The 131998-nt window shown below is 39.3% G+C and overlaps 3 protein-coding genes and 1 long non-coding RNA gene across 6 annotated transcripts; 1 reads left to right on the forward strand and 3 right to left on the reverse strand.

Moving 5' to 3' along the window:
• Nucleotides 1-1147: 1147 nt before the first annotated feature.
• Nucleotides 1148-76826, reverse strand: SYCP2 (synaptonemal complex protein 2). The gene is made up of 43 exons (XM_057530318.1): nucleotides 76789-76826; nucleotides 56427-56488; nucleotides 55388-55531; nucleotides 54425-54553; nucleotides 53523-53627; nucleotides 53255-53279; nucleotides 50703-50788; nucleotides 48683-48768; nucleotides 48377-48411; nucleotides 47382-47524; nucleotides 47246-47298; nucleotides 46047-46092; nucleotides 45407-45502; nucleotides 40229-40289; nucleotides 33374-33522; nucleotides 32115-32189; nucleotides 31525-31671; nucleotides 28769-28868; nucleotides 27762-27919; nucleotides 25895-25964; nucleotides 25488-25545; nucleotides 24818-24951; nucleotides 24229-24668; nucleotides 21337-21464; nucleotides 20508-20544; nucleotides 18259-18329; nucleotides 18099-18156; nucleotides 17559-17614; nucleotides 17091-17148; nucleotides 16393-16561; nucleotides 14384-14421; nucleotides 13739-13909; nucleotides 12319-12517; nucleotides 10870-11069; nucleotides 6585-6675; nucleotides 6158-6316; nucleotides 5468-5592; nucleotides 4225-4319; nucleotides 4028-4127; nucleotides 3361-3419; nucleotides 3140-3218; nucleotides 2974-3030; nucleotides 1148-1960 (listed from the first exon to the last, which is right to left on the reverse strand). Exons 2-43 carry the CDS (start codon nucleotides 56448-56450, stop codon nucleotides 1886-1888), a joined length of 4389 nt encoding a protein of 1462 aa, XP_057386301.1. The 5' UTR covers nucleotides 56451-56488; nucleotides 76789-76826; the 3' UTR covers nucleotides 1148-1885.
• An 846-nt stretch (nucleotides 76827-77672) lies between these two features.
• PPP1R3D (protein phosphatase 1 regulatory subunit 3D) lies at nucleotides 77673-81698 on the reverse strand. Its single transcript, XM_057529507.1, has 2 exons — nucleotides 81220-81698; nucleotides 77673-81032 (listed from the first exon to the last, which is right to left on the reverse strand). The coding sequence occupies exon 2, from the start codon at nucleotides 80815-80817 to the stop codon at nucleotides 79918-79920; it is 900 nt and encodes a 299-aa protein (XP_057385490.1). The 5' UTR covers nucleotides 80818-81032; nucleotides 81220-81698; the 3' UTR covers nucleotides 77673-79917.
• Nucleotides 81283-110139, forward strand: FAM217B (family with sequence similarity 217 member B). 3 transcript variants are annotated; one of them, XR_003623673.2, is made up of 5 exons: nucleotides 81283-81412; nucleotides 82991-83102; nucleotides 83222-83307; nucleotides 96909-97085; nucleotides 108864-110139. XR_003623673.2 is itself a non-coding variant. In XM_057529506.1 (4 exons), exon 4 carries the CDS (start codon nucleotides 84705-84707, stop codon nucleotides 85854-85856), a length of 1152 nt encoding a protein of 383 aa, XP_057385489.1. In that variant the 5' UTR covers nucleotides 81289-81412; nucleotides 82991-83102; nucleotides 83222-83307; nucleotides 84686-84704; the 3' UTR covers nucleotides 85857-88569. The 3 variants fall into 3 exon arrangements, 2 of the variants coding, with proteins under 2 accessions (XP_057385489.1, XP_007185288.2); XM_057529506.1 differs by lacking the exons at nucleotides 96909-97085; nucleotides 108864-110139 and adding an exon at nucleotides 84686-88569 and having other exon boundaries at nucleotides 81289-81412; XM_007185226.2 differs by lacking the exons at nucleotides 96909-97085; nucleotides 108864-110139 and adding an exon at nucleotides 84701-88569 and having other exon boundaries at nucleotides 81289-81412.
• On the reverse strand, nucleotides 95107-104802 carry LOC114238282 (uncharacterized). Its single transcript, XR_003623674.2, has 4 exons — nucleotides 104532-104802; nucleotides 96889-97045; nucleotides 96568-96659; nucleotides 95107-96285 (listed from the first exon to the last, which is right to left on the reverse strand). It is a non-coding gene; the product is annotated as an uncharacterized LOC114238282 (long non-coding RNA).
• Nucleotides 110140-131998: the final 21859 nt, after the last annotated feature.

Genomic DNA, 131998 nt, shown 5'->3' on the forward strand with positions numbered 1-131998 from the left:
GAGAAGTCAGACAGCAGGCTTCAGAGCACTAGCAGGGGGATGAGACTGTCCTGAAATAATGAGGCTGTTCTGCCGCTGGAACACGTGAGAAATCAGGAATGCCAGTACTGATGCAGGTAACATGTTAGATTTTAGGGAGAAGAGATGAGGAAAGTATGAGGTAAGGCCATCCCCTAAAAGGTAAAGAATTAAGGAAAGAGGTACTGATATACAGTAATACTCTGGAAATGCGGTGAAGGCAGTTGAACAGGGCAGAATAAGGATTACTGAGCAATGCTGTGTAGCCACTTGAAATATGTAGTCATAAATTTAAACCTTGATTATACTTCTCAAGTGATGTTCAGGTTGTGGAATGAGGGGTATGAACTAGTGGATAAAGTTGAGGAGAGGCGAGAGGGCAAGAGACGATTATTTTGGACTAAGGACTCTAGAATCGGTAAGGAAAGAAGGAAGGACAAGAAGGGTAACTAACAAACAGGCATAGCAAAAGAGTGGTGGAGTAAACAGCCTGGGACTACTCTAGAAAGCAGGCTGGGGTGATGATGTTTGAAGTAGAGATACAGGGCACAACTATGGTCATGACAAGGTCACAGCAGAACGGTTTAAAGAGCTGGGAGGAAGGAGGAACCTGGGTTGGATTACACATACAGCACAGTATGGGAATTAGTATAATGTATTATTTAGGAGCCTTGGAAGTCTGGCCAAGGATGAGGCAAACAAGGATGTGTGTCACGATGGGACTGATTCTAAAGAAGTCTCACAGGGCAACACGGAGTTTCAACTCCTGAGTAGTAGTTAATATTACAGCAGACCTGTCACTTTCTTGACATAGAATCCCTGCTACCCTATATCAATCAATCAGTAAATGTTAGCTGATGCTAGCAATGGGATAAAGCTAAGATGTGAAGGGTTTTCCTTTGCTTATCTAGACTAAGAAGCCTTTACCACTGTATTTAAATACCAGTAATATCCGAATAGTCTGCTACCATGAAGCAGGTAAGTGCGACAGTGAGTGAGGCTGCATGGTGTTATACTTCAGATGTCTGATTGATGATTGGAGGATATTTTGCTTGATCCAATGTTCATAAAACAGGAAAACGATTTATAAAGTAAAATAATTGTATAAAATCCCAGTGACAGCATTTATTTCAACTTTATTATACAATTAAAGCAAATAAATGTATATTCATTTTTATACATTAATCTAGCAAAATATTATTACAGTGAACACTAGGGCTTAAAAGGTACTTGTCAAAACAGCCTGCGGTGAGTTAATACCATTTTAATTCTAGATAGACATGTTAACTATTTTAGGCTAGTTAGTGCCTTCTGATACAATGGAGCCATAACTGAATAAATATACTCTCCAACAGTGTGCTGAAAGTACTGATTTACACTCAGGGAAGCATTTTAAATCAGACTCCTCCCCCTTCTATGCATCACTAAATTTTTATTACTTGTATATTCTGAACTAGTAAATTTTAATAATACTTTATATTTAGTTCAAACTTTTAAAATATATTTTATATGATAAATTTTAGTTTATTAAAGAAATAACTAGTTTATGAGTATAGTTAACTTGGCAATATTTGTCTCATGCAAATATTACTATAAAAACAAGCCAATTTCTTTTACTGATTGGTTTCCCAAAGCTTTCTAAAAAAAAGAGTAGTATTGTACAGACAAAAGTCTTTGGGTCTCAAGAGTCATGTTATAGTGACTGTAGGTTCTTTCTCATCCATTAGAGGACATTTCTTTGAATTCAGAGGTTCCTACAAAGGTACTCTTGCCTGGGTGACATGTATTTTCTTTGTAGAGCTACTCTGGTATTCCTCAGCTATACACACAAAGGAATAACTGGATAAAACTTGTTGATAACTAGACATCACACATTGTTTCTTTCATGAGCCATGAATAATGACATCAATCCTCTGCGTACATTAAGAAGCTCCTCTTCTTGCTATGGCCAAGAAAAAAAAAAAATCACACTTTGGTAGTTTTACAGTGAAACTTTAAAATCTAATAAAATAGAAAAAAATCAAGATATTATGAATAAAGTTATTACGTATCAGTGTTCGTTCTATCCAATTCCCCAGGGTCTGTTCCTAGATAGCTACAGAATTATGTACTTATTACTGATATTTTAGATATATTTAGATGAATTTAGATGATCAGTTGACAGAAGACCTCATCTTTTAAACCCCAAATCAATGAAATTTATTTTTTACTTTCTTCCTTTAAATATCAAATCTATAGTCTGGAGAAGAACTTCAGCAAGAATCAGTCTAGTTAGTTAGCTTATGTGCTTTAAGCTGAACTGGCTTAGCCACGCATCCTGATCCTCTGCTATATATCAGCATACTGGTTCTATTAAAATTTAATAAAAGTGTATTAAAATATCCTGTATCAAAGATTAGTACTAAAATACACATAGAAATGCCTCCATCTGTGAGAAAACACCAAAGGCATGTTCACTTGGAGAAGTACCTTTAGACAACTTCCCCCCTCCCCAACCCCTGATTGCAGTTGCTGGTCTACTAGACCTTTGGAAAGCCAGCTACTTTTATCCCCAAATCTAAGTAAATGAAGTTTTGTCCAAGTAGACAATAGTTCTGTCTTGGTAGCTCTGCCTGACACAGGACTTAAGACACATCAGGACTGCTGCAGTGCATCGTGCTTAGATACATACAAAGAAATCATTCTTCTAGCTTGTTTTTAAATTTCTAAATCCATCTTTTCTTCCTTAGGAGAGGGACTCATTATTTAAATCATCCCTATTTTTCTACTGTAAATTTGCTCCCATTTTAATTTTAAAAACTTAAAGAACTAAAAGAACCCCAGTGGGGCTAAAAAACTGGCTTCTCTCAATCCAAAAAGACAGAAGAAAAACCTGTGGAAGAATTTCCCATTTAAATATATAAAAGCATGACTGATCATTCCATTTGAAAAACCCAAACTAGATAGCTGATTTACCATTTCCTTAAGAAGTCTGTCTTGCAGCATTTTCATGTTTTCTTTCATCAAACACATCTGTGAATAAATAATTTCCCCCATGAAATTTACTATAAAATTTTCACAGCAAAAAGACAAGTTAGACTAATATTGAGAGAGATTATATATAAAAATATAAAATTTATACCTCAGATGTAAAAATAGTTTCTTCATAATCAGTGTTGTAGAAGACATTCTTTTCCAATGAAGCTTTTAAAAGGTGAAGTCTAACAAATACAATAATGAAAGTTACCTTTGTATTTTAATTAAATTAAATTGCTATAATATAGTATATATAATTTTAATTTTAAACTATTATAATAAAAAAAATCTAATGTTATAGATTCTAATCAAGAATGTCATACTAACCTCTGCTGTTCACTTTTTTTATAGGCACTGAACTTCTGAAACACCTTTTCCCAAAAGCCCTAAATTTCAAAATACAAAACTAGTTATAGTATAATTATGTCTAAAAATTAAAACTTAGCAGAATTTACTGTATTTATATGACTCCTAATTTTAAAAACAACTTGGCTATATGCTAAGAATATTGCAGATGTCATATACTCTTTCAGATTAAAAAAAAAATTGAAAGCAAACTCTTTCAGACTTTCTCCTTTATTATCAAAGGTATTCATCATAAACTTTATATATATATTTACTGAAGTATAGTTGATTTACAGTGTTTCAGATGTAGAGCAAAGTGATTCAGTTATACATACATATATATATTATTTTTCAGATTCTTTTCCATTACAGGTTATTACAAGATATTGAATATAGTTCCCTGTGCTATATAGTAGGTCTTTGTTGTTAATCCATTTTATATATAGTAGTGTGTATCTGTTAATCCCAAATTCCCAATTTATCCCTCCCCCACATCATAAACTTAAGTCTGTATTTTTAGTGTATGTATATGAAACTAACTAAAAATCTAAGATAAAACTAAATTATGTTCTAAAAAACAAAAACCTTTGAGTGTAGCTCTTTAAAAATGAGGTTTTAAAATTATTTTTAAACTCTTAAAAGCACAAACCACAAATTCTTTCTCCAAATCTTTTAAAGACTGTGAATCTTTTTCAAAATTCTCCAGCTCCTCTATGATGATGAATTGGAATTTGTCAAGTTTTTTGATCCTATTAAAGAAACAAAATGAGATTATTTTTTTTTAATGATAGCACTTACTTATAGCACAGCACTTAGAATATTTCAGAAGGGATTTTTAGCACAGACCTATACTCCTGAATCTGATGGTTCATTGTTTTTACATGTTGTTGAGCCGTTTTCCAAGACTGCTTAGTAAAATAATCCATCATTTTGTGGCGGATCTGAAAAATACTCAATTTTAACTTGAAAAATCTTTACAAAATAATAATCTAACCAAGACTATATTAAGGCCAAAGCCTTTTCCATGAAATATAAATGCCTAAGAAGAACTTAGAAAAGTGAAAAATTAAAAACTCAGTGATCTCAACTGAAGTGTTAATAAATAAGCTCAGTCAGAGCAGGGCCTAGTTCCACCAGGAAGGCTCTGACTGAGGGTTGGAATTGGTAATTATTTTCATAAGTACATGACATTCTACATTTACAAAAATGCTAGTGATTATAATTCCCTTCAGGAACACAGCATAAGAGTCACACTCAAAGTTATTTATTACCACTTTTCATAAAAACATATATTCGCAGCTAGTCACAGATGTGTAACAGAATATATGAATCAGGGCTTCTCTGTTTAGATGAGATTGACCTTGGATAAATCAAAACAAAAGAAATGTACAGAATCTTAAATAATTTCAGATTTTACCCATGAAGAGATGAAAAAGGCAAAGAAGAGATAGGGCTGATAACCTGTGCAGAAAAATATCTTCTCTTAACAGGAGGGCAAAAAGAGCTGTCTACTCTAAATATAGGCATGTGAGAAAAAGAGATAGGTGGAGAAACAATAATTAAAACTTATTTTATAAAGTGTTTTTGTAAACATCACCTCGTTGGAACCTCAGTAACTAAGGATATGTAAGTACAGAACTGGTGAAACAAAGTGAAATGGATTTCTCTGACTGAGGTTGCTCATCCTCTATACTTTAATATAGTACCCTCACAAGCAGTCACTGCTATGGAGATTAAAGAATGCATTAAAAAGACTAGGCATGAAAAGAAAATCGTTCAGAAAAAAAAAAAGAAAAATCACATAAGACTCAAAATGTTAAACTGAAAAGGAAAATAGGACAAAGAGACAGAACCCATAGAAAAAGAAAGAATACAAGTAATGCACAGATTTTAGAAAAGGAACTGGGCGCATGAGATAATAAGGCTTTTCGCCTAGGAATCATTCCAATTTTTCACCAGTACATGAGGAAAGGTGAGTTCATGAAGAAGTGTTTTGTTGCCAAAGGGTCAAACTGACAGTCTAGTAGAAAGTGTGGCATATTGTCATGTTATTGGGTGTAAATATAAATCATAAAGAATGACAACTCACATGAACTTTCCTCCTAAATTCTGTATTGAGCTCCTCACACATCGTCCCTACACCTGAAATTTCAGTTTCCCAGTTCTCCCCACGAATAGAAAAGTCATTTGATAATGGAGATATACTTTCAGACACTGAAAAATGAAGACAATCAGCCAAAATTAAGATATGCATTGTTACAAATTTAGCATTATTTGTCATGAGGCTGAGAACAAATCTCTTATTTTTAGATTCTATATGTAATCTAAGGATTATAAAATCAAAGACAGACTACTATATTTTTCATTTAAAATATTATTTTGACTTATTAAAAAAACCTTCTAGCATGGGAATTAAGGCAGAAACAGTAACATTAAAATGGAACATACTTGGACTGATTTTTTTTAAAAAACTAGTTCTTAACTGCTTCTACATTATTAACCCAAGTATTCAGTGACACACTCATCTATCAGTAAATTCATACTCTAGTAAGACTTGTCTGTGGTAATCAGTGACAGAATGATGAGGGAGATTTATGAGTAAAAAGACCCCTACTATAACATTACCCAGGTAAAGTGAACTTTGTGATAAAGCATTATCCTTGGATTTATCCAAAGTTATCTTTACAAAGGAATTTGTTTTGTGAATAGAACCACTCAAGATCTAAGAAACCATTTTCAAAAATAAATGCATTTTGACTTAGGCATTTGCTCTACCTACCTTTGCAAGTGTGATGATCTGCACCTTCTCCTTTAGACAGTTTCTTGGGAAGCAAGTTTGCTCTTTCTTCTTCTTCTTCTTCTTCCAATTCTGCTTCACCAGGATTACTTAGATTGTCTTCTATGTACATTCGTTTGCGACTAAGATGTTGTGTAGGGCCTTAGGAACAGTTAAAAAGTAATTAACAGTGCTACAATCTTAATTACAAATACCTAATATATACTTGCTTTTATAAAAAAAGGCCTTTGTTTCCATTATCTGTATAGTTTTAGGTAACTGTGCATTAAATTCTCTCTATTGTACTTACTTTCATTTTAACATTAACTAAATTGACTTAAAATATATAATTTCCTCAGATGAAATTTCACAGTAGTATTTTGGTGATTAACATATGTTTTTTTAAAAAGCAACTCTTTTGACTACAAACCTGATACATGAGTGGAGTCATAGGACATGCCACACCATATTTTCTCTCTTCCTTCACTAGACATGGATAATGGAGATGCTGAATGACTTTCCTAAAGTATGTATCAGAAATAGGAAAAAAATTCTGTAATTACTCTTGGATTCACCTTTGACCATCTTTCTCAAACCCTAAAGACAGTAAATTGCAAATGCTATCAATTCTTTTTTTTCAGATTGTTTTGTTTCTATACCTTTTTTATGTCTCACACTACCATGCATTTACCTAAATTCTTATGTTAACCTCAATCTTAAATTACAGCAATAGTTTTGAGCTGGCTTTTTTAAACTACTCCTACTTTTCAGTTCTTCCTTATTAGGATTTTGATTTCTTTATTTGAGTCAGGAAATGGGAAGCCATAGAAAAGAAAAGTCTAAGCTATATCTTTAAGCCATATTTTTGTCCTCTAACCTTATGTCTTACTGTTTCAATACACAAGTTTGTTACAGTCAAATTAGTCTTTTTCCTGTTTTATGAAAATGCATGTCCACTTCCGGTGGCCCTTCTGTACTTAGGTCACTGCTGCTTCTCCAGTCGGTCTGTATATACCAACCTATCCACTTAGGTCCAGGTCAAAACCCAGCCCACTCCAAGCTGTAAAATTCTATCTTAACATTCTGTATTTTATAGGTTATTAAAATATTTTTGTTGATGGATTGGTGGACTTCTGTAGTGGAAAAAAAGCTCACCCAAATTCCTGTATGATCATGAAACCAGAAAGTCCTAATTATAAATATGTCAGTGGTTTAGCAGTGATAGCCTATTTAAGACCATCTCATTTTAAAAATTTCAACTTTTTTTCTATGATCAAACCATCCTACATATTTTAAACATCACATTTTCAGATAATAACCGTTGAAAAATACTAAATTATAGTAACTATTACTAAAGGCCCGTAATCTGATTCTTATAAGAACCAACTTAGTTTAAGGAAAGCTTGATGGATACACTACCATATATACCCCTCTTTTGCTTCAAATATGATTTTCATATTTGGAGGTTCAATTTCCATAAATTTTTTCTGACCTATAACTGCTTACATCTGAATAGCTGTTGCAATTTTTGTATTTCCTGTATAAGTACACTCCTCCCTCAGTATCTGCGGGGCGGATTCGGTTCCAGGACCCCTTACAAATATCGAAATCCACTGATGCTACCGTCCCATATATAAAATAGTGATCCACAGTTGGTTGAATCCACAGATGTGAAACCGATGGATATGGAGGGCCAACTGTACCACAGAATTTATATTGTTTCTATTCACAATAGTATTATTCTTAACTGGGCTATGAATGAACAAGACACACAGAAACCCAAAGGAAGTTAGAAAACTAAAGAAAAACACAACAACATTAAACCAAACTACTTAAATTTTGAGGGAATAACTCATTCACTACTAAAACTCAACACCCATTCATAACTGGAAAAAAGGCACTTAAACAATTAGAACATTAATCTGATAACAAGTATCTACCAAAAACTATTGATAAGCATGCATGGTAGTATGGTATCTATTTAGCACTGCTCTACAGGTCATAGTAACCTTAAAAATGAAAAGATCATGCAGTATAAGGACTGGAAAAGAAAATGCAAAAATTACCATAAAAAAAAGTTTATGATTATCTAATATTCAAAATACAAGAGAATCTAGGCAGGCGATTATGAGAGAATTTGCCAAGGGTGTGGGGACATATAAAAATCAGTAGTGTTTCTACACAAAAGCAAAAAGTTAAAAATCCAGAAAACAATTGTTTTAAAGTTTTTTTTTTACGTACAGTAAAGAAAAAGGCCCATTAAACACTGCAGAAGTACAACTTTCTTTGTGGAAGATTTGACACAACTTTGTTGGAAATAAGACCAAAAAGTAGAGAGAAAAATGAAATATGTCGATGAGAAATCTCAGTAACGATACTGGGAAATGGCAATTCTTCCCTTAGACAAACTAATTCTAAGTTTTATCGGACAACTATAGGGCCAAGAGAATTTAGAAGCAGAATGAGATGAGGGTGAGGATGGGGGTGGTGAAACCCCTGTAAGCATAAAACTACACTAATTGAAGCAATGTTGTATTAGCTCGAAGACAGAGAGGCACTGTTCTATATTTTACTGGCCAAACAGCTGACCCATGTGGTTGCCAAGGCTGTGACCAAACTGGCATCACAAATGATGGAGAAAGGAGGGGTATCCAATGCATGATGTTGCACTAATTCACTATCGATATGCAAAGAGGAAGCCTAGGAAGATGGAAAACCTCAAAGTTAAAACTAACATCTGTACAAGAAAGGAAAATATTTTTATGACAATAACTGAGGGAAGGATTTCTTGAAGAACAAAAGATTGGTAAATTTCATTAGATCATATTTTGATTTAACTAAGTGAAAAGACAGCTACATACTAGAAAAAGAATGTCTGGGGGGCTTCCCTGGTGGCACAGTGGTTGAGAATCTGCCTGCCAATGCAGGGGACACGGGCTCGAGCCCTGGTCTGGGAAGATCCCACATGCCGCGGAGCAACTAGGCCCGTGAGCCACAACTACTGAGCCTGCGCGTCTGGAGCCTGTGCTCCGCAACAAGAGAGGCCGCGATAGTGAGAGGCCCGCGCACCGCGATGAGGAGTGGCCCCCCGCTCGCCGCAACTAGAGAAAGCCCTCGCACAGAAACGAAGACTCAACACAGCCAAAAATAAATAAATTAAAAAAAAAAAGAAAAAAGCCTGCATTGTATATAACCAATAAAGAATTAATCTCCAGAATATAGTAAGAACTCCTACAAATTTATAGGAAAAATCAAACTATGCAATTTAAAAATTAGAAAAAACAGTTTACAAAGTGGCCAAAAAATATGAAAATACTCACTGATGCTGTTAATCTGAAAAATGCAAATTAAAGTCAGATGCACTTTACACTCATCAGATGGGCAAAAAACTGTAGAAAAATGGGCACTACCACATAGCATTGTTGGAGAGTGTAAGCTGGTACAACTAATTTATATAGCAAATTTCCAATACCTAATTAAGAGTCAACAGTAAATGGGAAACACAATGTCTCCTGTAAATGTCCAGCCAATAAATATGTAACAATTAAAATTCCATCTAGCACAGATCGCATCAAAGCAGGTGGGTGGGGATGACCTAGGTGTTGAGATTTGCAAGATGGGATACTAAAGGGAGAAAGGATTCAAGGAAAGGAGGGATGACAGAGCAATACTGAGAAAGGACCATGGGATGATGGTCTAGTGGGAAACGGTTTTAAATTGTGGTCTGTAGAAATTAAGAGTCTTGCAAAGGTGCTTTTGGGGGGTTATCAGAGAGGGAGGGCAGTGTGTAGGCCACGGTTTAGACCCATCTGCTTTAAACAGCATAACTGCATTTTTATTTTTATGTTTGGCACACTGAAGGTTTCATATAAGATTCTGTTTGGCAATCAGTTCTGTAGCTTTATCACTACTTCGAAATTCTCCAAATTAAGCCATCTATAGAGCCCAAGCCAAGGAGGTGAGGTGGGTTTTGTAAACTGGTACCATAGTACAAACAACTTAAGAAAAAAAAAAAGCAGAATTCAAACTACAAACTACTCCTCATAGACATTATATTTTTAGCTACACTCCCTCACTTTGACCCATAATTGATTCCTTTCTCTAATACCTTTTTAAAAGACTTTTGAGCATATGTACATATTTTATTAATAAGAAATGGTACATATAACAATACATGAGCAGCAGAATAAAGACTTTTTCAATATACCATTACGTTAATATTCATGCCATTTAACTACTAAAGTTCCTTTACAAATCTCTAAAGCAAATGCTATAGTTATACTGTTTTCAACTATATTCTTTGTCAGTTTGCTTTGCCAACTTGTGATTTAGTAACTAAAAGGTTACAGACTTCGAGTTATGGTGAAACCAGAAAGAAGTGCCTGTGTTGCAGGAATAAGCCTGTTCCAACCTAGGAAATGTAGTTCTGACATGTAGACAAATAAGTAGTACCTCTTTGGAAGTGATTGTTCCTATCACAGAATTCTTATCAGTACTCTGTACTTCTCATACCACTACATCTTTCTCCTGTATGTATCAGTCTGTTAGTTCACTGAGGCTGTTTTACTTATTGGTAGGTTCCTTCTCGCCCCCTGACCAAACTCAAAACCTTAAATAGACAAGCACTGTATATCTGATTAAGATTAGAGGCAAATGATTTACTCCCTTCAGGTATATCTAATAAAGGAAAAAATATATATACATTTTTTCCTTACCAAAAAGAATGATCGTGGAATTGGTGAGCAACTTTCTCTTGTACATAGTAAATTCTTCTCACTGTTCTTGGGTGACTTTATTGGACTTCCAACTCCACTGTTTAAGGATTCAGGTGATGAAGTTTTTGGACAAGGTGATACTGGTTTTGTTATACAGCCATAATCCTGAGTAAAATCCCTTTCTGTTATTTTCTCTATACCTATATTGCCTCACAAAACACAAACAAAAAGAGATGGCAGGTGTTAATCACTGACGTCTTTAGAAGTAGTATTATTAATTTAAATTCTAAAAAATATAGTAATTTATCAAATCCTCAAATCTTAGCTGTATTTAGAAAGGATAAATGTTCAATAAATCAAGATAAAATTAAGTGTAAAATATTTTTATAAGACTTTGAAAAATATTAATGGCTCAATTTAAAACAAAATTGTAACTATAAGAACTTTCAAAACATTTTCAAACACCAATATCTATAGTATGGGCTGCACTATAATGACCAACCTAATTATTATCTTGAGTATTTTGACACCAGTACTGATATGTATTAAAGTCACAGAATTTTATGGTTAGAAATGGCTTGGGAAATCATCTGGTCTACATCCTTTATATATAGATGAGAAAATTCATGGCTGAAATAAGTCTTAGTATAAATGAATTCTCAGACAGACAGTTTTCAGATCAAATCAGGGCATGTGCATCTGTCTTCTGAATGTGTGCTTATCTGAGATGACAGTGGTCCCAAGCATTATGAAAATACTCTAGAAAAGAACAAAGTAGCTACTTTAGAGGAAATGTACATTAACTGGTGTTGAATGGTCTTGAATTTTAGCTAAAATGACAGACACTTAGAAATGCTTTAAAATATCCATAAAGGGAAATGAAAAAGATATTAAAAGTAGAAACTTATTCTTATAGTTTCTATACTAGAAAAATATATACATATACCAGAGCTCCAAAGAATAAATTTTTTCTTTCCCAATTATTTTTAAATAAAAGCAAAACTTTAATTGTTTATGAAGATAATCCACTACAGGTCCAAAGATTGACCATGATATTTCTTGGAGAATTTTGTCAATGAAATATAAAAATGAGAAAATAGAAATTCCCATCATTATTTCCCTCTTATTAAATGTATTTTGAGCTAAAAACATAAATGTTTATTCAAGCTTTCACATTATAATTTGTAAGTATACATTAAATATTTTCTATATTAAAGCATTTGGTCTTTAACTTCCTAACATGTAAAACTTCAGTGTCATAGTAATATTGTTCCCAAGTCTACTTAGCAAAGACCAAGTTCCTAGCATTAACTAGTTTAAAAATGAAGTTTTGATTACTGAAAATCTTAAACATATCCCTCAAAATTAGTCTTCAAATTGTATTTTCATATAATTAGTTATAATAGAAAATTAATGAACATTCAACTAAAAGAAAAAAATGATACTGACATCTCATTACTTCTATAGATGATGGACTCCCAGATAAAGTTACAGGAGATAGATCAAGACTATTATCTCTTATAGTATCTTTCAGTAGAGATGAGTTTTTCCATTCTTTTGATACATCCTCTTGTGTTTCGGCAGTGAAGGAATTCTGCTGTTTCTTTGGCAGTTTCATGGTTTTGCGTCTGGAATGGATCTTCTCCTCCTAAATGTATTGGTATCTTTCAATTATACTCGAATACAAATAATTTATACTTGGACACATAAAACAATTTAATTAAATTACATTGAATTATTTATTAAATGCCTTGTATCACTACATACAGGCATAACGGACCTCAGCATGAGTAGTGAAAGACCTTCTAATATACAAGAAAGCATATGACAAATTCACAGGAAAATATTATAGACTATAATAAATATCCTAATAGATACAAATAAAATGCTATAACGGTTCAAAGAAGATGATTTCCAGTTTAGGGAAACCAGAAGGAGTTCCCCGATTTGATGGTACTCAACACGCTCAGGAGTCTGTAAAAGAAGATGGCAAGGGAACATACTGAGAGTATGGAGGACGACTGATATGAGCAAAGGTAGCGAGAAGCACAGGTCTTGTTTGGCAGTCACAGGTTATTCTATTTGACTGTTACAGTTCTGTGTATATACTGGGGAAGTGAGAAAATAAGCTTGGAAAGGTATTTCGATGTTTTGAATGTCTATTTGGAGATTTTCAGGGTTTTCCTTTGAAGAACGTAAGATGAGAGTTGGCTTGGTAAGATTTACCTAACTATTTGCATAGTAAATTAAAGTAGGAAGCGATAAGAAAATGTGGAGGTAAGTTATGAAGTCCTTAAGGTCTTCCAGGTAAGAGATAACAGGGGGCGATGGAGGTTTAATGATTTAAAATGAGAACAGTGTAATGATCAGAGACCTGCCAGACTCTTTTGAGTTCAAATCTTTTTTTTTTTTTAACCATTTCCTAGCTGTGTGACCTTGGGTAAGTTCCCTCATCTCTCTAGAAGTCAGGGGTGAACAGAGGTGGGGCAGGGTATGGAAAGAACCTCAGATCCAATATTTTTGCTTTCATTCAAGAAAAAGATCCACAGCTTCCCAACAGTCTGTAGTTTCTTGAAGCATAATTTTGGAAAGACCAAGTACTTCTCTAATTCAAAGATATTATCTTAAAGTTATAATTTTACTAGAGTCAAACATCTGTTTTGTAACAATAATGCCAACTTATTATAAATTTTAACATTATATTGCCTAAGCATCAATTTTTAGAATTGTTATATAAGTTTTCTCATATGGAAGGTTAAATCTTAAAAAGAAGTGACAAGATAAATCTGACATTCTTACAAAAATATATTCTATATTTAGTATTTTAAAAGGCTTTTAGAAACTATTAATCTGAATTGTATCTATTTACCTTTACTAGCACTTTCTCTTTAAATGAATGTGAAAATTCTTGTTCACTCTCTGATTCTGAATTTGAGAGATCTTTATAATTTTTTTTGGTTTCTGCGGCTCGTCGTGGAAGTCTCGTTCTCCCATCTGGAACTGTCTCATCTACCTTTTTGGTGACGTTTTTGTTGGGTGTCTTTAGGAGAAAAATTCCTGAATATATTAGATCAATATTTTGAGATACAAGCTATTTGCTACAAAATTGGCACTGTGACAAGATCTGTATATTTGTAGGAATAAAAAGATTCCTGATTAATACTTTTAAAATGACTGGATTTTATCTTTCCATTTCAAATATATCTTTATCACCTTTTTATCCTTATCATTAAAGCTCTGTGAGGCCTGATACATATTACGTAACTAAAGTAAGAGACAGAGAAAGGAAAAGATATCAAAAATACCTACAACCACAGAATAAAATAGACTTAAAACAAGTCAACATGATTCAAAAAGGCAGAAGGTAGAAGTAAGTGTGCAAAGCTTGGAACAATTATAGAAAACAAGGAACTGATAACAAGGATAAAATTATGAGGGGACAAATGATATTTTTTCATTACAAGGAGAAAAATAATTTTAAAGGGATGTTTGAACACAGACTTCCTGGTTTTACCATTTTAGATCTTGGCTGTCCCCTTTCCAAAGATGGTCCTGCAATTCAAGAAAATAAGGTTAAATTTTTCAAATAGATAAGAACTGACATTAAAAATTGTTAGAATACTTCTGCATGTAAGTTAAAATCATAAAAACAATAAGAATATACCTTTAAACTCACTCAAAAATTTAAGTTTCAAGATAAGACTAAACTGACATTGATAAACTTTTACAGTGTAGTTCGGTACAACATGAATTACCAATTTCCCTTCTTCTCCTTTATTTTATAGTATACACTTTTAAACATACAAGAGAATATGTAACATACATTATAAAGTTACACCCATGAATCTACCATTCCACTAAGAACCAGATTATGAATAATACTGAATCTACTTTGTGTACTCCCTCTTACACGATCCTCCATATCCCCTCTGCCAAAAGGTCATCACTATCCCGAAATCTGTTTCTTAGTCACCTGCTTTTAAAGTTTTACTTCACAGATATATATCCCTAGACAATATAATGAACTTTATAAAACAGTATCACATTATATGAAATATTCTATGATTTGCTTTATTTTTCACCCATCATTATGTTTCTAAGACTTACCCATATTATTAAGAGTTGCTTCAGTCCCTATTCCCTTTTTTGCATTTCCAGGACAATTTCCACTTTCTAAATATTCACTGAAGCCTAAGAACTGGGCTTATCCCAGCCAAGGAAATAATAATGAATTGGGATTATCCAAGGTCTTCCTGGCAATAAACCAGCTCGTACATATTGGCTCACTGTCATTCAACCATAAAAACAAAACAATTCACTCAGAAGTGTTCTATTTTAAGAGTATTTACTGACTTCAGTATTCTAACCTTTAATAACTTCCCATGTCATAAATGTCTTTACTTACACATCTTCCTACTAGACTATAAGGTCCCTGAGAGTATGTGAATCTTATCATGTTTCTCCTTGGCTTATAACACACTGCTTCAAAGTCCACACACTGTGACTAGACCCAGCCACATTTTTCAACATTTTACCACAAGTCTGATCTACATTCCAACTACCCCGATACTGCACTTCCTGAGTACACTATGCTACTTCCTACTGTCTCTTATATATATATGTTAATCCTATTACTTCTCTTCCTCATGTATATGATTGAACTCTCATCTGTTTTCAAGATTCAGCCTCATTTCTAAACACATGCCAAAGTTCATTTCCTATTTCCTCTATTTTTACTTCTTTTTAAGCCATCGTTCCCTCCCCCAACTCCCACAGGTCACTAACAATTATTTTTATCCTGAAAGAAAATAAAAACTGATTCCCTTAAAACAAATATAAATTTAAAAGCTCAGAGTTATGTTACCTTCTTTTAAAAATGGAATATATAAAATCTCTGTGGTTTAGTAAACACTGAAATTTATCTAAGCTATGAATATGGCCATTATGTCTAGCCAAAAATGCATAACTCAAACTCTTATCCAGCTACTTCAAAAAGCAGAAGACTTATGCTAGGAAAACATTTTGTGAAAGATTTTGGCAAAAAAATTTCTGCAAGAAAATTGTTTTCCTTTCAATAAATTTTTATTGCATCTATATGAATTCCTAAAAAGCAGGGAGTGGGGTGTTGTCCAAGCTTTGATTTTGTTTACGGTGCTGGGTTCATAAGTACTTAATACATTACTCACAGTAATTAGCTAAATAACTGAATAGTAGGCCATGAGTAGAGAAATGAGAGTGTGTCATGAACCAAAGATTATGATAAACCATATTTTGTGTCCCTAAAGATTCCAATAAAAAAGAAATTTAAATATAACCATATTACCAAAAATAATAAAACAAAAAGAAAAACTGCTGTAGCATTTTGGTGTTATTTACTTTCATACTTTTTTTTCCTATTCAAAAGAGTATGTAATTATAAACACTATCTACATAACAAAAACACATTTATCAACCAACAAAGTATTTCATACAGTCGAAATGGTAAAATCATTTACAGCATTTCTCTAAAAAGTGATTTCTTACTTGATTTCCCACTTTTATGTTTCTTCACATTTTTATTTCTGCTGTAGTCTATTAGCTGTGGTTTTGATTTTGGTTCTCTTAGCCAGCTAATATCGGTCTTGCTGTCATCACATTTGTATTCTGTGTCAGTATCACTAAAGAGATTTTTCTTTTTATGATTAGTTACAGTCTATAAAAACAAAAAAACACAATCCTTGTAATAGATGAAGGAATCTGGCTTATTATATGTCATATAAAGGAAGTTAAACCAAAAAAATAAAATAAAATAAAAAACCCCACCAAAAAAGTCAGAAAAACTAACTTCTCATTTTTTTTTAGCACACTAAATCATCTATCTGGCATTAAGGACCTATCCAATAAAATCACTCAGAAATCCAGATCAGAGATTGAGATTTATATTTTGCTGTCAATGTTGTTGTTAATTAAAAGTTAAATCAAAACTGCTTACTTCCGTAGAGACAAAACCTAATACCATTGAAGAGAGTAACTAAGGTTGTCATATTTTCTATTACTAGATGATTACAAATAGCTCAGAGACCATAGGAAAAGTCAAAATAGGAACATGGATAATCTCCAGAGTAAAAAAAAAAAAATGATCCAAATATTTTTGTTTTCCAGTTCTGGGATAATCTTTGGCATTGAAAAATTAGTAAAAGAAATACTGATTTTAATAGACACATTAGGATATTATAACTTACTCTTTTATCTTTTGTTTTGAGAGAAGGTTCAAGTTCATAATGATTCCTTAAACCTAACCTTAAACAAAAATATGCATTAATTTAAATCTTAATTACTTGTTTTCTTAAGGTAGCATGCAACTGGACAGTTAGACCTGGGTTTTCTGCCTTAACTCTTTTACTAAGTCCCTATAGAAATGTGGCCAAGTCACTTATTCTCTCTGACCTCAGTTAATTATAAAGTAACAAGGTTAGATGAAAAGACTAAGTCCTTTCAGCTTCCAACTAATGTTAAGTGTACAGAATCTGCAAATTAATTTTAGAAGTAAATGCTAAAATGATAGAATAATAGGAGTAGTTATGACAGCATTTTTATTCTCTCTTTTGATATGTTAAAATGTCAAACTGGGAGGAAATAATTTAAGAAAAAGAACAACTGAGAAAACTGTATTTTAAACTGATCCATCTAATTATAATAAAAATACCTACAATGTTATTGAACTATCCACGCAGGTTTCTCTAGCTGTAGCTTGAAATTCTTGGACCTATATTATGAATAAGCATTAAAAAATTTCTTAGTGTTAAAAGAAGGTAAACAACAATTAAAAGAAATTAACATAAAAATCTTGTTTCTATAACTTCATGTAAGATGTGACAATAAAATTAATCTTACTAAAATGTTTTTATATTTAAGAAGAAAGCTAATAATATAAACTATATTAAAAACAAAATAAGATTAAATCTGTTGCATCAGTAAAGAAAGTGACTTTCTTGTTGCCCCAGTTACTCATTTTTCTCTACTTCAGTCCAAAAGATTTGAAAGAAAACCAAAAATACCTAGGTTGGTACCAAATAAATTTTGAAGAATTTAATAATATACGTTAAAATATTTTAAAGCATATCTATAAGAGGATGGAAATTAGAAAACATGCTCTAATAACTGCATGGTGAATACAAAATAAATACTGAATAACTAAATACAAAATTTAGTATTTTGTACAAAATACAAACTTCTGATTTCTAGCTTACTCCAAGTTTTATAATAGGCTCATCAGCTCCATTCAAATTAAAATTGTAAACATCATTCCTGTAAAAATGAAGAGAAATATTAACTTCATTATACAACAAATAAATTTATTGTCTTCAAATATATGAAGAAAACTTTTAAGATTTATGAAAACTTACTTACAATGGGCATTCAGAAGTAACATTAACAAAAGTAGTCTTCAACTGTCTGTAACTTTTTTTCTGAACCTTTTCCTAAATACAGAAGAAATTTACATAAAACCATTCAAACTGGTATATTACTTGTCAAACAAATAACAGACGCAACTAAATTTTCATATATTATCTAGTTGTGTTTCTACTAATATAAATTTTACATTTGTGAGTTTCTTTATAAACATCCACACTTTAAAAAATATTGAAGACTTAAGTGTTAACTGAGAACATAATAGAAAGTATTACAAATCAAATACAAACGATCCTTATATCTTTAATATTTATTGACATTACTGGACATAGGTAAATGACCTCACTGGTATTCTACAAGCTGAATTTAAGTGATTCTAGGATCACAAAACAATCATACTTCTACTTTTTTCCCCCAGAATCTCATTTGCTTTAAACTGTTAAATAGAAAAATTTCAGGAGAGGCTACGGTTTATGTAAAATCTCATGTGAAAGAGCCAAAATTGTATCAATCAACTAGTATTATTAGGGAAAGATGTGTGTACATTTATTCCTATAGCCCACTGCTCAAAGTATATTCAATCTGATCAAAAAGTAGGCAGAAAAGAAGTTAAATAAAATTTTAACATACTTAAGTGTGTAATTATGTTATTAAAGTAATTTAACTATAATTAAGTACACAAATATCACTGAATGATTACTGATCAGAAATAATTAGAAGTCTAATTTAATATCTGGAAGTTGGAAATATTAAAACTAAAATATTCATTTTAGCTGTGATTCATCTTCAATTTTATTATTTCTTTTGGCTGTTTTATAAAATAGTTTACATTATTCCAAAAAGTTTATCCTTCAGTATTTTACTCCTCTAATCACTGATCTGACTTGTCCTTTCCAAAATGATTTTTACCATTGTTTAGATACATTTGCTCAATTCATCTTTTGCATGCCAGTGTTTGCTAAGTATTACCGAAGATCCAAAAATGAGCAGATATTAAAGAAGATACAAATGTGAGCAAAGGTCTTACTTATATAGGATACAAAGATGATTCTAAACAGTTGCATTCTAGTAGAAGACAGAAGAGAGAAAAAAAGAACTGCAATAGTTAATAAAAAGGTACAAAGACATTATCGCACAGATTCAGAATTCTTGCCCATTTGGATTTTGAGTTAGGGCACCTTAGAAAGTTTTCATAAAGAAGGTAGACTCTGAAGCAAGGCTTGCAAGGAGGAATAAAGTTCTGACAAGGAGAAAAGAGGGTGAAAGAACCTGGCGACTCGCTTCGAAGTTCTTTCCAAAGGGGGAAGAAAAAGAATAAACACTTAGGAAAGACACTTCAGGGAATCTCAATTTATTATGTTTCAGCTAAATAAGACATGTCTAGGGAACTAACTTTAGGAAATAAGACAGACTTTTAAGAGGTCTAGGGAGCCAGCTTAAGTCTCCACTTAATTCAATAAGGAGGGGAGGAGATATGGGGATATATGTATACGTACAGCTGATTCACTCTGTTATAAAGCAGAAACTAACCCACCACTGTAAAGCAATTATACTCCAATAAAGATGTTAAAAAAAAAAAAAAAAAAAAAGCAACAGAGACCAAAGAAGGATTCTCAATAAGAGAATGACATGATTGAAGCTGCGTGCTTTGGAAAGTAATAAAGCTAGTATTGAATGTAATGAATGGATTGGCACAGAGAAAATACTAGAGACAAAAAGAATTACATAAAGGATATTATAATAACCCAGGGATTAGAAATTAGAGCTCAAACAAAAAAAATAGGAGTTGGCACAGGCAGGAGAGGGAAGACTCAAGAGGAACTTACAGAAGGTAAAGCTCAAAACTTGAAATTAACTGGAGATAATTGTGAGGAATAAATCAAAGATAATTGATATTTTAAACCTGGATGAATAATAAATGTTTTTATCAAAAATATGGACTTCAGAATGATCTTATTGTCAAGAGAGATGTGATAAGTTAGGGAAAAAATGGTACTGAATCATGTACCAAAAAGTAAAAATATCACACATGTATGTAAAAGAAGCATTTTCTTTGAAAAGTAGAACAGAAGTTTAGCGGGCTTTTCTGAGTACTTGCCACTAATCTGGTCAGTTGTTTAATCCATTTTTCAATATGCTGAAAACATTAAATCTACTTCCATCCTACTACTATTCTATTTTACTGTAAAGTCAAATATCATAGAGTTTGACTATACATTTGGTGTAGTTAAATACATGAAACTTACCTTACTGAGCTGTAGATCAGATTTGTTTGAAAAACCACTATAAAAAAGGTTTTGTCAAAATTAAAAAGGCAATTAAATGTCAGTAGAATGTTTTTCATAAAATCCATATTATATAAGGTAAAACATATTTGGATCACTAAGTCTACATTCAATATGCTACAAGTAACTGATATGTGACAGTCCTAGTCTGATATTTTTGCAACTCCACACACAGTAAACAGCAACAATAAAACTTAAGTCTAAGTTGAATCACTCATGCAGCAGGAGGTGCCAGACGATTTAAATGAATGGTTCTGCCATGAGAGTAATTTTTTTCATGCCATATAAAGTCAGAATTAACTTAAACATGAATTAACTACCTGGAAGCCTATAAAGAAACATTTTATAATAAAAAAAAACCTTCAGCAAGATTGCAAACAAGGAACACATATATACAATACAAAATAACTCATTTCAGCTCATTTAAATTTCATATTTTATTAAGCAATATATGTAAATATATTTAGTCTTACTCATCACTAGGCTCAATAAATAACATTTCTAAAATGTCTATATCCTAAAGATTTATTTCTGAAATGGTATGCTGTATCAATATGGTACTCTTGATACTTTATAAAATGTAATCAGATACTAGAATGACTAATTTCAATTGTAGTTCCCTTTCTATATAATTTAAACAGATTCTATTTATAAAAGTAAATAAGTACCTGTGTTTTCTAATGGAAAGTTACATTATTTGGACATATGTTTAAAACTAACCTTAAAACTAGGTAAAATAATTTAGTTGTATCTCTCAGAAAAATATTCATTTCTAAATTTAAGGACATACCTGTCAATCAAAGACTCCTTTAATTTTCTTGTAGACTTTATGCCATCCTTTGGTTTGTATCTCTTATTAATTTGGCTTATCAAAGATTCTGCTGCACCACTAAATCCTTTCCCTTTTGACTCTTCTCTCTGAAACAATTTGTTAGCTACTTAAAAATTCTACCAGTTAACCTTCAAAGGAAAAAAAGGCTGAAAAGAACATTTAAGAAAAAATCTGGTTCTATAAATAACTACAAAGAGAAATAAAAGGGGTCAGAAATTATTTTTTTTAAAAGGAAATAAGTTTAGGCCTTGTTAGGCATTACAACAACTTAGAATAAGTCTTTTAACATATAGAAATGTGCAGAGTGCTTTTCAGCGATTAAAAAAAGTTTCTATCCATGGGGGAAAAAATCATAAAAAACTGAAGGAAACCAGAAGTTGGTTCTTTGAAAAGATCAATAAAATTGATAAGCCTCTAGCCAAGTTAAGAAAAAATACAGAAATTACTAGTATCAGAAATGAGAGGCTATCACTATGGATCACATGGATAAATCACAAAGATAATAAAAAAAATATGAACAACTCTATGCTCATGAATTTGATAACCTAGAGTAAATGGACCAATTCCCTGAAAGATAAATTCTACTAAAACTCACACAGGGAGAAATAAATCATCTGAATAGGCCTAATCTATTAAAGAAATTGAAACAATAATTAATACCTGCCAAAACAGAAAGCAACAGGCCCAGATGGGTTCACTGTTGAGTTTTATCAAACATTTAAGGAAGAATTATACAACTTTTCACAATCTTTCAGAAGACAGAAGCAGAGGGAGTACCTCCTAACTCACTGTATGAAACCAATATATCCTAATACCAAAATCAAAGGAATTACAAGAAAGGAAAGCTGTAGACTAATATTTCTTATAAACATAGATGCAAAAATCCTCAACAAAAAATTTAGCAAATTGAATACAATAATGTATAAAAAGAATTATGTACCCACAACCAAGTGGAATTAATTCCAGGTATGCAATGTTGATTCAACATCTGAAAATCAACTAATATAATCCAGGCTAAGGAAGAAAAGTCATATGATCATATCAGTAGATGCACAAAAGCATTTGACGAAATCCAATACCCATTCACAATAACAATTCCCAGAAAACTAGGAATGGAGAATATCCTCACCTTGATAAAGAACATCTAAAAAAAAAACTACAGCTAACATTATAAATTAATGGAGAGAAACTAGATACTCTCCCACTAATATCAGAAACAAGGAAAGGATGTCTGCTCTCACCACTCCTATTCAACATCATTCTAGAAGTCTTACTAATGCCGTAAGACAACAAAAGGGAATACACTACATACATATTGGGAAGGAAGAAATAAAACTGTCTTTGTTTACAGATGACACCACTGTCTATGTAGAAAACCTCAAAAAATCAACAAAAATATCCTTGGAGCTAAAGAACAATTATAGCACAATTGAAGGATACAAGGGACTTTCTTCAGAAAGAAGAGAGAAGAGCGTACTGAGAATCAAGAAGAAAGTGACCCAAAAGGATTTGGTTAAAAAAGAAAGTAGCCAAATGAGGCAGAAAAAGGGAATTGCAGGTTAAAAACAAAATAAAGAGTAGCCTGGTCAAGACAAATGAAATAATAACTAATTATATACAACAACTGCAAAATTAGCTACTAAATATTTCACTTGCACACTAAGATGCTCCAATATATGAACATTTTACACTGACTCTAGAAATTTGGCCACCCAGGTATTAGTAATACTCTGGAAGATAAATGAAGGCCTGTACAACCTGGATCTTTTAAGGCATAGTGAAAAAGCGATTGCATTACTGGCAGTGGAAATGTATTCTAATTAGAAAATTTTCTTAATCTGCATCTTGGTAGCAATGACCAAAGAAAAGGTTTATAACTTTAACTGCTACAAAAAGTAAACTTTCAGTCTCAAAGTATGGTGCAAACTAGCTAAAACTCTCCTGGAGATTTTCTGCAGATGATTAATTTGAAGAAGTGGAGTCTCCAATGAGGACAAGCAACATTTACAACGGAAGATAAGTCTCCTCCACCCCACTCCCATACTTTCTTGAAAAACCTCGTCAAACTTTAAGGCAATAATCCAAGAAATGTTTCAGATGCTACTATGCGCAAAGCTGTGCTAGGCCATGCAGGAAAACAAACATTGAATAAAACATAGTCTTTACACTCTAATAGGTTAAAACAGGGGGAAAGAACACACAAAATAACCATTTATTAAAAAAGAAAGGTAAGCACCATAAGAGAGGCACAGACAGTTCTATATGCATGTTCCGAAGAATCTGAGGGACAGAGTGGGAGAGACCCAACAAGAGGAGACAAGGAACTGCAGGGTTCATTCATGCTATACCTATTTACATGCCAGCTATGTGCCAGCAGGCACATGGGTTCTATCAGGGCTGGGACGGGGGAGAGGTCAGAAAGGGGTTCAGGAGGCATGCACTCTCAGAGTCTAAGCTTGAATTAAAGAACATGGTATTACTAGTGGTTACCAGTGGGGAGAGGGGAGAGGGGAGAGGGGAGAGGAGAGGGGCAAGATAGGGGTATGGGATTAAGAGATGCAAACTACTAAATATAAAATAGATAAGCAACAAGGGTAAATCGCACAGCATAGAGAAATACAGCCATTATTTTGTAATAACTTTAAATGGAGTATAATCTATAAAAATATTGAATCACTTTATTATACACCTGCAACTAACGTAATATTGTAAATCAACCATACTTCAATTAAAAAAAGGACAGGGTATTACAAACACTAAATTTGTAGCAATTAATCAAGCTTCTTTCACTTTATGTTATTAAGTAGGCATATTATGGGTGTGCAGAAATAAAACACACTGAAAGCTCACCATTTTTTTTTGTTTCAAATCCCAGGAATTAAATTCAGATGTCAATCTTTTCCCTGATTTTCTATGACTTTTTGCATTTTTTCTAGGAGAAGGGCTTTTATCACAGATAGCAGTATTCACATCTTTTGACAGTGTGTATTTCTTCCTACAGATCACAGATTCTTCAACTGTCTTATTTAGGAGAACTGATTTAAAAGTAGTTTCAGATTCAATATGCCAATCACTCTGTTTTGTATTTTCAATATTTTTCTCCTCCAAATGTTTAGAATGATTCAGTTGTTGTTGTTTGTTTCTTTTGCAAACTTCTACTTCTGCTTTATGTATTTTGTTATGCTGCATTCTTTCTTTCCCATACTGCACCTTTCCCATTTCCTGAGAATTATCATCAGATATTGAAGAGGATGATTTTTGTTTAGTAAGTTTTTTGTTGATAACAGTATCTAGTAGGAAAATGAGAAATTAATCCTTATTAAATTTATAAACTGATCATATACAAAATTTGTTAAAACCAAAATATTTGTTAAGACATTTCAAGAAATGAGTATTTCCTTGAACAACTATTTTATATACAGAGAAAACTGTGTTTCACCTTGATTAAATGTGCCTCCTGATGAAGTACTTGCTCTTTGGTTATTACACAGATTAATATTTGTTACAGGTGTCCAACATGCCCATTTGGAGTGCATTTTATTTCCACAGATGTTGTCTAAAACACCAGGTGACCTGCAAAATAAATTCATTTGCTTATCACAAAACATTAGCCTATGACTCTGATATAAGGCCTTGGTTCCTTTTATTTAGTCAATGTTTATTGACAGAAATTTAACAGTCAAGTATGAAAATTATTCTCATAAGTCCTGATGAAAGTTAAAATTTACTATATAATTGATCAAGATTAAAGAATATTATTGTGAAAGTTCCATTATTGCTACTATTTTGATATCTACCTAAATACATCTCACATATCTTACACGTCTTCATGTATATCTAAACTTGGTTAATTTTCTTCACATTCATACTTTATTGTTTTAAAAATCTCATTCATTTTAAGTCTCTCAATTTGAAAAGAGTTATGTTGGTTGAAGAAACATATAGGCTATTCCCCATTGTGCGATCATAATAATACTTGAAAGATGATAAATTCTATAACCAATACTACATTCTAAGACTATAAAGGCCTTGTCCTTTAAATTTGTTACACTCATCTAAAAGTAACATTACTATAGGCTAAATGATTTGATAGGTTTTCTCATACTTACACAGGTTTATCTATTTTTCCCACTGCCTGTGAATCAGGAACAATTTCCTGGAGTTCACCTAAATAGAACAAAAATTATGGTATTTTCATTTTTTCGTGCAGTTGGCAGGGTAAAATGAAAGCTAGAATTTGATCAAAGTTCACATATTGGGATGGAAAGATTGATTGATCTCATCTTCCCCCTCCCAGACCCAAACTTCTTGGGAACAAAGGCTGTATTATATTTCCTTGTAACCTCTAAGTTCTTTGCATAAAGCTGAATGTATTCATTATAAATCTTTTTTTCAAATAAATGAAAGGGAAGTATAGAGAGAAGTGAGTATATATATATATATATATGTGTGTATGTGTGTGTGTATATATATATATATATAAAGAATGACTAAAATTAAACCAAGGATTACTTACTAAAATTTTGGTTTGGGAATTCAATGTCCTTATTTTCTGTCTTTTCTGTAACTTTAGCAGTTTCGATATGCTATAAACAGGGGAGAAATTTTAATATAAATTTGAATTAAGGCATTATATGAAAACAACTTTTAAAAGCCAGAGTATTAAAGTTTAAAACTTTTTTGCCTTACTATTAAAAGTTGGATAGTATTTCTATTTATTTCATAACGATTATGCCCATTCTAGAATACTGCCTATCCTAAAACACAAGAAAGTAACTTTCATTGCAGATAAGGAGGCAGAAGATCCTACAAATTTTCTGATCTCAGCCACAGCTAGAAAAATAATTCAATTTTCCTCTCTGAGAATTTCTAGCACCTCCATGGCGTATCTTCTCTTGCTATTGATCTCATAGCCTGCATCTATTCTGTCTTTTCACTAACATACATATGAACCGGAAATTATGAAGTATTAACTTATTTTGTAAAGTTTTGGCCACTGCACAAGTAACTTCTTGACTGTAGCAAGCTTCCCTCTTTCCACAGCCACAGGTACACACCTGCCCAGACCAAATAAAAATTTGCCATCACTATCAGAAAAATATACCCTCTAACTAAGATATTTTGCCTCATCCTGGCTGTCTTCCCTTCTGGGAGAGGAGCAGTATGAAAATGTACAGGTGTGTTTTTTGTTGTCACAATGACAGAAGGGCTCTCCTGACAATAAGTAAGCCCAGGCCTAGGACACTTCTCATCCTACAACATTCAGAACCACACTGCACAGCTAAACAATACTGCCCCTATTAAGAAACACTTAGGTAGACAATTTGAACCATTACTTTGACTATTTTTTCCTAGTATCTTCAACTTTTGCACCCTTTATCTTTCGGCCACATAACCATTAAAAATTTTTTTACATCCACCATCTTTCTTTTTTTTACTGTAACACCAAGGCTGCTAAGCTTTATTTGAGGAAATTATACTTACTTCTAAACTAATGCCATGATAAGCTTCATAGTCTTAAATTTGAACTGGGCCCTCAACACTGCCTAACGCTTGTACTTATTCTTCCCCCTCTCCATTCTCTCTCAGTAGTTATTCCAAACCTCTGTGTGTCTCTGAGCCCTCTACTTCAAGGCTCTGTCCCCAAGAGAAGCTCACCATGCTCACACTTCAGAGAAAACAAAAGCTTTCAGGTGTTCCTCCTCATCTACAAACTTATCTGTATCTCTGATTACCTATTTCTCCAAGACACAACTTTCTCTCATCCATTCCCTGATCTGTCCCCCCTTCAACTTCCTGGAAAGAATGCCCTCCTCGATGTCCATGTGACTAATAACCTTTATTGACCCTTCAAAAATTAACTCCTCTCCATCTCCTAAAAGAGCATCTCCTGATCTTCAGCTTCCCCTCCAGCTGTGGGATTAGGCACCTGCCCCTCTACTAGGTTTCTACTGCATCCTGTATGTACATCTGAGAACACATACAATATTATAATCATCTTATTAATTTGTCTAATTCCCATGCTAGACTTTGAGATACTAAAAGACAGATTCCACTTGTGTCTTATATTTCTAAACCAGAACCTTCCCCATAGCAGACACTAATTTGTATAATAAACTAAAGAATGATGGCAAGTCCATTTCTCCTACTGAATGCATAAATCAGTTACACTGAATGAATATTTCTAAATTTTATTGTTAGCACAGTAAATGATTGATAAGACCTTACTTTCAAGGACAATAAATGATATCTAAAAAAATTTAAAAAGCAATACTGTAGGAAAAGTGAGACACTCACTGCTTGCAAAAGTAGTTAGCTCAATTATGTATTTCTACAATAACTTGATAAAAATTTATTTAAAAATGCTTTCAAAGAAAAGTTACTTTGTCTGTATTATCTCCTCTATTTCTTTCTTCAGATGGTCTAGATTTAAGCGATACAGCATTATCCACTCCATTTTCCAATGTTTTAGAAGCACCAGGTTTTTCTGTAGAACTCATCATTTGCAGTGGTGGTTTAATTCTTCTTCTTCGTGGTGTTGCTAAAAAGGAGGACAAAGGACTGCTGTATTTGTAGGATTTTCTACGTTGCTCTCACTGAGATAATTTTTGCTGAGGAAGGTTAAAAAAGGGGATTCTAAGATGGGTCCCAGGTTTCTGACTTAGATGAGTAACTGGATATGGACACCATATTCCAAGGTAAGAAATGGAGAAAAACTGGCAGGGAGGGTGGAAAGATGAATTTATTTTGGACCTGTTAAGTTTGAGAAGTTTGTCAAATATTAGATAATTTCCCAGTAGGCAATCAGATTTTGGGAACAGAAGGTCACTATTAAATTGTCATAAAGATTAAATAATACTGTGTTTATAGCAACTAGTACACAGTATCAGATTATTTTTAAATTTTTATTTAGCTCTTAGTATGTACAAGGCACTGTCTAAATGTTTCACAACATTTCTTGTTTAATGAATAATTTTTATTTAATCCTTTAAACAATTTGATGAGGTTAGACACTTTAGTCCCATTTCATAGAAAGGAAACTGGTTCTAAACTTAGCTACAAAGTACATACCCAGGAGTGGGGAAACAAGCCCAAGCAGCCTGATTAATTTAATGTTTTATCCACTATGTTATGCTGGCTCCCACTTAAAATTACAACAAATTATTAATGCTGAATATTAATATTCTGAATAATGTTTATATGGATACCCATAAACTTCTCAGACATTTATAATTTTTTGACAGAAGACATTTGTGGTTCATATTTTATTAATTTTTATATCCCCAAATTATCCTCTAGATAAATTAGGTCCAAAATACTCCTGAATTTAAAAAATGCCGGCTTAAAACAATAATACTTGTTAGGAATCTTCAAAGACAATAAAACTTACATGTACTGACTAAAAGTATTGGACTTCTCACAGTGTATCTATCTGCACCAGAAACAATCATTGATGCTTCAGACATTTTTCTTTTGCTAGGAGTAATTATCTTAAACCATGAGAAAAAAAAAAACACAGTAAATATACATTCTCTTTTGAAATTAAATATCCTATAATTTTATTCACAACATTTTGCCTTGACTACACACAAAAGACATATGGTATTTTATAAACAATATGATATCCAGAAATATCTGTAGTTTAGCCTGACTTGAAGGATTTTATCCTAATGTTTGGTATTGAATAGATAGCCGAAACAAGTAAAGGATGCTGTTTTAAAGAATATTTAAAGAATATCCAGACTTAGAAGTATAGTACCTTTATATATTAGCTGAAAATATTTTATTGACACTCAGTTTATCTAGTTAACCATTGGCTCACAATTTCGTATTGTATTTCATAAGGATAATGTTTGGAACACATATTTATGTAAACTTGTTTGTGAAAGTTTTCATAACATTAAGCCTTCTTCAAAACTTTCACACATTTAAAAAACTGTATTAATATTCTGTGAAGACTAAACTGCCTTTGGAGTAAAAAGCAGCTACAGGAGTTCAGAGACTCAGTGGCACACAAGCTAGTGTTCCAAAAAAGATGTGCATTTTCTAACTTTAGCCTAGAATGACTGATAAGAGCAACAGAAGTAGATAAGCAGAGGCGGGACTACAGGGGACAGGAGTTCCAGAGGATGCCGTACAAAGGACTACATGATGACAAACCATAAAGAGGGAGAAGACAGCTGTTTTGAAAAAGGCACCTGCCCCTAAGACAGAGAAAAAAAAATTGATGGAGTTTTGAGTAGGTACGTATATGGGGCAATGGAGGAAAGGTGGGGAAGGATAGGAGAAATGTGAATTCTAAGATGAACCAGAAAATAAGCTACTGAATCAGCAGATTCTTCTTAAAGAAATTACAGTTCTAGTGGTATATAATGAATGAGATCCAAAAAGTTACTTATTCATATAAATGCTTTGAACAGTTAGTCCTTATTGAAAACACAGTGTGTATTTAACAACAGTGCAATGTTTTTCAAACTTTAGTGTGGTTAAGATCTTTTCCAGAGTTTGTGTTATGATTCAATAGGTTTAAGGTGGGGAGGGGGGGGTCTAAGAATCTGCATTTTTAGTAAGTACTCAAGTTATGATTCTGATATAAAGACACAAAAAAAGGCTTTTATAATCTAATCATCTGAGGGAACTACAGTTGACAAAAATGATACTTTTAATTTAATGAAGGGCACAGACTAAAGGGAAAAATAGTAACACAATGTATGGAAGAGGCTGTGAGAGTTACAGTTGCCTAAAGGTGAGAGATTAGTAAAAATAATTGGGAAAAGCTCCATTAAGAAAGTAAAAATGAACAAAGATTTACAAATGTAAGTACACTTTAGATAAGCAGAGGTAAAAGCAGCATGAATGAAAGTACAGAGGCAAGAATGAGCATGCCATAAAAAAAGAGACAGTAAAGCAACTGACCATACTAAAGTGGAGGGTATTTCGATAGAGTAATATTAAATTACAGAATGTCTTCAAACTAAGTCAAAACTTAGATTTAATGGGATAAACACAGAGATGACAAGGCTTTCTGAGCAGAAGAATGCTATGAGGATACCTGTATGAAGAAAAATCAGTGGTGTACGACACAGGGTAGCTCACAAAATGGAGCAACAGTGTCAAAGACACTATTAGAAGGTTACTGTGTAACCTAGGTATGCTAAAATGAGTAACGGTAAAGGGAATAATAAGGAGGAAACGATGTGAGAGATACTATGAAAGAACAATCACTAGCACCTTGGTTCTAGGTATGGGGGGAGAAGAGTTTGGAATCAAGGATATCATCAGAAAAATGAATGGTAACATTACTGAAGTACGGAGGCAGATGCAAACTTGAGGCAAAAGATAAAGAGTTTGAGGTAGACTTTAGGAAAGGGCTTGAAGAGACACAACCAAGGGAAATATTAAAAGAGTAAGTGGAGACGTAGCTATAGAACTTTGAACAGAAGCCTGGTACATTTTAAGAGGTTAAATTATGCACAGGAAGGAAGCTCTCTAAGGGAGAAGGCACAGAGATGTTCAGAAGGCTGGGTATCAAGCTTTTAGAGCAAATCTACATTTAGGAGACAGTGAAAGTATCTCTGATGTAGTAACAGAAGTAAAAAGAGAATTAAAATGCTAACATAGAGGACAAAGGAGAGGACATTAAGAAAGAGAGGGCTGTTAGCAATGTCAAGTGTCACAGCAAGATGTGGAGAAGGCGGCTGAGAAATGGTTCTATCACATGTGGCCTAGAGGAGATCCTCAATGGAGCAGGAGGAGGAGAAAGAACCTAGTATTTTGCTTTCTTTCCTCATGCAAATAAACAGAACATTACATTATAAATTTGTATTGGCCAGTGCAGAGACAGAACAGAAAAGATAAATGCAAAAAGTGGTAGTTAATTTCCTATATATCTCTAATTTGAAACTTACAAGTGTATGGTATACCTTGTCCTAAATCCCTAAACCTTACATATAAACACAATCTACTGAAACACTAACTTTTTTTTTTTTTGAAACACTAACTTTTGTTTGCATTTGTAAAAGGCAGGGGAAATACTCTGAAATGTGACTGATAAACATGAATTCTAGATGCTTTTTTCTATAATTATATATAGCAATGATTTGACCTATGCTATTTTATAAATGACTATTTTGATGCCATATATACCTCAGGCTGACTATTTTTTCTGTCCCCTTGATTACTGTTTTTGATATATTTTGGAGGTTTAGCAAATTCCTCTTGGGGGTTAGCTTTTTCTTTCAAACTAACGAGTTCTTCTTCGACTGGTGAGATTTGACTTTCTGGGACTAGAATCTGTTGGAGAATAAGGAAAAAGTGTTTAAAACTGCAAACCATAGGCAGTTCTCAAAAATCACTGGATGTCTTCGTAAAGCGCTCATTCATCTTACACTCATAAAGGTCAATTCTTTTTGTCTTATATCTATGTACTGTTATAATTTTTAGTCCTTTTTCAAACGTTAATAGACATAAAACAGGCTTTGGCATTAGTGGAAGAACATGTACTTCTGATTTTTATTTAAAGTTACCAAAACTGGTATTAATAACAACCTACCTTCTGTACTGAAATAAATGATTATTAATATGTTTAAAAAGTATATACATCTTATTGGGGCACTATGTTGAGACGATTTATTTTTTTAGATATTCACCCTCCAAGATGAACTTTATTACTGTGCTATTATTATTTAGGGTTAAACTTAGCCCAGTGGTAAAAATCAAGTAAGTTAGACACATACCTGTGATCCACTTGCATCAAAAAGAATATGCACAGATGTTTTGGCAACTGAAACGCCTTGTTTTCTGGTAAATTCCTAAAGTAAAATTAATTCAAAGGGATGTCATTTTCTCCCAGTTCTTTCCATTTTAATGCAATTATTTCCTATACCTGTTCCCTTCCAAAATTGCCAAATTATCTTAAATCATTATTATTTATACATATAAATACTCTTTTCAGAATAATTCAATGACTCCCCACTAACCACGGTCTTAGCCTGCTATTTTGGTAAGGGTTCCTCACAAGCATATTATCTGCTATTCTTCACCATAAATCTTTTGCACGCTATAGACTGAATTTTTCCCCCGCAATTCATATGTTGAAACGTAGTCCCCAAGGATGGTATTAGGAGTGGAGGCCTTTGGGGGTTGCTAAGGTCATAAGGGCAGAGCCCTTATGAATGGAATTAGTGTTCTTATAAAACAGACCCCAGAGAAATCCCTCACCCCTTCCACCATGTAAGGACACCATGAAAAGATGGCCATCGATGAACCAGGAAATGGGCCCTCACCAGACACTGAGTCTGCTGGCGCCCTGATCTGACTCACAGCCTCCAGAACTATGAGGAAAAAAATGTTTGTTGTTTAGGCCACCCAGTCTATGGTATTTTTGTTACAGTAGCCTGAACAAACTAAGACATGGACCATCCAAGCTTGTCAACTGAACATCTCCCTAAACATAACATGAATTCCCACCTTGATTCCCAGTTAAACAATATCCGACTTATATCCTCTTCCAGTCCTGGAAAGCATCTTATCTAAATTTCATTCATTAACTTCCAAGGCCATTTCAAGGCCCACCTCCATAGCCTTTCCTTCATATCTGACTCTTAATGTGCATTCTTTCTTCAACATCTATACTTCATTTTCTATATGCCACTTACTTCTTCTGAGGCACATTCTGTAATTCTCACAATGTTTAATATCTTGAAAACAAGCCTTTGTCTCATTTCACTTTCTAAACACCTCGCAGAAATTCATTAAATGTTTTGAGTAGCTGCTGCTAATTCTGTCATCTGAGATTCTTTCTAATCGGTATCTGAAAGGGTATGGCTAACAATCTGATGGCCATTCCACAATACAAATTTAAAGGACTAAAAATCTACATGTTATTTTATAAAGAATTGTAGGGAAAAAAAAATCAATGAAACTTATAGTCCCAAGTAACTGAAAGTTTCCAGAATTATGAAAATAAATGTTTATTAAAAAGAGTTTGACTTACCCTATACTTATTTGCACCAAAAATTTTTTGTGTCACGTTAGTGATTTCTAACGATGCATCAAAATACAAAAGCAATTCCTTCCCTTCTCTTTCACTAACTTTTACTTTATTTTTCAGAGTTATAGTCAGTAGCTTCTTCGATTCTCTCACTGTACGCAAAGGAATCACACTGATTAGTTTACATTCATTCCTATGATACCACTCTATAGGTATACTATAAATAAGAAAAGCATGCAGCATACCTATTAAAATGAACTGAAATAAAATTAACTTTTAGGATTTAACAGTATTTAAATTAATCAATTCTGGTACTAACTACTTACATAAACAAATCAACAATTCAGTTTATTTTTCAAAGTCTCAGTTTCCTGATTTATAAATTACAAGGTAATACAATAATTAATGAACTAAAGCCCTGAGTACATTCTGGACACTAACAGGTTCTTAATAAATATTCTTTGGACACATCTGAGAAAACTATTTTCTTAATTTAAAACAGGCAAAAAAGAAAATAACTTTAATTCCATAACTAACCATTCCTAGGCATAAGCATCTATTAAGACATTTCTATTAAATCCACAGTTACAAACGTGTTGACAATGAACGTTTGATAAAAACTTGAGTACCAGGATATTGTGAAGGAAGAAGGATACAGTGCTAATCCTCAATAAATTCACCAATCCAGTGAAAAGAAAATACTGTTAAGTGCCAGTTTATATGAAGTATTCACCTCCCTTCCTCCAAAAAGTTACAGAAAATTACCTGGCACCCAATTAATGTGCCTGTATTATGGACCGAAGGCCACTATGGTCCTGTCCTACCTCTGGTGGTGCTCCTGTTGCTGACTGAGAAGTCTCCACACCTGCCCCCAGTGTTTGCTTTTGGGCAAGAGGAAAACATCCTGAGGGAGAAGGACCACACCAAGGACAAAACTTTGTGTCTGCATCAGGAAAAGCTCCGCTGGCCACTCCATGCTACCCTAAAGGACAAGTGTCCCTATTGGCTATAAAACTCTCTGATCCTTATGAGGCTTGCCCAAACAGAAAATGTCTTATTTGCTTTTGCAGCTATATGGTCATGAAACTTCCTCCGTGATGTCCTTTGATGGTACTAAGAAGTATTAGTTGCCTGAAGATAGTGGTAACGCAGTTTCTAATCCAAAATGCTGGTAGTTTTTTTTTTTTTTTTTTAAAGAAAAAACAGTCACAAGTCTCAACAGTAAAAGTTATCAGGCTTTAGAGATGAAAGATCAGGTGACGTTGAAAATGATAATGTTTCAGATTTTGATGATGAAGATTAGAACACTTATAATCTTTATGAATATTTTTGTTTATTGTTATATCCCTCTGATACGCATTTGAATTTTTTTCTGCAGCTTGCTGTGAACTTAGAGTAAATGCAGTATTTGCTTCACTGCTTGCATGAACATGGTATTAGAATTACTTCCAATTTATTATTTTGCTGAATGCTTTGTACCTTCTTCTACAAAGCATTCTCCACATATGTCATGACTATCTACATAAGAATTTGTTGATATTTGTTATATTTTATTGCTGACTTTGTTGAAATTTCTGATATTTGCTTTGACTGCCTAGACTATATCGTGGCTTGCTTTTTAGTTAGCAATATTACTGAGATACCAGAAAACTTCCTATTTTGTTGCTTCCTATAAAATCCAAGTATTTATAGATATCAACATATTTGGATCTTATAATGTTATCTAGATATTTCTGTAGGATTCCAGTATACTATTCTTAAATGAATATAATAATATGTTTTCTCCTGCAAAACCATTCAAAAAAACACTTAAAAACTGTCCATGGAGCCTTTATTTTATATACTCCTATAAATTGAACATAAAAGGGTCTAACCTCACCCTATTGTGCTGCTGCTTCCCCATTCCTTCAGTCTGCAACTGTAGATGCTCTTTTTCACTAGAACTATTGCTTGATCTCCAGAGTCCACACTTTTTTTTAACTTCCATGAGTGCCAGTCATGTAAAAAATTCAGATCTTGCCTGCTCCACATAGGTAGACTACATCACCACTTTATTACAAAGGATATTAAAAGATACAAATGAAGAGCCAGATGAAGAGAGACAGTGTGAGGTCTGGAAAAGTCCTGAGCACAGAAGACACTATCCCTGTGGTGGCTGGGGTGTGCCACCAAGGGTCAGTATAAGGACTGAAGTGTGTATACTGATATTGATAATGAAGGAGTTAATTATTACCTTGACATCTGAAATTTCAGTGGAAATTTTGATGGAGTGGGATGTTAAACAGAATGTAGAAAAGAACAGAAATGAAGAGCAAGAAAGGGAAAGATTTAGTAAAAACTATTCTCTCAAAATTGGCTATGAATGGAAAAAGAATGAGATAGAGGAAGACATAGGATCCACGTAGACTTTTTTAAGATGCAGTGACAAATGTACCATAAAAATGTATGATGTTAAAACTACAGGAGAGGACGTTATGTTAAGTGAAATAAGCCAGTCACAAAAAGACATATGCTGCATGATTCCACTTAAAATAGTCAATTTCATAGAAACAAAAAGTAGAATGGTGGTTACCAGGGGCTGGGTGGAGGGGAAAAAGGGGAACTGTTCAATGAGTATGGAGTTTCAATTTCTCAAGATGACGAAAGTTCTGAAGATCTGTTTCACAATAATGTGAATGTACTTAACACTACTGAACTATATACACTAAAAAATGGTTAAGATGGTAAATATTATGTGATTTTTACCACAATAAAAAAAATAAGAGAAACTGCGTGAGGGTGTATATGGAAACTTTCTACACTATTCTGGCAAGTTTTCTGTAATCTAAAACTATTCTAAAATTTAAAATTTATCTTTAAAAAAGACCCAAATCAAACTTCCAGAGATGAAAAATATAATGCCTGATAAACATTACACAGGATAGAACAGAAGCAGGTTACACACTGCAGAAGAAAATATTAACTAGCAACAAAACACAGCAATAAAAAACTACCGAAATGAAAAAAGAGAGTGGAAATAAAAGCCTGGAGTTTGGGTAGAGAATCCAGAGAATCAGTGAGCTATGGGAGAACTTCATATAGCTTAGTATATATGTAATCAGAGCCTCCAGAGAGGAGGAGAAAAAAGAAGGAGCAGAAAAAAATATTTGAAGAACAGTGGATAAAAACTTTAGAAGCAAGGAAGCTCAATGAACCTCAAGAACGAACAATATGAAGAAAATTACACTAAAGCACTATAATCAAATGTTTAAAACTACTAATAAATAGAAAAACTTAAAATCAGCCGGGGAAAAAAAGACTTTAAACAAAAAGGAGCAAACATAAGAGTGACAGACTTCTCATCAGAAACAATGCAAGCCAAGAGAGAGTAGAGTAACCTCTTTCAAGTACACTGAAAGGAAGACAACAGGCAGTCTAGAATTCTATATGTATCAAAAATACTTTGCAAAGTAAAAACAAAATAAAGACTTTCTGACATAAAAAACCTGGAAGAACTCATCACCAGCATATCTGCAGGTCAAGAAATATTAGAGAAGTCACCTAGGCAGAAGGAAAATAATACCAGATGGAAATCTGGGTCTATACAAATGAAAGCTGAACACTGGAAATGGTAAATATGTGGGTAAATATAAAATACTTTTTAATCCACTTTTTAAATCTCTTTAAAAACTAATTGGCTGCATAAAGAAGAATATCATTATACCATAATATGAGGTCTTTGACACATTCAGAAGCAAAAAAATTTTTAGCATTATGGGCAGCAATGGCACAAAGGCCAGGAAAGCAAAAATGGAAGTTTACTACTACAAGGTTCTTACACTATTCATAAAGGGGTATAATATTACTTCAACACACACACTATTAAGTTAAATATGTATAAAATAAACTGTAAATCAGCCACTAAAAAGGTGGATATAAAGCCAACAAAAGAAATACAATGAAACCACTGAAAATGAATTAACACCAAAGAAGAAAAAGAGGAAAAGAAACACGGCAGATGGGATGGCACTTAGAAAAAACAAAAGCTAGATGATGAATTTAAAGCAAATCAATAGTCACATTAAAAACCACAAAAGGCAGAGACTATCAAATTACACTGACAGTCTCTGATTTGATGCCCAGTATCAGTATATGATGCCTATAAGAAACCCACTTTAAATACACAGACACAAATGACTTAAAAATAAAGAAAAGCTATGCCATGCTATAATTAACCAACAGAAACTTGGAGAGAGTATACTAATATTATATAAAGTAGACTGCAGAGCAAAGAATATTACCACAGGAAAAAGAGTCATTTCATAATGATAAATTTATGAAGAAAAGATAATACCACTAAATGTTTATAAAACTAATAACAGAAATTCAAAATATCTGAAGCGAAAAAATAACAGAACTGCACAGAAAAAAACCCACAGCTCTAGTGGTGACTTCAATACCGCTCCCTCAATAAGTGATAGAACAAGGAGGCAGACAATGAGGGAGGATATATGACAACACTATCAACCCAACCCTCCACCCAACAACAGCAGAATACACATTCCTTCAAGCGCACTCACACCATTCACCAAGACAGACCATATTCTGGGTCATAAAATAAGTGTCAATATACTGAAAAGGATTCTCAAAATCATACAAAGTATACTCTCTCATAACAATGAAATTAAGTTAGAAATCAGTAGCAGGAAAATATCCCTGAAATCTCAAGTATATAGAAACTAAATAAAACACTTTTAAATAAACCTATGGGTCAAGGAAGAAACCAAAAGAGAAATTTAAAAAGAATAAATTACTGAAAATGGAAATACAGCACACGGCAATTTGTAGGATGCGGCTAAGGAAGTACTTAGGGGAAGAATGTAAAGCACTAAACAGCTATATTAGAAGAGAAAAAATGGTCTCAGGCCAATGACTTCAGCTTCACCCTGAGACGCTAGGAACAGGAAAGCAAATTACAACTAAAGTAAGCAGAAGAAAAGAACAGATATAAGAGCACAGATCAATTAAATTGAAAATCAAAACACAAAAATGAGAAAAATCGATGAAACTAAAGGCTGGCTCTTAGAGAATATCAATAATATTGATATAACTCTCATCAGACTGATTAGGAAAAAAAGATACAACTTAGCAGTATCAGCAGCAACAGGGGGACCATCACTACAGAATCTACAGACAGTAAAAAGATAAAATGGGACCATTATAAACCACTTTATGCCAATAAATTTGACAACATGATTACTTGAAAGACACAAATTACCAAAGTTTACTCAAGGGAAAAAATAGATAACCTGAAAAACCCTCTATCTATTAAATTAATTGAATTTGTAGTTAAGAGCCTTCAGCAAAGAAAAGTAAAAGTGCAAGCCCAGATTGCTTCACTGGTAAATACTACCAAGTACTTAAGGAAGAAACAATACCAATTCTACACATGCTCTTAGAGAAAACTGAAGACTATAGAATACTTGCCAGTTCAGCCTATGAAGCTAACAATGCCCTGATTCTGAAACTTAAAAACAAAAAAACCAAAAAAACAGACATTACAGGAAAAGAAAACTAGACCTTCTAGAACATGAAATACCAAATTCCTAACTAAATTTTGCAAATCAATTCCAATAATATATAAAAGAATAATACATCACAAAGAAGTGTAACTATTGTTACAATGTTATTTCTCCAGATATCAAACTACAATCCCAGTCGTAATTCTAGCAGGCTTTTTGTAGCAATTGATAAGCCAATTTTAAAATTTACATGGAAATTCAAAAGGTCTAAAATTTCCAAAACAGTCTTGAAATAAAAAACCAAACCCACAGTGTTAGAAGACTAACACTATCTCACTTTAAGACTCACTATAAATCTACAGTAATTAAAACAATGTGGTACTGGCATAGGGAACAGAACAATGGAATGGACTACAGCATCAAGACCTGCACTTCTACCAGTCATTTGATTTTCAATAAGGGAACCAATGAAGTCCAGTGGGGAAAGGAAAACCTTTTCATCAAATAGTCCTGAAATAACTGTATACCCATATGAAAAAATGAACCTAACTCCTATATCACACCATAATCAAATATTAATTTGAGATGGATCATAATCCTCAACATAAAAGCTAAAACCATGAAGTTTTTATAGAAAAACAGGAGAACATCTTTGTGACTTGGTAGTAGGCAAAATTTCTTAGGTCACACAAAGCAATAACCATGGAAAAAAAAAAAACTGATCATGTGGACTTCAAATTTAAAAACTTCTGCTCATTAAAGACACCACTGAGAAAATGAGTAAGATACAGATAGGGAGAAAATACTCACAGAACATGTTATTTGTTGAAGGATTCGTATCCAGGATACATAAGAACTCAAAAACTTAATAATAAAAAAGACAGTCCAGTAAAAAAAAAAAAAATGGACAAAATATTTAAACAGACACTTCACGAAGAAGATATATGAGTGGCCATTAAGCACATGAAAAAGTGCTCAACATCACTGGTTATTAGGAAAATGCAAATAAAAGCTATCATGAGATACCACTACATGCCCACTGAGATAACTAAAGTATGTCTTGATATCTGAATTTGGAGTGGTGCCAGTCTGCCAAGGTGTATGATTTTTGTCCAGCACGTATTGACAAGAAAGTGACTGATCATGGGTTTTAGACTAGATAGAGAAGGAAATAAATACAAGATATTGGGGGAAATGTGGGGTCAGGGAATTTGATGATATTGAACTATCAAATTTATGAATGTGAACATATGAAAATGTTGATCTGCTTTCATCAGTCTATTGTGTTTTTCCATAGAGTGTGCAACTTCTACTCCAACAGAATCAAGAAGATAGTTATAGAAAACAAGTTTAATACCTTCAATGCTGTATATTTGTACTTCTTCCTCAGGCACAGTGACTGCTTCCCACTGATGATTCTTAAATTTAAAAACAGGTTTTGATCATAAATAATAATTCATTCTTGCTTTAAAGCTCCTTTAAACACCATTTTAAGTTATACAAACAATAAAGGTTATTATTATTTTTTTTTTACTAAGTATCACTAAGTAACTGGTTGATAGAACACATTTCTTGCTCCATCAATTGACTAGATAATATATTATACTTGTCACATTTAATCTATTTGTTCATTCTTAAAAGTAAATGACAGTACTGACTACTTTTATGGTTTCCTATTCTTAACCAAAAGCAAAGAATGACTAGCCATTCATATTTATTAGAGTATATCCTTTTAAAAAATATTACCAAATTCTGTCATTTCTTCCTTTGAAATGTCATGTGATCATATTCATCCCCCAATTCCCACTCATTAATTGATTGTCCTTAGATTCAAACACTGAATACATGTGAATAATAACCTAAAATGTTTTCCCCTTCCAAGTATTTTCATTGAAAATTTGTATAAGTGAATAAAATAATATGAATTCACACAAAAAAGTCATGGTAAAAATTAGAACCATTCCTAAAAGATGGGATCCTAAAACCTTCAGTAATCTTATGATGAAAATAGATCCAATTCTTTTGCTATTTAAGGACCACTCATTGTATAGAAATTCTGCTAAATCCTCAATCGCTTCACTAACTCCCTACCTTATTTGCCTTAATTGAAACCAGTCTGTACTCTGAGGGCACCACTACTATTATAATTATAGCCTTCTCCAGTTAAGGTGCTAATTCTCCCAGACCTCAAAACCTCAGGGTCGGCAGGAAAGGGCTGGTCTCCTCCTCTCTCCCCAACACTTTGAGCAGCTTCACATTTCTCTGTGTGTAAAAACCTTGCCCCTTTGCGGCACATGCCAGCTGGCACACATACCTACCGGTTATCATCTACTAACTTTAAAGTGACTCTTCCTCATACATGGAGGCACCTGGTTCAAAGCTTTCCTTTTGAAAAAATGTCTACATTATAAAAATTTTCAAACAGATTATAAAAAATAGAAATCATAGTATACTGAATCCAAAATATGCCCGTACCCAGCTTCAACAGTTACCGATATATTACACCCACTTGTTTCATCTTCACCCCCTACTCTCCCTCTATTACACTCTCCTCCTCTTGACCTCAGTTTTTTATTTAATCTGTCACCCCAGCCATCAACTTTAAAACTCTTATCCTTAAAGTACCTAAAAAAAAACCCTCCCTTGAATCCACATCTCACTTTAGCTTCTACTGTTCTCCTTCCCTTGTCTTTACTTCCTCTACAAATATTTCAACTTTCCAGGAATGCCTAAATCCTCATCACTTAAGTGAAATTGCTCTTTCATGGATCTCCAGTTTTTATTTATTTAACATGTGTTTTGACAGTGTTCATCATTTCCGCTCATAAAACACCCTTCCTTTGTCTTCTATAACATGATACCCTTTTGTTCTTTTTTGGCTGATTCGTCAAGTATTCTTCAGGCTAGAGTCTCTTCTACCTATCCTGTATAAATTTTTTTTTTCACAGTTTTGTCATGTAGACACTCATTAAATCCCATGGTTTTATTTATCATCTATATACAGAGAGCTTCTAAATCTCCACTTACAGCTCAGCTCTCTCACCTCAACTTCAGACCAATATATCCAACTGCCTACAAGATATCTTCAGCTGAATACCCCACAAACACCTCCAAATCAAAACATCCAAAGTTGAGCTCATCATCTTCTCCTACAAAACTGATCCTCCTGGGACAGTATCTTCATCCATCCAGTTACCCAAGTTTTATTAATCCTTCCTCTTTTTACTACAAACTACCAAGTCTGCTCAATTCTACCTCCTCAAGTTTTTCTGGAATCCATCCATTTCCATCCATCCCCACTGTCACTTTCCAAAACTGTGCCACCGTGATTTCTCTCACCTGGATTACTGCAAGTCTCCTAACTGCCTCTGGTCTTGTCCCTTTTTAATCTGTTCTCCCTGAGGCAGGAGATAGGTGGGCCCCAAGCTAGACATTTACAACTGGCCTCCTGTTCCAAATTCCTGGGGTGAGAAGAAGATGGGCTCCAGGCCGGACATTCATTACAACCCCCAACCCCCATGTTTACATTTCCTGAGGCAAGAGACAAACCGGCTCCGGACTACATATTTATGACCGGACTCCAGTCTATATTTCGAGATCTGCACTTCAATATAAGAAACAACAACAGGAACAGGGTAGATAACTGGACATTGGACACTTTTACGGCAGGGACAGAGAGGGGCTAAACCCTGTTAAAAGATCAAGACATCATGCATTTCCCATCCTTGGTGCAAGGGAAACATTGCACATGCACAGAAAGGCTCCTTGGGGTTCAAAAAGGAGGGGGCACCACCCCATAATATGTGATGCTAAGGCCATCCCCTAGGCCTCTGGGCTGAAATCCATGTTGGAAAAAAGTTGCCCATGCACCGTCGGGGAGGGTCCTAGGGCAGGTCAGGTGTTGAGAAACCAGATAATTGGCCAAAGGTAAACAAAGACCTGGAAGAACTGCCCTGTATAAATGACTTAACCACCTCTTTACTGTGCTCATTAGGGAGGAGGCCCACACCCTTGCTCTCCCAGTGTGTAATTCTGCCTTGCTTCCATCTTAACTAAACAAACTGTTTCTCTGTGTGCTCTCCCACTAGTTGGTGTGCTATGTCTCTAAATAATAAACTTTGTACCTGTTTTTTTTTTTACAGTTTTGCCTCTGTAAGAAATGCATTTTTCACTGGGGGCAAAAGCCAGGGGGTCTGGTGGCTAGGATTCCTGGTTTTCATCCAGGCTACCCAGGTTCAATTCCTGGGCAGGGAATTAAGATCTCGCTTCACGCCACCACTCACTGCTGCCTCTCCGAGATCATCCCCACCAGGAGAATCTTTTACGTGAATGTGATGCTCAGTGTCTAGCATATATCTGGCACACAGTAAGTTCTTATTGAATATTCACTGAACTGATGTTGCCTCCTACTTATAATCCTTCTTTGGCTCTATACTGCCTGCCTTATTTCTTTTCAATATCCTTTGAACTCTATGCACTAACCATACTATGTATCTTTCAGTTCTTTGAGTATTCTATATATTCATTCTTAAAATAAATACGAGCCCTTGAATAGCCATAAATGAGAAAAGACATGTCCCTGGTTTAATAAATCTTATGTTCTACGGGGGGAAAACAGAAAAAACAACAGATAAACAAAAGGATTTTAAGTAGCAATAACTACTATAAAAGAAAAAAAGAGGCCAATGTGATATAATGTGGCTGGGTGGCTACTTCAGACTGAGTTACCAGAGAATACCTCTACTAGGAGGTGACATTTGTGCTGAAATCTAACTGGGAAGGAACTAAGACGCAAAGATCTGGAGGTTCCTAAGCATTAGAACCAGCAAGTAGAAAGACTTGAAAAGAGCGTGATCTAGAGGAAAAGAAAAAAAAAAAAATGAATGTGGCTAGGACACAGTAAGCACAGAGAACAGTCTGATTATCAGAGAAATAGCCAGGGGCCAGGTCATAAAGGCCCTCAAACACCATGTAAAGAGACAAAGGGAGGGTTTTAAGCAGCCACAATATGGAAGAATGGCTTTGAGGAGAGTAAGCCTGAAGACAGGGAGAATGCACTACTGCTATAGAAATCCAGAGGGGAGAGGAGTCTAAATATCTCTGTGGGAAGAACTCTCTCCTAGCGTCTCTAGATCAGTGACAGGAACATAGGAGGCATTTATTACAAATGCGTTTTATACTATCCCTATCAAGTGTAATACTAAAGTTACTTAGTTTCTTGTCTGAATCACCCATTAGACCAAGTGAAGGAAGTCAGGGACCACATCAGTCCTAGTCTATCCTCTTTTCCCAAAATTAAAGTCCACTTCCTGAAGAAAATCCAGTTAAAAATATACCTAAAAACGCTGCAAGAATAAATACACTAATGAAAACCATCAGTACCCCTGAGAAGTAGTGCTAGTTTTTGGAACTCAATTTTAATTAAGCATTCTAAAAAGGTACTCTAAAAAGAAATAAAGGTACATGGAAATCCTAAGAGGCATTTGGTTAATGTTCGTCTATAAAGAGTTTACCCGGAACAAAAGGCAGGATTTTACAAGAGAGAGACTAAAAAGACTAAAGCCTCATTGTATTATCAGCAGCCGCAGTCAGATTAGTAAACGCAAATCAACTCTTACTCATATTTTGGCCATACAGTTTGAGCTAGAAGTATGCAAATGTAGAAAATATTAAGTGGTGGCTATTTGGAAACAAGGCCTCAAGAATTTTCCTCAGGTTAAAAAGAGGTTAGCAGAAAACATACCACCTGGTTGGAAAGTTTAAACATAGCTACAATATAGCACAGAAAGAAAAGAACTAAAATTCACTTCTAAGTACCACCATAAGAATCAATCCCTCACAACCAAATGTAAAATAACTAGCTAGCAGGAAGCAACTGCAAAGCACAGGGAGATCAGCTCAGTGCTTTGTGTCCAACTAGAGGGGTGGGAGACGCAAGAGGGAGGGGATATGGGGATACATGTATACGTATAGCTGATCCACTTTGTTATACAGCAGAAACTAACACACTGTTGTAAAGCAATTATACTCCAATAAAGATGTAAACAAACAAACAAAAAAAGAATTAATCCCTCACTATTTTCAAACAGAAGATTCTATGAAAGAATAAGGTTAAGACCATTTGTCATTCATCTGTTAATGTTATTTTTAACTGAGTGCTTCTGTACTGGAGTAACTTCTGTCTTTTCTAGATTCAATTCACTTTGTTCATGTGAATGTTAAATTTTAATCATTAACATGTAATTAATTTCTGAAAAGCTCATATTTAAACACTAGTGTTAAATTTTAGCATTTTTCTCTTGCAATAAGACATCAGAAATAATTTTCATTTCTAATTAACTTGATAGGTTACCATGCTCATCGAAACTACTAGAGCTAACATTGAAATCTATTAAAATAGCGAGAAAATAAATATCAAAGAAATCCATATTCTTAAGTTGAATTACAACATTATACACACACACACACACACACACACACACACACACACACACACACACACATATAAAATGGTACAGAGGAATCTAAAGCTTACATCATTGTCTCCAGCAACGTAGAATGATACAGTCTGGCTCCCAAGATTAAAATCTATCCAAAATCCCTCAAGTTTTTCATCTGATGGTATTTTCAACTAATAAAATAAACATATAAAACTAGAATATACTATGCTTTTAAAAGACACAACAGAAAATTATGATGTTATATTCATGGTTGAGTTTTTTTAAAAAAGAAAAGAGTAGAGCTGGAAGGTATGGGAAGATAAAGAGCAGGCAAGTACAGCATTTAAATCAATTTAGAAACAATCAAAAGAAATGCTGCTTAATATTTTACATAGAAATTAGCTAGCTCCAAAAAATCACAAATATTCCAAGTACAAATAAAGGTTGAAAATATTTTCATGTTTGAATATATTCATGAATGATAAACAATAATGGGCTTGATTAAGGAAACATAAGAAAATTTGAAGTACAACCTTTGTATTTCATTTATCCTTGGCTACAAATGTGCCATTTCATAAAATGTCACTTAGATCCAGAATACCAGACCAGCTGTATTTGTGATCTAATTATGACTAACATTAATGTTCTTGTCAATTTGTAACCTACAATTCACTTCACCTTTGCACCAAAAGTCATCTAATAACTAAAACAACACATACTAAATTTAAAATTTACCTCATATTTATCAAGAAATGCTGATGAACAAGGAAATGTAAAGACCCTGAAATAAAAAGTAGTCTGAATTAAAGAAAAAATTAATAAGCCTTCACAGCATAATTTTGACTTGCCATACAAATCACACCTAGGATCAAAAGGAAATCAGGCAGTAGTGACAACAATTTAAATAAAATCATATTTCCTTCTTTATTACTCTTTAAAGTGAGAGTTCAGGGGAAATCTGTTTCTGAAAGACAGCATATTACTTTTTTTAATAAATTTATTTATTTATTTATTTTTGGATGTGTTGGGTCTTAGTTTCTGTGCAAGGGCTTTCTCCAGTTGCGGCGAGCGGGGGCCACTCTTCATCGCGGTGCGCGGGCCTCTGTCGCGGCCTCTCCCGTTGCGGAGCACAGGCTACAGACGCGCAGGCTCAGTAGTTGTGGCTCACGGGCCTCAGCATATTACTTTGAGGATACTACTCAACCTACCATTTTGACTAAAGTGACTGAACCAAATTACTTTTCATGTTATCGACTATGAACAGAGGTTCCTAATTTAGCTTATACTAGTGATATTGATACAGTGGAAGTTCCCATAAGATTATATGGGAAAAGAAGAGTAGAAGTGAATAATACTGCTAATAAAAATGGCTGAACTCATTGAATACTTTCTTGGTCAGATACTACTATAAGTACTAAGTGTATAACCGTCTCATTTAATCTTCACAACAAACATATGAGGTAGATATTATTAGTATTCTTATTTTACAGCTAAGGAAACTGAGGCGAGTAAGGTTAAATAACTTGTCCAACATTAGAACAGGAAGAGGGGGACCTGTTATTCAAATCCAAATAGTGTGACTCCCTGCGCACAACCCTTACCCTATCTTTCATTTCCTTAGCAGGTAAACTAAATGTGAACTCATTCAATCCAACGTGTCCTGAGCACCTATAAGGTGCCAGGCACTGCACTACAAAAATGCCTCTTCTGTCATTGTCAAAAGTGATAAAAATTTATATTACCTAGCCTTCCATGACCATTCTTGAGATTAAATAACTGCAGAAAGAACATCCTTACAATATGCTAATTATAAAAGAAGATACAAAGTACAAAGCAAAATAAGACCAGTGGAGGATTATTTCAGCCTACCATTGTGTGCTCTTTCTTGAGCTCTATTTCTTTATCATTAAATGGTTGTATTTTGCATTGTTTACCTTCTTTTGTCTCCAAGCATGCCATTTACAAGGTTGAGAAATATCCTGCAATCCTAATTTTTAAAAAAGAGAGAGCTTTTAAAAAACATAGTAATTTAAAAAAAACTTGTTAATTTGTTATTTTTACACTACTTACTGTTTCAAATTCAGTGTCTTTAATTCCTTTAAATGCATTAGCAATAAAATCCATTGAAAACCACTGACATGCCAGTTCTTGCCTTTGTTTTTCTGTGGTCATTCTACATAAAGCTTCTATGATAGCCACTTGTAAGTCATAATCTTTAAAAAAAAAAATTAATGTATTATTTGAAATTATGAAAATTAAAGTTTATAAAAGTCAATACATTTCAAAAGTTGTTAGAACAAGCAAGAGTAATAAGCAACATAGTGTAATTTACTCATCTTTTGCCATTTTCTTCATATAGATTAGAAACATCTCATCATTACAGGCATGAATATAGCCCAAATAACAAAATAAGTTTACTAAGAGAAGAAAGGAGTAAAAAAAAACTTTTAAGGATATTTAAAAGAAACTCCTAAATGTTCAAAGATTCTTCCATTCCATTATTAGAGTTGTGAATTACAAAATAACTCATACAGAAGTCTATAAATCACAGGTAATCTTTGTTTTCCTTTTGCATATCATGATATTTACAGTTATTTTAAAGTACTTTAAACCAGTGGTTTGTTCTATATGTAAATCACTACATCAAAATTTTCTCATATGAAACTTAGGAAAGAAAATTTGAGCTTTTAATAAAAACATTGTTTACAAACGAATCATCAATCCCAAGAATATTAAACCTCTTAATTTCATAAAATACATTTAAGAAATTTCTTCACAAAAGGAATCCAAATCTACTTGAAAATTATTATTCAAAAACCTACCATTAGGCACAAATTATATTTGACAACTCCTGTTATCATACTTATTTTTTTAGTCCCACAGGTATTTATCCTTTAATTACTTATTAAGGTAATTAAAAATTGCTTGATTACACACAGTTTATAATTCCCTCGCATAATTTCACTACATTATAATGTTAATATTATTTTGACTACTTAGATATTATAGTCTATTAATAAATTTGGAGTAATTTCAAATATGAACATTTTGAAAAAAAGACTTACCTCCAGCATCTAAAATCCTTTCTCCCATACTACTCCTGTGAATCAAAACAACAGGTTATATACTAGACAAGTATCAATTAACTAGACAGCTCGTATGTTTGGGGGAAAAAACTTCACCAAAATTTACAATTGATTAGTATCACAGACTTTGGCAGAAAACGTATATATAAATTATACTAGAAACCTACAAGAGTTTATCAGTTTTAATTATTAATGCAACTCATGGTTGCCTTATTTGCCTTATAAAACATCCTTTAAATTCTTGACTTGAACCACTAATTAAAGAAATATAGTACAAATTATTACATGAGAATTAACATTTCTTGGTTAGAGAGTATTTTCCTGGCATCTTGAGGCATTTTGTCCAGCATAGCATTCATTATTTTTAGAGTCTAGAAAAGAAAAATACATAATCCATTAACTTTATATATTCAGTGAAACATTAAGTACTTAGAGATATATTGTAGGTACCTAAACTTAGAAGCCTATTTTTTCTTAATCACAGCATTTTATGCAGGGAAAGAAGGGTGGAGGAAAGAGTATAAAGTATAAAATAGTGAATACAGGAAAACATAAAACACAGGATATCAAAAATAGAATATACCATGATTCCTGTACTCAAAGCAGTTATACTCTTTGCAGTATGACATATGTTTATTATTACTCTAAGAACTAAAGAAGCAAAAAATATTACCCTATTCATATTTGTTCTTATGACTATACACATGTATACACACATATATATATACTAATACAGGTTATTTTTAGCATTTATTTAGGAACTACTAATATCTAGATGGTATAGTTTATTTTCATATGAGCTATATATGTATACATAAACCCACATGCTTATGAATTTTCAATACATATTTAGGTAATATTGGGTTGGCCAAAAGGTGTGTTTGGCTTTTTTTCCCATAAGATGGCTCTAGTAGCGCTTAGGAGTCTTTAACTTCATTCGAAACAATTTTGTTAGATTGTACTGTGACAGCTGTCATATCAGCGTGCATTTAAAAAGAACTTACCAAAATTGGTGAATTTTTGTGTAGTCATTTTAATATTGAAGATGGAAGAAAAAAGCAACATTTTTGGCATATTATGCTTTATTATTTCAAGAAAGGTAAACATGCAACTGAAACGCAAATAAAGATTTGTGCAGTGTATGGAGAAGGTGTTGTGACTGATGAAACATGTCAAAAGTGGTTTGCTAAGTTTCATGCTGGAGATTTCTCCCTGGATGATGCTCCACGGTCGGGTAGACAAGTTGAAGTTGACAGCGATCAAATCAAGACATTAACTGAGAACAATCAACGTTGTACCACGCGGGAGATAGCTGACATACTCAAAATATACAAATCAAGCGTTGAAAATCATTTGCACCAGCTTGGTTATGTTAATCGCTTTGATGTTTCTGTTCCACATAAGTTAAGCAAAGAAAACCTTCTTGACCGTATTTCCACATGCAATTCTCTACTGAAACATAACGAAAACGTTCTGTTTTTAAAACAAATTGTGACGGGTGATGGAAAGTGGATACTGTACAATAATATGGAACGGAAGAGACACTGGGGAAAGAGAAATGAACCATCACCAACCACACCAAAGGCCGGTCTTCATCCAAAGAAGGTGATGTTGCATATATGGTGGGATTGGAAGGGAGTCCTCTATTATGAGCTTCTTCCGGAAAACGAAACGATTAATTCCAACAAGTACTGCTCTCAATTAGACCAACTGAAAGCGGCACTCGACCAAAAGCGTCCAGAATTAGTCAACAGAAAACGCATAATCTTCCATCAGGATAACACAAGACCGCATGTTTCTTTGATGACCAGGCAAAAACTCTTACAGCTTGGCTGGGAAGTTCTGATTCATCTGCCATATTCATCAGACATAGCATCTTCGGATTTCCATTTATTTCAGTCTTTACAAAATTCTCTTAATGGAAAAAAATGTCAATTCCCTGGAAGACTGTAAAAGGTACCTAGAACAGTTCTTTACTCAAAAAGGTAAAAAGTTTTGGGAAGATGGAATTATCAAGTTGCCTGAAAAATGGCAGAAGGTAGTGGAACAAAACGGTGAATATGTTGTTCAATAAAGTTCTTGGTGAAAATGTAAAATGTGTCTTTTTTTTAAACTTAAAAACCGAAGGAACTTTTTGGCCAACCCAATATATTTCATCATGTCAGACAATGAATTAAGACAACAGAGATACACTACATGATAATTTCGTGCCAAGATAAAATAATTATTCAATTTGATAAATTGCTACCAAATTGTCTTCACCTTCTCTTTAAGTTTTCAAAGAAAATCTAAAAAATGACTTTACCTCCTGCTGAATACAAATATTCACTCTTGAGTCAATAACCAGGGCACAAATTCGAGGTATGAAACTTTCCACTACTTGCCTTTTACCTGAATAAAAGTAAATTATTGACAAATGTGTATTTTAAACGACAATCTTATATGTGTTAATAGAAATCGGACATACTAATTCAGTTCAGAAGAAGGCCCAAGGACTGGCCTGGGCACCAGGAAGCATGAAATTCAGTCCTGGTTCTGCCATTAACTAGCTATGTAACTTCGAAAAACACCATTCAAACAGATGTGACTGATTTTAACTCTGGCAAAGGAATAACCCCAGATCCAGCTTCCCCTTTGAGGCACTTAAAGCAGTATTTATTACTTTTTTGGATAAATAAATACAGTCCAAAACTGGAAACGTCTAATTTGAGGTTTTTATGAAAACTGGCCTCAGTAATTTATAGTCATACCTCCAAAATTCCATAACGGCCATTAACACCTCCAGACTTCATGAAGATCTAAATATCTTGACCTATTTCTAAAATTTGACCCTTTTCTCTCAAAAGACAAGGCTTTATTAATACTAAGTATATTAAGAGGAATTTGCTACATGTTAATTCATGATGCAGATTTCTAAAATAATTTTAACTAATGGCAACGCTGCAACAGAAAATGCACTTTACAAAGTGACTACATTAAAAGAAAAAAAAGGGGGCTTCCCTGGTGGCGCAGTGGTTGAGAATCTGCCTGCCGGTGCAGGAGACACGGGTTCGAGCCCTGGTCTGGGAGGGGTCCCGCGTGCCGCGGAGCAACTGGGCCCGTGAGCCACAATTGCTGAGCCTGCGCGTCTGGAGCCTGTGCTCCGCAGCGGGAGAGGCCGCGACGGTGAGAGGCCCGCGCACCGCGATGAGGAGTGGCCCCCGCTTGCCGCGACTGGGGAAGGCCCTCGCACAGAAACGGAGACCCAACACAGCCAAAAATAAATAAAAAAAAAAAAAAAAAAAAAAAATCACTGAATTACTTGAAAAGATAAAGTGATTTACTTAAAAAAAAAACCAGTTGGATCACTTCATAATCACTGGTGCTTTAGGACTGTTTTCTCCCTTAAAAACTTAAGAATTTAGACTAGATTGTTATGTTAATTGCAAAGAAACCAATGAAAAGGTAGCATTAACTACTACTGAAATAAATAGCAATTGATATTTTTAAACGCTTTGGCAGCAATTAGCTGTTCCTTTATTTATAAACAATTCACCGGCCCCAATTACCAATCCTAGGTAATTCTTCCTCAACCAACACAGAGATAAAATAACTTGAGTTTATTGTTTGACATAAGGCACTGCCAAGCACAAGTGAAATGATGAGTTGTAACATGTTCTATACTCTCTGTGTACTCTGAAAATTTTGTTTCATTAGATCAAGGACAAACTATGGCCCACAAACTAAATCCAACTCACTGTCCCTTTTTGTATGGCTGTATTCATCAGCAGGTACTCTGTGGAAATATGTGAATCTATCATGATTTACTGAACTGGTAGTCTCAGGTGAATTTCATTCATTCTTACGAACTTAGCCATCATTAGCCACCACTAAATGAATGGGTTTGGTAATTAGCTTGGGCTGCAGAGTTGATGGGTTTCTTAATGAATTCAACACTAAAGTCCAAGGCAATATTAGTGCGTATATGAGAAACTTATACTTCAATAAAGTTATTTCAATGAAACAAAGGTCATCTGAATCACAAGTAATGTCCAGCTGCTTTATACATCTCCTAGGCTGTCAAAAGCTGAGACAAGAAATGACATGTCCATTTCCAACAACAAATTTATAGGGGATATATTTTTTCCAAGCTCCAACTACAGATCCAGCAGCGTTTCTGGACGTTGATGTAGGTGCAAAGGAAATTTCCCTATTTCAAAATTCATTTTAACTCTGCAACTGAGGAGCTTCCACCTAACCTTCAACCGAAAGTGATTAATCTGCAATGCAATGGCATTCTAAAAAGCAAATATTAAGAAAAAAGTCTAATATAATTCTATAAATGCTTTCCAAGTGATGAATATGCTCAATTAAAAATCATGCTCATGAACTGGTATCAGTATTTGGCATTATCTGCATGAAAAGACGTTTTCTAATGTAATATACACAAAATTTCACTACAGATAAGCATGAACAAATGAATATTTGCAATTAATTTTTATAACAGCAAACACTAACTCTGAACCTTAATTAAGAGAAACGTCATCTTCTCAAAAAAGAGTGCTATTCTCATTAGTAGACCTGTATTACAAAAACACTGTACTCAATTATTATTATATTTTGAGTTGCATCAATACAACATTTGTGGAAATTTGTTTTCTTTCTTGTTAAATAAGTACCTACATAATACCATCAATTTTTTTCTTGGCCCACAAAGCCTAAAATATTTACTATCTGACCCTTTACAGAAAAAATTTGTCGATCCCTGAATTAGGTAATGAATTCCTAATATTAGGACAATACTACAAGAATTGCAAGATTATACCAAAACTCTAACAGCAAATTACTGTTCCAGTAGAAATAAAATGTTTATTATACCTTCATCATCGATGTCATGTATGACCTGAAAGTGAATAATATTTAAAACTTACTATCTTATATTATAAACCATTACAAATAGTATTAAAATAACAGGTTACATATGAACTCACCAAATAATTATTTAACTTTTATGTACTAACTAATTAATCAGGATAAATGCACTAACCAACCTGTTAGTGACTTTTAGTCTCAGGGCATATAGAACACAAATTGTTTTTAAATAAACACATGCTTTATAACATCAGTGAATCAATATGATTGTTACCATCAAAAGATCAAATAAGTCTTCTATCATATTAATAACAGCTTCATCTTTTGAATTTCCGCGACTCAGAATAATCTCCTTGGATTTTTCAAACCAGGCGACCATGTAGAAAAAGAAATGTATATACATTAGTTACTTTGAATTCAATTTTAATAATTTTAAGAATGTACTCATACAAACAGTAAACCTAAGAATAAAGAAACATTAAAAATAAAAATTCCAGTATTGTATCAAAATAAGTTTATGCTCTTAAACACTGTCATTGTTTTTGCTTTTTAGTAGTTCACTATATGTTCCCATTTTTTAGATGGGAATGGATGAAGTTAATCCAATTCCAAGTAGAAAATCTTTACTTCCCCCCCTTCAAATTCTTAGTTCATGTACATTCATATTCATAGATAAAAAATAAATTATCATTACACATTAGATTATTGTGGCATTTTTACTATTTGAAATGTTTTGGTATTTTATTTTTATTAACTCAGACATTTGAATACACACTATGTCTTAGGCACTGTTCTTGGTGCTGGGTATACAACAATGAACAAAACAGACAAAAATCAATATCCTACATTCTAAAATGGGAAATAGATAATAATAAATGATATAAAAAGAAAAGTAAATTAAGTTAGTGATTAAGATGAGCTAAAGAGAAAATAAAGCAAGTAAAGGCCTTAGGGAGTCTTGTGACCTTAAATTCACACAATTATCAAGGACCCTGTATACAGTTCCCTTGTGATCTTTATTTTTCTAACATATACCACAGGTTATAAAAATATTTTATCTCAAAGTTTTATATACACTTCCCAAATTTATTTTCCAACAGTTTGAACCATTTAATTAGAAAACACACCTTTAATCATATTTCCCTCAAAGAAATATGTTACATATTCTATACTCATCTTTTGGACTAGTCCTTGTTTTATCATAGTTAGAAGTCCAGCTCGCCCCAATATACTGATATTTTTGCCACATCTTCCAAAAGAAACCAAAATGGTTGAAACAGTTTGGATATCCTTTTTATTCAGCTCCTGAAATGCAAATTATACATTTAAACATCTGTAAATACAAAATAGAATGGAATTGGCATTGTGCTAGGAGCGTTATAATCCTCACAAATCCTGTGTTAGTCATTATCATAATCATAATCTCCATATTGCAAAGGACAAAAGTGTGGTTTAAAAAAGGCAACCTGCTTACAGGCACTCAGCCAGTGAATGACAAGCTCAGTACAAAATTGCAGACATGTATAAACTCAAGAAACTTTAGAATTATGATGCAATGAATCAGTTATCTTCCATTCTAAAAAGCTCTATGCATTTAACTAAGGGATACAAGAAATTTTTACTCACTCTTCTAGTTCGTAACAAACGTCAAATTCTGTGGAGATTGTCAATAATCACTTTTTTCTCACGTATAAAAATACTTTATACATGACAAATCAAGTACAAGGTCTTCGATGATTTTTATTTGTTTTTGTTTGTTTTATTTTTTGCAAGCACCAAGCACTGTCCACACAACATGAAGAATATGCTGATAGGCTTTTAAAAAATAGATCAAGTTGTTTAAACTTCAAACAGGTAAGCTGTTTTTCCCATTTAGATAACAGTTAAAAATGGTAAACACTATGTAAACACAGATTTTTTTGTATATATTATTTAGAAAACAACAGTCCAACATGTTATTTGGGACTCCTCAAACAAACACACACAAAAAGCAAGTGGTGAAACAAGCATTTATTTAGATAGTTATAAGTGAGCTTGCCGAAGCCTTTTTATTCATTCCTTCCAATGGAGTATCTCTTCCTAAAAAGTAGAGTGGTATCTAATAACTGTAACACTCATTCAACAAAAATGAATATTTACCCTGCACATAAGGTTATCCAACTTGTGGAAAAACTGTTTGCTGCATTTAATCTTCACATCTTCACAAATATCAATTTGTAAAAGTGTTTTCAAAGGTTTGAAATCATTTTTTCTTAAAGCATCATCAATGCATTTTTCCAACTGCTGAAATATAGAAAATGGCAAATATATTGAATCAAAACCCAAATTAGTCACCTTATGAAATCAAGTAATTTAAGAATTGTTTTCACATTTGAAAATTCTCAAGAGCTTATATAATATCAATTCATTTATTTAAAAAAACTGTCCACTATTAAATTCAGAGTAACAGAATTAGAGATTAAGTTTTTTGATAATAATAAGCTCTATACAGGAAAAATATATTTTACTAATTTTCCACTTCATATTTCTTATTGGAAAGTCATCATTATGCTAAACTCAACAAAAACCTGTTAATGAAGGAAATAAAAATCAACTTTATAGTAACTAATACTTAATACCATGGATAAAACCCTAACATATCTATCAATTTCTTCATGAAGTTTAAATAGTTAAAAAAAAAAAAAAATTGCATAGACAGGTAAAAGCACTTTTTTAGAAACTATACCAACCAATATAACTTAAGCATTACATACACATATAATTTATTATTTATTATATTCTATATTTATAAGCTTTACAAAATCTGCCATCCCTGCTATTAAAGTACACCACCATTAATAAGGAATTTTCATATATTAATATGACTCTCCTAAATGCAAGTATCTCACAGTTTTAAGCCTTGATATAAAAGTATCCAGCCAGTGTATGATTCATTTCTATTTAAGAGATAGATATAAATCATCTTTAGTACTTTATATTCTTACTAAAGCTTTTGGAAACAAATCTATTGAAAAAATAAAAGGACAACATTTTTATTTCAATTATTTGACTCTTGACCATTTCATAAAAACAAGTAAGCTTTGTCTTTCCTAAAACGATAGCATTTAATACCTATAAATAAACAAAGTGATTTTAGGAATTAAAATAAAAGACTTCCTTTTGGTCTAGGACTACATACCTGGAGATCTGGTCTTACTGGCATTTTGACTTAATTTTAAAACAGGTGGACAAAACAAACACCTACAAAAGAAAGCATATACTTTCTGAATCTTACAATCTATTTTATATGTTTACAGTTTAAAAATCTTAACACACATAAATAAGCATTGCTGCTTATACCAAAGGCAATAAATGTTGTTTCTTCAAGTTCCTCACTGCTTATGAAATTACTCATTTGAATCTGTCCAAAGAAGTTTCTGGAGGAAAGCCTGAAGATCATTTATTCAAGCCTTCCCTTTTTATAAATGACTTAAATAAATGTCAAAGTCCTGCCAAAAGGTCACAAAACTAGTCACTGAAAGAATATAAATGTGAACCTCCCTCATCAGAGATTCCAACTTTGTTCCACTTTGGGAACAAGAAGAAAAATAATCTTGAATTAATGCCTAAATAAAATTTAAGCTAGCAATACAATATTTAAGAAGGGACGTATATGCAAGTATACTGCCAAAGAACAGGATATGTAAGAATATACAAATATGCAATGAAAGGAGGAAAAGATAACCTAAACACATCTTTCCCTTCAAAAGAGAATGGAAACAAGAAACAGCAGGGTTACATTAAGCACCATCTTAACAAAAGCATCTAGCATTTGCAAATGCAATTTGGAGGTTTGGAGGTTAGTCCTATAAAGGAAAAGAAATAAAACAATCTTCTCTAGACAGCATAACTAGAACAATTTTAAAATAATCTGTACTATGAAGAGCTTTGTAATAGAACCTCAGGAAATCCAACATAGAGGGGAAATTAATTACTTAATCCAGGAGGAATACAGGACTGTGTATCTTGAAGGCAACAAGAGGCACTAGTCAATCTACTTTCTTGCAGACATGCCAGTAGAGATATTTAAGTGCCAATGAGGACATACATAAGAGGCATACAAAAGGGATGAGCAAAAAAATATCCTGCATTTCCAAAGATTAACTCCGGGGGAAAAAATCTGATCCACAGAGAAACACTGATTCCACATACATAGGGAACCAAGTATAAAGATGCTTCTGCAGCATCATTCTGAGTGAGAAAATTCAAAAGTACCTAGATGGGAGCTAGGAATGGGAGGGAGGGCAAGGAATGAAGAAATAAAATGTGGCATATGCTAATCAATTTTGTGAACATAACAGTTACATAAAATGGACGAGAATTTTAGATGTTTGCAGCCAAACAGTTTTAGTGATTAAAAAACATGTTGCCACAGGATAGATCATATCTTGGGTCACAAATGAAGCCTTGGTAAATTTAAGAAAATTGAAATCGTATCAAGTATCTTTTCCGACCACAACGCTATGAGACTAGATATCAATTACAGGAAAAGATGTGTAAAAAATACAAACACATGGAGGCTACACAAAACGAAGTGATCACTGAAGAAATCAAAGGGGAAATCAAAAAATACCTAGAAACAAATGACAATGGAGATACGACGACCCAAAACCTATGGGACGCAGCAAAAGCAGTACTAAGGGGGAAGTTTATAGCAATACAAGCCTACCTCAAGAAACAAGAAACATCTCGAATAAACAACCTAACCTTGCACCTAAAGCAATTAGAGAAAGAAGAACAAAAAAACCCCGAAGCTAGCAGAAGGAAAGAAATCATAAAGATCAGGTCAGAAATAAATGAAAAAGAAATGAAGGAAACAATAGCAAAAATCAATGAAACTAAAAGCTGGTTCTTTGAGAAGATAAACAAAATTGATAAACCATTAGCCAGACTCATCAAGAGAAAAAGGGAGAAGACTCAAATCAATAGAATTAGAAATGAAAAAGGAGAAGTAACCACTGACACTGCAGAAATACAAAAGATCATGAGAGATTACTACAAGCAACTCTATGCCAATAAAATGGACAACCTGGAAGAAATGGACAAATTCTTAGAAATGCACAACCTTCAGAGACTGAACCAGGAAGAAATAGAAAATATGAACAGACCAATCACAAGCACTGAAATTGAAACTGTGATTAAAAACCTTCCAACAAACAAAAGCCCAGGACCAGATGGCTTCACAGGTGAATTCTATCAAACATTTAGAGAAGAGCTAACACCTATCCTTCTCAAACTCTTCCAAAATATTGCAGAGGGAGGAACACTCCCAAACTCATTCTATGAGGCCACCATCACCCTGATACCAAAACCAGACAAAGATGTCACAAAGAAAGAAAACTACAGGCCAATATCACTGATGAACATAAATGCAAAAATCCTCAACAAAATACTAGCAAACAGAATCCAACAGCACATTAAAAGGATCATACACCATGATCAAGTGGGGTTTATCCCAGGAATGCAAGGATTCTTCACTATATGCAAATCAATCAATGTGATACACCATATTAACAAATTGAAGGAGAAAAACCATATGATCATCTCAATAGATGCAGAGAAAGCTTTCGACAAAATTCAACACCCATTTATAATAAAAGCCCTGCAGAAAGTAGGCATAGAGGGAACTTTCCTCAACATAATAAAGGCCATATATGACAAACCCACAGCCAACATTGTCCTCAATGGTGAAAAACTGAAACCATTTCCACTAAGATCAGGGAACAAGACAAGGTTGTCCACTCTCACCACTATTATTCAACATAGTTTTGGAAGTGTTAGCCACAGCAATCAGAGAAGACAAAGAAATAAAAGGAATCCAAATTGGAAAAGAAGAAGTAAAGCTGTCACTGTTTGCAGATGACATGATACTATACATAGAGAATCCTAAAGATGCTACCAGAAAACTCCTAGAGCTAATCAATGAATTTGGTAAAGTAGCAGGATACAAAATTAATGCACAGAAATCTCTTGCATTTCTATACACTAATGACAAAAAATCTGAAAGTGAAATTAAGAAAACACTCCCGTTTACCACTGCAACAAAAAGAATAAAATATCTAGGAATAAACCTACCTAAGGAGACAAAAGACCTGTATGCAGAAAATTATAAGACACTGATGAAAGAAATTAAAGATGATACAAATAGATGGAGAGATATACCATGTTCTTGGATTGGAAGAATCAACATTGTGAAAATGACTCTACTACCCAAAGCAATCTACAGATTCAATGCAATCCCTATCAAACTACCACTGGCATTTTTCACAGAACTAGAACAAAAAATTTCACCATTTGTATGGAAACACAAAAGACCCCGAATAGCCAAAGCAATCTTGAGAACGAAAAATGGAGCTGGGGGAATCAGGCTCCCTGACTTCAGACTATATTACAAAGCTACAGTAATCAAGACAGTTTGGTACTGGCACAAAAACAGAAATATAGATCAATGGAACAGGATAGAAAGCCCAGAGATAAACCCACGCACATATGGTCACCTTATCTTTGATAAAGGAGGCAAGCATATACAGTGGAGAAAAGACAGCCTCTTCAATAAGTGGTGCTGGGAAAATTGGACAAGAACATGTAAAAGTATGAAATTAGAACACTCCCTGACACCATACACAAAAATAAACTCAAAATGGATTAAAGACCTAAGTGTAAGGCCAGACACTATCAAACTCTTAGAGGAAAACATAGGCAGAACACTCTATGACATACATCACAGCAAGATTCTTTTTGACCCAGCTCCCAGAGAAATGGAAATAAGAACACAAATAAACAAATGGGACCTAATGAAACTTAAAAGCTTTTGCACAGCAAAGGAAACCATAAACAAGACCAAAAGACAACCTTCAGAATGGGAGAAAATATTTGCAAATGAAGCAACTGACAAAGGATTAATCTCCAAGATTTACAAGCAGCTCATGCAGCTCAATAACAAAAAAACGAACAACCCAATCCAAAAATGGGCAGAAGACCTAAATAGACATTTCTCCAAAGAAGATATACAGATTGCCAACAGACACATGAAAGAATGCTCAACATCATTAATCATTAGAGAAATGCAAATCAAAACTACAATGAGATATCATCTCACACCGGTCAGAATGGCCATCATCAAAAAATCTAGAAACAATAAATGCTGGAGAGGGTGTGGAGGAAAGGGAACACTCTTGCACTGTTGGTGGGAATGTAAATTGATACAGCCACTATGGAGAACACTATGGAGGTTCCTTAAAAAACTACAAATAGAACTACCATACGACCCAGCAATCCCACTACTGGGCATATACCCTGAGAAAACCATAGTTCAAAAAGAGTCATGTACCAAAATATTCATTGCAGCTCTATTTACAATAGCCAGGACATGGAAGCAACCTAAGTGTCCATCGACAGATGAATGGATAAAGAAGATGTGGCACATATATACAATGGAATATTACTCAGCCATAAAAAGAAATGAAATGGAGGTATTTGTAATGAGGTGGATGGAGTTAGAGTCTGTCATACAGAGTGAAGTAAGTCAGAAAGAGAAAAACAAATACAGTATGCTAACACATATATAAGGAATCTAAGGAAAAAAAAAAAAAAGGCCATGAAGAACCTAGTGGCAAGACGGGAATAAAGACACAGACCTACTAGAGAATGGACTTGAGGATATGGGGAGGGGTTGGGGTGAGATGTGACAGGGTGAGAGAGTGTCATGGACATATATACACTACCAAATGTAAAATAGATAGCTAGTGGGAAGCAGCCGCATAGCACAGGGAGATCAGCTCGGTGCTTTATGACCACCTAGAGGGGTGGGATGGGGAGGGTGGGAGGGAGGGAGATGCAAGAGGGAAGAGATATGGGAACATATTGTATATGTATAACTGATTAACTTTGTTATAAAGCAGAAGCTAACACACCATTGTAAGGCAATTATACTTCAATAAAGATGTTTAAAAAAATTAAAAAAAAAAACATGTTGCCAGATGATAAATACATCATAATGCCACTTACATGCAAAAAGAAATTTTGTATTATTTATGATTATACCTCTAGGTGCACATAAGTATACACATATTTGTGTGCATGCGTGCGCCTGTGTGTGTGTGTGTGTGTGTATGTGTGTGTGTAGAGTGACATTCACCTACACCACTCAGGACACTCTATCTGTCAGCTTATTGGGGAGGAAGAGTAGAGAGTTGCACAGAACCGTAATCAGCTATTTGGCAACAGGAAACTTCAGTTTTATTTGTAATTTATACTTACTTACCCTTTTTAAAAGTAAATTCATACTAAAATGCAGGTAGGTGGGGTCCAAAACGGGGGATCAGTCAAATGTGGGTTCGGGTTATTGTGAGGGAAATGAAATCGCCAAGGCCAGCCTCTGCACTTAAGCAGCCAGAGTCCAGCTGCTCCATTCAAATCTATCCACGACTTAGCTGTGGTTTTGCCCCATCTGGTTATGTTTGTCTGCTCTAGCTTAAATACTAAATGGGTGACTCTAGGTCTGTGGCTAGCTGGGGATTCCTGTATACCAGCAATAATTCCAAGATCTCTAAATAGTTGGTAGTTGTTTTATCATCTTGCCTGGGAAATACTGGGAATGCAGGGACCCACCGGTTTGCTTTCCCAATTCCCAACAAGGGGTGTACCTATTTTCTGCTTGGCTTCAATCTTTCTCTCCTTCTCCCCAGGCCATCACAGAAGATGGAAATTTAGCCTGTATTAACTCAATTATGGAGGTAAGAAATAAGTACAGAAGGCCAGCAACCAACAGGGGGATTAATGAGGAACCATAAGAGGAACAAGGTAGGCTAGAGAACCCTGAGCGTCCACCACTGCCACTACACCATAGGCCTGAAAGCTTCAGGGGGGAACATTCCTTGGAATAAAAAGACAAAGTTAAGGATATCACAGGATCACAAAGGAACAAAATGTATAGAATAAAAAGTTGAGATATGAAGAAGAGATGCACACATTCCACTATCTATTCAAGGAGAAATCCAGAAAAAATTTTTAAATAAAAAAGAGCAGTGAGATGGCAACAGCTGAATAATAGCCAAGAACTTTCCCAAATAAATATAAACATCCACAAGTTGAAAAAGTCCATGGAATTCCAGGATAAATAAGAAAAAGCACATCTAGACATACTGTGAGGACATTTCTGAGTAAGAATAAAAGAGAAAATCTTAAGTCACCACAGCAAAAACAAAACACAAATGCATGCAAAAGAATAAACATAATAGATTCTGTTCTCACAATGTAATAAATTTAGAAATCAGCTACAAGATAGCTTCAAACTTCCTATATATTTGGAAATTTAAACACATACATGTGAATACTCCATGGGATACAGAAAGATAGAAATGACAAAATATTTAAGTGACTAAGAAAATGTGAACATATAAAATCCCATAGGATACAACCAAATCAGCACTTAAAGTACAATTCATAGACTTGGATGAATTAATTAAAAGGTGAGAAACAGAACTAGCCAAAAGAAAGAGACCCACAGGACCTCCAAATGGTAGTTATTAGACAAATACTTCAAAATAACTGAGTATTGTGTACATAACGATTATAATACAAGACTAAGAATTGTGGCAGAGAACTGGAAACTGGGGTGGGCAGAAAGGAAGGCCACAGAAAATCTGAAAAAAGACCAAATAATCCTAAAAACAAAAATAGTCAATAAGAAGATTATTAAGAAAGAATAAAATGTATGGTTTTAATAGCAGATTAGAAATGGAAGTGGTATCAGAAGATAATATCTGGAATGAAGCAGAGACAAAAATATGGGGGAGTATCAGAAGTCAGATCAAGAACACAAAGGATGGAGGAGCTTCAAGATGGCAGACGAGTAAGATGCAGAGATCACCTTCCTCCCTACAAATACATCAGAAATACATCTACATGTGGAACAAACTCCTACAGAACACCTACTGAACGCTGGCAGAAAACCTCAGACCTTCCAAAAGGTAAGAAACTCGCCACGTACCTGGGTAGGGCAAAAAAAAAAAAAAAAAAGAAAAAGAAAAAACAGAGACAAAAGAATAGGGACGGGACCTGCACCAGTGGGAGGGAGCTGCGAAGGAGGAAAGGTTTCCACACACTAGGAAGCCCCTTCGCGGGCGGAGACGGGGGTGGGCGGCGGGGAAGCTTCGGATCCATGGAGGAGAGCGCATCAACAGGGGCGCAGAGGGCAAAGCGGAGAGATTCCCGCACAGAGGAATGGTGCTGACAAGCACCCACCAGGGCGGGCGGGGGCTGGGAGCTGAGGCTCAGGCTTCGGTCGGATCGCAGGGAGAGGACTGGGGTTGGCGGCGTGAACACAGCCTGAAGGGAGCTAGTGCGCCACAGCTAGCCAGGAGGGAGTCTGGGAAAAAGTCTGGAGCTGCCGAAGAGGCAAGAGACTTTTTCTTGCCTCTTTGTTTCCTGGTGCGTGAGGAGAGGGAATTAAGAGCGCCGCTTAAAGGAGCTCCAGAGACGGGTGTGAGCCGTGGCTATCAGCGTGGACCACAGAGATGGGCATGAGACGCTAAGGCTGCTGTTGCCGCCACCAAGAAGCCTGTGTGCGAGCACAGGTCACTATCCACACCTCCCCTCCCGGGAGCCTGTGCAGCCTGCCACCGCCAGGGTCCCGAAATCCAGGGACAACTTCCCCGGGAGAATGCACAGCGCGCCTCAGGCTGGTGCAACGTCACACAGGCCTCTGCTGCCGCAGGCTTGCCCGGCATCCGAACCACTCCCTCCCCCGGCCTGAGTGAGCCAGAGCCCCCGAATCAGCGGCTCCTTTAACCCCGTCCTGTCTGAGCGAAGAACAGATGCCCTCAGGCGACCTACACGCAGAGGCGGTGCCGAATCCAAAGCTGAACCCCGGGAGCTTTTTGAACAAAGAAGAGAAAGGGAAATCTCTCCCAGCAGCCTCAGGAGCAGCGGATTAAATCTCTACAATCAACTTGATGTACACTGTAGCTGTGGAATACCTGAATAGACAACGAATCATCCCAAATTGAGGAGGTGGACTTTGGGAGCAACGATATATGTATTTTTTTCCCTTTTTCTCTTTTTGTGAGTGTGTATGTGTATGCTTCTGTGATTTTGTGTGTATAGCTTTGCTTTTACCATATGTCCTAGGGTTCTGTCCGTCCTTTTTTTTTTTAATTACTTAAAAAAAAATGTTTTTTCTTAATAATTATTTTTTATTTTAATAACTATTTTATTTTATTTTACTCTATTTTATTTTATCTTCTTTCTTTCTTCTTTTTTTCCCTCCCTTTTATTCTGAGCCACGTGGAGCACAGGCTCTTGGTGCTCCAGCCAGGCGTCAGGGCTGTGCCTCTGAGGTGGGAGAGCCAAGTTCAGGACACTGGTCCACAAGAGACCTCCCAGCTCCACGTAATATCAAGTGGCGAAAATCTCCCAGAGATCTCCATCTCAACGCCAAGACCCAGCTCCACTCAACGACCAGCAAGCTACAGTGCAGGACACCCTATGCCAAACAACTGGCAAGACAGGAACACAACCCCATCCATTAGTACAGAGGCTGCCTAAAATCGTAATAAGGCCACAGACACCCCAAAACACACCACCAGACATGGACCTGCCCACCAGAAAGACAAGATCCAGCCTCATCCACCAGGACACAGGCACTAGTCCCCTCCACTAGGAAGCCTACACAACGCACTGAATGAAACTTAGCCACTGGGGACAGACACCAAAAACAACAGGAACTACAAACCTGCAGCCTGTGAAAAGGAGACCCCCAAACACAGTAAGTTAAGCAAAATGAGAAGACAGAGAAACACACAGCAGATGAAGGAGCAAGGTAAAAACCCACCAGACCTAACAAATGAAGAGGAAATAGGCAGTCTACCTGAAAAAGAATTCAGAATAATGAGAGTAAAGATGATCCAAAATCTTGGAAATAGAATGGAGAAAATACAAGAAACGTTTAACAAGGACCTAGAAGAACTAAAGAGCAAACAAATAGTTATGAACAACACAATAAATGAAACTAAAAATTCTCTAGAAGGGATAAATAGCAGAATACCTGAGGCAGAAGAATGGATAAGTGACCTGGCAGATAAAATACTGGAAATAACTACTACAGACCAGAATAAAGAAAAAAGAATGAAAAGAATTGAGTGACAGTCTCAGAGACCTCTGGGACAACATTAAATGCAACAACATTTCGAATTATAGGGGTCCCAGAAGAAGAGAAAAAGAAAGAGACTGAGAAAATATTTGAAGAGATTACAGTTGAAAACTTCCCTAATATGGGAAAGGAAATAGTTAATCAAGTCCAGGAAGCGCAGAGAGTCCCATACAGGATAAATCCAAGGAGAAACACGCCAAGACACATATTAATCAAACTATCAAAAATTAAATACAAAGAACAAATATTAAAAGCAGCAAGGGAAAAACAATAAATAACACATAAGGGAATCCCCATAAGGTTAACAGCTGATCTTTCAGCAGAAACTCTGCAAGCCAGAATGGAGTGGCATGACATATTTAAAGTGATGAAGGAGAAAAACCTACAACCAAGATTACTCTACCCAGCAAGGATCTCAATTCAGATTTGATGGAGAAACTAAAACCTTTACAGACAAGCAAAAGCTAAGAGAATTCAGCACCACCAAACCAGCTTTACAACAAATGCTAAAGGAACTTCTCTAGGCAGGAAACACAAGAGAAGGAAAAGACCTACAATAATAAACCCAAAACAATTAAGAAAATGGTAATAGGAACATACATATCAATAATTACCTTAAATGTAAATGGATTAAATGCTCCAAACAAAAGACATAGATTGGCTGAATGGATACAAAAACAAGACCCGTATATATGCTGTCTACAAGAGACCCACTTCAGGCCCAGGGACACATACAGACTGAAAGTGAGGGGATGGAAAAAGATATTCCATGCAAATGGAAATCAAAAGAAAGCTGGAGTAACAATTCTCATATCAGACAAAATAGACTTTAAAACAAAGATTATTACAAGAGACAAAGAAGGACACTACATAATGATGAAGGCATCAATCCAAGAAGAAGATATAACAATTGTAAATATTTATGCACCCAACATAGGAGCACCTCAATACATAAGGCAAATACTAACAGCCATAAAAGGGGAAATTGACAGTAACACAATCATAGTAGGGGACTTTAACACCCCACTTTCACCAATGGACAGATCATCCAAAATGAAAATAAATAAGGAAACACAAGCTTTAAATGATACATTAAACAAGATGGACTCAACTGATATTTATAGGACATTCCATCCAAAAACAACAGAATACACATTCTTCTCAAGTGCTCATGGAACATTCTCCAGGATAGATCATATCTTGGGTCACAAATCAAGTCTTGGTAAATTTAAGAATACTGAAATCGTATCAAGTATCTTTTCCAACCACAACGCTATGAGACTAGATAACAATTACAGGAAAAAATCTGTAAGAAATACAAACACATGGAGGCTAAACAACACACTACTTAATAACCAAGAGATCACTGAAGAAATAAAAGAGGAAATCAAAAAACACCTAGAAACAAATGACAATGAAAACACAACGACCCAAAACCTATGGGATGCAGCAAAAGCAGTATAGGGAAGTTTATAGCAATACAATCCTACCTTAAGAAACAAGAAATATCTCAAATAAACAACCTAACCATACACCTAAAGCAGTTAGAGAAAGAAGAACAAAAAAACCCCAAAGTTAGCAGAAAGAAAGAAATCATAAAGATCAGATCAGAAATAAATGAAGGGGCTTCCCTGGTGGCGTAGTGGTTGAGAGTCTGCCTGCCAATGCAGGGGACACGGGTTCGACCCCTGGTCTGGGAAGATCCCACATGCCACGGAGCAACTGGGCCCGTGAGCCACAATTACTGAGCCTGTGCGTCTGGAGCCTGTGCTCTGCAACAAGAGAGGCCGCGATAGTGAGAGGCCCTCCCACTGAAATGAAGAGTGGCCCCCACTCGCCGCAACTAGAGAAAGCCCTCGCACAGAAACGAAGACCCAACACAGCCAAAATTAAAAATAAATAAATTAATTTTTTAAAAAAAGAAATAAATGAAAAAGAAATGAAGGAAACGATAGCAATAAAACTAAAAGCTGGTTCTTTGACAAGATAAACAAAATTGATAAACCATTAGCCAGACTTGTCAAGAAAAAAAGGGAGAAGACTCAAATCAATAGAATCAGAAATGAAAAAGGAGAAGTAACAACTGACACTGCAGAAGTACAAAGGATCATGAGAGATTACTACAAGCAACTCTATGCCAATAAAATGGACAACCTGGAAGAAATGGACAAATTCTTAGAAATGCACAACCTTCAGAGACTGAACCAGGAAGAAATAGAAAATATGAACAGACCAATCACAAACATGGAAATTGAAACTGTGATGAAAAATCTTCCAACAAACAGAAGCCCAGGACCAGATGGCTTCACAGGCGAATTCTATCAGACATTTAGAGAAGAGCTAACACCTATCCTTCTCAAACTCTTCCAAAATATTGCAGAGGGAGGAACACCCCCAAACTCATTCTACGAGGCCACCATCACTCTGATACCAAAACCAAACAAAGATGTCACAAAGAAAGAAAACTATAGGCCCATATCACTGATGAATATAGATGCAAAAATCCTCAACAAATACTAGCAAACAGACTCCAACAGCACATTAAAAGGATCATACACTATGATCAAGTGAAGTTTATCTCAGGAATGCAAGGATTCTTCAATATATGCAAATCAATCAACGTGATGCACCATATTAACAAACTGAAGGAGAAAAACCATATAATCATCTCAACAGATGCAGAGAAAGCTGTCGACAAAATTCAACACCCATTTATAAAAACGCTCCAGAAAGTAGGCATAGAGGGAACTTTCCTCAACATAATAAAGGCCATATATGACAAACCCACAGCCAACATCGTCCTCAATGGTGAAAAACTGAAACCATTTCCACTAAGATCAGGAACAAGACAAGGTTGCCCACTCTCACCACTATTATTCAACATAGTTTTGGAAGTGTTAGCCACAGCAATCAGAGAAGACAAAGAAATAAAAGGAATCCAAATTGGAAAAGAAGAAGTAAAGCTGTCACTGTTTGCAGATGACATGATACTATACATAGAGAATCCTAAAGATGCTACCAGAAAACTACTAGAGCTAATCAATGAATTTGGTAAAGCAGCAGGATACAAAATTAATGCACAGAAATCTCTTGCATTCCAATACACTAATGATGAAAAATCTGAAAGTGAAATTAAGAAAACACTCCCAATTACTATTGCAACAAAAAGAATAAAATATCTAGGAATAAACCTACCTAAGGAGACAAAAGACCTGTATGTAAAAAACTGTAAGACACTGATGAAAGAAATTAAAGATGATACAAATAGATGGAGAGATATACCATGTTCTTGGATTGGAAGAATCAACATTGTGAAAATGACTCTACTACCCAAAGCAATCTACAGATTCAATGCAATCCCTATCAAACTATCACTGGCGTCTTTCACAGAACTAGAACAAAAAATTTCACAATTTGTATGGAAACACAAAAGACCCCGAATAGCCAAAGCAATCTTGAAAGAGAAAAATGGAGCTGGAGGAATCAGGCTCCCTGACTTCAGACTACACTACAAAGCTACAGTAATCAAGACAGTATGGTACTGGCACAAAAACAGAAATATAGATCAATGGAACAGGATAGAAAGCCCAGAGATAAACCCATGCACATATGATAACCTATTCTTTGATAAAGGAGGCAAGAATATACAGTGGAGAAAAGACAGCCTCTTCAATAAGTGGTGCTGGGAAAACTGGACAGCTACATGTAAAAGAATGAAATTAGAACACTCCCTAACACTATACACAAAAATAAACTCAGGGGCTTCCCTGGTGGCGCAGTGGTTGAGAGTTTGCCTGCCGATGCAGGGGACATGGGTTCAAGCCCTGGTCTGGGAGGATCCCACATGCCGCGGAACAACTAGGCCCGTGAGCCACAGCTACTGAGCCTGCGCGTCTGGAGTCTGTGCTCTGCAACAGGAGAGGCCGCGACAGTGAGAGGCCTGTGCACTGTGATGAAGAGTGGCCCCCACTCGCCGCAACTGGAGAAAGCCCTCGCACAGAAACGAAGACCCAACACAGCCAAAAATAAATAAATAAATTTACAAAAATAAACTCAAAATGGATTAAAGACCTAAATGTAAGGCCAGACACCATCAAACTCTTAGAGGAAAACATAGGCAGAACACTCTATGACACACATCACAGCAAGATCCTTTTTGACCCACCTCCTAGGGAAATGGAAATAAAAACAAAAATAAACAAATGGAACCTCATGAAACTTAAAAGCTTTTGCACAGCAAAGGAAACCATAAACAAGATGAAAAGACAACCCTCAGAATGGGAGAAAATATTTGCAAATTAAATAACTGACAAAGGATTAATCTCCAAAACATACAAGCAACTCATGCAGCTCAATATCAAAAAAACAAACAACCCAATCCAAAAATGGGCAGAAGACCTAAACAGACATTTCTCCAAAAAAGATATACAGATTGCCAACAAACACATGAAAGAATGCTCAACATCATTAACCATTAGAGAAATGCAAATCAAAACTACAGTGAGGGGGCTTCCCTGGTGGCGCAGTGGTTGAGAACCTGCCTGCTAATGCAGGAGACGCAGGTTCGGGCCCTGGCCTGGGAAGATCCCACGTGCCGCGGAGCGGCTGGGCCCGTGAGCCACAGTTGCTGAGCCTGCGCGTCTGGAGCCTGTGCTCCGCAGCGGGAGAGGCCACGATGGTGAGAGGCCTGCGCAGCGCGATGAAGAGTGGCCCCCACTTGCCACAACTAGAGAAAGCCCTCGCACAGAAACGAAGACCCAACACAGCCAAAAATTAATTAATTAATTAATTAATTAATAAAAAAAAATGTATTGAAGGAAAAACAAAATTGAAAACATTCCATTTAAAAAAAAAAAAAAAAACTACAGTGAGATATCATCTCACACCGGTCAGAATGGCCATCATCAAAAAATCTACAAACAATAAATGCTGGAACATGGGACTGAGTGAGCTGATGAGGATGATTATAATTTTTGTGACTTTCTGTTCGAATAATTAAAAAAAAACAACACAATAAATGCTGGAGAGGGTGTGGAGAAAAGGGAACCCTCTTGCACTGTTGGTGGGAATGTAAATTGATACAGCCACTATGGAGAACACTATGGAGGTTCCTTAAAAAACTAAAAATAGAACTACCATACGACCCAGCAATCCCACTACTGGGCATATACCCTGAGAAAACCATAATTCAGAAAGAGTCATGTACCAAAATGTTCATTGCAGCTCTATTTACAATAACCAGGATATGGAAGCAACCTAAGTGTCCATCAACAGATGAATGGATAAAGAAGATGTGGCACATATACACAATGGAATATTACTCAGCCATGAAAAGGAACGAAACTGAGTTATTTGTAGTGAGGTGGATGGACCTAGAGACTGTCATACAGAGTGAAGTAAGTCAGAAAGAGAAAAACAAATACCGTATGCTAACACATATATATGGAATCTAAAAAAAAAAAAAAAAAAAAAAAGGTCAGAGGAACCTGCGGGCGAGATGGGAATAAAGATGCAGCCCTACTAGAGGGTGGACTTGGGAATACGGGGAGGGGGAGGGGTAACCTGGGATGAGGTGAGAGAGTAGCATGGACATATATACACTACCAAATGAAAATGGATAGCTAGTGGGAAGCAGCCACGTAGCACAGGGAGATCAGCTTGGTGCTTTGTGACCGCCTGGAGGGGTGGGATGGGAGGGTGGAAGGGAGGGAGATGCAGGAGGGAAGATATATGGGGACATATGTATATGTATAAGTGATTCACTTTGTTATGAAGCAGAAACTAACACACCATAGTAGAGCAATTATACTCCAATAAAGATGTTAAAAAAAAAAAAAAGAACACAGAGGATAAGTTATAAAGCCCTACGTATATGTAACTATAATCCCAGGAGAGGAGATAGTGAATGTGACCAAAGCAATATCTAAGAAATGATGACTGAGAAGTTCCCAAAACCAATAACATATATCAAACAATAGATTCAAAAAACCCCATGAACTCCAGCAGGGGGAAAAAAAACACCCAAACCCTGGTGCACCACAGAAAACTGCTGAAAATCAAGATCAAGATCAAAATCAAAAATCAAACTGCTGTCAGAGAGTAAAAAAAGACAGGTTACTTTTAAGTAGCATCAATAAGACTAGTAGATGACCAATAGAAACTATGAAAGCCAAGACTTAGAATAATAACTTCTTTAAATTGCTATAAAATTGGACTTAAATTACACATTGGATAGATGGACCTAACAGACCTATACAGAACTTTCCATAGAACAGCTGAACACACATGCTTCTCAAGCACACATAGAATATTCTCCAGGATAGAACATATGTTAGGCCACAAAACAAGTCTAAATAAATTTAAGAAGACTGAAATCATATCAAGCATCTTTTCTGACCACAAATTGGGCAACCTAGAAGAAATGGAACCTAGGAGAAACATATAACCTATCAATACTGAATCATGAAGAAGCAAAATCTGAACAGGCCAATTATTAGTAAGGAAATTGAATCAGTAATCAAAAACCTCCCAACAAGACAGGTCCAGGACCAGATGGCTTCGCCAGTGAATTCTACCAAACAATTAAAGAACTACTAACACCGATCCTCAAACTCTTCCAAAAAATAGAAGAGAAAGGAACACTTCCAAACTCATTTTATTAGCCAGGCTTATGCTGATACCAAAGCCATACAAGAACACTATGAGAAAAGAAACTAGAAAGTTCTGAAAGAAAAAACTGCAAGCTAGAGTTCTATAACAAATGTACTATTTAAAAATAAATGGAAGAATCATCCTATTTGTTATTAAAATTTATTACAAAGTTGCAATTACTAAAAACAGTATTAAAAATAGGAAATAGACAAATGGATCAATAACCAAAAGAGAATCCAAATGCATACCCAAGTATATATTGGAACTTCATATATGAGTAAGAAGGTTTTGCAAATAGTAAATGTAAATTAGTCAATAAATGCTCCCAAATGCGCAAACTGGCACTGGGAAAACTGACTCACCATATAAAAATATAACATCAAGCCCCTTATTTCCCCCATTCACAAAGCAAACTAGATGAATTAACTACCTAATGTAAAATGAAAATGTTTAAAAACCATTAGAAGGAAACACAGGAGGATATCTCTATGACTCTGCAATGTGAAAACATTTAAAACATAAAAAGCACAAAGCATAAAAAGTAATAGATATGAACTTTTTGTACATCATTGTCTCCTTCTCTCTCTCATACACACATACATAATTTCATTAAGGACTCTCTATTCACTCTGAATCCAGTACTCAGTATTGCCCCAGCAGGTCCTATAACCGTGAACACATTCACTGGCATAACTCACACCCTTCAAGCCCTAGAGAAACATTTCATTTGCCTATGTCTTTAAAAGAAGGGGACTGCACTTAATTACACTATTCTGTTTATTTTGTATGTTAGAAATCTTCCATAATAATAATGTTTAAGGGACTCGGGGCGGGGCTGGTGGGGGTTGGGGAGGAGGGTAGGCTGAAACAATGCAGAGAAGAAGCAGGTTGTGCTGATACTGACATTTTAGTCTCTGCTTCAGAAAGGAGGTAAAATTTGAGCAACCTAAGTGCTCAGGTAAGAGAAAAGACATCAGTTAACTGTCAAATTAACTGCTCTTCCTCTGGCAGAGCAAAACTACTCTGTTGATTCCTGCATAATGAAAAACTGCTTCCTAATAGTGCCAAACGTCCATTTTCTTGCTTCTCTTTGTATTCCAACTTGTGGCTCTGGAAGTACTAGCAACTAAGTGCACAGTATTTGCAACAATTGCACATGGTGACTGAGAAACATTCTGTAGTTCTAAGCAACTGCTATTATTCTTTAATTTGTATATATGTAAATCTAGACAACTGCATGAACATGACATATTTACAGTTAGATGGCAAGCAAACACTAGAATAGTGACTAAGTTTATTTTATAAAAATATTTAATAAGATTTATTCAAAAATAATTTCAGTGTTATTAGAACAATTTTATTTAGATTAATGTTCATTAGTAATTTGTATCTACCTTAATTTTAAGAAAAATTTAGTATTTCAGAAAGTATTAAACAAACTACTTTTTTATTTTTTACACTTATTTCATGTTTCTGGTGAAAGTATACTCAAATTAGTACATTTTGAACAAAATTACATGTTGTTTTAATCCTTAAATCATACTGTCAATACAACACAAAATAAGTAAAAATCTTGACTATATTTACTGATTTTGCTAAAATGAAAAGAAGTTTATGAAATGTGTACTGATTTACGAATTATATAGGTCATTATTACTTATCCAAACTTCAGCAGTCCATCATCAAATATCCATAATAAATGCGTTCAGTTATCTTTGATATTTTGCCAACACTAAGTCATAAAAATAATAGCTTCACACAAACTTTTCTATTTCGTTACGACGAAGGGTATCTGTGTGAAACTGAAGACTTTATTGCACCACTTGAAAACTCGATTGAAAAGTTTAAGCACTTAAAATATTTCAGGGGCCTCTGTTTGTACTCCTTCCCTACGGTCAGCAACTGTTGGGGCGGGCCTGCCTATGGCGGAATGCTTTCCTGCTTCACAGCTACAGCAACCTGAGTGTGAATTTGCCATGTCATTTACAAGGTTACTCTGAGACATGACCTACAGCCCAGAGGAATTACTTACGGCCAAGAGGCACACAAGGCTCACAAGACGGCTTAGTTCCTAGTCTACTTTTGTGCAAGAAGTCCGTCAAGGGGAAGGAAAATTAATTAATGTCTACCCAGGCAGAGTTTTTTTAAGTAAAGAAAACTGAACTACACAATCCAGTGACTCCTCCCTCCCTTCCAAGGCTGAATGCATATACTGGCTCTAACAGAGCCCCAAACTGGGTACCATCCATGATGCAAGACAAACACCTGCGACTGAGAGGGAAGGCTAAGTCCCGAGGGGAACGTAAGCGACACACTCATCTTTCCACCGCCCTGAGTAAACAGTTAAAAATACCTTTATGGGGCTTCCCTGGTGGCGCAGTGGTTGAGAATCTGCCTGCCAATGCAGGGGACACGGGTTCGAGCCCTGGTCTGGGAAGATCCTACATGCCGCGGAGCAAATGGGCCCGTGAGCCACAACTACTGAGCCTGCGCGTCTGGAGCCTGTGCTCCGCAACAAGAGAGGCCGCGATAGTGAGAGGCCCGCGCGCCGCGATGCAGAGGGGCCCCCGCTTGCCCCAACTAGAGAAAACCCTCGCACAGAAACGAAGACCCAACACAGACAAAAATAAATAAATAAATAAATTTATTAAAAAAAAAAAAAAACCCTTTATGAAGCGCTATGCACGAGCACAAGCAACAACAGAACGACCTGGGAGAGCCAGCACATAATTATACTTTTTCAAGACGAGTCTGGGGTGGGGGGTGGGGGGGAGGTGTCAACTAAGCGGGCTTGGCGCTCTGGTTTCCTTACAGGCAACACAGACGTTGGGACAAGATGAATGCACATGTGCAGGCGGATGGAAGAAGGAAGATTTAAAAAACACCCAACAACTTGACACAAGCATATAATCTTTCCCCAAAGCTGAATGAATGAATGCAGCAAAGCCCTCTGCGCCACCAGAGCAGACGTCCAACAGTTCCGACTGTGACGCCGGAGGCTGCCCGCGAGCTTCGGAGGAAACACCACCTTCTCCCGTCACCACAAGCTACTTCACGACACCTGTAGTGGATCACCCACGACACCCAGCGCACAGACTCGTTTCATCCTCCTCCTTCTACGACCGGGGACATCAGGATATGTGGCTCCCCCCGGAAAGGGGGACCAGGGAGAACGCGCTCGCGGCAAAAGGCTGCGGGGCAGGGGCCGGGGAGGAGGGGCGGCGGCGAGAGGGGAAACACGTGTGCGCACTTGGCTCTCCCGAAAGCGGATAGCACGGGCCACCGCGAGGCCAGCTGCTAACCCCTCCCCGCCCCCACACACACACCTGGGCGCTGTTACATCGTTTCGGAAGCTAAGCTGTAGGTTCCGCGCCCGCTCCGGAAGCCCCGCCCGGCCCGCCGCGTCTCCACCCGCGTCGCCCTCAATTTCGTGATTCCGGCCAGTGCTCGCGTCCTCGGTCATCCCCGACCAGCGGATCCGCTCTCCCCCGATCCCCCCAACCCCACTCCGGCCCTGGACACCCGCCGCCGGCCCCTCACGACCGCACGCCCCGCGATCCGTCGGCGCGAGACCCGCACCGCCCACCGGAGGCCCCGCCGGAGTCGGCCCCCCTCAGCCCCGGCGGCGCCGCCGCCCCGGCCGTTTCCTCAACGGCTCGCCTCAACCGTCCGGAAGCCGCTCTCTCGCTCGCTCGCCCGCCCCCTGAGGCCCAGGCGACGCCGCAGCTCCCTACGCGCACCCCGCCGTCAGGGAAGTCCTCCCCGGCGCCCAGCTCAACCTGCCGGCTGGAAGAGGCCTCCGCGCGAACTCCCACTGCAGCTGCCGCCCAGCGTCGCGTCTCCGCGCTTAAGTGATCGCCGCGGCGCCTCACGCAGCCGAGGGAAGGCGGGAAGTGCCCGTCCAATCGGCGTCGCGTACGGTCGGCGCCGCGTCCAATCAGCGCCGCCGGCCTGCCAGGCCCCGCCCCTCACACCGGCGCAAGAGCCGCCCGAGGCCGGAACCAAGGGCGCCGAGGTGGGCAAGGCTCAGGCCCTCAGGTAAATGGGCCGGCCGCGCCCCGACCTGACGCCGACCCCTGACCCCGCTGGGCCGGCGGCCGCGCCGCGAAGCCCTCCCCGCACGGACGCGCCTCGAGAGGAGGCGACAGTGTCCCTCCTCTGCCCGCAGGACTTGAACGTGGAGGGCCGGAAGCGCCGGCGGCTCAAGAAGACTCCAGGGCTCCCGACAGCCACCGCGAAGGCTGGAAGGGGCCGCAGTGACACGGGGGCACCAGGCGAACCCACGGGGGCACGACGGTCAGAGTGCCCAGAGACAGGCCCACGCTGCGGGCCAGCAGAGGGCAGCGGAACCACTCCGGGCCTGTCCCCGCTGACCGCCGCGCCTCCCGGCCCCGCCCCCGCCCTTCCGGCCCCGCCCCGCCCCGCCCCTGCCAGGGTTTCCTAGAAGCAGGGGCTGCGAGTGACTGCCCTCTCGTTAGCCTGAACCCCAGACCCCTGGGGCACAGAGCGCTGAGGCCATCTAGGCTTGGCACTGAGTGGACTCATCAACAGTGTGTTCCCAGGCTTTTTAGAATGTTTCCATTTAAAGTATCAGTTTAAATGATAAAAGCAATGGATGCTTGTGGTGTAAACTGTGAAAGCAACTCAGAAATAATTACAGCAGACAAGCACAAAAAATTAAAAGTTAGTGATTTCTCACCTTGCCACTTTTTAGTAGAGAGAAGAAAAATGTCAGAGCCCTTTTCATTGTTTCATGTGTTCAGAAAGCCCAAGGATTGTTTCAGAAACATCAGTAGACTACCACATGGAAGAAAAAAATCATTTTACTTAACCTTACTTGAATTGTTTTTAAATAGGTTTTTAGATTATGATGTCAGATGGAAAATCTTATCGCTCATAATCCGAATGGGCTTTCAATTAAATTTAACAAGCTCTTACCGGGTACATCTTAACCACATGGCAGAGAGAGGTTGGGCTTTGGCGTGGGTTTGAATGCTAGCTTTGCTACTTACCAGCTGTGGGGCTCTAGGTGAGCTCCTTAAACCTCCCCAAGCTTCATTCATTTCAGCTGAGAAAATGAGGAAATTATCTACCAGGTAGTGCAATTTTCAGAACTAAATGAAATCAAACACATACAGCACCTAACATTTTAGGCAAGCAAATAAGAGAGGACACAATAAGGGTTAGTTTCCTTTCCCTGTGTTCAAAGCTTTGTAATTGAGTGAGAGTCACGATCGGGGTGCTGGGGGGGAAGGCAGATACACACTAATTATTCCATATACAGGCTTCAGGAAGCACTAAGGAAGTACAGTAACTGTCCCATCCCTTATGTCCCCCTAGAGCTTCCTTCACATGTAATACTGACCTGGCATAAAAGGGTGTATTTCGGTTTCTCAAAGACATACACAACTGTGCTACTGAAGTTGAGGTGCCATTATACAATGCATTGATTTACTTATCTAGCCAAGATCCTGAATGTGACAGCATTTTAGGATGGATAAGACTTATGTGTGAAATGACAATCAGCATGCTTTTAAAGCCTCGTTTCACAGTAATTAGACCACAAGAAAAACACACTTCAACTAACAACTTGTGCACATATACTTTAATATTTAGGCTTAGGTGAAGACACCTTAAATGGCAGGTATTAAAATATGTTTGGGAGACAACCCAAGAATTGCACAATCCACAACAAAATTTGAACATCTAGGCCACATAACTGTGTTTTCAGGCCTGAAAATCTCCTTAAGCTGTTCCAAAGCTTCTTTATTAACTAGACAGGTATATTTAAGCTTTAAAATTTTTTAAACATTGATCTTTTTTCAAAGGCACATGGAGATTCTCTTAATATTAAAGATATAACATTTACTTCATATTCCATGACCAGAACCTTTTTGGTAAGTGACCTTCATATGGATTATAAGATTCTCTACATGCCTTTACATAGCAATACATTTGCCAGCTCTAGCTCATACCTGAATGCTGTGGACAACTGCCTTGCACGCTGGGCTGGGACCCAGGGCATAGCAGCTGAGGCCCTCACAGGCTTGCTGAACTAACTGGACAGTTTGTCAAATAGCAGGAAATGCGACCAGGCTTCTCTCCCTCTTGCGCGTCAGTGGAGTACACAGTGCTAACAGCCAACGATTGTTCAATTTAGTCACAATATTTTAAATCAAAGTTCCATATTCTTAGATCAGAAGGTACCAAAGAAAGCCATCCCTGTTGATGGAATTTTAAAAACAACACAGTTGCAATTATAAAAAAGAAATTGGTTAAAAGGCAAAACGCATCCTTTACATACTTATTTGACAAATGGCAACAAGCATTCAAAAATTTAGAGTCAGTGCATTGGTGACAGCTATCACAAAATTGATTACACTGGTTTCAGCTGTCTCAGAAACCAGCTTCCCAAGTTGGAGACCGTGTCCATCTTAGCTGGGTTTTCACACCTCAGTGCTAGCACCTGCCGTGAGACCACCACTCAGCACCAAAAACAATCGCCAGCCCCTCACTGAGGTTTTAAGTTCTTGTGACACTCTGCAGGGGACAATGGCCTTGACTTCTTGGTTGGAGATTTAAAAAAAAAAAAAAAAAACAGCATTTAACGTTTTAAAATTGGGAAACAAGTCCAGACGAGGTTATAAACTTTTCTATCTGAAGGCACAAAGAACAAAGTTGGCAGGTAGCTGATAAAACCAAGCATATATAAATACAGTTTAAAACACTTAAAAAGTATAAATATTTGTGTATTGTTTTTCCTCCAGTCTGGCTGTTGCTGAATATACCTGCTAGTTCAACTTGGTAACGTGATTTCTGAAAGATGACTGCTGGAACCTTTGACGCTTAAGAAGACATAGAGTCACCTTCATTCATCAAAAACGTCATCGCAAAGGGCATCGTTGCCCGAAATTCCACAGAGTTGCCTGAAAACTGAAATAACTTAAGGCAGAATTTCTTTAAATATTTAGGTAGTTCAAATCTAAACAGAATGGCCTTATAAAGTGCAGATACATAATTATCAAACATGTACAAGAATAATACATGACGTGCAAAAAGAGACTGCAGAAAGGGCTTTTTTGCTAGTTAAAAGTTTTAAGCATTTTCTTCCTTCGCAATTGCTGATGCAGGAGACACACAGCCTAACCGGGCAGCCTGAACTCCCAGGAATGGTTGTAAGATGACCGGATGAGGCATAAATTTCATGCCTATTAATAGTTTCCCGGCTGTTAGAAGCCTACAGACATTGGCAAGAAAATGTGATCTCAGGTTTTTCTTGTCCCAGGGCAGGAATGCCACAAGGGACCATAATGGGAGTCACACTGTACATTCTGTTTACAATGGGCACAAACACACAAAATGACTTTTTTTCTTTTTTAGCTTATTAAATCCAGAATGTTCTGAAGAAGGCATCCACTAAGGGTAAAAAGTCCCAACGTCACAATGATGATAAATAACAGCTATATTCACAGAGACCCAATCAGGACACATGCAAAAGCCACAGGCTTTCCCAGCGGGAGGATGCAGGCCTTTCCAAAACCACCTGCCTGGGCCTTCTTCAGAGGGGCCAACGCATCCATGCGTCTACCCACCCAGCACCCTGCCCCAACATAGGACACAGCTCGGCCTCTGGCACCTGAGGTTACTTTTTAGACCAAGTGACACAGACGATGCAAGTAGAAGACAGGACGGGCCATGCCAGCACACCTTACAGCGGGAAGTGAGGTCAGACGACCTCGGTTAGGGGACGGGGTGTGAGGAAGGGCCACTGCCCAGACGCGAGAGCCCAGCCAGGAAGTGAGCGCGGGTGCGGCCTGCGCGCGAAGGCTCAGATAAAGTGGATCCAGCTCTCCTCGCACTCCCCGCGCGGCATGTGCAGCGCGTGGTTGCGGCACGTGAGGCTGTAGTCGCGGCCGTCGTTGTTGTCCCAGTACTCGGCGCCCGCCACGCGGTAGCGCAGCGCAAAGTGCACACGGGAGCCGAGCTCCAGCAGGAACGGCGGCACCGGGAAGCCGAAAGCGAAGACGTCCTCGGCGCCCTCGGTGCCCGCCGGCCCGCGCCACCGCGCCGCCGCCTCGTGCGCGCTGCGCCAGTCCGAGAACGTGTAGCGCACCGCCACCTGCTTCTCGAAGGCCAGGTTGCGCACGCGCGCCGTACCGCTGATGCCCAGGTCTGAGCAGGTGACGCGCTCCAGACACACGAGCTGCCGCCCCAGGCGCTCGCCGAAGTCAGGGGCCTCGACGGGCGGCGGGAAGTCGGGCACTAGACACTGCAAGGTGAACTCCAGGTCCTGGCTGCTGCAGCACAGGTCCGAGTTGATGGCAAGCCGCGACAGCACGTGCAGCGGCACGGACGGGTCGTCGCCCGCGTTGAACACCTTGACCTGCGCCAGCTCCAGGCCCAGCGCGTCGGCGAAGCGCACGCGGTGCTGCTGGCTGCAGCCCGGCCGGCACGCAGCGCCCGGCGCGCCCGCGCCCTTATGGCGGCGCTCGGGCGAGCTGGGCAGCGAGCGCGCCCGCCGCAGGATGATGGGCCGAAGGCGGGGGTCGCAGCCGGACGGCGCGGGCGGCGGCGGCGGCGCGCTGCCCGGGCTCCCGGGGGGCCTGCAGGGCCGCAACTCCCGGGCCGCGCCGCCGTCCAGGTCCGAGAGGCAGCTGAGGCTCCGCGGGGCGGGCTTCCGGAAACCGGCGGCGGCGGGGAGGACCGCGGAGCCCGGGCCTCTGGACATGGCCCGGCCGGCCGTCGGGCGATGGGGAGGTGGAACCGAGGGGGTGGCCTCCCGACCCCGCGTCCGCTCCCTCTGTGTCCCTGGCCGTGCTCAGCAGCCCCTGGGGAGGGTCCGCCGGAACCTCTGCCTGCAGGGGATCCAGTGGGCCGGCTGCGCCCGGACAGCCACTTCGCCCCTCGAGTCCTTGTCCCTCGAGTCCTCGCCCGGGTTTTTCGCTTTGGGCAGCCAAAAAAAAAAAAAAAAGAGCTGATTTCAAGAGATGAGTGCTTGCTCCCGTGGAAGTTTTTCGGGACCACCGCGGAGCGCGGGGTGGCGCCGGCCTTCTGCTTCCTCCCGGGTGCCTGGGGGAAGGCGGTGTCCGCCCAGCGGCCGCTCCCACCCCCGGGCCCTGGCGTTACTTACACGGCTGCAACTTGTCGGTGCAACTTCCCGGCGAGCCTCCGCCCCGCCCCTCGTGACGCGGCCCGCGCGCGGACTCCCGCCACCCGAGCGCCGCCGCCGCGCCTGCAGCAGCGCGCCGCAGTCTGGCCTCCCGCCCCGGCCCGGGAAGGAAGGCCGGCGGCCGCGTCACGTGTCCTCGGCGATCGCGAAACAGGTCTGATCAATCTCTGTCCGCGTCTGCCTGGCCCGCCCGCCGATCGATCACAGATCCGCGTCTGCACAAACGGAGGACCAGGAACGTGCATGCTGCTGGTCCTCGGATTTCTGGGTTAATGGGGGCGGGGGAGGCGTGCAAAACCCGGCCTTTCCAGGAGCTCGTCCCCAGGCTGATTTTAAGCCTCGAGGCTAGCCAGCTCTTTGGACGTTTGCACTGCAGCCTGGACCCTAGGCCAGACCGAGGGAGCCTCGCTGCGTAGAGGAGAAGCGTCCTGTCCCCACGGCACCCACAATGCTTTGCCGCCCGGCACCGTCCCCAGGGGTGGGGAGCGGGCGGCTGCGGCTGTCTCGTGGCGCCGCGCCGGAGAGGTAGATGTGGGAGCAAGAGTTCATACCCTGGGGTGACGTATGCGGTTGCCCTTAAGCAAGCAGCCTCTGGCGCTTGGGACGCATTTTTGGAGCCAGAATCTCAGACTTTTAGCTTTGTTCCGATGGGAGCCGGAACCGTCAGGGAAACCGGAGCTTGATTTCTGCATCCTTAGGGACCCTGCAGGCTGTCATCTCCCTCTAACTTGGTGCAGAAAACGGCACAGCCTAGGGTGTAAAGCTTGCCAGGTGAAGTGGAGAAGATGGGAGTGCACTTTCTAGAGAGCGTTCTAGAGGGTTCCTTACTGTCCAGAGGGACAAAGCAGCAATAAAACCAGGCTAATTGGAGGAGGGTTGGTAAAGAACGTTTTCTACGTCCAAAACGAATCAAGCCGTTGATTATGGTATAATTCATTCATTGTGAGGGCCCGCATGTGTTTTTTATTCCCATCATGTGTACACTGACCAAAATGGCACACATGCTTCTTTTGAAAAATAACACAGCAAAGGTTTAGGAAGGAAATAAAAATCTTCTATAATCCCACCTCTTCCATTTTTCAGAGGCAGGGGATATTACGGAAGAAAAACACGTATTCATGTTCAAATGGGGCACTTTTAGTAGGCCACTCAAAATAAGAGGGGAAAAGCAACCTTGGGTGGTACAAATCAACAAAATGTCACAAAGAGATAACATCGTGTGATGTGTATGAAGATATTGATAGCCTTTTCGTGGATTGATGTGATAGTGAAGGCAGGAGACTTGGAAGGGAGCCTCCACAGTAGAGCTTAAGCTCCACAAGAGCAGGACATGTGTGTAATCCTGCCGTTTTCTAGGCACTCCTGTATTTGTTGAAAGAACGAACGAATGAAGGAATGAATGGACATGGGAACTTTGGAGCAACACCCGACCTTAATTAGCCCCACAAATTTCCACAGCGTGTTATTTCCAAGGAGATTTTGTGTGTGTATGTGTGGGTATGGGGAGACAGAGAGAGGGAATCCATTTGTAGTAGTGTGATCTTGTATCTAATATCCACTGTGAAAAACAAACAAGCAAAAAAAGATTAAACCGTAAATAGAAGGCAATATCCTCCCACCAGTTTTTCTGTACAATTTGAATATTTAAGAACAAATAAGTGAAAACCAGCACAATACTGGTGATAGGACCGTTTGCAGTCAGTACTTGCCGACACTGTTCTGTTGCTTCTAGTTCCGGTGGTAAGGAGTCCTTTCCAAATATAACAGGAATAAAGAAGTTACTTCCCCTGCTGCCATCATCTCCCAACAGACTGAGCAAGAATATTTTGAGCGCTACAGCAAAGGTGATGTAAACTTTGAAGTAAAATCTTATTTAGATTTGTTCTGTTTTTTTTTTCTGTTTGTTTCTTGTGTGTGTGTGTGTGTGATCAGGGTGTTTATTAACTACGTGTCTGTTTTTTAGACAGTCCATCAAACCCTAGATGATGATCAGCCGTGTGACTTTTTCAAGAAAGGGAATAGGGTGAATAAATCTTATCAGAAAAGCAGGTAAATAGTTTTTCATGTAATTGCTTTGTCTTGCAAAAGGCACGTTATCTCAGTTCTCCAGATTGATATGTGGTTGGGAAAAAAATATGTCTGTTGATAGGAAATATATACTTATATTTCTTGTCTGGCAGAAATAATTTTAAACATTACTAGTTGGTAAAAATTCCAGAGGTCTTAATTATTGCACTCTTAGCAGAATCCACAATTTGGGGTAAGCCCCTTAATCATCTGTCTATGTTAGTTTCCTTTTCTATAAAAAGGATACTGATAACTTTTACGGATGCACACAGACAGCTAGAGGTAAATGAAAGTTTTAACAATATTGGCTATGAGTTCTAAATAGTGGCAATTCCTTTATCCATTTCATCAACATTTATTGAGCATGTGTTATGTTACTGGCAATGATTTAACCTCCAACGTGTTTATTTGTTAAGAAGTGACACATTTTCAAGTAATTGCTTAGTGTGGTGGAAACACAGACGAATGTAAACCAAACAAATGAACCTCTGAGGTTTCCACAAAGCATGTTTACCACCCAATTTTTTTAACCCCACCAGACTGATGTTGCTGAGAAGTATTATTCATCTTGGCAAAATGCTATGTTCTTGGTAAATAAGTCAAAAAGAAAATATTTTCACCTCTGATATGAGATCCTGCCTCAGAACAAATTAGAGGAAGAATCAGTTGCCATGCTAGTAATGCACACGGTATTCACAATGTCTACTTCCCCGCCATTCAAAGGATTGCATTAAACCTATTTTTTAAATTCATATTGTGTTAAAAGGTATGATTGTATTCCTATTCCTCTAAACAGTTTTCCTGAGTGTGTTTTCTATTTGAAAACACTTTGATAAGCTTTTGGTTTAAGGTGTAGGTTGTATATGCTACACTTTTCCTTAAGATTTTTGTCAGCTCAGAATTACCACCAATCAGTGATTAAGTTCTGTAAAACTTGTATTTTAAATCCTGTTTACATTTAATTGAAAATAGGTATATAAAAGAAAGTTGTGGATTTTACTTGTTCATGTTATTAAACACTGCTCATCATTAGCAGAACAGATTGAGCGTCCTATGAGAGATGTTTTCCAAACTAATGTTTAAAATGATAATATAAGCACTTTATGAAATGTTAGTGTTTTTCTTAAAAGCTAATGTTTGATGTAAAATAGAATCATGCATTTACTCTGGCACCTACACTATGATGTTTCCTAAGTAGAGTATCAAGTGGAAAATTGTCCTGTAACTTGTTCTGTGAGTTTAGAGGCCTCACATTTTCTAATACCTCGCGATAGCTGAAATATACCACTAGGGGATTCTTTTGGTTCCTTTGTTCAGTCATCGGCTGGCCAGTTTTTGTCAGATGGACTAAGAATTGCAGGTTTATTTCTCGCAGCAATATGAATGCAGGCCCCTCTTGGAATAAAGTACAACGTCCAAAGAATTCAAGAAAAAGGCAGAGTAAATCCCAAGTCCCCTACGTCTCGTCCCAGCTGAAAAGCAGTCTCGGAGGATGTGTCCCCCAACCAACTGAGGATAAACTGAAGGAAAGCATTTCCCCGGAAGGAAACCCCAAAAGGAGTCCCCTTGGCTACAGGTGTCGGGGGTCCTCAGGGAACAAGTTGTTTCTGGACTTTCAGACGATGAAAATTGTCAAAGAAGATGCTGAGGAGGACAGTGCCAGTGACCTCTCTGATTCAGAAAGAATCCCCGTCCCCCCTTCTCCCCTCACGCCTCCAGATCTTCACCTTCGAGCCGAAGAGATTGATGTGGTTCACTTCGATCTGCACCCAGGGCAGGGTCCCACCCAGCCCGAATACTGTTACCCCGACTTCCTCCCGGCCCCGTGTAACTCCTGGGACCTGCGGGACATGGCTGTGCTCCTGCACTCTGAGCGCAGGACAGAGGCCGTGCCCAGAGCCGCGGGGCCGCTGGGGAAGTACGTCGACAGGCTTGTCCAGCTCGAGTGGCTACAGATCCAGACTGTCCAGTGCGAGAAAGGAAAGGGCGCCAAGGCGAGGCCTCCCACTGCCCCTGGGACCTCGGGGGCTCTGAAAAGCCCTGGGAGAAGCAAGCTGATTGCCAGCGCTCTGTCCACGCCTCAGCAGGAAGGGCCTCCGAAGTCAGGCCCTTCACGAAAGAAAGACGTGCACCGGGAAGACGTCCATCCGTCCTATTACACATGTGAGGCTTCCACCAAACCCCTCGATGTGCTGAGTAGCAGCAGACTGTGTTCTCAGAAGCAAACCCTGGACGTGCAGACAGAGGAGAAGAAAAAGAAATCCAACAAGAGCTCCAAGCTGCAGCACTGGCATCTGTCCTGCGGGGACGGCGGCGACCCTAACATGGAGAGCAGCGTGAACCTTCGCTTTCCCAGGCAGCCAGCGGTGATCGGGGACTCCACGGACACCTACAAGGCCTCCAGAGCGCCAGCACATGCAACTCTTAAGAAAAAGGGAAATGCAAATAATTGTGCTCGAGCCACTATATCCAGCGAGAAAAAGCTCAAAACAAATGGAGTAAAACCAAACACACACAAATTCAAATCATAACTGAGATGATGAATTGCAAGGACCTGCAGGTGCCTCAATATTGGAGCGCTTCCAAAAGTTACAATACTGTGAATTTTAAGAGACTTTGGGATTACTGACACTGAAGAGGTTGACCAGTTCTTTAGTCCACGCCACGCCCACCCAAGCCACAACCGGGTCGTTTCCAAAGAAGGGTGTCTTTCAGTAACCATATTTTGCGTTGACAGTCTTAGGCAAATGAGAGCCCTTCAGATAAAAATTAACCAAGTTCTGTGCCATATAAAGAAATAAAACGACAGCTCTCCAAGGGAAGAGTGGACTAAACTTCTGAAACCTCAGCCAGGCCACGTACAGCGTATGTAAACTAGTGCGTACTGCTTCAAACGGTGTAGTATCCTGAATGTCTGAAATAGGGCTCTCTGCATCCTTATCCTAAACTATTCAAGCAGAAGGTCCGGGCATCTCACTCCTGGGGAAGCTTCGGCTCTTCCTCGAGTTACGGAGCAGCTATTATGAGCAAAGTCATTTATCACTAAGCTGCCTGCTCCTTCCAGACAGTGGAATCTAGTGCTTTCAAACACTTTCCCTGACGTGGGTTTAAAAAAAAACAAGGCCTTTTCAATTTAGAGGTGGTGGCGAAGTCCATTTCTATATTCTCTAAGCTGAAGTTAAAATAGCGTGCAGGCTTCGTCCCAGTGGACGTCGGCGGGTCTGAGCACGGTTGTTAGCACGTGATGGGAGGAAGAATGAAACAGTTGGCACCAGAATCCCCGGCATGTGTGGCTTCTCTGAAGAGGTGCCGTGGGAAAAAGCATCAGAATGATGATCTGTCTTCATTTGCGAGAGCAGGACTTTATAATCTTGCTGGGAGCAGGGGGTGGGAAGGCGGACCACGGATCAGGTTACTGAATGTCAACCTCCTCACCTGGCCCTGCGGCTTCCTGACTCCCCTGAATGCTTCTTATTTAACCGCTGTTAAGTCACATCTACTTGTCCCTGTGGTTGTGCTGAGAGATTTCTCTCGATATTATGGTGAATATCTGTAGAACCTTTGCTTGACTACTTCTTGATATACAGTATGTTTTAATGACTGCAGCTGATTTTATCCCTTCAAACGATTATTCTATTTGTTTTTTTACATATATGTTTCTGTTTTCTCACCTTTGGGACAAATGAAAAACTTGGCACTTTTCATCTGAAAATATTTACTAACCCGCAGACTTTTCACCCAGTAACTCAGTGTCATCCAAGGCACTGTTTAAGTTAACATAAAGACAAGATGCATTTATAAATAATTAAAATAATAGGCCAAAGTTGAATATTAAGATGCCATTTTAAAATCTGATTTTAATCGTATTAAACAACAAAAATTTTTATGGTAATTTTTTTCCTTCTAAGACTTTTATTTACAGAGTCCCTCTTATATTCTCTCTCACACCACCCTACTGGAGAAAGCACTGCTTACAATAAAATCTTATGCATTTTTATAAATGAACAAACGATGTACATCTGGCAGGCATTACTTCTATGGTTCGCAATTATACTATAACTTTTGTACTCAGTATAAGTATAGTGTTTTGAAAACATAGTGCTAGTCTTACTTTTCCTTTCTGTGGTTCCTGAGTGGCACCCCACATGTCCCTCGACGGCCCTGCTCCTGTGAGTACAGATGGGTTAGTCCTATATACACTGCCGGCACCCAATTCATGAGCCTTTCTCTGCTAGATTTTTATGCAGCTCTTTATGAAGTATTCAGGTTCGATAAATCTCTGTAAGCACATTACATATATTTACACACACATATATATATACACATATATACTCCTGATATTAATCCTACAGGGTTTATGCTGAGCTGCCGCCTCTCCCAGTAATGCACCTGTGCAGGTACCCTCAGAGATCTGGAGGGTGAGGGTGACGTAGTTTACCTTTCCCGGCCTTGTGTATTTCTGAGCTGATTAAGAAATGTTGAGGTAACGCCTCGGATGTTACATTTGTTCCTAGCTCTTTGACTTGAAGTTGGTTGCTTAATTTGGGGGGATAGCTATAATGTCACATGTTAAGGCAGTTTTAAAAGCCTGAAAAAGTGGCTTTACTTGTTTACTTTTTTGCCTCGGGTTGGTAGTTTATTTTAACCAACATTACTGTGATTGGATCAGAGCTCCTAATGAATATAGGTTCATTATGGAACATAAGCACAATTTTGTGATTTCTTTTTTTTTTTTTTTTTTTCAAACATCTTTATTGAAGTATAATTGCCTTACAATAGTGTGTTAGCATCTGCTTTATAACAAAGTGAATCTGTTATACATATACAATATGTTCCCATTTCTCTTCCCTCTTGCATTTCCCTCCCTCCCACCCTCCCCATCCCACCCCTCTAGGTGGTCACAAAGCACCGAGCTGATCTCCCTGTGCTATGCGGCTGCTTCCCACTAGCTATCTATTTTACATTTGGTAGTGTATATATGTCCATGACACTCTCTTACCCTGTCACATCTCACCCCACCCCCTCCCCATATCCTCAAGTCCATTCTCTAGTAGGTCTGTGTCTTTATTCCCGTCTTGCCACTAGGTTCTTCCTGGCCTTTTTTTTTTTTTTTTTTCCCTTAGATTCCATATATATGTGTTAGCATACTGTATTTGTTTTTCTCTTTCTGACTTACTTCACTCTGTATGACAGACTCTAACTCCATCCACCTCATTACAAATACCTCCATTTCATTTCTTTTTATGGCTGAGTAATATTCCATTGTATATATGTGCCACATCTTCTTTATCCATTCATCTGTCGATGGACACTTAGGTTGCTTCCATGTCCTGGCTATTGTAAATAGAGCTGCAATGAACATTTTGGTACATGACTCTTTTTGACCTATGGTTTTCTCAGCGTATATGCCCAGTAGTGGGATTGCTGGGTCGTATGGTAGTTCTATTTGTAGTTTTTTAAGGAACCTCCATACTGTTCTCCATAGTGGCTGTATCAATTTACATTCCCACCAACAGTGCAAGAGTGTTCCCTTTCCTCCACACCCTCTCCAGCATTTATTGTTTCTAGATTTTTTGATGATGGCCATTCTGACCGGTGTGAGATGATATCTCATTGTAGTTTTGATTTGCATTTCTCTAATGATTAATGATGTTGAGCATTCTTTCATGTGTCTGTAGGCCATCTGTATATCTTCTTTGGAGAAATGTCTATTTAGATCTTCTGCCCATTTTTGGATTGGGTTGTTCGTTTTTTTGTTATTGAGCTGCATGAGCTGCTTGTAAATCTTGGAGATTAATCCTTTGTCAGTTGCTTCATTTGCAAATATTTTCTCCCATTCTGAGGGTTGTCTTTTGGTCTTGTTTATGGTTTCCTTTGCTGTGCAAAAGCTTTTCAGTTTCATTAGGTCCCATTTGTTTATTTGTGTTCTTATTTCCATTTCTCTGGGAGCTGGGTCAAAAAGAATCTTGCTGTGATGTATGTCATAGAGTGTTCTGCCTATGTTTTCCTCTAAGAGTTTGATAGTGTCTGCCCTTACACTTAGGTCTTTAATCCATTTTGAGTTTATTTTTGTGCATGGTGTCAGGGAGTGTTCTAATTTCATACTTTTACATGTTCCTGTCCAATTTTCCCAGCACCACTTATTGAAGAGGCTGTCTTTTCTCCACTGTATATGCTTGCCTCCTTTATCAAAGATAAGTTGACCATATGTGTGAATTTTGTGATTTCTGATGCACATCTTTTAATGCACTAAATGCTGCAGATAAGGATCTCGCCATTCAAGCAGACAACATTGGAGAGTTGAGTCAGGAGTTCATTCAGTTCATCAAATTGAAGCCATTGAATCTTGTGACATGAGTCATTGTATTTCTAAGAAGTGCCTCTCATTTCTGTGGAGTTGTTTACATACATGTTGCATTTAAACCAATTAAAATGATCCAATAAAATAAAATAAATGGTAGCAAAAAAACCCCTCCAAGTTTAGAGAATGTAAGAAGAACCGCTTCAAGCTTAGGATCAGAGGAAAAAGTTGTAAAAAAGTACAAAAATGAATTACAAAAATATATCAGTATTAGCTACAATTGTTTAGGTTGGGACTATTTCTCAAATCTTTAATGACTAAACTGGCTGAAGGCTTGTAACTTAACTGGAATAGGGTGGGATTGGTGGCTATGACAGAAAAGATGGGGGAGAGGATATCATTGATTAGTAGTGGTTCTCAGGCCTATTTGGTTAGTTTCCAGAAAGAAGAATTTCTACCTTACATGTTTAAATATTATCTATTTCCTCTTTCCTTTATGCTCATTTACGTGAGTAATAAAATAAAAATATAAAACTCTTGGTGGTACTGTATTTCAAGGTAATAGAGAAGCAGTATTTATTACTTATTCATGTACATGTACACAGCACCATTCAAAATGGCCTGAAAATATTCAGCATGTTATTTGCTGTGTATTTATTGTATGCTTGGTTTTGTGTAAAATAAAACAATACACATAGGTTTTTGTGAATCTGGACTTTTTCCTTCCTTGAGATCAATTAAACACTAGAAAAATATTGCCTGGATTTTTCTGGTATGGTTTTCATTTGCCTTTTATGCAGTTTTATTTCAGAGTTTGTCTTATTTCTCTCCCTGATTAGTTCAAAAAACTGCTTGAGGGGGAAATTCTGTTCCAATTCCTTCCTTAATACTGAGCAGCATACCTGGCAACAGTACTAGCTGCATCTCAGGAGCAACCCTGGCTGTACCTTTCTTGGGTCCCTCTTCCTTTTATTACCCCCAAAGGTGGTTAGGGAAGCAGATGAAAATTCAGTAAAATTGACATAACATGTGATAGAAATCTATTGCACGTTAACGTACCCGTCCAGAAACGAGCCCCGTGTCTTTTCGAGGAAGTCCCCCGGTTAGGAGGTGGCAGCTGTGAGCAGCTACTGGCGTAAGCGTTCTGAAAGTTTTTCTGCTCCTCTTTCTAAACTCACTCTGACAATGAGGTGCCCTCTTTTGAGTCTACCAAATAGTGGCAGTTTAAAAAAATAACTTTGGGGTGTAAAAAAGCAAGTTCACTGAGTAAATTGACATCTTAACTGACTTTATTCTGTGATTCACGAAATCAGCAGCACCCAGTCCAGCAGCTAGAAAGGGGCTCTGAGGGGCTGTATGAAATGGAACTACAGGCAGAAGGGAGCCGGACAAGAAAGCTATACCAGCAAAAAGCAGATTGGTTGTGTCAAGGTCGCCTTCCTTTAGGGGCCAGGATGGCAGGGGGCGATCAGGCAGGCGACTGAACGAGTCCCGTCTAGGCTGTTCCGACAGACGGGCTGAAGATTCCGTTTCGGGACAGCTGAAACTGTTGCTAAGTCTCGGTTTGGTGAAGTGGGGCTTAGCATAAGCGACTCATTTGGGGCCTGCTGTCTTGTTTTTAACGGGGTTTACAAATAATTTTTTGATAATTTGAAAGTTAACCATGCTGGAGGTTTTAAATCATTTGTACAGAAAATGGTAGATTATCTTTGGATGCGGCTCTTTTCTTATCCACAAGGTGGCAACTAAACCTTTTAGGGCAGCACTGAATGGGTTCTGTGAATGCCTTCTGACCAAATGGAGACATTTTTCTTGTAATCAAAAAGACATGGGGAGTGGGGAGGACTGTTTGATTTCAGACACAAGAAGATTAAGACTTTTCTCTTTGAAAGATTTAAGGATTGATTTGAGCAAAAATCAATTCAAATTGAGCAGCACCAAAGCCTTAGAGGTTAGCAGCACTACTTCCCGGACAGGAGCTGAGGGCGGAAAATTTTATAGAGAGGATGCAGAAGCAAGGGAATCATTTGATTGGCTGTGGCTTAAGTGGTCGTGCCATTTGGGAAAGCCTGATTGGCTGTTGGTGATTGGATTGTTTTTCCTGCTCTTGAGGCATTTGCGGGAAATATTCCGCTTAGGGTTTGGGCTGCTGAGGTAGGCGAAGAAGGGGTTAAAACCACCTCAGTCCAAAAGCCTCCTTGCATCATTACTTTGATATCATAAAACACTATTTATAGCATAGAAACAATGTTCCATGAAGGAACATAAATCATTCGTTTATAAATATCTTCAGAAGGACCCTGTTCAAAAAATATCATTAGTATATCTCTGTCCTCAGCAATTTGGTATTTAAGGAATTAACTGTGATAACACTGGAAAATATATATCGAAATTTAAAAATGGGATAGTCGTACATATAACTGTCCCAGCTTGCATGATATTTTAGAGAAAACTAATGATGCATATTTAACTTTCAATTCCGTTCAGCTAGCACAATTTTATGCCTTGCTCCTCGTATTGTGAGCCCCACTTCAGACCCACTAATGGTGAAGGAGTTCAGAACACACCACCCCAAAACATGTCACTCTGGCATTTGGATGATTTTGAGTTAAAGGCACTTGAAAAACAGCAAGTACAAGAAAAACACTCCTACCTTTCTGCATTCTCTTAAAAGCAGGAAATTAAATTCCTCTATGAAAGATGTGCTCCTTATAGCAGGAGGAAAGTAACGTTTTTCATCGTCAGGGATGAGAAGTTGAGACCGAGAGAACTCTACACAAACTTTATTTGTTCAAATGATTCTTAACTTCCTCTAGTCTTCCACATCGTGTAATCACTTTTCCACAATTGCCCACTTTGTTCAATCTAATATAAAAGCAAGTTAGTGTCACCATTTCTCTGAGTCTTCATTCTTTATGAAGGCTCCTGGGTCCTGTAAGACTCGTGTTAAATAAATTGGTGTGCTTTTCTCCTGTTGATCTGTCTCATGTCAATGTAGCTGTCAGGCCCAGCCAAAAAGAACCCTAAGAGGGTGAAGGGGGGCAGAACTTGCCGCCACAAAATATGCCTCTTTGGCATGAGGATTTTTTTAGGCTGATCATTTTTGAGAAACAGCAGACACTGGAGAGGCTTTGAAAACTGAGACGTTACCCTTTTGTAAGAAGACATTTACATTGTTAAGGGAAATCTCCATCTATAAAGGTGTCTTCCTCTCTGTACCTGGAAGAGGAGGATGAACTAAATCTAGAAATTCTTATCAGTCTTATCAACTCTTATATTAAGGCAGGAGTTAAACCTGCATAACAACTATACTCTCGTTTCCTGTGCTTTTCCTGACAACTTCCTTTCACTCGCTCTCCCAAATCCAACATCTATTGTCTTTAGCTGGAGATGGTATTTATGGCGGCTAGGCCATTTCTGGGAGTTCCTCATTTTTCCTGGGTGTCTCCCATGTATACAGGGAGTATACAGGTTATTCAACTTCTGTTGGTTTTCCTCGTGTTAATCTGTCTTTTATTACAGGGGATCTCAGCCAAGAGGCTAGAGGGTAGGGGGAACATTATTTTTCCTTCCCCATGTCAACTACAAATTGGCACTTGCCATCTACCTCTACAAGGATTAAATCACATGTTGCTGCAGCTGCTGACCTTCGACACCCCCTGAAAGGAGTTCAGGGTGGAGGGCAGGAATGAGGCACTCTGTGCTCTGGGAAAAACTGGCAAAACAGGTCTTCAGATAGTTAGATATTTTCAGGAGCCGATTTTATGAGCCCACTTCTTGTATCTCCTCCTATCTAGAAAAGCACTAAAATCCTTCATGGTGATGTCTGCTCCTTGTGACTAGCAGAAACCTTCTGCAAAAAGATATGCGTTTGATCGCATGTACTCCCCCTTCACCAAAATCACATCTACACTGACCTTCCCCCCTACTTCTTTGGAGCAGTTTCTCAGAGCTATCTGAGATGCTGTCTCCCAGGCTATAGTCCTCATTTTGCCCCCAATAAAACTTAACTCACAACTCTCACATTGTGCTTTTTTTTTTTTAAGTTGGCACTCACAAGGGTAAAGGTAAACGTTGGCTTCCAGAATCAGAGTCTGTGTTTTAACAACATTTTTGGAGGTTAAAGTTTGAGAAACCTGCCTTTATGGCACTTAAAGTCTGCAAGGTTGAAGTGGCTGCTTTGACAGCATTTCACCTGCTGGACCAGTCCCCTCTCGTGCTTTGGCCACTAACAAAGTCTTCTGCTTACCTCTGTCTACTTCCTCCAGGGCTTAAAGGCACTTAGCTGGCTCTTTACCTCAAGAATAGGTCACTACTCAGCCATCAAAAAGAAGGAAATTTTGCCCTTTGCAACAACATGGATGGACCTGAAGGGCATTATGCTAAGTGAAATAAGTCAGACAGAGAAAGACAAATACTGAATGATATCACTTACATGTGGAATCTAAGAAATATAACAAACCAGTGACTATAACAAAAAAGAAGCCGACTCACAGATATAGAGAACAATCAAGTGGTTAGCAGTGGGGAGAGGGGCAATATAGGGTAGGGGATTAAGAGGTACAAGCTGTTATGTATAAAATAAGCTAAAAGGATATATGTAGGGAATATAGCCAATATTTTATAATAACTATAAATGGAATATAATCTTTAAAAATTGTGAATCACCTGTAACTTATTAATCTTGTATATCAACTATACTTCAATAAAAAAAAAAAAAAAGCATAGGACACTAACCTGCATGCTTCATGGCTCTGATGACCTGTGCCACAGGTGGGTATGAAGGAATGGAGGTGTCTCAGAACACATCCACCTTGAGTATGTTTTTCTTACATCCACACTCTTCTATTTTTAAACTCCAGGTGTAGAGAACTCACCCTGCCTTCAGCTGACTTTTTCACATACTTCATTCAACATTTGGGCCAGGTTTGGTAGGGTCACCACTTCCTGTCACCACGGTTTTCCTCTGAACTCATCTCTCTGGAGATGTCCACATTAATAAAGGAAACAGAAAGAAAAGGAAGGCTTGGCCCTTTTCCTATGTTGTTCAATTTTCTAAATACTGAAATGAAATGCTTTTTGCTAACAGGTCTTCTGCAATAATGAAATGAATGATCTACCAAGTTTAACCGAAAATATTTAAAAAGGAAGCATATATTTTTACCTCTACAGGACAGTTTATGTGGGAAGACAAAGTAAATAGCCTCAAATCTTTATCTCCCTTCTTCTTCCCTAAAAAAGCATAAAAACATTTACATACATAAACAACTGAAGAAAGAGCTTGGTGATTCTACTATCAGAATACTTGCAAAAGCGAAAAACGCTCCAATCTGTTGTACTTGGCAGCATTTCACCCCCTAATTGTTCATCTACAATGATTAGTTGAACAAATAGGGGCAAGAGATTAAAATCTCTCAAAGGAAATTTTCTGGCCAGCTCTTGGTGGCGGACTCAAAATACTAAAACATAAGGGACCACTTCTGATCAACCTATGTGACTACAAAGCACGCATATAGGAGACAAACATTTGTGAGTCACTGAAAATAAATCAGGAAATACAAGTGATGAATTATTTTATTCTGGCATGAAATCTAACACGTTAGATGTGTTCCCCTGTACGTGTGTTAGATATTGGGCTACAACTAGACACATGATATTGACATTGGAGTAAAACTACACTTAATAATAACTTGGATTTTTTTTTTTTTTTACTGCTGGAGTCAAATTCACTCCAATGATTTTTTTCACCAATATTGTATTGTAAAAAATTTTGAACACACAGAAAAGTTGAAAGAACTGTGCAGGGAACACCCACACGCTCAGTACCCAGATCCTGCGTGAACACCTGGCTCTCGGCCCGTCTGTCCATCCTCCGTCTGTCCATCCTTTTCCGGACACCTGGTTCCCTTTAGTTTCTGCGCCTTTGGTCTCTCTCCAGAGGCTCCAGGCACTTGTTGTTTTATGTTTTGTTGAAAGGTGATCATTCTACAAGGCAGGGCTGGGCTTGTGGGAACCACTTCCCCATTTCTGGAAGCACAGCCCTTCCTTGGGTTGTTTTTTGTTTTGTCCCTTGGAGACTGTTCTCAGAAGTTAAGTTTTTCCCCTGACTATGAAGAAACAGACTCTCCCCTCTTCTCTCTAGCTCCCACCAGCACAGGAGGGCATGGCTGTGGGTCCCACTGGGACACCTTCCTTCCCTCCCTCTCCTCTGTTTCCAGGTGGTCGCTTAGGTTGGCTCACCTCCGTGGAGAAGGCGTCCAAATGTCCGACTCTGGACTCCTCTATGCATATGAGGTGTCCTCGCCCTCCCGACCAGCAGCATCCCACTGCTGGGATGCTCATACCTGGAAGAAGGCTCATACCTGACCATTCCCTTCTTCGATGTTGACTTGACCCACGGGAGAAATTCGGTTTCCTCGCCACACTCAATGGAGGAAGTGATGGGCACTTTTCCGTTATCCTTCTCTGAGTCCTGTTGGCCACCACAAGGCCCTTCATCTCAGCTGGGCACAGGGCTCGGCCAGCCAGCCACTGGCCAAGCAGAAGTCTGAGCCAGGATGGGACGCCAGGGCCTTGTCTTGCAGTGACCCTCGTGCTTGACCAGTGATTCTCAGGAAGCTCCCGTCCCATGCACAGGAAAAATCCAACTCACTGATTTCCTGAAGTGGAAAGAAATCATCCCATCCATCTGCAGCAGGGAAGGTGGGATCAGCTCTCACTGCAAATGAGGCCCAAGGAAGCCAGCTGACACCCACCCCCCTGGACTCCTCACCAGTGGGTGGGCTGGGACCAGGAAACTGGGCTGTGGTGCAGGTTGCGGGCCACAGGGTCAGTCCTGCCATTTGGGGGAATGCTGAGGTGTCTGGTCCTAACTGTTGGTGTCTCTTTTTAGAACGTCGTGAACTACTGCTTCTTTATTCTCAGTTAAGGACTCTACTCACCACTTCCTGGGCCAGTAGAAACCTCCCACGCAACATGCTTTTCCTTGAAAAGATGGAAGATGAACGTGTTTCAGTTGTCTTGACTAACAACCCTGAAAATGAAACTCAGTGAGTGCCTGGCATTTGCAGGAACCCTGCCTGACAGGGATAATTCAAGACAAAATCCTTGCTTAGAGGCACTCATGATGCGTTTATCATTATAAAAAACACGGAGAACTTGAGGTGGGTTGGGCACCCCTCAACACCCAAGGTGTGAATGTAGAGTCTAGATAATTAATTCTCACCCTTACCTTCCTATTAATCAAGAAACTTTTATCTCACCATCACTTTCTTCATTTCAGCTTACATTGAGCTGGGAGCTGCCGCCTTGTGGCCATAAGGTATTACTGCATGTCTAAGGACAGGAACACTGACGGTCTTCCCTGGAATCGTGCATACACAGAACAGAGAAACTTGACATCTTCCAGCTCTGACTCACCTAAGACATAAGGCAGGAGAAGCCCAGAGTCACCAGCCGAGTGAGTCACAGCCTAACTGAGAAGGACTGCCATATGGGAAACTGGCTTCTTGCTCAGTTACTTTTAAATGTTTGAGGATGTTGAAAATTTGGTTGTTTTTTAATATATTAAAATACCAATTTTCTTCAACTTAAAGCAAATATAAAAGTGGAACCCTTCACTCGCATTCCCCAGCCCCTCTCCGGATCTCTGGAGGCCAACACACTGTCTTTCTTGATCAACATTTTCAGCGCCAGCATTAGGGGTGTACAACCTGCATCTCTCACGAACATTCCACATGGTTCAGTTTACCTCATCTATAAATTCTGAATTAGTGACTCTAACGTAATCAAGTTTTGAATAGACTTACACGGAATCAAAATATCCACTTTGAGGGGCTTCCCTGGTGGCGCAGTGGTTGAGAATCTGCCTGCCAATGCAGGGGGCACAGGTTCGAGCCCTGGTCTGGGAAGATCCCACATGCTGCGTAGCAACTGGGCCCGGGAGCCACAACTACTGAGCCTGCATGTCTGGAGCCTGTGCTCCACAACAAGAGAGGCCGCGACAGTGAGAGGCCCGCGCACCACGATGAAGAGTGGCCCCCGCTTGCCGCAACTAGAGAAAGCCCTCGCACAGAAACGAAGACCCAACACAGCCAAAATTAAATAAATTAATTAATTAAAAAAAATCCACTTTGAAAATAAATGCAAGGTTGTAAATTTGATAATTATTGTTATGCTTCTCTTTATGCACAGGAAATAGAGAGATCTTAAAATTACATTAGTTACTCTTTTCAATAACAAACTATTAATTTGGATTCAGATTATAAACTATTCAAATTAAAATGTGCAGCAGCCTCTCGTGGAGCTATGAATGTACGGTAAGGCAAGAAAGCCTATCTTCTATTTCATCTGCTGAAAAACTGTTTACTATTTTAAACAAGGTGATGTGATAACAAGGTAATGAGGACTAATGGATGTCAGATTTTGTTTTAAACTTGGTCATTGCAGCCTTAGTATTGGTATGGTAGAAACTCAACTTGTGTTTTTTTCAGAATTCTAATGCAAAGACCCCCAGGTTGGTACAGAGACCCCACCCGTAGGGAGTCTCTTTCCCATCCCTCCTCCCTCTTCCTTTAATCCCAAACTCAAAAAGCCAGATTCATCTAAGCGTAAAAGAGATTTTGGTAGAAAAAGTCTATAAACCCCAGAGCCTCGAGACATGGTTGGGATGAAGATTGTTAGTGCTTTGGAAAGTAAAAGGTATACTTTTTCTTTTTTCCTTGATAAAGTTATCCTTTCCTTTTCCAGTTCTTTGGTTTCAAATGATAGAGACTATAAGGAAATAAACATTAAAATACCCTGCTACAGAAAGAGATCACTGGGCATTCCATTGATTTTTGGAAACTAAAAATAAAGAAACTAAACCCCTACTTCCCCAGAGCCACTGGTTTCACTTTCCTCTGACTGAGCCCTAATCTCCTGGGGTCAGATTCCCAGCCTCATGTCTGCTGTATGTGTGGCAGGGGCAGTTTTATTTCCCTCCACTCCCTTCCTAAGAATTCTGCTTGTAGCTAACGAGGTTAAAGGCTAAGGCTCAGCCCACCCCACTCTGATAAACCAAGAAAGGCCAGGGATTAGTTTGCCTAATCCACCAGAGGGCAGACAGCAGAAGCAAGAAGAACTACAATCCTGCAGCCTTTGGAAAAAAAACCACATTCACGGAAAGATAGACAAGATGAAAAGATAGAGGGCTATGTACCAGATGAAGGAACAAGATAAAACCTCAGAAAAACAACTAAATGAAGTGGAGATAGGCAACCTTCCAGAAAAAGAATTCAGAATAATGATAGTGAAGATGATCCAGGACCTCGGAAAAACAACGGAGGCAAAGATCGAGAAGATGCAAGAAATGTTTAATGAAGACCTAGAAGAACTGAAGAACAAACAAACAGAGATGAACAGTACAATAACTGAAATGAAAACTACACTAGAAGGAATCAATAGCAGAATAACTGAGGCAGAAGAACGGATAAGTGACCTGGAAGACAGAATGGTGGAATTCACTGCTGTGGAACAGAATAAAGAAAAAAACATGAAAAAGAAATGAAGACACCCTAAGAGACCTCTGGGACAACATTAAATGCAACAACATTCACATTATAGGGGTCCCAGAAGGAGAAGAGAGAGAGAAAGGACCCAAGAAAATATTTGAAGAGATTATAGTCGAAAACTTCCCTAACATGGGAAAGGAAATAGCCACCCAAGTCCAGGAAGTGCAGAGAGTCCCAGGTAGGATAAACCCAAGGAGAAACACACCAAGACACACAGTAATCAAATTGGCAAAAATTAAAGACAAAGGAAAATTACTGAAAGCGGCAAGGGAAAAATGACAAATAACATACAAGGGAACTCCCATAAGGTTAACAGCTGATTTCTCAGCAGAAACTCTACAAGCCAGAAGGGAATGGCATGACATATTTAAAGTGATGAAAGGGAAGAACCTACAACCAAGATTACTCTACCCAGCAAGGATCTCATTCAGATTCACTGGAGAAATCAAAAGCTTTACAGACAAGCAAAAGCTAAGAGAATTCAGCACCACCAAATCAGCTCTACAACAAATGCTAAAGGAACTTCTCTAAGTGGGAAACACAAGAGAAGAAAAGGACCTACAAAAACAAACCCAAAACAATTAAGAAAATGGTCATAGGAATATACATATCAATAATTACCTTAAACATGAATGGATTAAATGCTCCAACCAAAAGACACAGGCTAGCTGAATGGATACAAAAACAAGACGCATATATATGCTGTCTACAAGAGACCCACTTCAGACCTAGGGACACATACAGACTGAAAGTGAGGGGATGGAAAAAGATATTCCATGCAGATGGAAATCAAAAGAAAGCTGGAGTAGCAATACTCATATCAGATAAAATAGACTTTAAATAAAGAATGTTACAAGAGACATGGAAGGACACTACATAATGATCAAGGGATCAATCCAAGAAGAAGATATAACAATTATAAATATATATGCACCCAACATAGGAGCACCTCAATACATAAGGCAACTGCTAACAGCTATAGAAGAGGAAATCAACAGTAACACAATAATAGTGGGCAACTTTAACACCTCACTTACACCAATGGACAGATCATCCAAAGAGAAAATTAATAAGGAAACACAAGCTTTAAATGACACAATAGACCAGATAGATTTAATTGATATTTATAGGACGTTCCATCCAAAAACAGCAGATTACACTTTCTTCTCAAGTGAGCACGGAACGTTCTCCAGGATAGATTACATCTTGGGCTACAAATCAAGCCTCAGTAAATTTAAGAAAACCAAAATCATATCAAGCATCTTTTCTGACCACAACGCTATAAGATTAGAAATCAGTTACAGGGGAAAAAAACGTAAAAAACACAAACATATGGAGGCTAAACAATACACCACTAAATAACCAAGAGATCACTGAAGAAATCAAAGAGGAAATCAAAAAATACCTAGAGACAAATGACAATGAAAACACGACGATCCAAAACCTATGGGATGCAACAAAAGAAGTTCTAAGAGGGAAGTTTATAGCAATACAAGCCTACCTCAAGAAACAAGAAAAATCTCAAATAAACAATCTAAACTTACACCTAAAGGAACTAGAGAAAGAAGAATAAACACAACCCAAAGTTAGCAAAAGGAAAGAAAGCATAAAGATCAGAACAGAAATAAATGAAATAGAAACAAAGAAAACAATAGCAAAGATCAATAAAACTAAAAGCTGGTTCTTTGAGAAGATAAACAAAATTGATAAACCATTAGCCAGACTCATCAAGAAAAAGAGGGAGAGGACTCAAATCAATAAAATTAGAAATGAAAAAGGAGAAGTTACAACAGACACCGCAGAAACACAAAGCATCCTAAGAGACTACTACAAGCAACTCTATACCAATAAACTGGACAACCTGGAAGAAATGGACAAATTCTTAGAAAGGTATAACCTTCCAAGACTGAAACAGGAAGAAATAGAAAATATGAACAGACCAATCACAAGTAATGAAATTGAAACTGTGATTAAAAATCTTCCAACAAACAGAAGTCCAGGACCAGATGGCTTCACAGGTGAATTCTGTCAAACATTTAGAGAAGAGCTAACACCATCCTGCTCAAACTCTTTCAAAAAACTGCAGAGGAAGGAACACTCCCAAACTCATTCTATGAGGCCACCATCACCCTGATACCAAAACCAGACAAAGATACTACAAAAAAAGAAAATTACAGACCAATATCACTGATGAATATAGGTGCAAAAATCCTCAACAAAATACTAGGAAACAGAATCCAGTAACACATTAAAAAGATCATACACCATGATCAAGTGGGATTTATCCCAGGGATGCAAGGATTCTTCAATATACGCAAATCAATCAATGTGATACATCATACTAACAAATTGAAGAATAAAAACCATAAATCATCTCAAGAGATGCAGAAAAAGCTTTTGACAAAATTGAACACCCATTTATGATAAAAACTCTCCAGAAAGTGGGCATAAAGGGAAACTACCTCAACATAATAAAGGCCATATATGACAAACCCACAGCAAACATTATTCTCAATGGGGAAACACTGAAAGTATTTCCTCTAAGATCAGGAATAAGACAAGATGTCCACTCTCGCCACTATTATTCAACATAGTTCTGAAAGTCCTAGCCATGGCAGTCAGAGACAAAAAAGAAATAAAAGGAATCCAACTCAGAAAAGAAGTAAAACTGTCACTGTCTGCAGATGACATGATACTATACATAGAGAATCCTAAAGATGCCACCAGAAAACTACTAGAGCTAATCAATGAATTTGGTAAAGTTGCAGGATACAAAATCAATGCACAGAAATCTCTTGCATTCCTATACGTTAACAACGAAAGATCAGAAAGAGAAATTAAGGAAACAATCCCATTCACCATTGCAACAAAAAGAATAAAATACCTAGGAATAAACCTACCTGAGGAGGTACAACACCTGTACTCAGAAAACTATAAGACACTGATGAAAGAAATCAAAGATGACACAAACAGATGGAGAGATATACCATGTTCTTGGATTGGAAGAATCAACATTGTGAAAATGAGTATACTACCCAAAGCAATCTACAGATTCAATGCAATCCCTGTCAAATTACCAATGGCATTTTTTACAGAACTAGAACAAAAAATCTTAAAATTTGTATGGAGACACAAAAGACCCCGAATAGCCAAAGCAGTTTTGAGGGAAAAAAACGGAGCTGGAGGAATCAGACTCCCTGACCTCAGACTATACTACAAAGGTAATCAAGACAATATGGTACTGGCACAAAAACAGAAATATAGATCAATGGAACAGGATAGAAAGCGCAGAGATAAACCTACGGTCAACTAACTATGACAAAGGAGGCAAGAATATACAATGGAGAAAGGACAGTCTCTTCAATAAGTGGTGCTGGGACAACTGGACAGCTACATGTAAAAGAATGAAATTAGAACACTCCCTAACACCATACACAAAAATAAACTCAAAATGGATTAGAGACCTAAATGTGAGACTGGACACTATAAAACTCTTAGAGGAAAACATAGGAAGAACACTCTTTGACATAAATCACAGCAAGATCTTTTTTGATCCACATCCTACAGTAATGGAAATAAAAACAAAAATAAACAAATGGGACCTAATGAAATGTAAAAGCTTTTGCACAGCAAAGGAAACCATAAACAAGATGAAAAGACAACCCTCAGAATGGGAGAAAATATTTGCAAACGAATCAACGGACAAAGGATTAATCTCCAAGATATATAAACAGCTCATGCAGCTTAGTATTAAGAAAACAAAAAACCCAATCCAAAAATGAGCAGAAGACCTAAATAGACATTTCTCCAAAGAAGACATGCAGGTGGCTAAGAAGCACATGAAAAGCTGCTCAACATCACTAATTATTAGAGAAATACAAATCAAAACTACAATGAGGCATCACCTCACACTCGTTAGAATGGGCATCATCAGAAAATCTACAAACAACAAATGCTGGAGAGGGTGTGGAGAACAGGGAACCCTCTTGCACTGTTGGGGGGAATGTAAATTGATACAACCACTATGGAGAACAGTATGGAGGTTCCTTAAAAATCTAAAAATAGAATTACCATATGACCCAGCAATCCCACTACTGGGCATATACCCAGGGAAAACCATAATTCAAAAAGACATATGCACCCCAATGTGCACTGCAGTACTATTTACAATAGCCAGGTCATGGAAGCAACCTAAATGCCCATTGAAAGACGAATGGATAAAGAAGATGTGGCACATATATACAATGGAATATTACTCAGCCATGAAAAGGAATGAAATTGGGTCATTTGTAGAGATGTGGATGAATCTAGAGACTGTCATACAGAGTGAAGTAAGAAAGAGCAAAACAAATTATCGTATATTAACGCATATATGTGGAACCTAGAAAAATGGTACAGATGAAGCGGTTTGCAGGGCAGAAATAGAGACACAGATGTAGAGAACAAACGTATGGACACCAAGGGGGGAAAGCGGCAGGGGGGTGGGGGGGGTGGGATGAATTGGGAGATTGGGATTGACATGTACACACTAATATGTATAAAATGGAGAACTAATAAGAACCTGCTGTATAAAAAAATAAATAAAATAAAATTCAAAAATTCAAAAAAAAAGAAAGGTCAGGGAGCAGGGAGAGGAGAGTTGAGATGAGAATGCCTGGGACAAAGTGACTGAAGCGTGATTGGAGGAGAGGGCCTGCTGGAAAGGCCGGGCTGCAGGTGAGCCCCCAGCCCGGAGGACTGCCCATCGCCCACAGGCTCTGGGTGTATCCCAGCATCCCCACGTCGGCATGAGCTCCAGGGCCCAGTCCGCGCTGCTGCTGCTTCTCGCACTGCTGACGCTGCAGCTGAGCAGGGACGGGTACCCACAACCTGGCGCGTGGGATCTACCTGCCAGGGGCCAGGAACTGAGAGCACAGCTCCAGCTGGCTCTGCCCCTTCGAGGGTAAGGGGTCAGGGGTGGACTGCGTGTGATCGGCCGCAGCTGAGAGCGAGGGGGCTGGGAACTCTAGCACAGGGGAGGAAAGGGATTTTCCAGAATTTATACAAAGGAGGGGTTTAGGGCCACGATCTGTTTGGGAGAGTAGTGGGAACAGGCTAAGGGGACTCGCCTTAAAACCGGTGTATAGAGTACACACACTTTTAGATTTATATCAACACGTTTCCTAAGGATACGTCTGTTCACCTTACATAAGACTGAGAAAATCTCAATTGAGTACGTCAAAGACAGTTTGAGCAAACCGATGGGGGTGGGAAGGCTAAATCCCCCTGTCCCCCACCAGTTGCCTCGGCTCAACTGGGAAACAAACAGTAGAATCAAGGTGAGAAAAGTATGGGCTTGTTCTGTTTGTACTTACGGTGGACGGAGTTGACGCTGCTGCGTATGCCTGTGGGTCACGACCCGCTGTCACTTTCCTCGGAGCGGGAGGGAGAGCTGCAAGACCCCCGCGTTGCTGCTGAGTTCCTCCTTATAAACCCGGCCGAGGGCAGAGGCAGGAGGCCCTGCAGTGGGCGGGGGTCAAGATGCTGGGCCTGCGCTGGGTGACTGGGGTGTGGCCTGGGCATCCGGGTTTTAAAGGTTTTTTAACTTCACCTTGTTAAGCTTCATTTCCTCCACCTGAAAATGGAGCTAATGCTTGTACTTATCTGTGGGAGTCAATGAGGTAATACAGAGAACCTGCATCTTTCTGTTTTCGCAGCCCTGGTGAAATGGTTGCTCTGTTTACTCAGGGCCGGGGCTGCTACTGCTGATTGGCTACTCGTTCTGGGCCAGGTGCTTTCATAGCCACTGGGGTGTAACAGTAAACAAAAGAGCAAACAAAAAGTCCCCAGTCCTCTAGCCAGCTCTGCTTCTGAAATTCGATGCCTTATTTGGCACCCTTTGCTTGGTGTTTGGAGGACTTTCTTGGTTACTTTTTAACATGGAAGAACCTTTTTTTATAAATTTATTTTATTTACTTTTGAGCTGTGTTGGGTCTCATTGCTGCATGCCGGCTTTCTCTAGGCTTTCTCTATTTGCGGCGAGCAGGAGCTACTCTTTGTTGCGGTGCGCGAGCTTCTCATTGTGGTGTCTTCTCTTGTTGCAGAGCATGGGCTCTAGGCGCATGGGCTCAGTAGTTGTGGCTCGCAGGCTCTAGAGTGCAGGCTCAGTAGTTGCGGCGCACGGGCTTAATTGCTCCACGGCATGTGGGATCTTCCGGGACCAGGGCTTGAACCTTGGTCTCCTGCATTGGCAGGCGGATTCTTAACCACTGCACCACCAGGGAAGCCCTCTTGGTTATGTTTTGCCATGAGGAGTTGTGTGTTCTGGTAGAATCCTGTTTTAGTAGCCCATGTTCGCCCAGATTTGAATACATCACAAATCAAACCCTGTCCCCATCTTTGTCCTGCTCCTGCCCTCACCCCTAACTGGACTCATTAGAAAACAGAGGTGTATTTTTCTCCTTTCTGTTGTGTTAGCACAGAGCCCGGGCAGGTCGATTCACGTCGGAGGGTGTGGTGGGTTGGCTGGCCAGTAGGACTGGACTGTGGGTAGCAATTCCGTGTGTGTTGGAAGCAGCTTTATACAGATTCCAGGGGATCAAGGCCAAGGGAGAGAATGGGATGCAGCAGGATTCAGAGGTTTTGAGCAATCCGCACTCTGGACCCTTCATTGGCGAAGACCTTTGCGCCCGGGAGGTGCCCAATTATTTGCTGAGCGGGCTGTAAGTAACCTATTCCTTTCCACCCCTACCTTTTCCTCCCACATTGGCTTCGGACCAGCTCTGACATGTAAAGCAGGCACCCCCTCCCCCTCCTCTGATCCAGATTTAAAACTGGTACCCATTCTGCTGAAGAGCTGCAATGTCTACGACAGTTTTCTCCCCAAATCCCCCACCCTTGCTTTGTCATCCTGACCTGAAGCAAAGGACAAAGCTGTGACGCTGCTGCGGGTCTTTGTCCCAGATTCCACGACAAGCCACAGAAGCAGGGCCCCGCTCCCCTATTTGCCATTTCTAGTCCTGAGAGCCTGCACATCCTCGGCTTTGGGCTGGGGCGGCTTCCAGGACCCAAGAGGAGGGAGGGTTTGAGAAAGAAGTTAGTGCACAAAGTCTGTTACGGTTGGTTGTTGTTTTTAATCTGGGAAATTCTGAGTCGAGTTATCTTTGAAAAGTTTGTTAGCATTTATGCTCTGCCTGATTAACTCACTCAACCCCTTCATTCAAGAACAACAGAGCTGGCGGATTGCAGGAGGTGAGGGGTCATATGGTCAGAGGTGATGCTGAGCCCTCAGCAGGGGACAGAGTGGCTGCTCTCTGTCCTAAGAGCCCCGAGAACCCCGTTTTCTGTTGCTCCATGCCAAATCCGCACCTGTAAAGGATCAGCCAAGCTTCCATACGCAGAGAATGTGTTTGGACCCGTGTGCTAGTCTCCAAGGGCTGCTATTACAAAGGACAAACTAGGTGGCTTAAAGCAACTGAAATGTACAGCATGGTGACTCTAGTTAATAATTCCAACTCGCATATTTGAAACTTGCCAAGAGAGTAGATCTTAAAAGTTCTCATCACAAGAAAAAAAGTCTGTTACTATAAATGGTGACAGATATTAAGTAGACTTATTGTGGTGATCATTTTGACATACATACAAATATTGATTGAATTATTGTGTTGTGCTCATGAAACTAATATAATGGTGCATGTCAATGATACCTCAATAAAAAAAAAATTCTTCTTGAATTCAAGTTTGCTGTAAAAAATATTTTTAGGAAAGAATTATTTCCATATAGGTCTCTTAGTTCTTTAGGACCTTCTATAGACACAAAGCCTTCATTTACTGAGATAACTTCTCCCCAGAGGTGCCACGGCTATTCAGCCTGGCCTGCCGGTGACATGCCCTTAAGTCAGCAGCAGCTGTCATGTGATGGGCACTTTGGACCTTACAGTGTCTGCCCACCTGCCACACTCCCATGAAACAGGTGGACAGTGCAGCTGGAGATGCGCTTTGAGAAAATTTTCTCCCCAGTCGCGTTATAGAAAGCATTATGTAAATCTTTTGAATGGCATCCTCTTTGGACAAACAGCCTAAAATTGGCAGGGATGGGAAATATAATTAGCATACTTACAAGATCATTTAGACAAATATAACTGTTTCCAGTCTTCCTGCCTCACCAATCGAGACAGTGCAAATGAATTCCAAGCGGTGCATAAAGAGAGGAGAAACAACACACATGTGCACACAAGGATGTGAAATTTCAGGTGTCTCTGGGCAAGAAATACACTCACTATTTCAGGCCTCTTTTCCAGCGCTCCAGCCGGCTCCTAGTGACTGTCGGCTGTGCTGTTTTTGTGCCCATAGGAAAATGAAACTAGAGCTTTCCTGTTGAAAGGGCCCTTAAAGTCACCTCGCTTCACACCCTTGCTCACAGAAGGGGAAACTGAGGCCAGAGGGGAGACAAAACCTTAATGTATTCCTTGTTCATGACCTGGGCCACCCGGAAATACACCTGTCTTAGAAATGGAATGAATTTCTTCATTCTGTTGCAAGACCTGCAATTTTCTCCATTTTAAAATTCCACGTGTGGTTAGGCCCTTAATTTAAAATTAACAACATTAATCAAGAAGCATTTGTTGTCTGACTAAGTCGATGTTTGAGATTTTGGAAAGAGTTTTAAAAAATTCTTTGCCTTTAGGGGAAAAGATAGAAATAGAGTCTGTGGCAGGAAACAAATACGTTTATATTTGACATTAACAAAACCAGATGACCCAATAATATACCCCACTCACCGGAAGGGTGGCCGACCACAATAAATGAAGATTTGGAGAATGTTTCTTTATTTTCTATGACGCTGTTATTTACTACACAGTCCTTTACGCTGCGACAAGCTTTTGGGTGAGGATAGATCCTTATAGTGGGGGGGCGACCACAACGAGGGGTGTTTGGCAGGCTCTAGGTGGGCTGGTGATCACCTACCCTGGCCTGGGAGATCATAGGTATAAATCCTAGAGGAGCAGCTATCAAACCTCTTGCTCTCAGGATGCCTTTCCACTCGCAAACTTTATGCAGAACCCAAAGAACTGTTGCTTATGTGGTTATATTTACTGATGCTTACCATGATAGAAATTAAGACTGGGAATTTTTTTTTTGGCCACGCCATGTGGCTTGTGGGATCCTAGTTCCCTGACCAGGGATTGAACCTGGGCCTCCTGCAGTAGAAGCACGGAGTCCTAACCACTGGACCGCCAGGGAATTCCCAAGACTGGGAAATTTTAAACGTATTTCTCAGTTCATTAAAGTTAATGATAAATCCATTACATGTTAATATAAATCACACATGTCTATGAAAAATAAACATATTTTTCAAAACTCCAGTTTGAAGAATGGCACTATTTTATGTTTTTTGCAAATCTCCTGGCTGTCCGGCTTAAAAGCAGACAGCTGGATTCTCCTCTCTGATTCCGAATTCAGTCTGTTGTAAATGTTGTTTGGTTAAAGTATGTGAAGCAATTCTGGCCTCACATAGGTATATATGGAAAGGGAGGAATATTTTAATAGCCTGGAACAGATAATTGTGGGTATTCTTTTTGACATCACACCAAAACTTGACAAGTGGTCCTTCTTTAACAGTTATTTGCAATGTGGAATCTGAAAGCATATTAATGAACTTTCCTTACTCTGTTCCATTAAAACCATTTGTGTCTCTTGCATTGCAGATGACTCTCCCCTGTGCATGATTTTGGACCGTGATGTCTTAATCAGTAGGAAACTCAGTTCTCTGAGCAACGAAGATCTTCCAAATGTTGACATATTTCATTCTACAAAATCAAAAAATCACATTCGTCAATCTGTCCACCGATATCAGCAGAAAATCTTTACCTGTTGGGAAGCTGTCAAGCTCGGAGTAGCAGACACAAATTTTCCAAAATTCTAATTTTTGCTTGAGAGCTTAAATTTTATCGTTGGCAACATGACACTGTCCATTGTTTTTCTCCAAGTGACGGGCTGACTCTGTTCATTCCCAAGGACCTGTCAACTACCTGATCCCGAACAGCCATGGTCAAGTCAGTCGTTCTTTCGAGGAAAATGCTGCTTCATAAAAGAGTGGCCTGTTCAGCTGTCGACTCTGATAATCACAAACGCGCTCTTCTTTGAGACAAACCTTCTACACTGAAGGGCAGCATTGGGGTTCACGCATACCTCCCATGTAGACACAGAGTGCTTAAAAGATAGACATGCAGGTGTGGCAATGGGATAAATAACATTTCCTGCCTTGCCCATCCTCAAGTGATTTCAATAACTTAAGTGAATTCACCAGTTACATCATTCTTAAACGAGACTGGCTTTTTTTCTTTTCCTTCCTCCCTCCCTTCCTTCTTCTTTCCTGCGCGTGCGTGGTGATGAAGGCTGCACGACTATCAGAGGAACTTGTGCCATGGCCTCCACTGGTGCTGAGGCATCAGCAGTTTTGTCACCAGTCTTTGGTACCATCAGTGCAAATGTCACACAGCAAAACAGAAAAATAGTGTCTTAGATTATTATGAACGTGTTTGGCCTTGTGGAGTCTCTGATAGGGTCAGGGACCACAGTGAACTAAAGTGAAAACCGGGGTCCAGAGAAATTTTCTATGTGCATATGGATGTTTATAACCACAGCATCTTTTGTGTGTGTGTGTGATAACAAACAACTGGAAATAAGCTAAATGGCCATCATTAGGAGAACGATAAATAAATTGTCCTCTATTCATATAGTGAAATGCTATACGGCAGTGAAAATGAATGAAGTAGAACTATGGGTGTCACACACATGCACATACATGCACACACATACACATACAGACACACATGTTTTGTGTTGGTTTGACATCCATTGCAGGGCTTGTCTCTTGGTACTTCAACACTCTCACTGTACATGTTTGGGGTTTTTTTTCTGAGGGGGAAATTTGTTGAGATAAAAATGATAAACAATTCTCAATGTAAATAATTATGTAAATGTAAAGTACCAAATTCCTTAATTTTATTGATTATTGTATGGTAAAGTCTAAAAATAAGGTAAAAATAAAAGAAAAAACAAAAAAAAAGCCCACTTGAATCCCACCACCAATTAACATTTGGTACTATTTTACATGTGCCCATGTAAATACATTTGTGCTCACCCTGAATAGACAGTTTGATTACCCACTTATTATGTCATGCTAACATAACAGTAACATTTAGGGTTTTAAATGTCCCTACCGTTGGTAATACTTAATCAGAATTCTCCTGCAGTTACAGAAGGGAAGTGGTAATTATGAATTGAGATGTCAAGAACAAGAAATTATAGTTATCAAAACTGAATGCAGTTCCTTTTTTCCCCTTTCTAATTCTAGAAGATTTGTGTGACTTCAGGCAGCTTCTACCTGATTCTGCTAAGTACATTCCCTACTAATTAATGTCATTTTTATTTTTAAGGTCAACATCGTCAACAGTGTCCCACAAGAAAATGATGGTCTTACTAATCAAACAAAGGTGGGGTTTGGAATTCAGTTTCTTGCTAAACCAAGTGAGACTGTACTTTACTTAGAAGCTGGATTGCAATTTTGAGTTTTTCAGTGCCCTGTCAATATTTGGTGGGCACAAAATAAATTAGTAACTAGATGTGGCCTTTTAGAATCTCAAAGGACTGAAGAGAATTGCAGACGATGCTTTTATGTCTAATTAGAACACGAGCAATCTGTGAACATCAGGAATCAAGCATACGGTGCTGGCCCAGAGGTTTGCCCACACTCTTTTCTTCTTTAGGGAATTAGAAACAGCCGACTTGCTATTTTCCAGTGTGCGAGTACAGGGCAGTGCAGGGATGCTGTCACCAGCACCATCATGAGGTTTTGTTGTATCCTCATCCACCTTATGATGATTTCCTTCCTGTAGTTCTTGTGATCTACTCACTTTCTAATTACATAATTTTTTTAAAGTACATTTTTGTGAATCAAAATGAATGTGACTAGAAACCGGCTATACTGTAAAATATATAAGAAACAAATGAAACCACATAGTTAAATTCTATCTATGTTCCCTTGCCTGACAAATCTCTGACCCTAACGTCTGAGTCTAAGTCTCTGTTACAAGGGACTTGAGTAAACAGAGAGGAATTCAAGACCCAACTGCACTGAACGGAGACTTTCTCACCAAGGATTTCAGAAAGATGGAGGGAGAAATAGAGGGGCAGTAAATCTCCCATTAATTCAACAACTCTGTGCATGTCTACTTTAGAGCAGGCGCTAGCACACACTAGGCGATGACCTTTAGTGCTGTGTCTTCATGGCCCCTGAAATTACCTCATGAGCCACATAAAAATGCAAAATCCTTGGGTGTCACATGCCCCCCGGTTTAGAACTGACTCTGTGGTTGTAGAGAGAATGGGCACTTGGAATTGCTGAGCATCGGAGACTGTTGTGAGGACGGGAGAGAAAAGGCGTATCAGTCACCGCGCCCCAGCACCGCCAACACCCTCCTCCTCATCACGGTCACTGTGGTTTCCAGGGAGACAGCCGGCCTCTACGGCGATCCAAGAAAAGATGGATTATCACGGCCTTGGAGCTGGAGGGGGAAGAGTCGGGACCCTTTCCCAAACTTGCGGATGAGGTAAGGCAGCTGCTCTACGGAAGGGCCCCGTCATCCACCATGCTCCCCGATTAAGCACGCCCCTGTTGGCAGGAGGCTACAGAGGCCGGGTAGTGGAGCGCTAGGGGCAGCACTGGCCAGGGTCAGGAGTCAGGAGGCCTGGGTCCTAGAGCCCACCTGCCTCTACCTGAGTGTGTGACTTTGGATAAATCGCTGCTCCATGTGAGAGTGAGCTGAGAAAGTCAGAATCACATATGTACACGCAGGGCTGATTCACTTTGCTGCACAGCAGAAACTAACACAACTTGTAAAGCAACTATACTCCAATAAAAATTAATTAAAAAAAAAAAGAATCACATATGGCAACAGGCTGGTTAGTTCCAGCCTGCAGGCCTGTTTTATTTGGCCCAGTAAAGCCTGTTTTTTAAAAAATCATTATTTAAAAATAATAAGGAGGACTTCCCTGGTGGCACAGTGGTTAAGAATCTGCCTGCCAATGCAGGGAACACAGGTTCGAGCCCTGGTCCGGGAAGATCCCACATGCCGCGGAGCAATGAAGCCCGTGCGCCACAACTACTGAGCCTGCGCTCTAGAGCCCGCAAGCCAAAACTACTGAGCCCATGTGCCACAACTACTGAAGCCTGCGCGCCTAGAGACCATGCTCCACAACAAGAGAAGCCACCGGAATGAGAAGCCCGTGCACCGCAACGAAGAGTAGCCACCGCGCGTCGTAACTAGAGAAAGCCGGTGCGCAGCAACGAAAAAACAAAGCAGCCAAAAATAGATAAATAAATAAATTCAAAAAATACTTTATAAAAAAATATAAGGAGATTGTGGCTACCAGAGGCTGGGGGGTGGGAGCAAAAGGGAGAGTAAAAAAAATAACATAAAGTGAAACAGTGATTGCCAGAGGCTGGTGGGGAGGGGTCATGGGGAATTATTGTTTAATGGGTATAGAGGTTCAGTTTTGCCAAATGACAAGCATTTTGGAGATGGATGGTGGTGATGGCTGCACAACAATATAAATGTACTTAACGTCACTGAATTGTGCACTTAAAAATGGTTAAGATAGTAAATTTTGTTACATGTATTGTACCATGCTTTTAAAAATTGGAAAAAATAGGGCGATTGTATTAAAAATTCTGTACTTCTAGAGGCTTTTTAAAAATGGGAAGATCTGATTCCTTGGAGAGTACATCCCCACATGGTAGGAATTTGCTGGGGCTTGAGTTACCCAGGGCGTCACAGTCCCCACCACTCCCTATTGTCTCCCTCACTTTGAGGTTTGAGTGTCAACTGAGGCACCACAGAAGTCCCATGGGGATGTTGGATGCCAGGATTTTTATACTCGGCCCCTGCTGTTCATTTCCACCTTCCTGACCTCCATGGGTCTTTGAGTTACATACTAAGTCCCCTACAGCTCTGACGTTCTATGATTCCTAGAAAAAAATTTTAAATGATTCATATTTGTTCAATACTTATAAAAATAATATATACCTACTGAAAAAAACCCATCTATAGACAGTTTGGAAGGCCCAGTGATTAACAGTGAATACTCCCACGAGTCAGGGGACTCAGTGGGTTCATATTCCAGATGTACCACATCCTCACTATACAGATTAGATAGACTTTTTGTCTCCTCATCTGTACAATGCGGTCAACGATAGTACCTTCATTATAGGGTTGTTAAAAGATTAAGCAGGTTAGTGCAAGTAAGGCATATATAAGCTGGCTCCTTCTAAGCAATTTGTAAAGTTAGCTGTATGATTATTACTCTTCTTTGGAGGGATAATCAGTATGGACAACTTGGTATGTATCCTTTCAGATATTTCTTTGCACATTCACTGCTATGAATCTGTATGAACAAAATGGGATCACCCTGAGCATATTGTCCCGCTGGTCGCCTTTCTTGTTTTACCATGTATCACACCTCTCATTCTGGGGCAGGACATATAAATCCTGAAACGCAGCAGAGCCCCATGCCACGTGAGGGGAGAACCATTACACGATTATTTCCATAGGGACGGACATTTATGTTGTTTCCAATTTTTCACTATTACAAACCAAAGTGCTGCTATATCCCTTGTTCCTTCATCTTTACCTATCTGTTTATTTCTTTAGGGTAAATTCTCAGATTTGTAATTGCTGGGTATGGTTCTTTAAAAATGCCTTTGATTCCAGCTTTCCATCTCTGAGGCCAGATCTTTTTCTAACCTATTAATGGGGCAAAGGATGAAATCAAGATTAGGCCCATAGTGAATAATAGTCTACTGATCTGAATGATAACCACCCCTCTGTATTCTGTTTTGAAAAACATGAAATATTTGTTACTGTAAACACCAAATAATTCTGTGCATATTTGGGAAGTAAAGAAAGCAAACCTGAAAAAAAAAAAAAAAAAAAAAAAAAAAAAAAAAAAAAAATGCCTTTGAATCTTAGCCTAGATATTTGATAGGCATAGTGGCTTATTCTCACCCTCATTTTTCCCTTATTTTTTCTCCTTCCAGCTGTTCAATAATTTGTCTGCCGACATGGAATTAATATATTTAATCAGTGGACCTGGTGTAGATAAATACCCAGAGATTGGTTTGTTTTCTATAGAAGATAATGTGAATGGAAAAATATATGTTCACCGCCCTGTTGATCGAGAGAAAACACCATCTTTTACAGTACTTAAAATTTGATACATTCTAAGCCTGGATTTATTGTAAAAGTCTTGCAGGAATATTGTATTCGGTAAGCATTCTGTAAGCTGGCTGTGTGCCAGGTTCTGGGAGACTGACATCTTATAAAATGTGGCACACTTTAGAAGTGAGCCTGGGACACAGAGGTTAATTTTGTAATCTTCTTTTCCAGTTCTGGACTTTGGCTTTGTAATCATATCTGTAATCTGTGAACTGCTATAGGTCTCCCTTCTAATGATCAGTATGCTGATATGATTCAGGATATCTGAAAGCATTTGGCTATAGAGCGACAGAATGTTTATAAAATGGGCTGATTTAGTCTTTGATGAGTCACAGTTGAAATCTACGGAGAGAAGCTACAAACAGACTCCATGGATTGCATAATGAATGAGGAATTGCAGCCCTTGGTGATGGTTTCTTACTGTGAGTCTAGGTGTTCTTTATGATTTCATCACCCTAATACCATGGTCTACCATGAAGCTGAAATTCAAGTTCTAAACCGCAAAGGAAATTCGAAATAAAAATGCCCCAAACCACACGGTGGTATCTCGTGCTACCAGCCTAAGCTTAACGGGCTTCTTAGGAAGTCTGCAGCCTTTGTTCTGGTTTGACGTCTGCTGGAACCTGGGCTTGGGTCTCAGGCCTGCTTGGCTACACATTGCCTCCTTCGGGGGGAAGAAGTAATTTGTGAAGGTTTTCTCCAGTGACTCAAAATTTTTATATACAAAGTAAACTATATATCCTTAACTCACTGATGGGCTTGGACTCTCTAATTTTTAAACAGGCAGAAATTCTCCCAGACTCCAAAAGACATGCAGAGATGACTGTCTAGGTCTTCTCTCTCCATATAATCCCTCACCCCCCTCCACAAAATGTGCAGTGTTTGTTAAAAAGAAGGAATATACAGTGGTCATAAAGGAGACCCTGGGACAGCACTTCTCAATCTCTACTGAGCAAATAGGTCACCTAGGAATCTGGTTAAAATGTGGGTTCTGTTTCAGTAGGTGGGGCAGGGCCTGAGGTCCAGCATCTCTCACAAGCTCCCAGGACATGCTGCTGCTACTGGCCCACGGGCCTCTGCAGATTGACTGTGGAGGACCCAGGACACAATAGTTAACAGGCATGAGCTGTGCAAGGATGGAGCAAAACATGTAGTGCTGGAGGGGTTTTTTGGTTGTTGTTGTTTGATTGTTTTAACATCTTTAATAATGTACTAAGATTGACATTCACAATGTTTAATATGGGACTTTGTGCCTGGAAGCTGATGATACTAAAACCACATCCCTAAGAGTGTTTTCTGAAATGTGAGGTTGAGATGGAACAGGTTGGCCGGTCACAGAAAGGTCTCAGGGACCATTCAGAGCCAAAGGGACAGCATGTGGGGGAAATAAACTGCGTCCCCGTTGGTTCTGCTGCATCAAGATCCAAGGCCCCGTGCTTGGAGCTCCCTGGCTAGACCGAATCCGTGTTTCCATCCCCCGAAGCATCATCATACTTGTCCTTTCACATCGATTTCTGCAATTATTTACTAGCTGGTCCCCTCTGACTGTAAACTTTCATGAGGGAAGGTACAGGATGGGGACTCCAAGGCCTGCCTCCACTGCCCCAAGGCTCTCGGTCCTATTACCTGCTTTACTTTCTCCTCGACACCTTTCATGACCTGAAATGTACACCTGGATGGAGGTCCTCACAGCCCTGCCAGTCCCCCTTCACCCATCACAGCACCGCCTGGCCCTGGCGACTGCCGAGTGTGAGAACCCTGCCCGGCCTCGGTGCATCTGAGCGGGACTTAACATCTCCCACATTCTCTTTGCTCTATGTTCCAGGTCAGGGCTGGCCAGGAGAGAAGTCTCTGGGCCGTCTGGAAGGCAGACATGAAGCGGCGTGAAATGGGCTCTGATGGGCCAGGCCTGGTGGAAGCTCCTGCTTGTTGCCTCTGATGGGGCCTCACCTGATTGTCCTGGGGCAGCAACGGGACCAGCGGCTCCTCCAGCGCCAGTGAGTCGTGGACCAGGTGCATGACCAGCAACGTGTGAGGGTGGCCATCAAGTCAAGCATCTGGTTGACGTAGAGGTGGTGTGAGACAGAGGCAGGTTCTAGCCCATCCTGTGGGCTCCGCTTTCTCCCCGCCCCTCCTGCTTTGTGTGCTGCCCTGCTCACCCCGGGAACTTCAGGCCAACCACCCAATGTGAAGGCATCAGCCTTCCGGAGACTCGCTCACCTCCTTCATCACTGCATAAGGTCGAGCCCCATCATAAATCTTATCCCAAATCGCTCACAGGGTTCGATCAAGGAAGCACAACTGCTTATCAACACAGCCCCGGACTAGATGGTCCCTGAGGCCACGATTAAATTCTGGGGGTCACAGGTCAACGTGAGAATCGCATGAAAGCTATGCGCTCCGTCACAGACACATACTTGGATATAAGACGTTTGGCCCAAAAGTGGGTGTTTGACCAGTGGGTCTCAAGCTTTGATGTGCACACATGTCACCTGGGGATCTTGGTCTCTTATTGAAATGCAGACACAGGGGCTGCAGTTCTGGAGTGGGGCCCAATATTCAGCATTTCTAACAAGCTCCCCAGGCAGTGCCAGCACTGCTGGTCCACGGACCACACTTTGAGTAGCCAGGTGTCAGAGGGTTCACGGACCGCATGTGAGGAGAGGTCCACAAAGGTTTGCCCAATAGTTTGACTGAAGAGTTTGTCCAAACTTTCACACATGGGGAGAGGCACAGTGTGAGACACATAGCAGAGTCTCGATAAATATTTGCTGAACAGATGAATAATGTGCAGTTTTCACAACAGTTCATCCTAAGTTGATCTCCCTTGGCCATCTGGACCTCCACGCTCCCTGTTACACCTCGCACCATTCATTTGTGGGTGTTCAAGGACCATGGACCCCTGTCACCAGTATCTTCACCACAGTCTAGTCAGAAAAGTGAGCCAATGGCTCAAAGGCTGAGGGCACGGCTCTCAGAAGCAAAGAAGAAAGGTAAGGGCAGAAGGTTCGGGTTTGGGCAAGCATGTTTAAACTCAGGCTCCCAGGGCCCCAGCCCAGACCTGCCAAAAGAGGCTCTGGAGGTGGGACCCAGGCACCTGCATGTTAACAAGCTCCCCGTCTGGCACATTCCATCCATCGTTGCTGTGTATCCTGTAGCCATCCGTCCTTAGCGTGAACCAGCAAGGGGCTTTGTCCACTCGTCTGCTACTAAAGCTCACTCTGATGAAGTGTCCAGCTCGTGCTAGGCGCCGTGTCATGTACCACAGAAGCAGGTAAGACAGCACTTGCCCCCAGAAGGCTGGCCTGCAGCGGGCTAGGTAGGCAGACAAGCCAGGAGGGGCCATACTTCCCCAGTGCCACGTGAGGGGCGGTGTGAGGAGCCGGGGGCCAGAGGAGAAACACGACCTGGTCATGGATGCTGGCCAGGCCATCCCAGCTGGCACCTGCAGGCCAAGCATGGGAGAGGCAGGCTGGAGGGGCACACCCAGAACCTGGTCTTCCCTCCAAGAACACAGCATGTCAAAGCTGCAAAGCTGCAATGGGTGTGAATGGCCCACATTCTGTAAGTGCCCGGGAAGCGTTGGAATATCACCCGCTCTTTAGAACCTAAATGAGTATCACCCATCTGAAGACAGTTTGCAATAAAATAGTCTTTACCATTATTGAGAGTTTGACCTGATCCTGCCAACCCCCATGTTTGATTTAAAATCCTTCCATCTGGAATTATTAGTTAAGGGCAGTTTATCAAAGTAAAGATGGATGGTGTAAGCAGATTTTGCTGCTGGCATTCAGAAAAACGTGTTATCCCCCGCCATTCAGCAAAAGTTCTTTAATCACGGTTGAATGAAGGTTACCAGCTTTGAATTATTAGTTAATGGCATCTCTGCAAAAGAATGATTTATTGGGCACCTAAACTTTGCAAACGAACGCAGATCCTGAATTGCTGGGTATTTCATCCAAAGCTGAAATGTGCATTATTTGGACAATCTGTCTTCACAGTGAAAACAAAGTCCAAAGCAGAGGCTAACGTTTAGCCATGAGCTCCTATCTCTCTTTGCATTCGAGATGTTGGGGAGACAGAAGCCTGAGGCACAGTGGAGTCCCCAAATTTTCTGTTCACCTACAGCCTGGAAAGCCCCCCCTCAGCAGGCCTCGCCACTTTGGAGCAGCCATCAGGAGAGAAGCGTGCTTTCAGTGACTGTGACTTGGTCACCCTTCTCTAGGGCCCTGTCTGTCCTGAAACACCAGCCCAGCCGGCCCAGCACCATTCACTGTCCCACACATACCAGGGACCTGACACCAGCCCCCAGCCCAGCCCTTCCTGAGGGGGACAACTCGCCATCAGGCACCACTCACCTGGACCCACCTCAACCCTGCCTGTCAGCACAGCGGTTCTCAGGGACGGAAGCGAGGGGGACCTGTCATCTACCTCAGCCATCGGTCTCAGACTTCCGAGGACCAGAGCCCTCGGGAGGGCTTGCTAACACACAGAGCGCTGGTGCCACCCTGGTTTCTGAGCCTGTAGATCCGGGGCTGGGCCTCAGGATGTGCACTTTAAGGAGCTCCTGGGTGACGCCGCTGCTGCTGGGCCAGGGGCACCCTGCTTTGAGAACTGCTACTCTAGTCTGAGCCAGAGGCTTCTGGGCCAGGACAAAGGTCACCAGGAGCCCTGGATAACACTCCACAAGGGATCCAAAGTGTGGCTTCTATTTTAGCCTCAGGATTCTGGCCAAATCCTACCTTCAAAAATAACTAGACTGAGGATCATGACCCGGCCTTATTAGTCATGGCCCGTGAGATCACTCAGTGCACCGAACGAGGGCTCCCTGCCTGCCCAGACCTGGGATTATCAACCCAGGCAGGTCAGCAGTGCCCGAGGACCCTGGGCCAATCCCCGCTCTCCCCTGACCAGCAGTGAGGTGTAAGCAGCCCACGGGGCCCTGGTGAGCAGAGCAGAGGCAGCAAGGGTCCGGCCAAGTGAGCTTGCCATGAGGATTAATCATGATGGTACACAGAGAAGCTCTGTGTGCTTGGCACGTACTAGGTGCTCAGTTAAAGCAGCTGCCGTGAAGTATACTATTAAAGAGCCGCTCCACCCGGTTCTGCCCCACGAACGTCTGCTTGAAGAGACGGCTTGTGCCCGTAAATCGGTTACATAACAGTCTTGCGTGTTCGTGTGATTTCTCAGTTAAGTGTCTTCCCTGTTCATAGCTGGGGCATTAATCAGCTCCCACAGCCCCTGCACCAGGCTGGTCAGAAGCAAGAGTTGGACAGAATTCCTGCCCACAGCTGTCCCTCCTCAGAAGCCGAGACATGAAAGCATGTTGCTGGCACCCAAGTTCCTGTGAGTTCTTCTTGTGACTTGCAGTGATTTCCAATGCAGCTTCCCAGAAACAGTGGGGGAGCATTTCCGAAGCCCTGTCGGGTTAAAGCCCCGCCCCTTCCATCTGAGGGGTTCATTGGCTAAGGAGCCAGCAAAGTCTTGCAGTTAAGATAGTAGAACAGACAGAGGGCTCGGCTGCACAGCTCTGAAAATCTCTTAAGCAAAGGAGCTGGAAGTGGCATTTTGTTTGAGCCTGAGTACTAAGGCCGTCTTGGCAGAAGCCGAGGCTGCGAGCGTCCTGAGCTGGCTGACCTTTGTGGCTGGGCGGCCTGCCTGCTGCCCGTGTTGTATCAGCTCTCCCTGCGGCTGCCTCTGCAGAGCAGTTCTCTAAATGCAAGCGCTCGGCCCATGACCAGGGTATTTTTAGCCAATCTCCTGGTGCCCAGGGCTCTGCGGCTATGATCAGCATGGGGCCAGAGAACATTCTTGAACTGTGAGTCCCTGCTCTAGGCTGGGCTGATTCCCACGGCTACTTTAGCACTTGTGTGGCTTCCCTCCTGACCCTTACCCCAGAGCTCAAAGCTCTTCCTGACCAGTCCGAGGACAGACTTTGGCCCTGCAGGTCCTAATACTGGTAACAAATCATCCCTTCATGGTTAACAGCAGCAGGGACGCCGTTGCCCCCACTGGGAAGAATGTGACATTATTGACAAAAGAGCCATTCACACTCAGACAAACTTCAAGTGTAGAGCTTCTAAGCTGGAACGGACAGAAACACCCTCTGGCCCAGGGTTCCTGAATCTTCAGCTCCCCTGGGCTTTCCACCTTCACTGTTTTTACCATCCTGCTCATACTCTGTAATGTTATTGCTACTGATGCACTTTCTTAACCTGTATATTAACTTTAGCTACATCCCAAGAACTACCATATATAATATCATGGGTTTGACATGCTAGTTATTCTTTTTTTTCCTACTATGCTTTAAAGGAACTTCTATTAAAATTTGTAGAAAGAGGAAAAGAAACTCTTCTGTGTGCCTCTGATAAGCAGTAATGAAAACAGTGGAGAGGAAATCACACTCTAGAAACACCACTGTAGTGCAGTTCCCACAGTTCACGCAGGAAAAAATATTTATTGCCAGGCCTTGGCATATGTTATTTCCTCTGCCATGTTTTCTCTCTCTCCCTCTCTCTCCCTCTCTCTCTCTCTCTCTCTCTCACACACACACACACACCTCTTACCCACCTGGATAACCGACACCTCCTCCAGGAAGCCATTTCCAAGGCCCTAACCTCCGAGAACAGACACATGGCCCCCACTACATTCCCCTTAGCCCTGGGGTGGCCTGACAATTCTATTGCCTATGATGCTCTGTTGGCTCCTTGCAAAGACCCCTTTCTGTTAAGGGGTGATGAGGAGTGTGAGCTCTGGACTCCAATGCCCCCTGTTCACTTCCTAGCGATGTGGCCTCGGGCAAGTGACTCGTCTGTTTTCCCCAAGTCTACCTCCCTCATCTACAAAATGAGGGTGATAACAGAATGTGAGAAATAACGTAGGGAAACGTTTAACATAGGCCTGGCACTTAATCAGTGCTCAATAAATATTCGTCGAATGCATAAATGCATGAATGGATGCAGTCTGCATACAGACTGAACTTAAACAATAATCCACAACTTATTTAAGAGCTACTAACAATCTTATTTAAAATACAGGTTCCCAGACCCGTAGCCAGACTTCCTAAGTTAGATGTAGAACCTGTACTTATGCCAGCTCTCAGTGTGATTGTTTCAGAACTAGCCTATTTCTTCGCAGGGGCAGTGCTCAGCGGCTGGATGACCACTGAGAATCTGTAGACGGTTCCACAGACGCAAAGTCCCCAGGTCACCTCACATTTTCCCATTACCCTCACACTGTATGCACCACTGCTTAAACTTACAGTGGCGTTCTCTCTGAAGCTATGGCAATAGGAGTTAGAAGTTAGCATTTAGAGACCCTTCCATGGGAATGTGGTGTCTAAATAATAAGTGATTATGATGATCTTGGTGGTGGTGTTGGTGATGATGGTGATGATAGTGGTGATGGTGGAGACGGTGGTGGTGATGGTGATGACAGTGATGATAGTGATGGTGATGATGATAGTGATGGTGATAGTGATGGTGGTGATAATGATGGTGATGATGGTGATGGTGGAGATGGTGATGGTGAAGCTGGTGGTAATGGTGATGAGAATGTTGATGATGGTGATGCCAATGATTTCTCGAAAACCTACAAGAGAGGGATTATTGTTTTCCTCACTTTACAGACAAAGCAACAAAGGCTCAAAGTGTTGAATAAACTTAATCATACAGGAGGTGAATGATGGAGCTGATTTCAAGCCCTGGCCTTCTCCCAAACCACAGCAGATGTTCTAAACACCTACAGTATGTCTTCCATACACAGTGTTTTCATCCTCTGTGGGACACCAGGGTTGGAAATATGTTAGGGCTACATTCAATTCTTCATAATTCCACCATCTAAATCAGTCTCAGGAATTCCCTGGCAGTCCCATGGTTAGGACTCCACGCTCTCACTGCCAAGGGCCCAGGTTCGATCCCTGGTCGGGGAACAAAAATCCCATAAGCCGGGCTTCCCTGGTGGCGCAGTGGTTGAGAATCTGCCTGCCAATGCAGGGGACACGGGTTCGAGCCCTGTTCTGGGAAGATCCCACATGCCGCGGAGCAACTGGGCCCGTGAGCCACAACTACTGAGCCTGCGCGTCTGGAGCCTGTGCTCCGCAACAAGAGAGGCCGCGATAGTGAGAGGCCCGCGCACCGCAATGAAGAGTGGCCCCTGCTTGCCGCAACTAGAGAAAGCCCTCGCACAGAAACGAAGACCCAACACAGCTAAAAATAAATTTAAAAAAAAAATCCCATAAGCCGTGTGGCGTGGCCAAAAAAATAAATAAATCAGGGGCTTCCCTGGTGGCACAGTGGTTGAGGATACACCTGCCAATGCAGGGGACACGGGTTCGAGCCCTGGTCCAGGAAGATCCCACACGCCGCAGAGCAACTAAGCCCGTGCGCCCAACTACTGAGCCTGTGCCCTAGAGCCTGCGAGCCACAGCTACTGAAGCTGTGCACTCTAGAGCCCGTGCTCTGCAATAAGAGAAGCCACCACAATGAGAAGCCTGACCACTGCAACAAAGAGTAGCCCCCGCTCGCCTCAACTAGAGAAAAGCCCGTGCACAGCAACGAAGACCCAACGCAGCCAAAAATAAATACATAAATTTTAAAAAAAGAAAAAAAAGATTGAATTAGATTGTGTTGTTTAAATCAATCAATCAATCAATCAGAGTCTCAAGTTTAGTTTCTGACTAACAAACACAAGAATAGAAATCCATCTCACGGTGGTGGACAGATAATGTGCTTTCAGTATCCATGTGTTCCTCTCCATCTCGCAGCCTCCCTTAAGTTCTGGCCGATAGAATTTAAGAGCCACTGTGATTTCTTCATCTTTTCCCTGACGCAGCAAACTTGGAGGTCCAAATTGTACAGTTACTGGCTTTTGCCTACATGAGAAATAAACCTTTGTTGGGTTAAGGAAATTTGTGGATTTATCTGTTAAAGCTGCTTGCACTAACTTCCCTAACTAACATAGAAATTAATTTCAGGGTTAATTTCTCATTCCAACTTCTCCCATTCATTTCAACACTCAGGCCTATATGGTAGCATTTTAATAATTATAGTTATTGAATTATAATACTGTTAAATTATTTTAAAATTGTTCTTAGCCTGTACGGCTTTTGAGGAACAACTCAGTGTTTGTTCCATATTAAAAACTGACTTATAGAATGTGTCAAGCCTTCCACTCCATGTCACCAATGTTATTAAAAGCTAAGAGAAGCAGACAGCTGTCTGTTGGGGGTCTTGATTTACAAATCACGTGATAGATTAAGTTAATATGCTTCCAAAGTAGGAGATAAAATCTTCAAAAAGATAGATTCGGAAGGTGAAAATACAAAGACAGTGCTTACCTCCCGGCCCCTGATGAACACCCAGAGTGAGGGCAGGAATCATGCAGCCCTCTCACCTGTCCCCTTCCTGCTCTCCCTCAGCCTTTCTTCTAAAGAACCTTGCAGGGGCTTCCCTGGTGGCGCAGTGGTTGAGAATCTGCCTGCTAATGCAGGGGACACGGGTTCGAGCCCTGGTCTGGGAAGATCCCACATGCCACGGAGCAGCTGGGCCCGTGAGCCACAACTACTGAGCCTGCGCGTCTGGAGCCTGTGCCCCGCAACGGGAGGGGCCGCGAAAGTGAAAGGCCCGCGCACTGCGATGAAGAGCGGTCCCTGCACCGCGATGAAGAGTGGCCCCCACTTGCCGTAACTAGAGAAAGCCCTCGCATGAACCGAAGACCCAACACAGCCAAAAATAAATAAAAATAAATAAATAAAGTAGCTATAAAATTAAAAAAAAAAAAAAAAAAAGAACCTTGCATATCTCGCAAAGCTGCTCACAAAATGCAACAGAAGGGAAATTACAAACAGAATTTCATGAATATTACCTTCCTTTCATCTAAAGAACCTGAGGAAGTTTTTACAAATAATTAATTAAATTCAATTAACTCTCAAGTATTAAATTTCAGATGCCTGAATCCATAACCAAATCTTTCTAAGGAGGAGAAATCTATTACATGCACAAATATAGAGACTCAAACCTCAGTGACAATAAAGAACTTTCTTGAAAGGGGGCGTTTGGGTCAAAGCCCAGTGTTTCCATTTCCCAGGCTCTGCTAGTCTTGGTTTCATCATTCCCTCATAAATATTCTGCTGCAGCCCCTGTCAGCTGTGGCCCAACTCAACAACACCGTCCCTTTAAGTCACTCAAAGCACAGGGAGTAGCTCATGAGGAGGGGTCTCTGGGAAAGTTTGACTCCCAGTTAAAACCTTTGAAGCAAGTCATTTCATTTGAGGAAATTTTCTTACTCAGGCTGGTTTCTAAAAACCTGAATTAGGCACAAAAGTAACCTTATCAGTACAGGTAATTGTCCAGGGGAAGTTGTGGAGTCACAACTTGGTACAGGACCAAAGCAAGGTTATTAGAAGCCAGCCTCTGTCCTTCTCTCATCTCAGCTACCCTTCATACTGCCTGATGTGGTGCCCTCTGCCCCCAAAGCTCTGCAGCTTCCCCTCATGGTTGCAAAGTGGCTGCAACTGCCCCTGCACTTATACCCACTCAGGTTCCAACCCTACCCAAAGACTTGAGTACAACTGGGCCTGACCCTCATTGGCTCAGATTGGCTGACATGCTCATCTCTGAGCCAATTATGGTTGCTATGCTAACTAGCTTAGGTCATTCATGATCCACCCCTAGAGCCCATGTGAGCAGGGGATGAAGAGAAAGGGAACTGCCCATAGGAATTCCCATATGTGCTTTCCCAGAAGAAGGGTGAAGAGATGCTTGTGGAAAGACAGACATACAGACAGATACCTATAATACCAACAGACCAAAGTTCCTCTGCCATAGCTGATTCTGGGTCACACTGATGTCCCTGAAAACGCTGAGACTCTGGGGGACTCAGGTGGGAAAACCATCCATCAAAATGAACCCTCAACCTTACAAGTAGATGCTGATGCCCAGACTGGGGAAGTCTCCAGCAAGGGGGTGGCAGAGCTCTGCATGGCCAGGAGCCGGACCCTTTTTCAGACCATGTGTCCCATTGTGGGCCTGTGCCTGCCTCTGGGCTCTGAGAACTCTAAAGAGTCCATGTAGACTTCCTGCTAAGCATAGTGTTTAGCACAATGAGTTCACTTTTCTGGGTTGAAAGCATTTAATGTATGAGTTCTGTCTACTCTAGGTTCGTTTTGGTCAGGGGCAAGCAACTCCTGTCTAATTATCTTTATTCTGTTTTCAGTCCCTGCAAGCAGTGGCTTAAGAGCACTTTGATGACAGGACAGTGTCAACCCAGGGTAAGTCGCGTGAGGGTGGCAGCCCTGGCCCAGAGGGAGCCCTCAAGATACACAGTTTACTGCACTGCTTAATATCATGTCTCTCAGCTCATCTCAGAGAGGAAGTTCTTTTAAAACAGAGGTCATTAGCTTCTTGCCATCTGAACAGTATTTCAGAGTGGGTCTGAGTGGGACTATGGCAGGGTTTTTCAACCTTGGCACTGTTGGCCTTCTGGACTGGATAATTCTCTGTTGTGGGGACCGTCCCGTGCCCTGTGGGACGTTTAGCAGAATCCCTGGCTCCACCCACCCCTGGCCAGGAGCACCCTCTCCCAAGTCGTAACAACCAAAGTGTCTCCAGACATCACCCAGGGTCCCTGGGAGCAAAATTGCCCTGGATGGGACAACTGGCCTGTGGAAGGAGCCTTTAAAATACAACCTCCTAGAGCTCTCGGTGGCTGCTGACTTCATTAAACTGGGCTTCTCCCCACAGAGACTGCAAAATATAGAGGGAATTTCAGCTCTTGGAGGTGGTTCATTAGGACGATGTGAACAAGAATAACAACAAAGTCATTCTTTTTTCCCTCAATTAGTTATGTAAATGATTAGTTCAAATGGAAACTGCAGGGTCTGGAGACCATGAACAGTGGACCTTGGCGATATCATTCCTCAAACCCGGGAAATGCTCACCGACCTTTCCCTGGTGAAGGCCTCCTTCATGGGTTCAGATCTATGTGTGGATCTTCCTGATTGCCAGACATAGCGCCATCTTGGTTAACACAAGCATCCTGGTAACACCACCTCTCCAGGTATGTGAATTCATTCTGCCACAGAATCCTAGGGGGTTTTGAACATCACAAGGCAAGAACTAAAGAATAAAAGTGATTGAGCTCACCCAGCCCAGCTGCACAGCGATGCCCATGGGCTCAAACGTTTTGCAGGTTCTGGGCCCCATCGTCCACCTTCACCCCCATTCCCAGCCCACAGTGCTCTCACTCAGGCTGATCCCTCACCTGTTTACCCGGCGAGGCCCTGAATGACTTTCGGCAGTTTCCAAAAACCAGATCCAAGCTCAAAATGATACTGTGTGGACAGAAACAAGGATATTTAAAAGAATCTTGTCACAGGGTAGTGACAGCCATTTTGGAAAATAATTTTAGAACTATATTAAGCCATCATGCAGCACAGGGAAGAATGAAACATTCGCTGCACAAATATTTGAACATAATGGAAAAAATCTGTTCAATGAATAAAATTAACTAAACAAGGTAATTACCCTGAAGCATAATGCACATATTTTGTTATGTCAGTGTTTTTTCTATTTATTGGTTTGTTTTTTAGGTTATATAACCTGAGTTAATTAGTACTAAGTTTGGCTGTGAATGACAGAACACGAACCCCCAATAAATAGAGACGAGTGTCTATTTCTCTCTTGTAAAAAGTGAGGTGATTCAGGCTCTCATGGTCTCCAGGGTGAGGGACGAGGCTCTAACACATTCTCCCATGGGCGGAAGCCTCCATTCCCACGGTCCCCCGATAGTCTGCTTTTACAGCCGTGTTCCAGCCGCAGGGAGAGGGAGAGGCTGGAAAGAGGCATCCCTGTTCTCCTCAAGGACCCATCTCAGCATCTGCACCTATGGTTCTGCTTCTGCAATGTGAGCCCCATTGGCCAGAACATGGTCACCTGGTCACATCTAGTTCAAGGAGGGCTGGGAAATGTCATTTTCATTTGAGGAAGCCGTAGCCCTCGCTCAAACTTGGGAAGAAGGAAAGAAGGGACAATGGGGGTTGGGGGACAGTAGTCTCTGCAGCCGTCCACGCGTTGGCCACCCACATATCTGTGCTCGTCCTTCGTCTACACACAGAACCCCTCCCACACACACCCCCAAGGGAACCAAGTGCAAAGCCCCACCCAATTACTGCATCTGGCTCACAATCCAAGATCCCAGGGTAAAGCACAGTCCTCTCCCACAGATACGGATGAGGTCCTTCATGGTTTCACAACCTACAAACGAAATAATAAGTTCCTGGTTCCCAATACAGCCAACATAAGGTAGACAAGTAAGAACAGTAAGACGCCTGCAATAAAAATGCCCACTTGGAGAAAAGCAAAATAATAAACACAATTATCATTGATCCATACACATGAGCAAATCCTGGGAGGCAGGAACAGTGAAGACACCTCTGCAGCCATCGCCGCCCCCGGCCCCTACCTGCGTGCTTGCTGTTGTCTCCCCTGCCACAGCTGACTGGCGTGGGTACCAGGGGGGATGCACTTCCTGGGACCTGAATGGTTTTCACAGCTCGCTCCTTGTTTTCAGGGATGGCTTTGGGGTTGAACAATCACAGGCTTTTTCAGACCAGGCTGTGGTTTCTTTGGCAAAGCATTTTTTCAGAAACGTAAAGATTTCTGATCTATTTGTTTCCAGCCAGCTCTCTCTGTTGAGACATAGTTTATAACCCTGGAGCCTCTGGCCTGTCCTTGCTGGCCTCCACGCTCGCTTGGCCGACGTCTCCTGTCCCTCAGCACAATGGCACTGCCCACCTTGAGTCACCTGAAGCAACAGGCCTGGGTAGGAAGGCAACCTTAAAGTGACTTTTGCCACAAGGCTTACAAATTGGTAGGATGGGGCACTAGTTTTATTTTCCACTAAGTGCACTGCTTTGCACAAAACCTTTCCAATGATTGATGTCACTTGAGAGGTGCAGCAGTTGCTTTTTTCAACCCTGCAAGGCTCCAAATTACCCAGTTCTCAGTCAATTTAGATGGCGTGCTTCAGGCAGAGACGGTCTCCATGAGCATAGCTGCCTTACCTTTCATGCCACTCCTGCCCTGACCAGCAGTCACCCATGTCCATCTCTTTTGTGGGACTTTGCTATAAGCAGTGAGAAGCAGCTAATGCATTTCTACATTATGAATTTCTCCTACCATTTCCTTCCTCAATCCTTGTTCAGAGCAAGGGCTGCTTTTCAAAAAACAACAGAGGAGAGTTGTTAGCAAATGCTTTGTTTCTGCACGATATGGCTAACCTGTCCTCTAGCCCCCACTATCTGAGTCCCTGCCCCCAACCACATCCATAAGCCAATGCCCTAAGTTTCAGTTCTGCTACTTACAGCTTGCTTATCTTGGTCCTATATTTTGTATCAGTTAAGATTAGATTTGGCCATGAGTGACAGAAAATCCAAAATAGAATTGGCTTGAACAAGACATATTTAATTCTCTTTCCGTTTGACTCCAGAGTAAGGTAGTCCTGGGATGGGTCCAGTAGGGCTCCCCGGTGTCAGAGACCTCCACCCCTTCTATCCTGTTGGTGTACCATGCGTCAGCTCTAACGACAATGTCCAGGATGGCTGCTCCTGTGCCAGCCATCACATTCTCATTCCAGCCAGTAGAAGAGAAGAGGGGGAAGAGATGAGTCTACATCTCCATGCTTCAAGGACACTTCCTGGAAGTTGCCTTCCATTGGCCAGGATGTAGTCACATGGCCATACCTGGCTGCAAGGAAGGGTGGGAAATGTCATTCCCACTCTCGATGGCCAAAAATTCAGGGTTCTTTTATTGAGGAAGGAGAGGTGACAGATATTGAGAAATTAGCAGTTGCTGCAGCCATTCCAGCACCAGTGTCCTCATGCTGGGAAAAATGAAAGGACTAGTCTTTCCTGTTTTTATATCTCCAGCATTCTTTCTCCTCTTCCTTCTTCCTGATGGCAGATTTGTTTGGCCTCTGACACACACATTTCAGGAGAGACAATGACTACCCAAGGTCTGCAGTCTTCTGCCCACATGCCATCTTTGAGGGGACTGTTGCTATACCTACTTTACAAGTACATAAAATAAGATTTCCTGGGTTAGTGTTTCACTTGGGAAAGTGGTTTTTAAAAAATATTTATTTATTTTATTTATTTTTGGTTGCGTTGGGTCTTAGTTGCGGCACGCGGGATCTCCATTGCGGTGCGCAGGCTTCTCTCTCTCTAGTTGTGGTGCATGAGCTTAGTTGCCCCACAGCATGTGGGATCTTAGTTCCCCGACCAGTGATCGAACCTGCGTCCTCTGCATTGGTAGGCAGATTCTTTACCACTGGGCCATCAGGGAAGTCCCTCACTTGGGAAAGTTTTTAACAATTAAGACAGCTTCTGTGTTCAGTAAATCATAAAAGTAAGCAAAACAAACTCCTCTGATGAAAAACTCCATAAAGCCAATGAGACCGTTAATATAAATGGAAACCCAAAATTGATGAAATGCAAAATAAATATTTAACTTGTGAGATGGCAGCTATCTTTGGATTGCTAAGTAATTTGGAGGCTAATGTTCTTAATAAAATCGCATTTTCTAGGAAAATATTTACTATTTCTGTTTTATTGCCTTCTTCATTGCCATTAGTAAGACTTCGTTTAGTTCATGAGTGTACATAAATTCCACTGGAGGCTAACATTTTTTTCCAAAACCTCCTGGTGCTGATGTTTCTAATGGAAACCTTTCTAAGCATGTAGATAGACTTGAAAATGAACTTGTGGGGAGAACCAGCCAACATCCAAGAATGTTCCCTGCAGACATCAGTTGGGACAGGTGATAATGTATAATATAGTCTGGCATCTAAAGGGAAAAGTCAAAGTATTACATGCCAGGTATGCTTCATAAAATGCCAACAGGGCCAGTGTCTCCACTGGACAATATATCCCAAAGGCTTGAGACCTACGAAAACATATATATAGGCTTCAAAACACACAAAGAAAGCAGCAAAATCAAAATTAATACATGTCTAATTAAATATCTACAAAATATAACATTTTGTTCTTATTAATTGCTAAATTTGGGATTCATGAATTTTTCATGAGTATTTTATTACTTTTGAGGACAATTAGTTGGAGAGAGCCTCATAATGCAAGAATTCACAAATACACACAATTGCCAAGATTTCATAACCATTAGTAAATGAGCCAAGTTACCCATAGCCAAAAGCAAACTTATCTAAAACCTTCCCTAATTGTATGGCAATGTATTTGTTTTTAACACAGAGTATGGATATATCTTAATACGTTTGTTGCAATGTGGGGTTTCCAAAAAGAATGCTTTAGACAAGAGGGTCAGCATACTTTTTTCTTTAAAAGGCCAGGAAGTAAATGTGTCGGGCTTTGTGAGCCATACGTCTCCATCGTGACTACTCAGCGCTGCTGCGGCAGCACAAAGGGGTCATGGACGTCCTTAAACAACATATGAGCACAGCTGTGTGCCAATTAAACTTTATTTACAAAAACAGACGGTGGGCCACATCTACCCCACGGCCATAGTTTTCTGTCCCTTGCCTCAGATCCAGGAAGGTCCAGTGACCACCTACTGATCCTTAGCAACCATTCAGACTCAAAAAGTATACTGTCCTAAGATATTACTGTTTTCCTGAATTACCCAGAAAATGTCCTAGACTCTCCTCGGAATCATTCCAGCATTAGCATAGCTGTTCTACACATCTGTGAGTCAGCTTTAGACTTTCCAATGCTTTGGAGATGGTTTTTCTTCTTTTTCAGTTACTCAAAGCACTAGGTGATACATGAAATAACTATGTACAAACTCTTGAGATCTCTTTTTTTTTTTTTTTTTTTTTTTAAAGATTTATTTTTTTATTGATTAATTGATTGATTGATTGATTGCTATGTTGGGTCTTCGTTTCTGTGCTAGGGCTTTCTCTAGTTGTGGCAAGCGGGGGCCACTCTTCATCACGGTGCGCGGGCCTCTCACTGTCACGGCCTCTCTTGTTGCGGAGCACAGGCTCCAGACGCGCAGGCTCAGTAATTGTGGCTCACGGGCCCAGCCGCTCTGCGGCATGTGGGATCTTCCCAGACCAGGGCTCGAACCCGTGTCCCCTGCATTAGCAGGCAGATTCTCAACCACTGCGCCACCAGGGAAGCCCTTGAGATCTCTTTAAAGTAAGCATTTGCACAGCTTCTTTAAAAAGAAAGGGAAAGTTTTAAGCTTGCGTCAGCTAAAACTTAGGTTTAATATAGCATTTCACTGATTTGACATAAATGTGCTTCTCCTGATTTACCCCTCAGGTTCAAGAGGGGACTAACAAAAGACTATGCTCATTAATTATATAAATATTTTAGAATTTGCCACAGGCTTTTAGATATCTAATATATACATTAAAGTATCCTGCTAGCATTTAAAATTCTGCTTAACCAGTTTCTTATCCATTACTCAGACAAGAAAACTGAGTATATATAGGGCACATGTCCTACTATTTACATTTTTTTAGATATTTAAAGGAAACTATCCCCTCCCCCACAGTTTACACCAGCGGTAGGTGGACATGTAGAAATC

Source organism: Balaenoptera acutorostrata, chromosome 15 (genome assembly GCF_949987535.1).
Source record: "Balaenoptera acutorostrata chromosome 15, mBalAcu1.1, whole genome shotgun sequence".
In the NCBI taxonomy this organism is placed as follows: Eukaryota; Metazoa; Chordata; class Mammalia; order Artiodactyla; family Balaenopteridae; genus Balaenoptera; species Balaenoptera acutorostrata.

Excerpts from the sequence above, each read along its gene's own strand:
- PPP1R3D (XM_057529507.1), bottom strand. The coding sequence starts at position 80,817 with ATGTCCAGAGGCCCGGGCTCCGCGGTCCTCCCCGCCGCCGCCGGTTTC.
- FAM217B (XM_057529506.1), top strand. The coding sequence starts at position 84,705 with ATGAATGCAGGCCCCTCTTGGAATAAAGTACAACGTCCAAAGAATTCA.
- SYCP2 (XM_057530318.1), bottom strand. The coding sequence starts at position 56,450 with ATGCCAGTAAGACCAGATCTCCAG. Across the intron at positions 53,280-53,522 it reads ACTTATTTGATCTTTTGATG|GTCATACATGACATCGATGA; the intron begins GTAACAATCATA and ends ATTCACTTTCAG. Across the intron at positions 27,920-28,768 it reads AATACTTTTAGTCAGTACAT|CAACACCACGAAGAAGAAGA; the intron begins GTAAGTTTTATT and ends CCTCCTTTTTAG.